General features: G+C 39.6%; 2 protein-coding genes across 7 annotated transcripts; both read left to right on the plus strand.

The window, feature by feature from the left end:
• Window positions 1-57,497: 57,497 nt before the first annotated feature.
• Window positions 57,498-89,384, plus strand: SPART (spartin). 6 transcript variants are annotated; one of them, XM_027557415.1, is made up of 11 exons: window positions 57,537-57,675; window positions 66,783-67,594; window positions 69,309-69,383; window positions 70,939-71,136; window positions 73,464-73,619; window positions 74,067-74,105; window positions 76,361-76,484; window positions 77,012-77,206; window positions 78,122-78,280; window positions 78,358-78,448; window positions 87,712-89,384. In XM_027557415.1, the coding sequence occupies exons 2-11, from the start codon at window positions 66,785-66,787 to the stop codon at window positions 87,983-87,985; spliced, it is 2,121 nt and encodes a 706-aa protein (XP_027413216.1). In that variant the 5' UTR covers window positions 57,537-57,675; window positions 66,783-66,784; the 3' UTR covers window positions 87,986-89,384. The 6 variants fall into 6 exon arrangements, with proteins under 6 accessions (XP_027413220.1, XP_027413216.1, XP_027413219.1 ...); XM_027557413.1 differs by lacking the exon at window positions 57,537-57,675 and adding an exon at window positions 57,842-58,005; XM_027557416.1 differs by lacking the exons at window positions 57,537-57,675; window positions 74,067-74,105 and adding an exon at window positions 57,842-58,005.
• Window positions 89,385-90,014: 630 nt separating this feature from the next.
• Window positions 90,015-121,594, plus strand: CCDC169 (coiled-coil domain containing 169). The gene is given in 8 exon segments (XM_027557420.1): window positions 90,015-90,750; window positions 92,540-92,619; window positions 105,560-105,681; window positions 105,772-105,810; window positions 118,313-118,340; window positions 118,343-118,411; window positions 118,622-118,674; window positions 121,514-121,594. Coding segments are annotated over 8 exon segments (555 nt in total). The 5' UTR covers window positions 90,015-90,667.
• Window positions 121,595-121,896: the final 302 nt, after the last annotated feature.

Consider the following 121,896-nt stretch of genomic DNA (forward strand, 5'->3'; position numbering starts at 1 on the left):
AGACAGCGCGGCTCACTTCCCTTTTCCCCAGCTCACACACCTAAGCGTACTCCCAAAGAGAGGCCAAGTGGCAGCCAGCGGACCTCTGGTTGGAGTCGCGCCTCTTAGTCCGTGGTGGCGGCGTGTCCTCCTCGGTCATTTTGGGTCCTTGCGCACCGGAGGCCACGCCTGGCCGGCCTGGGTTCAGGTGCATGTAACCCGACAGGGCGGGAGAGGAGACTGGGGTTTTAGGGTCGCACGTGGTGCTCTCAGTCCCAAGAAGAGAGACCTTCCTCGACGGTTCCGGCAGCCCCAGCGTGAAGCTGGCCCAGGAAGAGGAAGGAACGCGAGTGGCAGCGACGGGGTCTGGGACGTTGAGGGGGGATAGCGGGGAGGCTGGGAACTAGGGACTGGGCAGGTGGCCTGGCCACGTGGGAAGGAAATCCTTGGATCGGGGGTCCGCAGCAAGGTAGGGTGGAAGCAGGGGGCCTAATCTGGGGGTAAGAGGTGAGGGTAGGGAGAAGGGGCCTTGGCCAAGCAGGAAGGGAAGAGGGGTCCTTGGAAACTAGGGAGCCCTGGAACTTCCAGAGGTAACTAGAGAGCCAGGTATAAGAATCTTTACCTTTATTATTTTTTGAAAATGTTCTTGTGCACACACACACGCACGTTATATATATGTTACTGCTTTTGTCTTTTTAATTTTTAACTTCCCATCTCTAAGTTCCCATCCATAAAACAGATTTTGGAAACCATTCAAATGGTCGTTTTAAGAACTGGTTATTTCCTTCTTCCTTGTTTTGAATGAAAATAATTGCTAATCTTACACCTCTCCCAATTTTTTCTTAAATATTCTTTATTAATGGGTTCACCCAGCGATCTGTGTATGCATTGCTTTAATGGGAAAATTGAAGTATTCTACAGGAAGTGAGGATGAAAGCGATTGAGTCAGGTGTTAAGAGGCAGTTAGGAGGCATCTTGCAAATCACTCCTGGATGCCCAAGGAAAGTAGAAATGGATTTTAATGTGAAACTAACTTCTATACTTTTATTACCCACTTTCATTCATTGGGAAGCAGCGATCCTTTTGCACCCTGGAATTCCTATGCCTTAGGATATGAAGGCAACACAGGAGCTCTGGTAACAACTCAAATTGTGGCAACATATGTAGGCAGGCACCAAATGGTTGGTTTTGCAAGGTGCTGCTATCTGGTGAGGAAAAGAGCCTTCTGCCCCCTTCTCATCTGGTGCTGCTTTTGGAAGTCTTCTGGGGAGGCTTCCACCATCTGACCACACTCTTGTGACTTCTGGGGACTCTGAAGGTGTCAGGGGTAGATTCTGTTAGGGACTCAGGAGTGGGTCTTTCCAAGAGCCAGGGTTACTTTGGCAGGAGCTAGAGGCTCAAACGATAGAGAATCTTCCTGTAACGCTGGAGACCCGGTTTGAGCCCTGGGTTGGGAAGATCCCCTGGAGAAGTGAATGGCTACCCACTCCAGTATTCTTGCCTGGAGAATTCCATGGACAGAGGAGCCTGGTGGACTCTAGTCCCTGGGGTCGCAAAGAGGTGGACGAGACTGAGTGCCTTTCACTTTCACTTCCGTGCCCTTCTGTGACCTGATGCTCTGTACATTCCTTTTGATATGATTTACTCGATCGAGGAAAGTGACCAGAAACCTCATACTCATCCTTTCTTCCAAAACAAAAGGAGCCAGTGCAATGTTTTTTCCTGGAGCCTGTCATTTTGATCCTCTTTTCTGAGACTGAAGCTCAAGTGGGAAAAGGGTAGCATTGGCCCCTGGCAGAGGCAGGTCTTTGAAATTGGCTGTCCTGACTCACACATCTGGTCAGGACCAGAAGAGGAGGCTACTAAGGGGTCTGTACCTCTCAGCTGTCTCTAGTCCAAAAAATGCCTTTTAAAGAGAAAAGAACTCTTAACCAGATGAGACCCTCTGATTATTTCATACCTGTCTTCCCCTACCCCTTCTCGTGTGAATTTTGTTGTTGCTATTCAGTGCCTTAGTCGTGTCCAACCCTTTTCGACCCCATGGACTGCAGCACGCCAGGCTTCCCTTTCCTTTACCAACTCCTGGAGTTTGCTCAAGTGAATAGCTGCAGCCTAATCCAACCTTAATGCATATGAAATATTATTAAATGTTACCATCTTTCTTCTTTCTCCATCCACTTTGTTAAACTTGACCAAGAGCACCAATATGTGGCTTATGAGTTTATTGTTGTACTGCCTTCGAATTCAGTATTAAATCACCACAGTTCTCTGGTGAGATCTTAAATTGGAGAGTAATTGAGGTGAACTTTATGCATTTTAAAAATATATGTATACATATAAATTCAGATGTTTATATAACTTGCGTAATATTTACACTTTTCCTGGGTTTTAAAAAAAATCATCATTAAATATTTGAACTAGTAATGATTCATGGCATAAAAACAAACTCAACTAATAAAATCACAATTTTTATAAAAAAATGTAAATGGGAAGCTTGGCCTTATAATTAGGAAAAATTGGAGCAGAGAGAATACAAAGGACTTCCTCACAAATTATGCATTTTTAGTGAGACTCATTATTTTGCTATTAGTGTAGCAAAATCAGGATTAGAAATCAAAGTTGAGTAGATTTTCAAGGTCTGCATATTTTATATAACCTATCTGTTAATATATTGAGAAGTGAACAATACTTATTATAAATACATCTTTAATGTCTAAAATATTTGGTATAGCTTATATGCTAATATAATACTTTCTTAGGTTAACAAATGACTTGGTCAGCACTTCCTGCCTGATATTCAGTGCTCAGCTGTTTTGGATGCTAGGGTTAATTTCCATAATAAGGATGACAGTTGAATTCTTTACTAGGGATTTTTAAAACCTCAAAGTTCTATTAAAACTGATTCCTCCCCGCTCCAAACTTCAATTCAAAGACAGTCTTTTCTGTTTGCCAGCAATTACCTGGCAGTTCAGAAGCTGTTATTACTTCTCTTCCATTTGCTCATTGTAGCTAGTAATTAACCTCCTGTTCAAACATTTCAGTTTTCATTAATTTGTATGAAATGAAGTTGATTTTCAGCATAGGGATGGAAAAGAGATGAAAAAGTCGAGCCAATTTTATTTTAAGGACCGAGGTCCTTTAAAGGACATGTTTTACCTGTTCACAGACAAGCTTTTGCCATTCTCAGTATATATTTAAATTTAGAACATGACTGTGTTGTAAGATGAGGGACAGATGTTGGGGATCACAGGAGATTTGTGACATTTTAGCCCACTTGACCAAAGGATCAAGTGAGTCCAATTTGAGAAGCAGCCAAAAATTTACCGCCTTAGGAAACATATATTCTCGGGTGGTATCAAGTGGATCTCTTAATACATGACAGATAATGTACGTATGTTTGTAAAGTCACTTTCTCTGAATGAAGCAGTTTGAATACATATGTGAAAGTAGCCAAAGTCTACTGTTCATTCATTCATTTGGGTGGGGGGTTCCCTGGTGGTTCAGCTAGTGAATCTGCCCACAATGCGGGAGACCTGGGATTGATCGCTGGGTTGGGAAGATCCCGTGGAGGAGGGCATGGCGACCCACTCCTGTATTCTTGCCTGGAGAATGAATCCCCATGGACAGAAGTGCCTGGTGGGTTACAGTCCATGGGGTCCCAAAGAGTCGGACGAGACTGAGTGATTAAGCATAGCACAGCATAGTTGATTTACAATATTGAGATCTGGGTTCTATCCTTGGATTGGGAAGATCCCCTAGAGAAGGGAATGGCTACCCACTCCAGTATCCTGGCCTGGAGAATTCCATGGACTGTATAGTCCATGGGGTTGCAAAGAGTTGGAGATGACTGAGCGACTTTCACTTTCACTTTCTTTCCCGCACCATTGTCTCCTGAAGGTTGGAGGAACTTCCCAACTGCCCCTGCACTGCATGTGAAGTTGCTTGTCATGTCTGACTGTCTACGACCCCATGGACTGTAGCCTGCCAGGTTCCTCTGTCCATGGGATTCTCCAGGCAAGAATACTGGAGTGGGTTGCCATGCCCTCCTCCAGGAGATCTTCCCAACCCAGGGCTGAACCTGCAGCTCCTGCATTGCAGGTGGATTCTTTACCACTGAGCCACTCCCGCACCCAAACCCCTCAAAGCAGCACCCCAATAAAGCTCACTATATGTTACTGCCACCATGTGGTTATATTTTTCCCCTACTCTCCCCAGTCCTTGAACTCATGTGTCCAAGAGAGAAAATCTTAAAATTACTTTCCCAAGCCTTTGTGTTTGTTTCTTCTCTTTTAGTAACTTCAGAGTTTGGCACTAACTGAAAAATTTCTTAGACTTGGAAAGCTGGAAGAGGACTTGGAAGTTATTTCATTAAACCCTGTGTTACACAGATGAGGACACAGGTTCAGACTTCTCTCTCTTTCCAAATTCAGCTCCTGAAAGTGAAGTTTCAGAAATAAATCAACACACATGATGTCCAATTCCAGGATTTACCTAAGAAAGTGACCATAAATAGCTTCATAGCAGTAGTCTGAATCACTATTATGCAGCTATGTAAAATAATGTAGATTTTTAAAATATCATACAAAAATGTTCATAAATTTAGGATATAAAGAAGAAAAGCAGTGTGTAGTATGTTGCTTTTTAAAATTTTTATATGCTTAGAAAAAGCACCAATAAACAATATTAAGTAGTTATGCATTATAGAATTAACTGATTATATTTAAATTCACTTGGCATATTTATAGTTTTTAAATTTCCTATAATATTAATTGCTTAATAAGAAAAAAATCATTATTGAAGAAGTAAATTGTCAGGGAGAGTTTCAGGATCAGACCAATAGCACTGTTCAATAGAACTTTCTGTAATGATAGAAATAGTCTATATTCTCACTGTCCAATATCACAACGAGTGGCCAAGTGTAGTGATTGAGCATTGACATATAGCCAGTTCAACTGAAGAACTGAATTTTTAACTTAGTTTACATAGTCATGGGGCTTCCCAGGTGGCACTAGTGTTAAAGAACCCACTTGGCCAGTGCAGGAGACATGAGAGATGAGGTTCAATCCCTGGGGCTGGAAGATTCCCTGGGGGAGGAAATGGAACCCACTCCAGTATTCCTGCCTGGAGAGCCCATGGACAGAGGAGCCTGGAGGGCTACAGTCCATGGGGTCGCAGAGTCGGGCACAACTGAAGCCACCTGGCACACAGCACACACAGTTACGTCTAGCCAGCAGTTACCATATTGGTCAATGTAGGATTAGACTGTATTTTGGTAGTTGAGAACAGTTACAGAGCGTTGAGGCATCGTGGACAATCTAATTCTACTGTGTATGCAAATGTGAATATCTGGCCTCACTTCCTCCTATGTTATCCTTATATCATACTTTGGGATAAAGTACACTGATAAATATTGACACAAAGCCATCTGTTTAGTGCCGGTTCTATGAGAAGCATTGATTTCACCATGCAGTTCATAAAGTGCAGTGCAATCGCTCAGTCGTGTCCGACTCTTTGAGACCCCGTGGACTGTAGCCCACTAGGCTCCTCTGTCCGTGGGATTCTCCAGGCAAGAATACGGGAGTGGGTTGCCATTTCCTTCTCCAGGGGATCTTCCCAACCCAGGGATCGAACCCGGGTCTCCCGCATTGCAGGCAGACGCTTTATCCTCTGAGCCATAAAGAGGACCCATTAATACATGAACAAGGAAAAAAATGCATTTTCCCTCATTAAAATGAGAAGTTCACCCTTTCCCCCAATCAGGCAATAATCTAGAGGCAGAGCCAAAACAACTGAAAGATCAAGTTGAATTCTGTTCACCTGGTGCATTAATCAAACTTTGGCCATTTCATCTTATGCTATGCTATGCTATGCTAAGTCGCTTCAGTCGTGTCCAACTCTGTGCGACCCCACAGACGGCAGCCCACCAGGCTCTCCCGTCCCTGGGATTCTCCAGGCAAGAACACTGGAGTGGGTTGCCATTTCCTTCTCCAATTCATGAAAGTGAAAAGTGAAAGTGAAGTCGTTCAGTCGTGTCCGACTCTTAGGGACCCCACGGATTGCAGCCTAACAGGCTCCTCCATCCATGGGATTTTCCAAGCAAGAGTACTGGAATGGGGTGCCATTGCCTTCTCCAATTTCATCTTATAGCTATAACTATTTACTTGGGTATGCTGAATGCTGGACTTATGTAATAGTTGATATAAATTTCAGTTTAAGCTTTATGTTTGTCACTAAAGTTGTATTTTGAATTTTATGACCAAATTCATACTGTCTTTCCCTGATTTGAGAACTCTCTTCTCGGATCAATACCAGTGTTTATGAAATCTTCCTCTCTCTACCAATATTTGATCAGTACCCAAGATCCGTCCTTATTTGGGATTTGTTGTTTTGTTTCTTGCTTCCCAACTGATGAGACAGTTGATCTGTAGGAACAAACTTCTGCTTTCCAGAAGATAAGAGTTAATTTATGCAACAGTGTGCTCACAATTCTGATTCTTGATATTACAGGGAATTAATCATTTCTCTCTCTAATTCCTTTCATTGAGTAGGATTATTTTTTAATAGATTCCATAGCACTTTCCTTCATATTAACTTACTTGATAAAGCAAGAGCACTATAGTGATTTAAAATTCCAGAATTGTGCTGGGAATAACATTAGGAACATTATTAAGATGATAGGTTTTTCAAGTAGAAATTTTCTGAGAGAAAGCTTTATGATTTCAATGAATATAGAAGGTATACAACTAGAGTTATGAGTTATTTTTGGCTTTCAAATCCAAGAGATTTCATTTAGAACAAATTATAAATTTTCACTGAGGATGAAAAAGAAGAGAAATGGAGAGTTTGTAATTCAGGTCCATGGGAGAAACAGGAAGTTAAAGGGAGTTAGATCAGTCTAAACAAGTGTTGCTATGCCAACCCTTAAGGAAAATAACCAGGAAACTTATTTACCCAGTTAATGAAAACAAGTTCAAATAAACAGTGATAATGTAATGCATAATTTATAAATGGGACTTGGAAATAAGGGAATACCCTGAGCAATATCCATGGTAATGAAAATAATAGATATTTTCTTTGTTTCTTTTTGTTTACTTTGAATACACAATATTTTATTCCACTAGAACTGAATCATTTTTAAGTTGTCTTCATTGTGTAAGAAGCTGACTTTGGACCCTTTTACTGAAGAAATATGGGGGGAAAATTATTTTGTTGTCAACAGAATATGAAGTATGGAAACTTCTGGCATTCAGATTAAAATTTCTGTTGATTTCATGCAAAGACCAAAACAGTAGTGAGGAAGAAACACTGCAAAAATAAAAAAGAGAGAGAGAGAGCATCCCACTGGAAGAAATAAAAGGAGAAAAGCTTCTGAAGCTGGAGGAACAGGGCCAGGCATGTCCCCCAGATATGAGGCGTATAATGTTCCTCTTTCCTTCTAATAAACTGCAATCTGTTGAGGACTGACCATCTGTCAGCTCAACAATAACAGTGATCTTTATGTGATAAATAAAATGCAAATTCTAACTGATTTGAGTAAATTAATCATCTGTTACAGTGTATTCTAAGGTGTTTCAGGGTGGAACTCATTTAAACATATCCATTTAAATTCTGATTTAAATCATTGATCAAAAAGACTTTGTTTAATCTTTTTTTTTTTTTTCCCTATGAGCTGTAAATCACCTCTCTCTTCATTTTCCACTTTAAAAGTGCACTTTTGGGGAAAAATAAGGATCTGAATTATGTAAAACCAAAATTGCACACCAAAATTTTTTTTTCTGAACATTCCTATGTTCCTTTGGGAGAAGAAAAGCATACATTACATATTATCTTTGGAAAAAGCATAATTTAATACTTGAAGTTTATTATGTTCTGTGTATAATAATTATTTTACTATTATGAAATATTGTTTTTCAGAACAGAAATAGGCATAGTTCCAAATTCTGATTTCCTTAGTAGCTTTCTAGATATGCCTCTAAAATACCTCAAATCTAGCCCCCAATACTATCTTTAATTTAACTTATTTGTAGAAAATTTTGAAAGTTTGAATGAGGGCTTCCCTGGTGGCTCAGTGGTAAAGAATCCGCCTGCCAGTGCAGGAGACATGGGTTCAATCCCTGGCGCAGGCAGATCCCACATGCTGCGGGACTAAGCCCATGCACTGCAACCACTGGGCTGTGCTCCAGAGCCCGGAAGCCACAGCTGCTGAGCCCACGTGCCACAACTACTGAAGCCCCACCAAAGCCCAGCTGCTCTAGAGCCCATGCTCTGGAGCAAGAGAAGCCACCACAGTGAGAAACCAGTGCAGTGCAACTAGAGAAGAGCCCACGCAGCAATGAAAACCCAGCACAGCCGAATACGTAAGTAAATAAAATTTGTTTTAAAGGTTTGAATGAATATATTCTTGCATGCAATGCCTTACCATGATGTTTGAATTGTAATTTACAAATTAATTATATTTTTGCAGTTGGTAGGATGTGTTTTGCAAAATACATATATATATGTATATATTACCAAACATTTTAGTTTATGTTTTTGTAGTTGAGTCTTAAAAATTAACCTGATATTTATCCACGTTGAGTCTCTATGTAAGTATTTTTTAGAACGTATTTAGAATGAAGGTGAAATAATGATTGCTATTTCCTTTCTGACAATCTCTCAGACTTCTGTTAAGCTATAAGTAAGCTGAGTCTGGACTCATGGAAAGGCTCTTGGCTGAGAATCAGAACTGTACCTAAAACCATAAAGTTTTATTGCCCCTTCCTGTTTGTGTATTAGTCTCATCATTTTTCATCAAATATTTATTAGGCACCTACTGTGTGCCAGGAACTTGTTAGGTATTGGGTTTGCAACAGGTCAAAGAGCAATGTGAGTTCCTGTCCTCAGAATTTCTTAATCTACTCTCTTCTAATAGTGGCTGTGAATCAATCCTACCCATTATCTTAAATTCTCTACTGAACTCTAGATTTGAAGCAGTGATCTTTTCAAATACCTTTGCTTTTGCACAAGGGCCCAAGCTCCTCTGTCCAGAGCACAGGTCACCCGTTATGACTCAGTCATAGATTTGGTGCTGACAACTCTATTCAATTCTGTGTTATTGCTCAACCAGTGTCTAAGGATTACAGGATCTTTATGAAAATTATATGTTTATCTCTCGAGCTCTAGATGGCTGAATATTACCTTATGGGAACATGTACTCCTCAACAATGGAAATATTGAAAAGGCAATTAAAATTTAATAAAACTGCCAAGCCAATGAGATTGATATCTTTAGAGATAATTTCCCTTGCTAGTTTTTAGAACTGATATAAAAGTCATTTCAAACATCCTCAAAGCTTTTCAAATTAACTTACACTACAGAGACACCATACAGGCTCTAAGAAAAGTAAGAGTATTTAGAGGCTTCAGAGATCTTGTTGTTGTTGTTATTTATTTACTAAGACAAAGAAAAACACTCCAGAAAAAGGACCAGGTTAAAAACAAAATGCATTATCTAAATTTGCTTTTGAAAGAAAATTAAAAGGGCATGTAGGACTGTTTGATATTATTTCTCTTATTTGTGGCGCTTCCCTGATGACTCAGACAGTGAAGAATCTGCTGCAGTGCAAGAGACACAAGTTCAATCCTGGGTTGGGAAGATTCACTGGAGAAGGAAATGGTAACCCACTCTAGTATTCTTGCCTGGAGAATCCCATGGACAGAGGAGCCTGGTGGGCTATAGTCCATGGGGTCACAAAGAATCGGATGCGACTGAGCAGCAGACATTCTTACTTGTATTGTTTTCTTGAAATCCCAAAGTCATACAATGAACAAAAGGGTCAGCTGAGCGAACACATATATTTGAGATAAGCTACTGCTCAGCAATGGAGCGGATAGCATCTCTCTCATTTTTGTTTTAACAATGATTTAATGAATGTGCTTATTATTGCATTTCACAAAAACATCATAGTTACCTACTAAGAATCAAAAATAAGGGATCCAAGATGGTTAGGATAGTCTGCTTCTGGCAAGAAGGCAGACAGGTATTTTTAAATCCTCCTGCAACAGAACACCTAGATACCAGATAAATTTCACAAAACTGTGTAAAACGTGTATCTGAGATTATATGAACGTGAGAGAGGACTAATATGTGAAAGCTTGTCTGGCTACAGGCTTCAGCTGACCTCAAGACATCTGAACAGCATAGAACTAGAGCCTTGTTTGTTTAATCATCATCATCGTTATTCCATGCTGCTGCTGCTGCTAAGTCACTTCAGCCATATCCAACTCTTTGTGACCCCATGGACTGTAGCCCACCAGACTCCTCTGTCCATGGGATTCTCTGGGCAAGAATACTGGAGTGGGCTTGCCATTTCCTTCTCCAGGGGATCTTCCCAACCTAGGGATCGAACCCAGGTCTCCCACATCGCAGGCAGATTCTTTACCATCTGTCACCAGGGAAGCCCTATTATTTCATAGCATTCACTTATTAATAAGCACCCTGACAATCTACATGTGTTTCAGCTTTCATGTTTACAGAGGAGGAGCTTTTTGCCCAGATTATGTTAGGAATTCCCATTGACTCCCTGGTGAGTTCTATGAATATTGAAGTGGAGAAGCCATCTCCTGGGACTGACTGTCTGCTCCCAACTTTCCTTTGGCTCAATATGAATGAGTTAGTGGTTCCCCAAAGTAAATCTAGACTAGATATCCTTAGGAGATGTTCTGATTAATCTACTGCTGGACTAGAAACTAGACGGAGAATTCCCAGAATACTTACATGAAAAGTGACTGGCTTTCTTTCATTTAATAGCAATGTGCAAAAAATAAGTCTCAACATTTAAAAAGCATACTTTCACTAATCTATTGGCAAGAATGGAATTTGTATGAAACACAAATTTTTGGCCACCTGATGCAAAGAAATAACTCACTGGAAAAGACCCTGATACTGGGAAAAATTGAAGGCAGGAGGAAAAGGGGAAAACAGGATGAGATGGTTGGATGGCATCAACTGACTGACTCAATGGACATGAGTTTGAGCAATGTCCAGGAGTTGGTGATGGACAGGGAAGCCTGGCGTGCTGCAATCCATGGGGTCGCAAAGAGTCAGACACGACTGAGCGACTGAACTCAACTGACGTGAACTGACCACACAATTCATGTTAGCTGGAACTTGTACTAAATGACCTTTAAGCTCCAATCAGTTCCTTTTTAGTGGAATTCTTTTCAAGGAAAAATATGTGTTGGCTTCTCATGATCTAAACTGACATTTCTACTGTGAACTACTCTTGATGCATACATACATATTCATAGATCAAAGCCAATTTCCTTTAACAACATATAAAAAGATAGATTTTTAGGGTGCTAACTGAATGCTTCAATCTGAGTAATGATTTTCATTAGTAAGTTCCAAATTGCACTATTAGTCTTTTGGCTATCATGTTAGAATAAACACTGTATCTGTATTATCCTATAATAAAACTCTTGTTAGAATTTCATTATATATCTCAACTTGTATCATATGTCAACTAGCTTGTATTTTTGTTCTTTATCAAAAATTGCTAAGAAAATTATTACCAGACTTTATATGGTTAACTCATAATTCCTGATTTCTTTATATGTTTAATATGAAATGGTCCAGGAGGTGTTTCCTGGTCAAAGATGATAATTCCTTTCAGTGATATAGCACATACTAGAAAATTAACTATTCCTCCACAAAAACACTTCAAATATAGTAAAAAGAACCATAGGTTTTTTGTTTGTTTTTCTTTATTTTAAAGACAGTTCTGCAGATTTATAGTTTAATATTGGAAGATTAATAAGCCTTTTACAATGTATACTCTGTGTGTGTGTGTGCACACGCTTAGTCGTGTCCAACTGTTTGTGACCCCATGGACTATAGCCCACCAGGCTCCTCTGTCCATGACATTCTCCAGGCAAGAATACTGGAGTGGGTTGCCATTTCCAACTCCATGGGATCTTCCTGGTCCAGGGATCGAATCCACATCTCCTGAGTCTCCTGCATTGCGGGCAGATTCTTTACCACTGAGCCATGTATACTGTGCTGATACTTTATTTTTGTTTATTTTATTTATTTGGGTGCTGGGTCCTAGTTGCAGCATGTGGGATTTCTAGTTGAGTCATGTGAACTCTTAGTTGCTGCATGTGGGATCTAGTTCCCTGACCAGATATCAAACCTGAGCCTCCTGCCTTGGGAGCATGGAGTCTTGGCCACTGGACTGCCAGGGAAGTCCCCAGAACTTTAGGTTTTTAATGACCGTTCTGGAATAAGAAGAAAGCCCTCAACTTGAACAAAGCAGAATTAGAATCCAGGCACCAGCAGACATTGGCCCTGTCTCCTGGGAAAAGGGAGAAAACTGGGAAACTTTGTATTCTGATTCTTGCTCTGGGTCAAAGAGTAATATAAAAATTGGAAATTCTTACCTGAGAAATTTTAACTGTGGCCCTTTCACTTGGAATTTTGTTTCAAATCATACTACCTCCATTATCCAGGCCTTCTATAGGAAAATATACCCTCATGTCAGAATTTAGGATTCCCCAGATCAGCCAAATGTGAGCTCCCAGTATTATTACCAAGCCTCCCAAATCAGTCCCTGACCAGGGTCTGCCTTCCCGGTGTTGTTGGAGCCAATGGAACAAGACTGAATTAGATTCAGAAGCAAAGGAAAGCTTTCTTCTTTGACCAAAGGAAGAAGAGGCAGAAGCTTGGGCTGTAGAGGACACACTCTCCCTGACAGGCCGTGGGCGGGACTGCTTTATAGGGATCTCAGGGAGAGGTTCAGGGGGGTGATGCAGCTGTTCTGTGCAGGCCGCCATCACAGTGCAGGGGTGCATCCTCTCTGCACCTGCCCCTCCCCGCGCCACCCCCGCCATCTTGGCTAGAGTGTCCCAAAGTGCGTGTCTGCCCACAGAGCTGAGGTGCCTGCACAGCCATTCACCCAGGGAACTTGGGTCTGATGTGCCAAGCTCAAGGCTAATGCATGTAGCACCTAAGAGCAAGTGACACTAGACTGAGCACAATAGGAAAAAAAAAAAAAGGGTTAGACTTTATCACCCAGGTTCTGATTTTATTCCCCAGGAATTATTTAATGGACTTTGCCAGTGACACCAACATAAAACGGCAAAAATTTTAAAAAATGGTGAAATGAGTTACCATGAGCAAAAAGTCATGGCTGAATAAGATGCCAAAGAATTTCCGTATTGAAATTATCTCATGGATAATGTAAAATATGAGTAAACAATAGCAGAGTATCATAAATGACCAGGATATTTGGAAAAGAACCAAAAATAACTTCTAAAATTAAAAATTTTGTCATTGAAGGCAGCAACCTAAGTGTCCATGGATAGATGAATGAATGGATAAAGAAAGTGTGGTACACATTTGTGTGTGTGTGTGTGTGCGTGCGTAATGGCGTGTTATCCAGCCATAAAAAAGAAGGAAATCTTGCTATTTGTGGCAGCATAGAACTTGAAGGCATTATGCTGAGTGAAATAAGTCAGGCAGAGAAAGACAAATACTGTATGATCTTATTTATATGTAGAATATTTTTTTTAATGAACTTGAATACAGGGAATAGATTGGTGGATGCCAGAAATGGGGGTAGGGAGTAGGTGAAAGAATAAAGGGGGTCAAAATGTATAAATGTATAAAGTAAGTAATATGGATGTAATAAACAGAATGGTGACTATACTTAATAACACTGCATTGTATATTTTAAAGTTGCTCAGAGAGTAAATCTTAAAAGTTTTCATCACAAGAAAGATATATTCACAGATGATTTATTGAGGTCAAAGACAGAACTGAAGAAATTACACATGATATAGCACAAAGAGAAAAATAAGAGAGATCAGAATCATAGAGGATAAGACAAAAAATTGAATATAAAAAATTGAATATTACATGAAGTTCCTGAAAGAGAATAGGCATAATAGGGCAGAAACGATATTCTAAAATATAAGAGTTAGGGAACTGAATTGTTCACTTCAAATGGTTAATTTTTCTGTATGAATTTCATCTCAATAAATTATTTTAATATTATTTATTAACACATATTATTTCTTATACATATTACACATATAAGGAATTTAATATATGTGATACATATCTTAGGGCTTCTCTGGTGGCTCAGCAGAAAAGAATCTGCCTGCCAATGCAGGAGACACATGTTCAATCCCTGGATTGGGAAGATCCCCTGGAGAAGGAAATGGCAACCCACTCCAGTGTTGTTACCTGGGAAATCCCATGGACAGAGGAGCCTGGCGGGAAACAGTCAGATATGACTTAATGACTAAGCACACACACACACATATGTTTATCAGATTAATAAAGCACGATATATCCCACGTAGGATAAGTAGAAAGAAATGTACAATGAGAGAAAACAGAAGCATTGACAATCAACTGAAGTCTTAATAGAAGCCAGAATTGTGTGAAAAATATCATATCCTCAAGATGCTGGGAGACAATCACATCAAAGTAGAGTACTTTACCTAGCTAAAATGTGACTCAGGAGTGTGAACAAAAGAAAGACATTTTCCTTTACTTAAGAAATAAGTAAAATTATTCCACAAGGAAAAACTGAGATAAAAGAATGAATAGCAAAGAAATTTGCAAATATGGATAAATCTATACAAATATTATAATTTAGGGAATGACATTTGGCAGGGTTATCAAAGCATTTAATCTACTTCATAAATTTCTCCTCCATCACATTCCTTTCTCCTGTTATGTGATCAGTCCTTGGCTTCATCATTCAAAGATTTTTAACACGTGGCCTTTCTTCGCACCCCCCCTTTTTTTTGTCTCTTTCAGTACTGTAGGCTGCAAATTTATAAATGTAAGACTTTTATTCATGTTTTCAGCAACCATTCATTGAGTACTTGCTTTTCACCAGGGATTGTGCCAGGCACTGGAAATAACCAAACAGCTTACTGTCTGGACAGGTAGACGAATAAGGACAGGAAATACCATGTTAGAGATGCTGTCACCAACATATCCTAGACCCTTAGGAGAACAAAGGAGGGAGTAATTGATTATGAAACCTGAGGAGATTGGTGACAACTTAATAGAAAATGTATTTCCAAGCCAGCAAGGGAATCAAGGGCATTCCAGGCAGAAGGATACATGTGTGTTCAGAGAGGATTGGAGTGAAATCATATAACATATTAGAGGAACTGCAAAAAAATTTCACATGGCCTTAGCATGAAAAAAAGAGGGGCTGGGGCCACCACTAAAGACAGGGCTGGTGAGAAAGGCAAGGGTCAGCTCAGGAGGCAATTGGTCTGCCATAACTAAGAAGCTTGTGTGCACGTTCAGTCACTTGGTCATGTTCAACTCTTTGTGACCCCATGGACTATAGCTCTCCAGTCTCCTCTGTCTTTAGGATTTTCCAGACAAGGAAATGGAGCGGGTAGCCATTTCCTTCTCCAGGGGGTCTTCCTACCCAGGGATCAAACTTGGGTGTCCTACATTGGCAGGTGGATTTTTTTTTTTTTTAACCACTGCACCACCTGGGAAGCCCATGAACAGCAGGGAATTACTGAGCATTTTTAAGCTGGGCAGTTACATGGTTAGATTTGCCTTTAGATACATTTCATGCCATCTATGTGGTAGGTAAATCATAAGATGGGATTTCCAGTCGAACACTTAAGATACAATTGAATGTCAGTCTGTAGAGCTGTCCAGAAAATGTCTGAAAAGTTAGAGATAAGATGAGAAAATATGGTCATCCAACATGTAAAATGTAGAGAGTTAATAAAATGATAAAGAGATCAGTCAGCCTCAAAATATTTTAAATATATATCATCAGCCAAATGAGCTGACTAGAGATGTGATGTGTCAAGGACCAGACAGCCCTTCAGCTACCTGAGATGACAGTGGGTTGATGAAGAGGATCTGATGCCTAGACAGATTTGTCTCCTGTCACTTAGAGCATTCATTGTTAGTCAACCCCTCATTCCCTTTGTTCCACCTCTGCTCTCAGCCTCATATTCATTCCTCGGAGTGGATTCCAGGACAGAGTGCCCTTAACAAGTGGCAGGTACCAAAGTATCCTGAGTTATTGCTCCCAATATAAATTAATACCTTAATTTTCAGGTTTATGAGTCTCACTTTTGGTTTGAATAAATCAACCCCCGAGAATTCCCTCAACTTCAAACCCACTGGTAATATTTATTTTCCTCAGCCTAAGAAAGCTGGTGACTATGGATTCATCCAAGATAATTCTCACCCACCAGCAAGTTTTTCCTTGGCAATTTTTCTATTGCAATAACAGCTATGATTATCTAATGTCCTAAGAAGCATCCATCCTCCTCTGAGATCCTCCAAGCTACATCCAACTCAGCATGAAGAAAAGCTTAAAGAGATGAATCTCTGAATTTCTGTTCCTAAAGTGCTTAGTCATTCAGTTGAGTCCAACTTTTTGAGACCCCATGGACTGTAGCCCTCCAGGCTCCACTGTCCTTGGGATTTTCCAGGCAAGAATACTGGAGTGGATTGCCATTTCCTTCTCCAGGGGATCTTTCTGACCCAGGGATCGAACCCTCGTCCCTGCATCTCCTGCATTGGCAGATGGATTCTTTATCCGCTGAGCCCTTGGGGAAGTATCGTGCTCAAGTTTTAACTGATTGAACAGCTAGTTTCCTTTTACCCAAGGAACCAATGGTGACATTTTATAACACACTGGGAGATTTTTATAAATTTGTATTTTGGATCTATGGGCTTTGGATCTGAGGGCTCTAAAATAATACAATGCTAAAATACATTAGCATTCCACATATTTTAATAACATGTTAATGAGGCAGTTTTAGATTTCCGTTGACTTATACCTTAAAAACTTTAATATTACTTTTAAATTTTCTCAAATTCATCATATTATAGCCAAAAACAGATTTTAAAATAATTGGAAGCATTTCAAACACCATTGGTCAACCTCCCAGAAGAAGTTGTGATCTTTATGTGTAATTACATTTCTATAGTTAAATTCACATTTCTTTTTAGTTATGTTACAAGATATTTATAGTATCAATTATCAGCTTTGGACTGTACTTGAATCTTGTCACTTTTTAAAGTTGTTAATGAGCATGATATTCTGTAAAAACCAACACTTACATAATCACTGTACTATTGTCTTTCATCCTGAAATCATCACCTACTTGCCATCACGTTCTTTTATTTCTTTTCTTATTTCACAGCTATAGTATTAATTAGCAAATAGCAGCTTCAACTCTGGTCAATACTTCATTGTCCTTTAATTCCTTCTCCAATCCATACCGTTTTCAATACTGACTCCCTTACCTACGTGTCCCTTTGTTCCATTCAGTTAACGTCCACCCTCATATTTCCAAACTGGGGCAACTGCCATTGACTTTAAGAACTGTTGGCATACTGCAATAGTGAGAACAATTTTTTTTTTTTTCTGGCGATATCTGAACATGTTGTGGTTTTAGTAGAAGAAAAAGGATATTTTTCCTGCTCCAACCACATCTTATGGTGATTTCTTACTCACTTTTGAACCCTTGGCTCCCCCATAGGACAGGGCTTGATTATAGAGAAGCAGAGATGATATAAGAGCAAGCAGTGTGAAGTTCCATTCAATAGCAAGCATTTATTGAGCCCCTTCTGTGCAGCTTTGTCCTAGCATTCTGGGCGGTGGAGATGTTAGCTTCTCTTTTTTTAAGATCAAGGACAGACCCACCCCCACCCCCACCCCCACCCAACTCACATCCTTGATTATAACTGATAAGAGTTTCAGGAGAATCTTCAGCTGAGAAGAAATTGCAGCACAAGCAGTACCTGCCATTTGCAGCAACATGAATGAATCTAGCAGATGTTATGTTAAGTGAAACTAGCCAGATAAAGACAAATACTGTACCATCTCACTTATAAATGTAGAACCTTTAAAAAAAAAAAAGTTGAACTCACAGAAACAGACAGTAGGATGGTGGTTACCAAGAACTGATGAATTGGGGAGATAGGGAAATGCTGGTCAAAGGTACAAACCTTCAGTTACAAAATAAATAAGCTCTGGGGACTGAATGTACAGCATGGTGATTGAGTTAATAATACAGCATTATGTAACTGAACTTTCCTAAGAGAATAGATTTTAAGCATTCTTACCAAAAAAAAATGCAGTTATATGAGGCAATAGATGTGTAAATTAACCTGCTTGTGAATTATGTTGTTCATTCAGGCTTCCCTGAACATCACCATCTCCTGGAGCTTGCTCAAACTCATGTCCATTGAGTCAGTGATGCCATCCAACCATCTCATCCTCTGTCGTCCCCTTCTCCTCCTGCCTTCAGTCTTTACCAGCATCAGGGTCTTTTCTAATGAACTGGCTCCTCACATCAGTTGACCAAAGCATTGGAGCTTCAGCTTCAGCATCAGCCCTTCCAATGAATGTTCAGGACTGATTTCCTTTAGGACGGACTGGTTTGATCTCCTTGCAGTCCAAGGGACTCTCAAGAGTCTTCTCCAACACTACAGTTCAAAAGCATCAATTCTTCAGTGCTCAGCTTTCTTCACAGTCCAACTCTCATATCCATACATGACCACTGGAAAAATCATAGCTTTGACTATGCAGACTTTGTTGGCAAAGTAGTGTCTCTGCTTTTTAATATGCTGTCTAGGTTTGTCATAGCTTTTCTTCCAAGGAGCAAGTGTCTTTTAATTTCATAGCTGCAGTCACTATCTGCAGTGATTCTGGAGCCCAAGAAAATAGTCTTGTCACTGTTTCCATTGTTTCCCCATCTATTTGCCATGAAGTGATGGGACCAGAGACCATGATCTTCGTTTTTTCAATGTTGAGTTTTAAGCCAGCTTTTTCACTCTCCTCTTTCACCTTCATCAAGAGGCTCTTTAGTTCCTCTTTGCTTTCTGCCATAGGTTTGTAAAGTATACCTATGTCAAATAATTATGTTGTTCATTTTGAATATGTATAATTTATTGTCAGTCATACCTCAGTAAAGCTGAAAAGTAAAGAGTAATGAAGCTCTTCTGATTGGGGTGAGATTTTGATAGACCCACAGAACTAGATATATGGCATTAACTATTAATATGGGTATCATCTTTCTAGATTTTACAAAACATCTTCATTTTTTCTCCATTTGAGATGTTCTCGGACTTAAATAGACTGGGACTTAATATGAGACCTGAGAATATGGTAGGCTGAATAATGATGCTCCAAAGATGCCCACAGCATAATCCCTGGAACCTGTGAATAATAAAAGAGACCTTACATGGTATAAGGACCTCGTGAATATGATTAAGGTAAAGATTTTGAGATGGAGAGATTATCCTGGATTATCTGGGTGAGCCCAGTGAAATCACAGAGTTCCTTATAAGAGAAACCAGAAGATGATGAGGATAGTAGAAGATTGGAGTGATTGGGAGGAAACAACTATGAGCCAAGGCATGTGGGAAGCCTCTAAAAACTAGAAGAGGCAAGGAGTGGACTGTCCCCTGGAGGTACCAGAAGAAACCAGCCCTGTGGAGACCTTGATTTTAGCCCTATAAGCCTCATTTTGGACTTTTGAGTTCCAAAACTGTGAGATAATAAATGTTTGCTGTTTCAAGCCACTGTATTTGTGATAATTTGTTGTAGCAGCAACATGTTAACTTATAAACCTATGAAATGTTCCTGTTAAGTGTTTTCAGTGCTAGGGTAGGAATGAAATTCCTGGTACTCAGTGCCTATGGTGCTTATATTATTACTGTTTTGCAGAAAAATCTCAAAGTTTTTATATCATCAAGTGAAGTGTGAGTGAAAGTCACACAGTTGTGTCCGACTCTTTGCAACCCCATGGACTATACAGTTCATGGAATTCTCCAGGCCAGAATACTGGAGTGGAGAATCCCGAAGCCTTTCCCTTCTCCAGGGGATCTTCCCAACCCAGGGATCAAACCCAGGTCTCCTGCATTGCAGGCAGATTCTTTACCAGAGGAGTCACTAGGGAAGCCCAAGAATACTGGAGTAGGTAGCCTATCCCTTCTCCAAGGGATCTTCCTGATCCAGGAATCAAACTGGGGTCTCCTGCCTTGCAGGCCAATTCTTTACCAGCTGAGCTACTAGGGTACTAGTACCCTACTAGTACTTAGTATAGTAGTACTAGTAGTATTACTTAAAGTATTACTATAGTAGTACTATATACTACTCATATCATCAAAGTTGATCTATCAAGTCCCAGTATTTTCCTGACAAGAATGCAAGATGTCTTTGCAAACTAAAGAAAAGTGAAGTCGCTTAGTCGTGTCTGATTCTTTGCGACCCCATGGACTGTAGCCCACCAGGTTCCTCCATCCATGGAATTTTCCAGGCAAGAGTACTGGAGTGGGTGCCATTTCCTTCTCCAGGGGATCTTCCCAACCCAGGGATCAAACCTGGGTCTCCCTCGTTGCAGGCTGACGCTTTACTGTCTGAGCCACCAGGGAAACAAATGAATAGCTACAAAGGAAAATTTCTTCTTTTTCAGTTGCCAAATAGGCAATCTCTTTGGGCTTGGGCAAATTTTTAATTACTCCTAGACTAATTAGCATTTCCATATAATAATGATTAGAATTTCATAAAAAATTAAAGAAAAAAAAACTCTTAAGTAGGATGGAATGAACAGATCCTGCAATTATCCTGCTACTCTAAAATCTTATTTCCAGTAGGGACTTTCTTGTTTTACGTAGTTTCACTGAAAGTATAAACAGCTAAAATATACTCTCTGCTGGAGTTTCTAACTAATGGTCCCATTTTTGCCTCTAATAAATCCTAATGAGATAATGATAGATTTGCCTTTTGCTAAAATCCCTTCAGCAAATTTCCAGTTTATGCAACTGAGACCAAAAGAAAATTGAATTTTTTCTGCAAGGAAGACTGTCAAGCTAATTTCTCTAATGCTGTATGAGTCACATAAGCCACAGTTAAAAGATTATATGTATTCAAATTTCAGAATTCTAGTGATTACTTAGGTTTCCTGAGAGTGCTTCAGAAAGAGAAGTAGCAGCCAATTCTATTTTAGGGGACAGACACATTGTATTAGTTTAAAGAAAGTGATTTTTTTCCCCACAAAACACCAGATGGTCACTACCGAAATCAGAATGATTATATTCTTTGCAGCCAAAGATGGAGAAGCTCTTCTATACAGCCAGCAAAAACAAGACTAGGATCTGACTGTGGCTCAGATCATGAACTCCTTATTGCAAAATTCAGACTTAAATTGAAGAAAGTAGGGAAAACCACTAGGCCATTCAGGTATGACCTAAATCAAATCCCTTATGATTATACAGTGGAAGTGACAAATAGATTCCAGAGATTAGATTTGATAGACAGAATGCCTGAAGAATTATGCACAGAGGTTTGTGACACTGTATAGGAGGCAGGATCAAGACCATCCCCAAGGAAAAGAAATACAAAAAGGCAAAATGGTTGTCTGACAAGGCCTTACAAATAGCTGAGAAAAGATGAGAAGTGAAAGGCAAAGAAGAAAAGGAAAGATATACCCATTTGAATGCAGAGTTCCAAAGAATAGCAAGGAGAGATAAGAAAACCTTCCTCAGCAATCAATGCAAAGAAATAAAGGAAAACAATAGAATGGGAAAGACTAGAGATCTCTTCAAGAAAATTAGAGATACCAAGGGAACACTTCATGCAAAGATGAACACAATAAAGAACAGAAATGGTATGGCCCTAACAGCAGAAAATATTAAGAAGAGATGGCAAGAATATACAGAAGAACTATACAAAAAGATCTTCATGACTCAGATAGCCATGATGGTGTGATCACTCACCTAGAGCCAGACATCCTGGAATGTAAAGTCAAGCGGGCCTTAGGAAGCATCAATACGAACAAAGCTAGTGGAGGTGATGGAATTCCAGTTGAGCTACTTCAAATCCTAAAAGATGATGCTGTGAAAGTGCTGCACTCAATATGTCAGCAAATCTGAAAAACTCAGCAGTGGCCACAGGACTGGAAAAGGTCAGTTTTCATTCCAATCCCAAAGAAAGGTAATGCCAAAGAATGTTCAAACTACCACATAATTTCACTCATCTCACACGCTAACAAAGTAATGCTCAAAATTCTCTAAGCCAGGCTTCAACAGTAGGTGAACCATGAACTTCCAGATATTCAAGCTGGATTTGCAAAAGCAGAGGAACCAGAGATCAAATTGCCAACATCCGCTGTATCATCGAAAAAGCAAGAGTTCCAGAAAAACATTTACTTTTGCTTTATTGACTACACAATGAAAAGCCTTTGACTGTGTGGATAACAACAAACTGGAAAATTCTGAAAGAGATGGGAATACCAGACCACCTTACCTGCCTCCTGAGAAACCTGTTTGCATGTCAGGAAGCAACAGTTAGAACTGGACATGGAACAACAAATTGGTTCCAGATTGGCAGAGGAGTACATCAAGACTGTGTATTGCCACCCTGCTTATTTAACTTATATGCAAAGTACATCATGAGAAATGCCAGGTTGGATGAAACACAAGCCGGCATTAAGATCACTGGGAGAAATATCAATAACCTCAGATACGCAGATGACACCACCCTTATGTGGTGAAAGAAAGCAAAGAAGAACTAAAGAGCATCTTTATGAAAGTGAAAGAGGAGAGTGAAAAAGTTGTCTTAAAACTCAACATTCAGAAAACTAAGATCATGGCATCCAGTCTCATCACTTCTTGGCAAATATATGGGGAAACAATGGAAACAGTGACAGACTTTATTTTGGGGGACTCCAAAGTCACTGCAGATGGTGACTGCAGCCATGAAATTAAAGGACGCTTGCTCCTTGGAAGAAAAGTTATGACCAACTTAGACAGCATATTAAAAAGCAGAGATATTACTTTGCCGACAAAGGTCCATCTAGTCAAAGCTATGGTTTTTCCAGTAGTCACGTATGGATGTGAGATTTGGACAATAAAGAAAGCTGAGCACTGAAGCATGGATGCTTTTGAACTCTGGTGTTGGAAAAGACTCTTGAGAGTCCCTTGGACTGCAAGGAGATCCAACCAGTCCATCCTAAAGGAAATCAGTCCTAAATATTCATTGGAAGGACTAATGCTAAAGCTGAAACTCCAATACTTTGACCACCTGATGCAAAGAACCAACTCATTGGAAAAGACCCTGATGCTAGGAAAGATTGAAGGCAGGAGAAAGAAATGACAGAGAATGAGATGGTTGGATGGCATCACTGACTCGATGGACATGAGTTTGAGTAGGCTCTGGGAGATGGTGATGGACAGGGAAGCCTGGAGTGCTGCAGTCCATGAGGTCGGAAAGAGTCAGACACAACTGAGCGACTGAGCTGAACTGATGGTCATTATTCAGGATAGATGTGGGACATTGTCTCAGGAGTCAGAGAAACCTCTTAAAAAAGAGAATAGGGGTCCTCTGTGTTGTTTCAGTGGATAAGACTCTACATTCCAAATGCAGGGGGCCTGGGTTCAATCCCTGACCAGGGAACTAGGTCTCACATGCTACAACTGAGACCCAGCACAGCCAGATAATTTTGTTTGTTTGTTTTTAGGAGAGAAATAGGACTGTTTGTTTGGACTGAGGGTGGAGGAAGGAGGTTCCCACTGTGTCTGGCCTTGTTGACCATCCTCAAACAACTTCTGGAGATTAATGTTTGGGGATGAAAACTAACTCAAAAAGAAATCAAATATAAACTCCAAGGATAAAGAAATAAAGAGACTCTCCGACTCACCTCCATAGGTTTGCCACTGTAACCATAGCTTCTAGAACAGTCCTGGACCCGTGGTAGACGCTCAGTAGTGTTCTGGAATGAATGCATGAGTGCATGAATAGAAAAGGAGTTGCTTCCTTGAATAGCTTTCTAGTAACTACTTACTGGATCCATGCCAGAGGGCTCTGTACATAGTCTGATACATGAATGAAATAAAAGGTACAAGCAATGAGATGAGAGAATGGGATTGTTGACTCCTTGATATTAGGCAACTTCTTGAATATGATGGGCATAAAAATGCAATAAATAGAAGGAGAGTAGCAGAGGATGAAATGTTTCTGCTTATACCTTCTTGAATCCACACCATCAACCAGAAGTCCATGCCCAGAACACAGAATACCTTGGCTGCCAGAAGTTCAGAGTCCTAACAAAGCCTGACATTTGGAGCTCAGTGAGGCATCTCCCTGATGAATTATGATGAATTATGAAAGACAAAAACTGAATTTAAAATAGATCTGCCCAAGAGGATGGTAGAGTTATTGAATCTTGAACTTTCATATCAGTTGTTTAGTAAGAGACTCCACATGCATCTTCAGAAAAAAAGAGGTACTTCCTTAGAAAAATGCATGAATTGATGTATGAGCACAGAAAGCTATTTTATATACTTTGGTAAGTCTCTCTTTCGAACATCATCTTTTGTGAAAGTTATAAACAGCAGAATTGCTATTAGAAAGAAAAAAGAAGAACAGTTTCCACTGAGGATACAGCCTTCAGGAAGACTGTCTTAACACCAGCAAAGAAGTTGATCTGGGCCAGCAGAATGTGCCTGGCCTTAAGTGTATTTTTCCAGCATTCCTAACAAGGCCTGTGTTCCGTTTAGCTAAGGGTCTCCATTTCCCTTGGAGAGTGAGGCTTTGAAATTAACACAAATCTCCCAGGGAGAAGTCACACTTGAAATGATACCAAGCTTTTCTACTAGGATAACTATCAGAGTGGTCAGGGGGACAGGGAACTAGAGTCTGACATCAGAGGAATGGGCCTAAAGGCAGGCTGAGGTCAGACTCACTAATTTACCACTTTGCTTGGAACTGGCGCCAGGCGTCTTCAATGTTATCAAGCCCACAGTGCCCCCTGCAGGGCAGAAGGACAGGAATTTTGGTCGTATTTTTGTTTTGCTTTTGATTATGCTACTGTCATGGAGAAGGCAATGACATCCCACTCCAGGACTCTTGCCTGGAAAATCCCATGGACGGAGGAGCCTGGTGGGCTGCAGTCCATGGGGTCGCTAAGAGTTGGACACGACTGAGAGACTTCACTTTCACTTCTCACTTTCACGCATTGGAGAAGGAAATGGCAAACCACTCCAGTGTCCTTGCCTGAGAATCCCAGGGATCGGGGAGCCTGGTGGGCTGCCGTCTATGGGGTCGCACAGAGTCGGACACGACTGAAGTGACGCAGCAGCAGCAGCAGCAGCATGCTACTGTCAAGTACTATTTTGTTAGAAATAAGGAGATAAAGACTGTGAATTCTCTTAATCTTCCAAAACAGTGGGAATTTAGCCAGCTTGAATTTGAGTTGGCAAAGCTTATAATCAGCGAAATCGTACAGTCTGAGGAATGACAATCTTTTCTTTCAAAAGACAAACAAAAGTCCTATAAATTTAAATAATCTTATAGAAAATATATAACCCACTTCCCTTCCCTTTAAGAGACATATTTTTCATCTTTATAACTTTTATGAATTTTAATTCTGTGTATGCTTAGTTTTAAATGGTTATAATTATACGTATTCTAAATGTCATTTAATTTTTTTTTTAATCAAAGTCTCAATGGCTACATAGGTCTGTTAAGTTCCTGGATAATACTTTACTTAATCAGAGTTTTGTGCCTTGACACTTTGACCGGTATTTAATCTAAATGACGTATATGAATGATTTGTTTCCCTTTGAATTAATTCTTTAAGATAACAGGCATAGTGACTAGTGACAGACGCACAAACTTTGGAGGAAGAAAGGTTGAATTCAGATCTTGATTTGACTGCATTTAGGCAACATTCTGTGGGGATATTAATTATTCTTTAGGAAGCTCAGACATCTCTTCTTTGTAATGAGGCTGGTAAGACTTAAATGATAAAACACAAGTACAGCCTCTGATACATGGTAGCAATGTGGTAATAGCATGATAAAGGGCAGCTATTGTGCTACAGCAATAATTACTAACTCTCAAAATTATTAAGTAGAATACCTTTCCTAGTTCTCCACTTCTGTACCCAGTCCAGCCAGGAATCCAGTAAAAACAATACCTGCCCAGGTGTCTCCTCCTCTCGTCTGCTGAAAGAAGACTTTTTTTTTCCAGATTGCTGGGATAGAAGTCAAGGTGCCTACTACAATAGGAGCAGGAAAGAAGAGAAAAGGGTTCAATGAAAGGCAGAGCTAGAGGGATGGTTTTAGAGCGCTGACACAGGAGAGATACTGGGCCCAGGAAAATTGGAGGATTATGTTGTGTGTTAGTTGCTCAATCCTGTCTGACTCTTTATGACCCCACGGTCTGTAACCCATCAGGCTTCTCTGTCCATGGGATTCTCCAGGCAAGAATACTGGAGTGGGTTGCCCTGCCCTCCTCCAGGGGATCTTCCTGACCCAGGGGTCAAATCCCAGTCTCCTGCATTGGCAGGCAGATTCTTTACCATCTGAGCCACCAGGGAAGCCCTGGAGGAAGGGGCTATTAAAAGATACTGCCCTGGATTCTGAATTATATCCCTCTAACCCTCTTCAGTGAATAAAAGCAAAGAATATAATCACTCTTTAAAATTTCCTTACTACTAAATTCTGCCTCTGGAATGTGTCTTTGTTCTGAAAATAAGCAATGTGGATCTCTTGATGTGTAGGAATTAAGTCATCATCATGAACTTCATCATCCTTATTATCATCATTATTAGTATTTACTCACAGACTTGAGATTATAGGATGAACTGGGTAAAATAAGTTTCATGGATATTAATAATAATATATTTCTGTTTGGAAAGGCTACTCTGGTTAACACTGGTTTGGCTCCCTTTCAAAAGAATTTGTCTTCTTATGTGCCCGGGGCTACAGCTGTTTGAGGTACATTGGTCACCAAGCGTCTGGTTAGAAACCTGAGTACATGTCTGGGTTTGTCGGTGAAGGGATTCACAGGATATTTCAGGAGAAGGGAGGTAACCGGAGAGGCTTTTTCTTTTTTTTCCATGAGCAGCAAAAGCAAAGCAAGCCCTTGACAGCTGTTCTCTCCCCAGCCCTTTCCTGGCTCCTCTGGCAGTCATAGCTTAGAGGCCAATCCTTTACGTTCTCTGTCTCAGCAACTCTGTAGTACATGTACACAACTACATCATGGTTCAGTTCAGTCGCTCAGTCATGTCCAACTCTTTGTGACACCATGGATTGCAGCACGCCAGGCCTCCCTGTCCATCACCAACCAACTCCCGGAGCTTGCTCAAACTCACGTCCATCAAGTCGGTGATGACATCCAACCATCTCATCCTCTGTCATCCCCCTCTCCTCCTGCCTTCAATCTTTCTCAACATCAGGGTCTTTTCCAATGAGTCAGTTCTTCACATCAGGTGGCCAAAGTATTGGAGTTTCAGCTTCAGCATCAGTCCTTCCAATGAATATTCAGGACTGACTTCTTTTAAGATTGACTGGTTGGATCTCCTTGCAGTCCAAGGGATTCTCAAGAATCTCAGCAACTTTGTAGTACATGTACACAGTTTAGTTCAGTTCAGTCGCTCAGTCGTGTCCAACTCTTTGTGACCCCATGAATCACAGCACTCCAGGCCTCCCTGTCCATCACCAACTCCTGGAGTTCACTCAGACTCACGTCCATCGAGTCAGTGATGCCATCCAGCCATCTCATCCTCTGTCATCCCCTTCTCCTCCTGCCCCCAATCCCTCCCAGCATCAGAGTCTTTTCCAATGAGTCAACTCTTCGCATGAGGTGGCCAAAGTACTGGAGTTTCAGCTTTAGCATCATTCCTTCCAAAGAAATCCCAGGGCTGATCTCCTTCAGAATGGACTGGTTGGATCTCCTTGCAGTCCAAGGGACTCTCAAGAGTCTTCTCCAATACCACAGTTTAAAAGCATCAATTCTTCGGCGCTCAGCCTTCTTCACAGTCCAACTCTCACATCCATACATGACCACAGGAAAAACCATAGCCTTGACTAGACGGACATTTGTTGGCAAAGTAATGTCTCTGCTTTTCAATATGCTATCTAGGTTGGACATAACTTTCCTTCCAAGGAGTAAGCATCTTTTAATTTCGTGTCTGCAGTCACCATCTGCAGTGATTTTGGAGCTCCAAAAAATAAAGTCTGACACTGTTTCCACTGTTTCCCCATCTATTTCCCATGAAGTGATGGGACCAAATGCCATGATCTTCATTTTCTGAGTGTTGAGCTTTAAGCCAACTTTTTCACTCTCCTCTTTCACTTTCATCAAGAGGCTTTTTAGTTCCTCTTCACTTTCTGCCATAAGAGTGGTGTCATCTGCATATCTGAGGTTATTGATATTTCTCCTGGCAATCTTGATTCCAGCTTGTGTTTCTTCCAGCGTTTCTCATGATGTACTCTGCATATAAGTTAAATAAGCAGGGTGACAATATAGAGCCTTGACATACTCCTTTTCCTATTTGGAACCAGTCTGTTGTTCCATGTCCAGTTCTAACTGTTGCTTCCTGACCTGCATTCAGATTTCTCAAGAGGCAGGTCAGGTGGTCTGGTATTCCCATCTCTTTCAGAATTTTCCACAGTTTATTGTGATCCACACAGTCAAAGGCTTTGGCATAGTCAATAAAGCAGAAATAGATGTTTTTCTGGAACTCTCTTGCTTTTTCCATGATCCAGCGAATGTTGGCAATTTTATCTGTGGTTCCTCTGTCTTTTTTAAAACCAGCTCGAACATCAGGAAGTTCACGGTTCACATATTGCTGAAGCCTGGCTTGGAGAATTTTGAGCATTACTTTACTAGCATGTGAGATGAGTGCAATTGTGCAGTAGTTTGAGCATTCTTTGGCATTGCCTTTCTTTGGGAAAGAGCAATATTGCATAGGAACCTGGAATGTCAGGTCCATGAATCAAGGCAAATTGGAAGTGGTCAAACAAGAGATGGCAAGAGTGAATGTCGACATTCTAGGAATCAGCGAACTCAGATGAACTGGAATGGGTGAATTTAACTCAGATGACCATTATATCTACTACTGCGGACAGGAATCCCTCAGAAGAAATGGAGTAGCCATCATGGTCAACAAGAGAGTCCGTAATGCAGTACTTAGATGCAATCTCAGAAACAACAGAATGATCTCTGTTCATTTCCAAAGCAAACATATACACAACTACATCACAAATCACCAAAGGGAAAAAAAAAAAAAAAAGGTTGAATCTAGATTTACCAAAGTGGTAAGAACAGCAGTTTCAGTCTTGAAGGGATTCAACTCTTAGAAGCTCCTCAGAGAAGTTCTGCTATCACACAGGGTTCGAATAGGAGATCTTTTATCTTCTTGACCTGAATATCTAATGAAAAGCTAAAAACAAACATCTGTACTAGCTCAAGATTGCAGTTAAATGGAAAGCAAAATTTAGAACAATAAGACCCTGATACAGATTAGTTTACAAGGGTCATATAACATTATCAGTTCTATAAATAAATAATGCCCCTGGCCAGAGTGAATAAATAGGAAGCATCGATTTCTGTATTATAAATGGCAATAGAAATGAGGATATTCACACTTACAAAAGGAATGGGCACTCTAGTACCTCAATTTAATTAAAGCATAAAATAAAATATAAGAAATCTAGAAAAATAAATATTTAGGTCAGTCTTTACTAACAGAAGTCATGGAGTAATACTATCCCTTCTGAGCACAGGAATAATTCACAACATAGCCCCTAAAGTCAAAGCGATGTGTTGAATAAGTTTTGTGTGACATTGGAATCTCTTCAGTGAGATGTGATAAATGTTTCTGGAAATGTGGTGTCAAGGATGTCATGAAGTGAGAAGCTTTGAAAAAGAAATTATTTGACAGATTTAAACCATTCTAAAGGGAAGTTTGAAGTTCTACTGAGTAGATTAAATTTGACAGAAAGTTTTAATTCAGAAACATTTAGAGGGAAATAATTTTGAAACCCTGAGATAGAGGGCAACATCTAAGATGGTCAAGTCCTGAAGCATAGTGACCCTTACCCACCCAAACACATGAGCGCGCAGGCACACACACACACACACACACCACACCACCACCACCACCACCACCACCACCACCACCAGGTACTGCAAACTCACATGCAAGTCTTTAAGTATGTCATAAACCACCATGAATGGGAAAGAAATGTTTCAGTGCCTGGGAGGCCCACTGGGTGACCTGAACTTGGAAAACCCTCTGCTCTCTCTGCTCCCACTGGCCTCCTCCTCTTCATGGACTGGTTGGGGCGGGGTGCGGGGGGATGGCGGGAATGGGAAAAAGGAGCACATAACAAAGCAGTGGGCCTTGCTTCATCATCTTGAAAAGGGCCACTAAATAAGTCTCTAGAGTTATTCTCTTTAAATGCTGGCACTCTAACAAGACATCGGGCTTGACACCTTATATTGGCAGATGGTAAATGAATAGAGTATGTACCGTTATCTCTAGCATATGGTATCAGCCTTTTAAGAAATTAAGTCATCTAAGTACTTTTTTGGTAAAGTTATGGGTTTTATTTTATGCAAATCAACATCCCTTCTTCCTTCTCCTCTGCTATACCACAAACTTGCCAGGGTAATTTATTCTCTACATCCCTCTTAGAAGACAGAGATCTGAGATCACATTGATTCTAAAGAAATGTGAAGAAATGTGACTCTGAACTTCCACTTCAGGAGGCACGGTTTTGATCCCTGCTTGGGGAACTAAGAGCCCACATCCCTCATGGGACAGCCAAAAAATAAAAAAAGAAGAAGAAGAAGCATTAACTGAAGGATATTTCCTGTAGTTAGTCCTGTAGACATAAAATGCTTCTTTTTAAATAAAAACTGTCTACCCAAATACCACAAAATAAATTTTTTTAGAGTGACTGCTTCCTTCTACAATCTTGGGCTCCTATCCTGCTTAAAGCAAAGATGGAGACTTGCTATAGACCCTGTACCTGTAGGAGCACACACTGAATCACTGCACACATGATGCCTTACTGCCCTCACTTGAGTGTCCTCTTGTCCTTCCATTCATTTCCTATTCTGGGCAGCACAAAAGTTCTTGCAAAGAATTTCAGACCACAGTGGCTGTGGGATTAAAAAGGGATATGCACTAGTGGTAGTTCTTGATCTGCTGCAAAAAATAAAGCAAAACAAAGGAAAAGTTTCATCAGTTCAGTTCAGTTCAGTCGCTCCGTGGTGTCCAACTCTTTGCAACCCCGTGGACTGCAGCACGCCAGGCCTCCCTGTCCATCACCAACTCCTGGAGTTTACTCAAACTCATGTCCACTGAGTTGGTGATACCATCCAACCATATTATCCTCTGTCGTCCCCGTCTCCTCCCATCTTCAATATTTCCCAGAATCAGGGTCTTTTCAAATGAGTCAGTTCTTTGCATTAGGTGGCCCCAAGTATTGGAGTTTCAGCTTCAGCATCAGTCCTTCCAATGAATATTCAGGACTGATTTCCTTTAGGATGGACTGGTTGGATCTCCTTGCAGTCCAAGGGACTCTCAAGAGTCTTCTCTAACACCACAGTTCAAAAGCATCAATTCTTCAACGCTCATCTTTCTTTATAGTCCAACTCTCACACCCATACATGACTACTGGAAAAACCATAGCTTTGACTAGATGGACCTTTGTTGGCAAAGTAATGTCTCTGCTTTTTAATATGCTGTCTAAGTTGATTATAACTTTTCTTCTAAGGAGCAAGTGTCTTTTAATTTCATGGCTGCAGTCACCATCTGCAGTGATTTTGGAGCCCCCCAAAATAAAGTCTATCACTGTTTCCACTGTTTCCCCATCTATTTGCCATAAAGTGATGGACCAGATGCCATGATCTTAGCTTGCTGAATGTTGAGTTTTAAGCCAACTTTTTCACTCTCCTCTTTCACTTTCATCAAGAGGCTCTTTAGTTCTTCTTTGCTTTCTGCCATAAGTGTGGTGTCATCTGCGTATCTGAGGTTATTAATATTTCATGCTTTTATGATAGTTCATAAAAGATTCATGCTAGATGTTAAAATGCATGCTTTACAGTGGCTTGAAATTCTTTCAAGGAAACAATCAAGGAAACAGAGAAATTAGTAGGCGATGGATTAGAAATAGGTGGAAAGTGCTTTGACATGAAGGAAAACACTACCATCCTCAGGACTTTCTGACAACTGAGAAATAGAAGGGAGATAAGATTGCGTGAGACACATCATGACTTTAAGGGATTTGAAGAGAACAGATGCAGGGACTGTGTCTCTAAGGGGATTGTGCTCAGTAACAGTGGTTCTAAATGTGTGGTCCTGGATCAGCTGGACTAGTACCTCGATCAGTATCACCTGGGACTTTTTAGAGACATTCATTCTAGGACTCTTCTTTACCTCCCTAGGTAGATGATTCGAATACTCGCTAAAGTTTGAGAACCACTAGAGTTAAATCTCCGGAGAAGGCAATGGCACCCCACTCCAGTACTCTTGCCTGGAAAATCCCATGGATGGAGGAGCCTGGTAGGCTGCAGTCCATGGGGTCTCACAGAGTCGGACATGACTGAAGTGACTTAGCAGCAGCAGCAGAGTTAAATCTTGGTGGGGCTTTCATTTCCATGTTGTACCACCCATAGTGTGTTTGTGTGCATGTGTGTTTAAAATCTTAGAAGATAATAACCTTTAATTGTTTGCTTGTTTTTGATCCATGAATGGAGGGAATAATAAAAACGAAAGTGGTGTCAGTAAATAACAACCAGTGATCTTAAAATGATACTTTGGCCATCTGATGCAAAGAGCTGACTCACTGGAAAAGACCCTGATGCTGGGAAAGACTGAAGGTAAAAGAAGAAGAGGGTGGCAGAGGATGAAATGGTTAGATAGCATCACCAACTCAGAGGAAATGAATTTGAGCAAACTCCTGAAGATAGTGAAGGACAGGGAAGCCTGGCGTGCTGCAGTCCATGGGGATGCAGACAGTCAGACACAACTTAGCGAGGGAACAACAACAATCTTAAAATGATAGAAAAAGGTCAATAAGAAAATATGCAAATTGTTTTATATATTCTTTAACTTATCAAGTGGGAGGCCCTGGAAAATCTGTTGATGTAAAAATCATATTTATTTTCATTTGGAAAGAACCTTGGGAACATCTGGTACCTTCTCATTTTACAGATGAGCAACCTGATGGGTAAGGAGTTACTGACACACCTGTGAAACAGAAATTTATAATCTAGGTTCTGAGGAAGAGGGACCACAGGTAAGTGTTCAAATTGAGTAGATATGCTTGATTTGAAAGAAAAATAAAATATTTAACCACATTCTGTGAAATTAAATGGCTTAATTAACTGTCTTCCCTATCTCCTGGCTGCTTCCAGAGGCTGGTGGCTAAGACTCAGATCCTTAGAGGAACACATGCTCTCTGTGGAGGCCATGGATCAGTAGAGCAGACCGTGGCCCCAGCTGCAAGGCTCACTCTGCCAAGGAAATGAAAGAGCCTTTTCACTCTCTACTTCTTCCCTCCCCCATGCCAGGCATGGCACCAGCTATAGCCCCCACCATCCTTCTGTGAATGCATGCCTCAATTCTGGAAAGAAATCCTAAGCAACTTGCCCAGGGAGAATTGCTCTTGAGTGAGTGAAAGAATAAACTTTATTATAATTATTAACCACTATTATTTTATTTATGCACAATATCCCTCCTTCCTTCAGAAGGTATGTAAGGGGAGACTGTTTTTAAGGGATGGGTATCTGTCCCACCCTCTCCAGATCACAACATCTTTACAAAGCAACCGGTTGGAGAGTCAGACCTGGACCTGTGTCTCAGTCATTCCTACAGTGCTGAGTTCACTGCCTTGAACACATTAGGAGGTCCATGAATATTCGGTGAATTACTGAATGGATGTGAAAGAGGAATGAGGGAAACTGGCAGTGGAAAGCCTAGGGAAATGTTCCCACTTGTCAGATGAGGATAAATTCCTAAGAGTTGAATCCTTTGTTTTGTACCTTTAGGAGTAAAGATTCCAAGAGTACATAGGGTCATGTTAGGATTACCCTGGAATAAAGCACAGCAAACCAGATCCATATGTGTCTCTGAGTCTGGGCAAAGAGATCTTCTGTATTCTCATGAAGGAAGGTAACTTGGGTTTGGAAATGTTCCAAGTCAGAGTCCAGACAATCTTCAAAACTGGGATGACTTTGGTTCTAGTTGAAAATGAAAACTCAGTGCTAACAAAAAAGGAACAGTGAGATAACAATAGGATTTTGAGACAAATTATGTTATATTCCATCATATAACATAGAAGGTATATGCTAATATCAAAACTATGAGAGCCCAATACCTATTACTCTGAGGAGTATAAGACTCAAGTGTCAGATAAACTTTCCCTTGCAATACTCCTAACAATTCTATTATTTTTCCTACTACCACTTCTATGATAGCTTTTAAGTGACTAAATGAATTAATAAAAAAATTTTTTTTTCATTTTGCCTGGGCCTCTTGCTATTTAAAGTCTTAATAAACAGTGAAGTGAAAAATATGTGGACTTTTGGAAGAAAAAAAAAAGGTGGGAGGCAAATGACTTTGGAAGCAAATCAATAGCTGATTTAACTTAGAAAAAAAATAAAGTATTTCAAGAACAAATTCTGAGATTTCTTTTTTCTTAATCATCTTATTTGTGCTCAAAAAACTTACATGCAACATATTAAGATTTTATATTTTAGCTTCAGTAATATGCATCCCAGACTCGATGGACATGAGTTTGAGCAAGATTTGGGAGTTGGTGAAGGATAGGGAAGCCTGGGGTGTTGCAATCCATGGGGTTGCAAAGAGTCAGACACGACTGAGCAACTGAACTGAACTAAATAACTGATTGGAAAATTAAAACAAATATCCTTAATATATTAACAACTTGGACTTGTCTAAATATTAAATATCTCTAAGTATTAAATTTGACACATAGTAACCAACTGATTATCTTGACAAGATGTTTTAGGTTGTAACACTTTGATTTGCAAATCTTTTAGGCAAGGCATTTAAATGACATGTTAGAAATAACTTTCTATGGGCAAATTCTTAAAAATAAAGACAAGTAAAATATCTTGGATGAGAATCATAGAGATTGTGGGGAGGTAATGTTTTTGAAACTGAGTCCTCCTAAAACCAAGTTCCCTTACAGAGTTTATGGGTTCCCTTACAGAGTTTATGGGTTCCCTTACAGAGTTTAGCCTCTTTATCCATTCTTTTTTTTGTCCCACTCCTGGTCCCCTCAGGATTGAAGTATTCCAAAAAAAAAAAAAAAAGGTGGTGGTGGAGGGGAGACTGAATAAAGCAGGACCAAGGTCCATGTAAGTTTTCAGCCTTTTATAGCTAATTTATTTTTGGAACTCAGCTGCATTCCAAATTTTAGCTGGAAATTAAGTTGAGTATCATAAATGGGATCAGTACTTTACACATAATAGATACTCAGATATTTGACTGATGCCCTAAAATTGCTGATCCAGAATTCCTATGCAGGCAGGAAGTTAGAATAAAGAGAGAGATATAAAACAATGAGGAAGTATAGAGGTATGCAAGACAAGGGTGTTTGTGGCGGTGGTGGTGTGATTGTGGTGTGATAATTCTGGTGGAGGGATAGGATGAGCTTCCACAGTATTTCTGACATTTGAAATAGATCTGAAAAGCAAAGAATTGTGGAATGCAAAGTCTATCCTAGAACAGCTGAAAGTGTGATGTGGCTGGAACACAGATGTGAAGAGAGGAAGGGAAGAGGGCTGAGGCTGAGATGGAAAGTCTGACCAGATTTTATGGAAGGTCTTGGATGCCTTTGTAAAGAGTTTAGATTTATTCTCCAGGCAATATTAAAGCTTTTAAGTGAAAGAATGACATGAACAAATTACGTTTTAGAAAACTCTGGTCATAGTTGGAGAAAGAATTGGGTTGGAGAGACTAGACAGAGGAGGCTATTGCAAAAATCCTGGTAAGAAATGACAGTAGTCTGAACTAGGTCGGCGGTTGTGGGAGGTTTAAAGACATTTCAAAAGTAAAATTCACAAGGTTTGGCTGTTGATCCTGTGCAGGGAGTAAAGAAATCAGAGGGTGAGACTTCACCTCCAAAACACTGGGCACTGTAAAGTGAGGTGATGTGTCTTTAGTCCACTCATTCCACAAATATTCATCAACCACCTATTCTATTGAAGGCTTGTGCTAGATTCTGGTGCCGAAGAGGTAAAAAGTGGGTAGATATTGATAGGCAGTTCTTGGGAGAGGAAACACATGAAGAGATGCTTGGCTTTCTTAGTGATCAGTGTTGTCCATTAAGACAACAACAAAAAACATTTGTGGGGAAGACTGGCAGACTGATAAAGACTAAAAATAATAATAATATCACAGTAACATATCCCAGTTTTATAGAATAGTGTACACACACATACACACACACACACAAACGCTAATGTGCAGGAAAAATGGAAAATGTATACACTAAATTATTTATAATGGTTCTTCTCAGATAATGAGGTGGTGGTCTGGTGGCTCCTATTTAATTTCTTGTGCTTTTTTTTTTTTTTGCATTTATCTGTATATATTTTTAATTTAACTACGTATTACCCTATAAGCTAAAAATAACTAATAATGCTATTTCTGCTTTTGAAAAATGATCAAGAGCATTGAGAGGTAGTTAAGAGGATAGTAAGACAATAGTCCTGGGAGCAGGAAAGGTGAGTGGAAAGGGGTTGAAAGCTTGCAGAGTGGAGAGAGAGTTCAGCATCACCTGCAAGAGACAGCCGGGACATCGTGCCTGCAAGATGTAATAGGGAGGGACTTCCCTGGCAGTCCAGTCATCGACTTCACCTTCTAATGCAGGGGGTGTGGGTTCGATACCTGGTCGGGGAGCTAAGATCCCACATGCCTTGGGGCCAAAAAAAAACAAAACATAAAGCCGGAGCCACAGTGTAACAAATTCAATAAAGACTTTAAAAAATCGTAATGAATAAATAAAAAGTCAGAAGAAATAGGTTAAAAAAAAAGGTAATAGGGAACTAGGTACAGCTCCTAATCAGGAGAAAGACCAGGTCCTATGCACAGATCCATTTAGAGTCAGCACGAAGAATGAACTGAAGCGGGGCTGGTTAGTGTTTGGGAGATCACAGGACCTCCCATGGCAAGAGGACTCTGGTCAAATTAGATGTTTAACCTTCCTGTGCCTCCTGTACAATGGAAATAAGAATAGCAGCTGCCTTAAAGGGAGGTGCATCTTGAAACTAAGAAAGGTAAGTTTTCAGGACTTTTCACTGTTATAAGTACTAATTTTGGTAATTGTGATTTCCTTTTTTTTTTTTTTTTTATTTTCTTGTGGTAAGAGCACTTGACATAAGATCTATCCTCTTAGCAAAATTTTAAGTGTACAACACAGTACTGTTAATCATGGGCACAATGTCTTAAGTAGATCTTTAGAATTTGCTCATCTTGCATAATTTAAGCTACTTGTTGATTAACAGCTCCCCATTTCCCCTTCTGCCAGCCCCTTGTAACCATCATTCTACTGTCTGACTCTATGAATTTGACTATTTTGGAATCTCATAGAAGTGGAATTACGTAGTATTTGTCCTTCTGAGACTGGCTTATTTCACTTCTATAATAATGTCTGTCTTCAGGTTTCATCCACGTTGCTCTATTTTGCAGGATTTTTTTTGGTACTCATACTTCTCTGTTCTTTTTCTTTACAACCCCTGAAACCATACAAGTTTCAGGCCTTGGGAAACTTGGAGCCATTTCTGATAAGGCTTAGCATTGCGTTCAGGGTGAAATGAGCTAATCTGTGTTGAGTGTGTGACACATGGTACTTTCCACTGGAGTGTCAGCTGCTTCTATTATGTGGAGGTGGAATACAGATGGTGGGTGTGTCTAGGATGATCCCTGAGTATTCTGGCTTGGGCTGCAGCATGCTAATTTCCCATAGAGAGACTATTTAGTTTTAAAATGAAGGAATACCGGTTTAGTTTTTGATATGTTGAAATTTAAAGTGAAGATAAAATATTCAGTGAGTGTACAGAAGGAAGTAAGTCGTGAAATGGTTAGTTAGAGAGCTCAAGAGTTGTTGTCCAGGCTCTGAGTTGTGTCTGACTCTGTGACCACTGTAGCATGCCTGGCTCTTCTGTCCATGGGGATTTTTCAGGCAAGAATACAGAAGTGAGTTGCCATTTCCTTCTTCAAGGGATCTTCCTGACCCAAACCTATGGAAATCAAACCTGTGTCTCCTGCATCAGCAGGCAGATTCTTTACCACTGAGCCACAGGGGAAACCCAGAGTGCTCAAGAGAGAGGATATCAATTTGAAAATTATCCAAATACAAAAAATAGTTAACCTCACAATTATGGATGAGGAGGTCCAAGGAGCATGTGTAAAATGAAAATTGAAGAGGGCTCAGAACAGAATCCTGGGAGACACCAATCTTTAAGAATGAGTCAGATTGTGATGGTGGTTACACGAATCTATATAATTTCAAAATACTGTGCACTGCCCTCCCCCACAAAAAGAGTGCATATAAAAACTGGTGAAATCCAATTAAGGTCTGCAGTTGAGTTAATAGTACTGTACTGGTGTAAATTTCATTTTTGATCATGTATTACGGTTGTGGATCAGGCGGTAAAGCGCCTGACTACAATGAGGGAGACCCGGGTTCCATCCCTGGGTCGGGAAGATCCCCTGGAGAAGGAAATGGCAATCCACTCCAGTACCATTGCCTGGAAAATCCCATGGACAGAGGAGCCTGGTAGGCTACAGTGCATGGGTCGCAAAGACTCGGACATGACTGAGCGACTTCACTTTCACTTTCAAAATGTTATTTGGGGGGAAAGTTAGGTTAAAAGTCCATGAAATCACTATTTTTGCATCTTCTTCTTTGTTTTTATTTCAAAATTAGAAAAAGTTGAAAAAAAAAAAAGCCTTGACTGCAACATATTCACTGCAGATAGTGACCGACATACTCATTTATTAATAGATAAGGCTGATCCAAAGTTGTTGGATAATTTGGAGTAAGATATTGTGTGCTGATACTATTTTATGGTTTTATTGAGCAGCAATCTCATTTCAGGCTAAGTTCTAAAGAATGCAACCAACTGCACAAGCTAAAACAACTGTGACATTCCTGCTACAATCTGTCTCAGGTCAACAATAACCCTAAGTCTTTATAGGAACAAAATGAAAAGACTCTGGTAGAGGCAGAGAAGATCAGAGGGGAAAATTCTAGAAGGGATTGGATCTAAGAGAGAGAGAGAAACACCTGTTCAACCCAACACTTGGTTTATTCCCAGACATTAAGAAACACTTCCATAGAAAAATTAACAAAGAAAAAGTAAACTCAATTAGTTTTTCTTTGGGGTTGTTGTTGCCTTCAGAAAAACAGAATCATTAATAATCTTTGTGTATGTGCTCAGTCACTCAGTTGTGTCCAACTCTTTGCAAACCCATGGACTCTAGTCTGTTGGGCTCCTCTGTTCACAGAATTTTTCAGGCAAGAATACTGAATGGGTTCCCATCTTCCAGGGGATCTTCCTGATGCAGGGATTGAACCTGCATCTCTTGTGTCTCCTGCACTGGCAGGCGGATTATTTATTACTGCACCATCTGGGAAGCCCTTAATCATCTTTGGATGTGTCCTACTCTCACAGATCCTTGGGGATGTAAGGATTGTTTGAAGTGATTTAGTGCTGTGCTCTCAAAATGTGGTCTGTGGACCAGCAACATTGGCATTCCCTGGGGACCTGCCAGAAATGCAGAATCTCAGGGCCCCTCCTCAGACGTATGGAATCTGAATCTGGTATTTTTAAAGCCTTCAGAGGAAGGCTTTGCAGTTCAGAGTTCAAGCTGTGCAAGCTGAAGAATTCAAAGCCCTGGCCCAGCCAATCCTGCCCTTCCACCACATTCATAATCATCAATAGAAAATTAATAAAGAGGGCACTTCCTGCCACCATGGGAGAATAACCTCACATATGCAAAAAAGCAGTGGAATAAGATCAATTTTTAAATTGTCTAGGAACAAAATCATATGAACTATGCTCTTTATGAACTATTAGGTGGAGCCATATTAAAGTGCTTGTATCAGTGCTTTTGTATAGTTCTACACAGCAAACTCGGTGATGGTGAAGGAAAGGGAAGCCTGGCGTGCTACAGTCCATGTGGTCACAAAGAGTCAGACATGACTTAGTGACTGAACAACAACAACAACCCAATATTTGCACTATTGTAAAATTTAAAAATGAATTAAAATTTCCTCTGGTGGGGCTTTTTTTGAAAACATCAAGGATTATATGATTCAGGACTTGTATTTTTTGGTTGTTGTCAGAAAATTAAGGAATATCTCCCTTAAAAAGACAAATTCTTTTGACCATTTGAGGTTATGCTTAGTTTAATGCATTTTTCCCAGAAGTTTGAGATAATGCAGATGGTATGCATTATTCAAAAGACTGGAGTATAAACATAATTTTATTTGCTTTCAGTTGAAACCAGTTATATTATATTAGTATTGAAGCTGATAATAGACAACATTACTAAGTGAATATGCAATACTGCTTCCCAAGTAGCTCAAATGGCAAAGAATCTGCCTGCAATGCCAGAGACTCGGTTGGATCCCTGGGTTGGGAAGATCCCCTGGAGAAGGGCATGTCAACCCACTCCAGTATTCTTGCTTGGAGAATCCCATGGACTGGGGAACCTGGTGGGCTACAGTCCATGGGGTCACAAAGAGTTGGACACGACTGAGCAACTAACACACACACATACACATGCATTTTAGCTCCATGTTCGTATGTCTGTGCCTAAAGTAAGTATTAGAGAAATACAGCAACTCTCATGATAATTCTCAGAGAGGGCAATGGCAACCCACTCCAGTACTCTTGCCTGAAAAATCCCGTGGACAGAGGGGCCTGGTAGGCTACAGTCCATGGGGTTTCGAAGAGTCGGACACGACTGAGCGACTTCACTTTCACTTTTCACTTTCATGCACTGGGGAAGGCAATGGCAACCCACTCCAGTGTTCTTGCCTGGAGAATCCCAGGGACGGCGGAGCCTGGGGGGCTGCTGTCATGGGGTCATACAGAGTCAGACACGACTGACGTGATTTAGCAGCAGCAGCAAGTTATTTCTGGGCAGAGTAATCTAATTATAGATTTCCAAGTTGTTAGTGAACTTTTACAGACTGCATGGCATCTCAAAATGTTCTTTGTCTATGAAAGTATTAAATAAAGGACTTCAGGGAATAATAGGAAAAGGGTCACTTTGGGTTGAAAGTAGTGACTGTTCCAACACAACAATAGAAATATAGATGTGAAATTTCAGAATTTAAGGGCAAGGGGAGGAGGTGGGCTGTACTCTTGCCACTTTATGTTAAAAAAAAAAACTTTTTCATTTGACAAGTTGATTCACTTGTCTACATGGCACAGCATATTTCTTCAAAGATTTTCACCGATCTGTAAAATGGAGAGAGTGGTATCCACAGGATGGCCCTGAGAGGGAAATGGCGTAATATATATACAAAGTGCCCAGCACCGTGTGAGGTTCCTGAGAAACACTAAACAGTTGGTAGTTCTCTTATGTGCAGTCCTTCTCCAGTGTCTCCTATCTCAGTAACAGCACCTGGAGGCACAGCCAGTTGGTTAATCTCCAATCTGAAAACTATGCTTAATCCCTTCCCCTCCATATCTCCTCTCCACTCCCAAACTCCAGGGAACTTATTCAGTTCAGTTCAGTCGCTCAGTCGTGTCCGACTCTGTGACCCCATGGACTGCAGCATACCAGGCTTCCCTTTCCATCACCAACTCCCAGAGCTTGCCCAAACTCATGTCCATCGAGTCGGTGATGCCATCCAACCATCTCATCCTCCCTTGACCCCTTCTTCTCCTGCCTTCAATCTTTCCCAGCATCAGGGTCTTTTCCAATGAGTCAGTTCTTCGCATCAGGTGGCCATAGTATTGGAGCTTCAGCTTCAGCATCAGTCCTTCCAATGAGTATTCAGGACTGGTCTCCTTTAGGATGGACTCATTGGATCTCCTTGCAGTCCAAGGGACTCTCAAGAGTCTTCTCTAGCACCACAGTTCAAAAGCATCAATTCTTCGGTACTCAGCTCTCTTCACAGTCCAACTCTCACATCCATACGTGTGTGTGTGTATATATATATATATATATATAATATTAAAATCACCCAAGTAACTGCCAAGTAGCTACCATTTATTCAGCATCTATTATGTTCAAAGTATTTTTAAAATTTAACAACATCTTAAATAGTGCTTACAATATACCAGGCACATTTAATTTAATGGAACAAATTTTTTCCTAAGCACTTTACACACGGTAACTCATCAAGTAGTTATTATCATTACCTCATTTTACTTGCAAGAAAATGGTGATACAGATGGGTAAAGTAAATTTGCCTAAGATCATAGAGCTGACGTGGGGACTCAGAGGTTGAATTCGGGTAGCTGGTTTTAGGCTGTGAGCTCTTAACCACTCCAATCTGCTGCCTCTTTGTAGGGTACAGAGTGTGGCATACATTATCTTTCTTATTGGTCAGGACAGTCTTCCAAAGTAGTTATTGTTATCCCAGTTATGTAAAGGTGAGAACTGAAGCTTTGACAGTAAATTGCCTATGTTTATGTCAAGGGAACATTTCATCCAAAGATGGGCTCGATAAAGGACAGAAATGGTATGGACCTAACAGAAGCAGAAGATATTAAGAAGAGATGGCAAGAATACACAGAAGAACTGTACAAAAAAGATCTTCATGACCAAGATAATCACGATGGTGTGATCACTCACCTAGAGCCAGACATCCTGGAATGTGAAGTCAAGTGGACCTTAGAAAGCATCACTATGAACAAAGCTAGTGGAGGTGATGGAATTCCAGTTGAGCTATTTCAAATCCTGAAAGATGATGCTGTGAAAGTGCTGCACTCAATATGCCAGCAAATTTGGAAAACTCAGCAGTGGCCACAAGACTGGCAAAGGTCCGTTTTCATTCCAATCCCAAAGAAAGGCAATGCCAAAGAATGCTCAAACTACCGCACAATTGCACTCATCTCACACGCTAGTAAAGTAATGCTCAGAAATCTCCAAGCCAGCCTTCAGCAATACGGGAACCATGAACTTCCAGATATTCAAGCTGGTTTTAGAAAAGGCAGAGGAACCAGAGATTAAATTGTCAACATCTGCTGGATCATGGAAAAAGCAAGAGAGTTCCAGAAAAACATCTATTTCTGCTTTATTGACTATGCCAAAGCCTTTGACTGTGTGGATCACAATAAACTGTGGAAAATTCTGAAAGAGATGGGAATACCAGACCACCTGATCTGCCTCTTGAGAAATCAGTATGCAGATCATGAAGCAACAGTTAGAACTGGACATGGAACAACAGACTGGTTCCAAAGAGGAAAAGGAGTATGTCAAGGCTGTATATTGTCACCCTGCTTATTTAACTTATATGCAGAGTACATCATGAGAAACGCTGGGCTGGAAGAAGCACAAGCTGGAATCAAGATTGCCAGGAGAAATACCAATAACCTCAGATATGGAGATGACACCACCCTTATGGCAGAAAGTGAAGAGGAACTAAAAAGCCTTTTGATGAAAGTGAAAGAGGAGAGTGAAAAAGTTGGCTTAAAGCTCAGCATTCAGAAAATGAAGATCATAGCATTGGGTCCCATTACTTCATGGGAAATAGGGAAACAGTGGAAACAGTGTCAGACTTTATTTTTTTGGGCTCCAAAATCACTGCAGATGGTGACTGCAGCCATGAAATAGCCATAAAAGACGCTTACTCCTTGGAAGGAAAGTTATGACCAACCTAGATAGCGTATTGAAAAGCAGAGACATTACTTTGCCAACGAAGGTACATCTAGTCAAGGCTATGGTTTTTCCAGTAGTCAGGTATGGATGTGAGAGTTGGACTGTGAAGAAAGCTGAGCGCTGAAGAATTGATGCTTTTGAACTGTTGTGTTGGAGAAGACTCTTGAGAGTCCCTTGGACTGCAAGGAGATCCAACCAGTCCATTCTAAAGGACACCAGCCCTGGGATTTCTTTGGAAGGACTGATGCTAAAGCTGAAACTCCAATACTTTGGCCACCTCATGTGAAGAGTTGACTCATTGGAAAAGACTCTGATGCTGGGAGGGATTGGGGGCAGGAGGAGAAGGGGATAACAGAGGATGAGATGGCTGGATAGCATCACTGACTCTATCGACGTGAGTTTGAGTGAACTCCGGGAGATGGTGATGGATAGGGAGGCCTGGCGAGCTGCGATTCATGGGGTCGCAAAGAGTCGGACATGATTGAGCGACTGAAGTGAACTGAACTGATGTAGGTAGTAGGTAAAACTGGCAAGGATTCAAACATAAGCACATTTTGATAGTTCATGATTCTCTGTTTATTTTTGGAACTAAATTGAAGAAACCCCTGAATTTCTAGTCTTGGTAAAATTTTCTTTACTCGGATGTTTCAGATTCTTCCAAAATATGTTACCCCTTGGGATTTAGATAACCAACGAGACACTATCTTATAGTAGGAAATGCTAACTTTTAAAAAATATATACTTATTTTCGTTTACTCATTTGGCTGCTCCAGGTCATAGTTGCAGCTTGCAGGATCTTTTAGTTGTGGCACGAGAACTCTTAGCTGTTGCATGCAGGCTCTAGTTCCTTGACCAGGGATCAATCCTGGACCCCCTGCATTTGGAGCTCAGAGTCTTGGCCACTGGACCACCAGGAAGGTCCCAGAAATGCTAACATTTTAAAGTCAAAAATTCCAGTTTAAATTGTAGTTCTACCACTTTACTAGCCTTGAGATTTTGATCATATTACTGAATGTTAATAAACCTCATTCCATACTGTTTGGGGAAATTCAAAGATATAATAAGGAAACTACTCATACTGAAATACAGTAGTAGAAAATGTCAGTTTCAACAAAATAATTCTGAAAACAATCTTTGGGAATCTTGGCTTTGTCAGGTACTTGCTGTGTGGTTTAGAATGTATAAACCTTCTGAGCTTCCATTTCTTCATCTGACAATTGCCTTCTTATTCCTGGTTCATAGAAGGTGAAATAAAATGAAGTAGGTAAAATGGCCAGTAGAGGACCTTCCACAGGGTTGGTCTACACAAAAAAGATATTTATTACTATAGCCCCAAATTTGTTTTTTCAAAAAATTTAATAGAAACTGTTTTTATCTGAGTTAATCAAATTCCAAAAACTCTTAAATTACTCTGATGGAGTAATTTATAGACTCTGAGAGCAGGCTTAATATATATACACAGTTTCCTATGGACTGGTTTAAACATGATTTTGTTAGTATTTTAATTTCTGTTACTTTAGAATTGCCTAAGAAGCACCCTGCTGTTACAATTAAGTCTTGTGACTAAATAAAGATCAGTGATGCTTAGTTATGCTGTGAGCTGATAACCCAAGGACTTGTCTATATGCAAATTAAACTAAAGAAATGTTTTGGATGGCAGAACTGGCTCTTTTAAAAGAAATAAGAATCCTCAAGATCACCCTCTATCCAGAATATGATTTTTTAAAAGCCAATAACTTTGTTGTTGGTAATAATAAGTGTTCCAGACAAACTGGGACTGTAGGAAAAGAAAATAATCCAAATTTATTGGATTTCTTATCTTCACATATTAATTATGACACCAAGTCATTGCAGATGTATTATAGGAAGATGAATATTGTTTAAAGTTTGCATTACTTTAGGAAAAGAAACTTTATTTTTAAAGCAACATCACCAGTTAGAAATCCAAACATGCAAAAAAGACTAAGAAACACAGTCTGTTCAGGAAATAAATATGATTGAACAATAAAGAAAGAATTTCTGGATAGAATTGTTTGAAGTTTTAAATTGTAAAGTGTAATCCTTAGTGTATTTTTACAAAATTTCATAAAATAGCAGACTTTATTTTCCCCCATGAATAGCATCTTTTCTTCTGAACTCTCTGTGAACTGATGCATTCAAATCTGTGTCCAGTATTGTGTCATCTGCTGTAACATCAGTTCTGGGGACAATCAGGCTAGGATGGATCTGCCCCAAGTAATGAAAGTGCTGAGGATGGAATTTCTGGACCTAGATCTTTCCATTCAAATCGCCTGAATATTGCCAGAAAAGACTTAGCTGTTCTATAAGGGGAATCCCCCCAAGACAATCAAGGATGTCCAATAATGAATTCCTGGTGTTCAGTGGATTTTAGTAGCAACTCATTGCACAGTTTTCTTTCAAAAAAAAAAACAAAACATAATTAAGATTTATACAATTTTCACAGAAGAGTAGGATACAAATTCTATTCAAGTGCCAAAGACTATAAACTAGGAGGCACTGGAACATAACCAGGGACATAAAACAAGGTACAAAAATTGCATGGCCTAAAGGTACTAAAGTCAGAGTCTATTCTCTTAACACTGTGGAATTATGTTAGAAATCAATATCAAAATGTATTTGAAAACAACTCACATATTCTCGAGTGCAATGTGACATTTACCAAGAGAGATCTTTGACTTAGTCATTGAAAGTCTTAATAAAGTTAGAAGACTGAAAAAACACAGAGGGGGTGATTGCAGAGAAGAAAATATTTAAATGAGAAAATTAATATGAAAGATAACTTAAAAACTCCAGGCATTTGGAAATTAAATGTCCACTTTTAAATGATGAGTGTATTTATGAAGCCATAATAAGGAAAATTAGAACAGTATAGAAATGTATAATAACAGTATAAAAATGAAAAGAGAATTTACCGGAATTTGTTGCATGCTGCTCAATGCAACTAAATACAATGCAGAATCTTGAATAAGATATGAAAACAAATAATAGACACTAGCATGACATTTTGTGAAATTTAAACAAAACTCTGTACTTTAGTTAATAACACTGTATCACATGTTAATTTCATGTTCTTTTTTTTTTTTTTAACAATTGTATTTATATTCTCAGAACTGAATTAGAAGTTTTAAGCCTCATTCAAAATTTTTTTTGAAAATCGCTAAGATGATAATCTTTCTAGACTTTTAGCAGTAATACTAGATGCCAGAATACATGGAACTATGTCGGTTTTGAGTCATCACACATTTTTCTTCCCAACTTCCCCACAGGTAATATACTCAAGAGGGAGAAGGGGCTAACATATAACTAGCCAACCAGCACTAAAGATACCCTCTTCCCTTTATGCTTGTCATCCCTAATTACACAGAACTTGGAAAACCTTTACACATGTACATGGAGTACTTAAATATAACCACCATTTTTGCTATAGAGAAAAAGAAACAACTTCACTGTTTTATCAAGGGGTTTTCTCACATTCCACTCACAAGTTTCTCCTACAGAAAGACAAGCAGTGTTTAAATAGAAGTTTAGACTTCGTATGTATCCTTGATGGTCTTAGACTGAAGGGCACTGACATTTCCTTTGAGCCTCCATCTCCACCTCTTGTAGAAAATCTGACGATCTCATCCACATGTCCAGACATTCCCAAGGCATTCACAGTCTACAGGACACTTCTGTTTCTGAGATTATGCCTTCCCTAGTTTAGTTCTGTTCAGCATCAACTGTATATTTGTCTTGTTCTGGACAATGTAAGCAAGATGGATATTGAAATTTTAGAGAAATTTCCCAAAATTTTTAGTTCAAATTAAACAAAAACAAAGCACAATGCATTTCGTTTCTTTCTTTCTTTCTTTTCTTTTTTGGCAAACTACACTAAGGATTCAGGAAATTTAGGTTTCTTAATCACAAATCAAAACAGAATCAAATGCAATATGAGGTAAATTTTTTTCTTTTGAGGTTTTTTGTCAGTCTACTGGCTTGCTTGCCTTCTTCTCTCTTCTGAGTGTGCACTGCTTCTCATTTTTCATTCCACCTGCTGCCAATCTCTGCTCATTTCTAATCTGTAACAGTATTACAAAATGCTATGCATATTCTTTCATTTATTTCTCTCTTATTTGCCTGTGTCTTTAGGCACTCATGTGTACTTGCTCAGTAGCTTCAGTCATGTCTGACTTTTTGCGACCCTATGGACCCTAGATAGGCCACCAGGCTCCTCTGTCCATGGAATTCTCCAGGCAAGAATACTGGAGGAGGTTGCCATGCCATCCCATGGACTACAGCACTCCAGGCTTCCCTGTCCTTCATCATCTCCCAGAATTTGCTCAAACTCATGTCCACTGAGTCAGTGATGCCATCCAACCGTCTCATCCTCTGTTGTCCCCTTCTCCTCCTGCCTTCGGTCTTCCCCAGAATTGGGGTCTTTTCCAATGAGTCAGCTCTTTGCATCAAGTGGCCAAAGTATTGGAGCTTCAACTTCAACATCAATCCTTCCAATGAATATTCAGGACTGATTTCCTTTAGGACTGACTGGTTGGATCTCCTTCCTGTCCAAGGGACTCTCAAGAGTCTTCTCCAGCACCATAGTTCGAAGGCATCGGTTCTTTGAGTTTTTCCAAGATATCAATTCTTCGGCGCTCAACGTTCTTTATAGTCCAACTCTCAACATCCATACATGACTACTGGAAAAACCATAGCTTTGACTATATGGACCTTTGAGGGTAAAGCAATATCTCTGCTTTTTAACAGAGACGTATTAATACATATGCTGCTGCTGTTGCTGTAAGTCGCTTCAGTTGTGTCCGACTCTGTGCAACCCCATAGACGGCAGCTCACCAGGCTCCCCCGTCCCTGGGATTCTCCAGGCAAGAACACTGGAGTGGGTTGCCATTTCCTTCTCCAATGCATGAAAGTGAAAAGTGAAAGGGAAGTCGCTCAGCCGTGTCCGACTCTTCATGACCCCATGGACTGCAGCCTACCAGGCTCCTCTGTCCAAAAATTTTCCACTTGAGAGTACCAGAGTGGCGTGCCATCGCCTTCTCCAATTTATACATATAAATATATAGAAAATAAGGTACTTTACTGAGCATGTCATTAACCTCTTTATAATATAAAGAGTATCAACTTGATCAGAACAAAGCCAAATCAGGTTAGTAAGAAATGTTAAAAGAATTGCTTTCCGTAGTTTAATTAATAGGTTCTTTTTAAAAGATATTTATGTATTTGCTAAAGAAACCAACTAAAGATCCTCTAGAGAAGGAAATGGCAACCCACTCCAGTAATCTTGCCTGGAAAATTCCATGGATAGAGGAGCCTGGTGGGCTACAGTCCGTGATGTGGCAGAGTTGGACATGACTGAGCACACACCCATGCAGGAATCCTTTCATGTCTGATGACTGGAATCATTTGAAATAGATTTGCTTCTAGCCCTATATATTTCAAACGTTGTTTCTCTTCCATCAGTCTTTTGATGCTGTGTACTGTAGGACACATTCATAGAGCAATATGACCCTTAGCTGGCATCTTTATGTTAAATGGCAACAGATAAGCCAGCAGAATAGGAATTTCCCTGGAAGTCAGTGCTACAACAGGATGGCTAGCAATAACACAATCACACACAGAAGCAACTATAAACATATCTCATAATTAAATGCACAACATTGGCGGTGCTAAAGCCTTTGATTGTGTGGATCACAACAAAGTGTGGAAAATTCTTAAAGAGATGGGAATACCAGACTACTTTAACTGCCTCCTGTGAAACCTGTATGCAGATCAAGAAGCAACAATTAGAACCAGACATGAAACAACAGACTGGTTCCAAATTGGAAAGGAATATGTCAAGGCTGTATATTTTCACCCTGCTTATTTAACTTCTATGCAGAGTACATCATGAGAAACGCTGGGCTGGATGAAGCACAAGCTGGAATCAAGATTGCCGGGAGAAATAGCAATAACCTCAGATATGCAGATAACACCACCCTTATGGCAGAAAACAAAGAGGAACTAAAGAGCCTCTTGATGAAAGTGAAAGAGGAGAGTGAAAAAGTTGGCTTAAAGCTCAACATTCAGAAAACTAAGATCATGGCATCTGGTCCCATCACTTCATGAAAGATAGATGGGGAAACAGTGGCTGACTTTATTTTTCTGGGCTCCAAAATCACTGCAGATGGTGACTGCAGCCATGAAATTAAAAGACGCTTACTCCTTGGAAGGAAAGTTATGGCCAACCTAGACAGCATATTCAAAAGCAGAGACATTACTTTGCCAACAAAGGTCTGTCTAGTCAAAGGTATGTTTTTTCCAGTGGTCATGTATGGATGTGAGAATTGGACCATAAAAAAGTAGAGCACCGAAGAATTGGTGCTTTTGAACTGTGGTGTTGGAGAAGACTCTTGAGAGTCCCTTGGACTGCAAGATCAAACCAGTCCATCCTAAAGGAAATCAGTCCTGAATATTCATTAGAAGGACTGATGCTGGAGCTGAAACTCCAATACTTTGGCCACCTGATGGGAAGAACCAATTCATTAGAAAAGACCCTGATGCTGGGAAAGATTGAAGGCAGGAGGAGAAGGGGACAGCAGAGGATAAAATGGTTGGATGGCATCAACGACTCAATGGACATGAGTTTGAGCAAGCTCTGGGAGATGATGAAGGACAGGGAAGCCTAGAGTGCTGCACTCCATGGGGTCGCAGAGTTGGACACGACTGAGGGACTGAACAACAACAACAACCAACTCCACTTCTCCTTGAAAGTGAAAGTATAAGTTGCTCAGTTGTGTCCGACTCTTTGAGACCCCTTTGACTGTAGCCCACCAGTCCATGGAATTCTCCAGGCAAGAGTACTGGAGTAGATAGCTATTCCCTTCTCCAGGGACCCATGGATAAAACCCAGGTCTCCTGAATTGTGGGTAGATTCTGAGCTACCAGGGAAGCCTAGATCTCAAACGCGCTGCAGTCATGTAAACACCAAGGACAGGAAGGGAAGTCAAGTGTAAAGAGTCAGTGGTCTTAACTGATTGTGACTAAACTCTTTTTTCTTTCTGCAAATTTTAGTAAAACATACAGGTAAGCACATTTTAAGGGCTACCTTGGAAGAAGCCTGTGCAAATAGCCTGTGCAAATAAAGGACCTTAACAGTTAACCAAATAGCCCACATTATGGTGATAACTTAAAATAGAGTGGTAATGTTTAAAGGGCTACAAAATTAATCAAGTTATACAGGATAAAACACAGAGAGGAAAACTTAAATATGAGTTTAGTTTTTGTGGATTTTCAGTAAGGCAATTAAAACCCGCCTTATTGAGAGTGTCAATTCTGCCTTAACAGCATAAGGCACTCTGCAGACCACTCCCCCAAAAGATCTGAAATCAGAAGAACACAGAGAGTTGGTGGTATTTAAATCAAGAGTCACTCCCTCCTTCCTTCTACCCTCCCACCCCCTCCTCTCACACTTCCCAGACCTAGGAGTGCTTCCCACGCCACTGCTAGGTGTGGCTCCCACTCCCCACACCTGGCAGTGGGGGGCTGTCTGTCTAGGAGGGTCGGGGCACCAGCGATCCTCCTGCCCCAGTTACCTGGTGCTGAAGCGGAGTTCTGAGTGAGTGTAGCAGTGACGTGGGGGTTCCCTCCTTGTGCCCAGCCACCACTAGAGGTATTCAGGCACTCCCTTGAATGTGGCATTACTAAGGATACTGGGACCTCAGTGTTACCAGATGGTCTGTGTTAATAAAGGCTTTTTGGTGTTCGTCCCAGAAATTGAGGAGGTAAATAACATTATAACTTCGTGACAGATATTTTGGCTGTCAAGTGATTTTCAGTTTTTTAATTTAAAAAATGGAATAAGGATCCACTGGAGTAAAATACAAATTTGCATGATGTATCATAGTGATATGCAGCATAAGATTTGATAGTTTAAAGAATTGAATGACGATGCTATTATAAAATTCCTTCTGTTAATTTTATTTTGTTTATGCAAGCAGTTTCTCAAGCTTTACATTTTTAAATGTTAAAAGTGGATAGAACCGATGCTAAATCCTGTCCCATTCTAAAAATAAATGATCAGATCAGATCAGTCGCTCAGTCGTGTCCAATTCTTTGCGACCCCATGAATCGCAGCATGCCAGGCCTCGCTGTCCATCACCAACTCCCGGAGTTCACTCAAACTCATGTCCATCGAGTCGGTGATGCCATCCAGCCATCTCATCCTCTGTCGTCCCCTTCTCCTCCTGCCCCCAATCCCTCCCAGTATCAGAGTCTTTTCCAATGAGTCAACTCTGCGCATGAGGTGGCCAAAGTATTGGAGTTTCAGCTTTAGCATCATTCCTTCCAAAGAAATCCCAGGGCTGATCTCCTTCAGAATGGACTGGTTGGATCTCCTTGCAGTCCAAGGGACTCTCAAGAGTCTTCTCCAACACCACAGTTCAAAAGCATCAATTCTTCAGCACTCAGCCTTCTTCACAGTCCAACTCTCACATCCATACATGACCACAGGAAAAACCATAGCCTTGACTAGATGAACCTTTGTTGGCAAAGTAATGTCTCTGCTTTTCAATATGCTATCTAGGTTGGTCATAACTTTCCTTCCAAGGAGTAAGTGTCTTTTAATTTCATGGCTGTAGTCACCATCTGTAGTGATTTTGGAGCCCAGAAAAATAAAGTCTGACACTGTTTCCACTGTTTCCCCATCTATTTCCCATGAAGTGGTGGGACCGGATGCCATGATCTTCGTTTTCTGAATGTTGAGCTTTAAGCCAACTTTTCCACTCTCCACTTTCACTTTCATCAAGAGGCTTTTTAGTTCCTCTTCACTTTCTGCCATAAGGGTGGTGTCATCTGCATATCTGAGGTTATTGATATTTCTCCCAGCAATCTTGATTCCAGCTTGTGTTTTTTCCAGCCCAGCATTTCTCATGATGTACTCTGCATATAAGTTAAATAAACAGGGTGACAATATACAGCCTTGAAGAACTCCTTTTCCTATTTGGAACCAGTCTGTTGTTCCATGTCCAGTTCTAACTGTTGCTTCCTGACCTGCATACAGAGTTCTCAAGAGGCAGGTCAGGTGGTCTGGTATTCCCATCTCTTTCAGAATTTTCCACAGTTTATTGTGATCCACACAGTCAAAGGATTTGGCATAGTCAATAAAGCAGAAATAGACGTTTTTCTGGAACTCTCTTGCTTTTTCGATGATCCAGCGGATGTTGGCAATTTGATCTCTGGTTCCTCTGCCTTTTCTAAAACCAGCTTGAACATCAGGAAGTTCATGGTTCACATATTGCTGAAGCCTGGCTTGGAGAATTTTGAGCATTACTTTACTAGTGTGTGAGATGAGTGCAATTGTGCGGTAGTTTGAGCATTCTCTGGCATTGCCTTTCTTTGGGATTGGAATGAAAACCGACCTTTTCCAGTCCTGTGGCCACTGCTGAGTTTTCCAAATTTGCTGGCATATTGAGTGCAGCACTTCCACAGCATCATCTTTCAGGATTTGAAATAGCTCAACTGGAATTCCATCACCTCCACTAGCTTTGTTCGTAGTGATGCTTTCTAAGGCCCACTTGACTTCACATTCCAGGATGTCTGGCTCTAGGTCAGTGATCACACCATCGTGATTATATGGGTCATGAAGATCTTTTTTGTACAGTTCTTCTGTGAATTCTTGCCATCTCTTCTTAATATCTTCTGCTTCTGTTATGTCCATACCATTTCTGTCCTTTATCGAGCTCATCTTTGCATGAAATGTTCCTTTGGTATCTCTCATTTTCTTGAAGAGATCCCTAGTCTTTCCCATTCTATTGTTTTCCTCTATTTCTTTGCATTGATCACTGAGGAAGGCTTTCTTATCTCTTCTTGCTATTCTTTGGAACTCTGCATTCAGATGTTTATATCTTTCCTTTTCTCCTTTGCTTTTCACTTCTCTTCTTTTCACAGCTATTTGTAAGGCCTCCCCAGACAGCCATTTTGCTTTTTTGCATTTCTTTTCTATGGGAATGGTCTTGATCCCTGTCTTCTGTACAATGTCACGAACCTCATTCCATAGTTCATCAGGCACTCTATCTATCAGATCTAGGCCCTTAAATCTATTTCTCACTTCCACTATATAATCATAAGGGATTTGATTTAGGTCATACCTGAATGGTCTAGTGGTTTTCCCTACTTTCTTCAATTTAAGTCTGAATTTGGCAATAAGGAGTTCATGATCTGAGCCACAGTCAACTCCTGGTCTTGTTTTTGCTGACTGTATAGAGCTTCTCCATCTTTGGCTGCAAAGAATATAATCAATCTGATTTTGGTGTTGACCATCTGGTGATGTCCATGATAGTCATCCACAAATATATGAATCAATTGAAGAAGTCTCTATCACCTTATCAGGGTATATTTCCAGTAAATATATACTCTTTGTTCAATAAATGTTTATCCAAATGTATAATACATATAATATAAATAATAGTCAATCAAGGAGTTGTTATTTTTTTTCTGGCTGCACCCTGCAGCTTGTGGAATCTTAGTTTCCCAACCAGGGACTGAACCCAAGGCCTCAGCAGTGAGAATGTGGAGTCCTAACCACTGGATCACCAGGAAATTCCCCAGTAGATATTTTTAAACTGTTTAAATATAATTTAAATATCATAAAATTCACTCATTTTAAATATGCAATTCAAGTGAATTTCATTGTACTTACAGAGCTGTACAACCATCATCACAATCTAATTTTAGAACATCTTCATCATCCTAAAGGAAAAACCTCCTGTCCATTTACAGTCAATTCCATTACCAAGCCCAGCTCTCGGTAACCAATAATCTACTTTCTGCCTCTTTATATTTGCCTTTCAAAGAAAAATCATTGAAAAAGAAATTTATGTTCATGTCTGGCTTCTTTCACTGAGTATAATGTTTTTGAGGGTCATCCATGTTGTGGAAACTTTGGGAATAGAATATTTCATTGTAGTGATATACTGCATTTTCAAAGATCAGTTCATCGGCTGATTGACATTTGGGTTGTTTTCACTTTTTGGCTGTTTTAAATAAGGTTGCTATGAACATTTCTGTCAAGTCCTCTTGTGCACTTTGTATGTGTGTACAAGTATTTATATTATTGTTTGTATTATATGTAAACTATTTCCAGAACTAGACAGAATTCAACATCCTATTTCAATATTAATATTTATAGATGTGAAAACTGAGAAACTCTAGCCACCTAAACACACTATTAATAAATATATAGGTGTAGAAAGAGTTTTATAACAGCAGCATCTCCCAATATTTTGAACCAAGTAAAATGAAAACATATGTCTATAGAATTTCACCTATAAGAGGAGTTTCTAGGTCATATAGTAATGGTAAGTCTATGTATAACCTTTTAAGAAACAAACTTTTTCAAAAAATGACTGCATCATTTTACATTGCTACTAGTAATGCATGAAGTTTGAATTTGTCCACATTTTTGTACGACACTAGTTAGTGTCTTTTTATTACAACCATTCTAGTGAGTAAGTAACGGCATCTCGTTATGTTTTTGACTTGCATTTCCTGAAAGACTAATGACATTGAGAATCTTTTCATGGACATTTGTATATCTTCGGAGAAATACCTATTCAAATCTTCTGCCCACTTAAAATTTTATTACTTAGCTTGTTGATTATTAGGTTATAACTAACCTAATAACTTTCATATGTTTGAAATACAAGTAAAATATGATGATTCAAAAATATATTCTCAGTCTGTATGTTGTACTTTTGATTTCTTGATGGTGTTTTTTGAAGAGCAAATTGTTGTCATTTTGATGACATACAATTTACCTTTTTTTTTTTTTTCTTTTTATTGCTTATATTTTGGGGATAACCAGAATAAATATCAGGGTAAATTTTCATCAAGTGATATGGAAACATGAAAGTGAAAGAAAGTGAAGTAACTCAGTCGTATCCAACTCTTTGTGACCCCGTGGACTATAGCCCGCCAGGCTCTTCTGTCCATGGGATTCTCCAGGCAAGAATACTGGAGTGGGTTGCCATTCCCTTCTCCAGGGGATCTTCCCAACCCAGGGATCGAACCCAAGTCTCCTGCATTGCAGGCAGATGCTTTATCCTCTGAGCCACCAGGGAAGCCCCGTGGAAACATGAGTTTAGGGCAAAAAGGAATGGGTATTTCCCTAGTGGTTCAGTGGCTAACTCTCTGTGCTCCCAAATCAGGGGGCACAGGTTTGATCCCTGGTCAGGGAACTAGATCCCACATGCCACAACAAAAGATCCTGTCTGAGATCTACAGGATCTACAACTAAGACTTGGTGCAGCTAAATAAATAAATAAAAAGAAGAAAAGGAATGGGGTAACATTTTCTTCTATTAAAGAAATGCTTGTCAATATAGTTTTAAAAATTGATGATGATATAAAACTATCTGGTATTTAGGCTCTACTGGCTACAATTAAAAGTTATGTATCTCTTATTTTAGAATGTCAAGTTACTAGAAAACAATTTGTATCCTTTACAACTCTTTAAGTGAGATGAAAATTTTTGATGCTCAATCAAAAATGAGGGAGAAGGTACATAGTCACAGTTTCTCATAATTCTTTTTAAGGTGTATAAGAGAAAAATCATTTAAAACCACTGTATTAATGTATACCACCCCCACCCCCCATAGGTTTTTCTCTTTGGGATGGATGGCTGTTATCTTTTTGAGATTTCAGAGAACTATTAATACCAAATGGAACTACCAAATTTTAAACTCAAAAGCCTCCCCCAATAGTCATCCAATATTTCCCATCATTAATTTTGACTGAAGGAAAGTGAAAGTCGCTCAGTGGTGTCCAATTCTTTGGGATCCCATGGACTATACAGTCCATGGAATTCTCCAGGCCAGAATACTGGAGTGGGTAGCCTTTCTCGTCTCCAGGGGATCTTCCCAACCCAGGGATCGAACCCAGGTCTCCCGCATTGCGGGCAGATTCTTTACCAGCTGAGCCACAAGGGAAGCCCAAGTTTGAACGGAGTAACAATTCATCTGGAATTAAGTCACTGCCATTCTCAAACAAGTCACTTAGCTAGTCTTAAGAGCTCAGGGCACTATATATAGACTTTAATGCAAGTCTATTCAAGACTGTAAAATCTGCCATCTGCAGACTGAAGAAAAACATACAATCTAAAAGTTTCAAGATTAAGTTTTATACCAGGCTCTTACTAAAGGCTATTGCCCTGGAGACAGCCTCTTAGATAATTTTGAAAAACTGCTCTGAAGAATCAGGGAGAAAGAAACCAGAATATGTAGTTTTGTGGAGTGTTTTCCCCTTAAGGGGAAAAAACGTGGAACTTCAAAAGATTACTGCTAATCACAAAGAACAGATTAAAGTTCATGATCTTAGTCCCTTTCTCTATATCAGAAGATGCAAGAGTCTGGGTTCATCTTTAGATAGGCATCTTCACTATCTAGGACCAGTAACCAAAGCACAGACCCGCTGTTGTGTTTTTCTCCATCCTAAACTCGCCTCGGGGCTCATGTGAGGGGGCAGGGGCGGCTGCACTGGCTTGATCCTTGCAGAACTGGAAAATCAAGCAACATTCCCTGTCCACGCACCGAAACTATCTTATTAACTTTAAAGAACATTTAAAGAAGCCTATGTTTACTTTGATATTCCTTTTGACTTTCCATAATCATAAATGGAATCAGCACATTTGCTATTTAACCTTAGCAGTCAGGAACTTAATTTTTTTTTTTTTTTTTTTTTACCGTGCTGTTTCTACAAACTTTTAGCACACACGGCTCCCCCTAACCATCAAGCCTCAACGCCCACCGCTCTGGACCACTCCCTCCCGCGGCCTGGGGTCCGCAAGAGAGTAAGAGACTGCGCAAGCGCTGGACCGTCGACGTGGCCGGGAGACCCTAGTTGGGGAGTCCGCGCTGAGTCGCTGGCTCAAGTGGTTCTTCCCTGGCCTTCGGCCCTTTATTTTTTACTCCCTCTAGAGTTTTATGGTGACTCAGACATTCCAAGTGGACTGACTTCGCCGCAGAGGCCATTTAGAAGGTCTGAGCGGACAAAACTGAGGCTGGGAGGGCGGGGGACGAGTCCGCGACGGAGCGGGCCCGCGTGGGCGTCACGTGAGGGCCGAGCTGCGGGGGCCGAGCGCTCGGGTCACGCGGGAGCCGCGCTGGCGGGCGGGGCGGCGCGGGCGCGTGACGTGGCGCATTCCGCAGCGCGCGCCTCCTCAGGCTTTGTCAGCCGCGGCGTGCGGGGCTCCGGGACCCGCGGGTCAGTCCGCGGGGAGCTCTGGGGGCCGGCGGCGGCGGCGGCACCGCGTCTGAGGGAGCGGACTCTGCGGTGCGGCCGAAGGACCGGGCGGTCTGGCAGGCACAGGTGGGGCGGCGGCCAGAGGGAGGGAAGGAGTCGCCCCGGCGCGGAGCCCCCCACCCAAGGCGGGCGGGTGGCGTCGGCTCCCCGGGCCGGCTGCGCGCTGGCCGGGCGGGAAGGGCCGAGAAGGCCTCGGGCCCCCATCCAGGTCTCAGGGGTGGAACTTTCGTGGAAGGGAGCGGTTTCGGGAGGGATTCATTTGAGAAGTTCTTAGTTAACCCTCACCTCGTGTATCTGCGGAACCTTCGAGCTCGCTACGCCCCCTCCCTGTTTACTGTTGGGTTGGAGGGCGCCGCCTGGCCCCCTCGGGTGGCGGTCTTCCCGAAGCATCTGTGGACCATTCTGGCCTCGCCACCCCCGCTGTTTACCGATTTTTCACCCTCACCCGGCGCTTACAGCTTAGAGAAAGTTCCGAAACCTTTCTTTACAGAAAGTCAGCCACATGGGGGTGGGTAGCTCACGATTTTACTCCTTCGAAAACAGTTGTTCGTGTTTTGGGGGGGCGGGGGGGGGCACTGCGCACTGCAGAAGATTCCTCCGACTTAATTTCTCTGCCTGGAGAAAGTTGCTTTTGGAATGCGCAGTTCCGTGACACGGCATTATTGCGTTACTGTAGGGTTGGCCCAGTTCGCCACTCTCTTTATTGTAAATGAATTGCTTTACTCTGTCTCTTGAGGATGCTCGAGATTTGCTTTATTGTATTGTAATTTAATGAGCTTGTCTTCACTGTTGTTGCCTCTGAAATGCGTGGCCTCAAAATGTTTAGAAATTCAACTATTTTCTTTGAAATTTCCGAACGCAAAAGTAATATGAGAAGGCCCCCCTGCCTTTATAAGTGGAAGTACTTTTTGTTTCGCTCTCTTTTACATTAGCAGACTTAAGTTGGTGACTTTATGTGAAACGTATTTGGAATAAGAAGCTCTTCTCTCCTGCGCTGTCTCTTACCTGTGAGGCTTTGTGAAATGTCACTGTATATAGTTCCTCTAGCAAACCAAAATAGGGTGAGTTGCTACAGAGGCAGTTACAGATAGATATTTGGGAAAAGTTCCTGCTCCTTTTGTTTGTTTGCTTGGTTTTATTTTGTAAAAGGCCTTCTAGGGAGATGAATGCTGCTGCTGCTGCTGCTGCTAAGTCGCTTCAGTCGTGTCCGACTCTGTGCAACCCCAGAGACGGCAGCCCACCAGGCTCCCCCGTCCCTGGGATTTTCCAGGCAAGAACGCTGGAGTGGGTTGCCATTTCCTTCTCCAATGCGTGAAAGTGAAAAGTGAAAGGGAAGTCGCTCAGTCGTGTCCGACTCTTCGCAACACCATGGACGGCAGCCCACGAGGCTCCTCCATCCATGGGATTTTCCAGGCAAGAGTACTGGAGTGGGGTGCCATTGACTTCTCCGGGGAGATGAATGGTTATATTATTAAAGACTTCTTGTGATATTGATTGTTAGCATGATTGTTACTACTTTTAGTGTTTATGCTGCTGCTGCTAAGTCGCTTCAGTCGTGTCCGACTCTGTGCGACCCGATAGACGGCAGCCCATCAGGCTCCCCAGTCCCTGGGATTCTCCAGGCAAGAACACTGGAGTGGGTTGCCATTTCCTTCTCCAGTGCATGAAAGTGAAAAGTGAAAGGGAAGTCGCTCAGTCGTGTCCGACTCTTCACAACACCATGGACGGCAGCCCACCAGGCTCCTCCATCCATGGGATTTTCCAGACAAGAGTACTGGAGTGGGGTGCCATTGCTTTCTCCCAAGTGTTTATGAGATTGAACTAATAAATAAAGACAAAGTGTTTGGTCCAGAATTGAACTTCTTTGCTCCTAGTGTGTTTTTTAAAGTGCGCTTGTGCTTGCGTGCGCGCGCACGCGCGCACACACACACACACACACACACTGTTACATGAAATAAATGCATTTTACTTTTATTAGAACATTTAAAAAATAGGTTAAATGCGCCATTGGTATCTGGAGCCAGGTTTTGATTTGTGATTGAAGATGAATGTAGTGGTGTAGGTATTGTTTTATTTGATACTTCAGATTGACGTTGCAAAGTCTTCTGTTTTCAACTTTAAAAATTAAAGTGGGAAGTCATGTAATAATAGTTTTTATCTTTTCAAGACACTTGATAAGCACTTGACTATGGTTAGGAGTAGGATAGACTTCTTTGTTTTTAAGTCACCATCGTATAGTCCTTTTTTCTGTGAAATGCATCTTCTCAGAGAGTACTGAGAAAAAGCAAATCCCGTAAAAACCACAAAATAAAAATGTAATATTTTAGTAGAAAGTTTCTTCTTTCTGTGATATATATATATATATATATACACACACATATTTCCCTCTTCAAAGTGAAGACGACAACAAGGAAGGCTCTTCAGCAGCAGCTGACCCATGGAACCACCCCCCCCCCCACACACACACACACAAATGGACGTGTGCGCACACACCTGTCTTCCCTGTGAATAGCCCCCACCCCCTTCCTCCAGTGACCCATTTAGGAAATCTTTCAGCTCATTATGTGAAATAAGTTTTTAAATAAAGACGTTTGCAAGGTAATACTGCTTCTACCTAGGGTTTCTTTATCGTGCATGCTTTCTGTCTTCAAATGCTATCTACCCTTTAAGACTTAAGCCTGAAGTCTAAGTAACTGAAACACTTCAGTTACCCTTCACACCTCCTTCTCTCTGCTCACTACTTGTTCATGTAGCGGGAGGTTTAACTTTGGAGTTAGGTCATTTTCTTGACAAATACTATTGAGCCTGACTCTTTGAATCTATCTTTTCCATTTACCACCTCATTGACTAGTTCTTGAGCAAGCTGCTGAGTATTTGTTAAACATTTTCTAAGTTAGAACAACCCTCCAAGGATATGAGGAGTAAATGGAGCATATAACAGTGCCGAGCATATCCAGAGAGCTTAATAAAAGGTAGTAAATTACGGTGCTTCTAAGTGTCACAGACCATGTGTGTCTCATGTTTGCAATATAATATCATAGTGAGTAGATTTAGAACTGTGTTTTTAATTTACTTGTGAACCCCCAAAATAATTTGTGTAAAACAATTCCACTTGCATAGGTTTAAGTTGGTTTATAATGTTTTGCATTATACTCTCAGGTGGTTGGAAAGGATGCAGTATCCCACGTAGCATAGATACATTTTAATATAAAATTGGTTCATCACTCTTAACTGTATCTCATGGGGTATAATATTGCACTTTTATATACATCATCAGTTTTTAAAATATATGCTATTTTACATGGTTCCTTTTTCTTGAAATTGTACTTTGATTTTATCCATTTCTACTTTTACTCACTCCTGAGTATTCTTTTAATGTAATTTATTTATATTCAAAAGCTTTTTCTTTAATAAAAATACTTGTGTAAGTTGAAACTAAGTTTTAAAATTTTTCTTTGACTATAGCTCTAGGAGTTTCTTTTCTTCTGGATTGAATTATTACAAGTAGTAATAGAACAGCATAATACCCGATGGATTTTGATAAAGGATAATTCAATATAAAAATGGAATTTTAGTGGAAATTTATATCTTAAGGAGATGAATAGTTGGAGTCATGCCTAAAATTGAAATCAACACCTGTGACTTTTGGGCTGTTTGATTCTACCATGAATTCTGCCTTTCCATGCTGGGAAATACACCATAGTAAAAATAGAAATGGGAGTGTGGTATATTTGGTAAAGTTTTGCAAACTGGGAAGATTGTGAAAGGAGCTTGAAATAGGAAAAGCAATAGCATGATAGCTAAACTGCAGGTCTGTTGCCCATAGGTCAGTTTTAGTGAGGAGGGATCTGAAAGCCTTTTTCTTAAAATTGTATATGTTGTTGTTACATGTTCCTTGACAAATCTTCATGTTCCCCTGGGTACACAGTCCCTCATTTAAAGACCATTTGAACTGTGGTTGTCAACAGGGGATGATTTTGCAGCCAGGGTACGTTTGGCAATGCCTGGAGATTTAAAAACAATTTTACTTATTTATTTTTTAAATGTTTGGCTGTGCAGGGTCCTTGTTGCTTTGCGGGCTCTTCTCTAGTTCCTGTTGTGACTTCTCTTGTTGCAGAACATGGGCTCTAGGGCACTTGGGCTTCAGTAGTTGCGGTTCCCAGGCTCTAGAGCATAGGCTCAGTTGCTTCGCCTCAAGTGGGATCTTCCCAGATCAGGGATCAAACCTGTGTCTCTTGCGTTGGCAGGCAGATTCTTTACCATGGAGCCACCATGGAGACATTTTTGATCATCATGTGGTGGGTAGAGGTGGTCGCTGCTTCTGGCACCTAGTAGATAGAGATCAGAGTGGGGATAAACATCCTCCAGTGATCAGGACCGGAGAAGGCAATGGCACCCCACTCCAGTACTCTTGCCTGGAAAATCCCATGGATGGAGGAGCCTGGTGGGCTCCTTAGCGTCCATGGGGTCGCTTAGGGTTGGACACGACTGAGCGACTTCCCTTTCACTTTTCACTTTCATGCATTGGAGAAGGAAATGGCAACCCACTTCAGTGTTCTTGCCTGGAGAATCCCAGGGACGGGGGAGCCTGGTGGGCTGCCGTCTCTGGGGTCGCACAGAGTCAGACACGACTGAAGTGACTTAGCAGTGATCAGGACAATCTCCCATAACAAAGAATTTTCCAGCCCAAAATGTGAATCAAACTGAGATTGAGAAACCCTGATTTAGAGGATTCAGGAATCATACTATCTAATTCTGTAATCTAAGGCAATGGGTCAGTAAACTCTTTTTAGTAGATGGTAAGATGTTTTAGGCTTGTGGGCCACATAAATCTCTGTTGCATATCCTTGTTTTTATAACCTTTTAAAAATACGAAAGTAATTCTTAGCTCCAAGGTCTTTCAGAAACATGTGATCTAAAGCAGTTATGGCCTTCAAACCTCATTTTTCTTCCTTCTGCAAAGTACTGGTAACAGTAACAATGTCTCAAGAGTTGTTTGTAAGGACTGAATGAAATGAATATCTAGCTTGGTCTCCAGCACACATTAAAAGCTCTGTAAATGGTGTCCTTGGTAGTCGTGGTGTCCTGTGTGAGTGAAAGTCGCTCAGTCCTGTCTGACTCTTGGCAACCCCATGGACTACAGTCCATGGAATTCTCCAGGCAGGAATACTGGAGTGGGTAACCTTCCCTTCTCCAGGGGATCTTCCCAACCCAGGGATTGAACCCAGGTCTCCTGCATTGCAGGCAGATTCTTTACCAGCTGAGCCCAAGGGAAGCCCAAGAATACTGGAGTGGGTAGCCTGTCCCTTCTCCAAGGGATCTTCCCGACCCAGGAATCAAACTGGGGTCTCCTGCATTGCAGGTGGATTTTTTTTTTTTTTAACCAGTTGAGCTATCAAGGAAGAACACGTGGTATCCTATAGCACAGAGCAAAAAATTCCAAGTCACAGTGTTGTTCAAGACCCTGTTCAAGTAAGTCATTTGAACAAACTTAGAAAGAGTGCTGGTTAAATTCCTGGGTCAGCTCGCCATAGCCTGTGTAACCTCTGCTGTCTTGCTTTCTGAACTCTGAGCCTGCTTGTATCTTAAGGAGGGTGGAATGCAGAATTTCTGTCCCATGATGTCTGAGGAAAGAAAGCATTCTACTGGCATTCTGTTCTAAAGACAGATTCCAGTGTGGGGTTGTCAGTTTTCATAGGGGATTCAAGGTGGGACAAGTAAGATCTCTGATGATAGTCGATTTTATGTGATGTTTTCTAAATTGGGGACAGATATATATAAATGTACACACACACACACACTCTCTCTCAACTACCGTGAAGTCCCTGTATGTGACTGACCAGTGGTTTATTTTTCAGGTTAGAAAGTATGGTTAGGCTAGTTTGGTGATGCCTTTATAGTGCAGATGGTTGCTAAAAGAGCCTTAAGTCCTTTAAATTATCCTATCATTATAATTTTTACTGAGATCATAGGAAAATAAAACCACAGTGTCTGTAGTAGGCACATCTGGGTATTGAGGGCTTGAAATGAAGGTAGTTGAAATTGAGATATGCCTCAAGCGTAAAATACACACTAGGTTTTGAAGACTTAATGCCAAAAATAAGGAAAACTATCTCAATAATTTTTATATTGGGTACATGGTGAAATAATATTTCGGATGTTTTTGGGTAAATAAAACGCTATCACTGAAGTTTTTTACTTTTTAAATGTGGCTATTAGAAAATTTTAAATTACATATGTAGTTAACATTTATAATTCTGTTAGACAGTGCTGCTTTAAAGCTTTAGTTTAATTTTTAAAAATTAATAATTGTTTTTATCCTGCACATATAAAGAATTAAATATTTTTATAAGGCTTGCAGTGAAAATCAGAGATCCCACCACCCTGGTCTCATCCCTTACTCCCAAAGCTTGTATCCGTTTTCTTACCACTTCTGGTCTTTCTGTCTGAATCTATAATAAATAGGATGCTTATATTGTTACTTTATTTTTCAGTGTTAGGCATTGTCCATTAACTTTCTAGTAGGAAAGATGAAATTTTAGGTCTCCCATGCTGTACCACAGGCACATAAACTTTCTATCCATTCATCTTCCCATCTTCTCAAGATGGTTGTATTATAATTCGGCTTGTATCAGGATTCATTATTTATATTATTATGATATTAATCAAAATTGAAACATGCAGTACATTGATTACTTTTCTTTCTAGCTCAGCATCTTGTTTTCCTTGGAGTTAATAATTGTCTTGATTTTTATTTCCTTAGTTTACCATGTACTTATTGCTGATTAAACCCTGAGTCCTCCCACAGTTAATATAGATCTCTTCTGAAAACTTAAGAACACATTAGGTATTTTCTTTTATGCTCTTTTGAATTAAAGCACCCAGTCTTCTTTCCAGGCTGGAGAGAAATAGTGTTCTTGGGCTGGTTAGGAGAGATCTGAGGGTCTACTTTGTAAATTAGCTTTGACTCCATCCCTTATTCAGTCCTTACTCTCTCTCCCAAAGGAGGACTGAATCTCATCAGTTCCTGTGCCTTTGGAGGTTCTACCATGAAATATATGTGGGACTGCTTCTCTGGTTTCCTGATTGACAGTGTAGGCCTCCATTTTCTCACATCTGTTTTCTGAGTTGCGGTATCTGCCGCCTCTTTCAGAAACGAAGCACTGTTGACTCCCTCCGCCCTCCCTTTTTGTGAGTTTCGGCTCCATTATTTGTTTTATTAATGGATATAATAAGGTGAGATATAGTGCATTAATCTTAAGTTTACAGATTTTTAATATATGCCTACACCCATGTAATCACCACTCAGATCCAGATAGGGAGCATTTCCGTATGCTGTAAGGTCGTCCTCTTGTGTCCCTTTCAAGTCTATACCAGCACCTGTAATCATTGTTTTTGTTTCTGTCATCAAAGACTAGTTTTGCCTGTTCCTCAAAATCATACAGGATAGTAGTCTCAGTATGAAATCTTTTGTGTGTAGCTTCTTTTGTCCAAAGACTTGGTGAGTCATCAGCATTGCGGGCATCAATTTAAAAAAAAAATCCTGTGTATTACTGCATAATATAAACATGCCACTGTTTATCCCTTCTCCTGTGGGTGGGCATTTGGATTGTTTCGAGATTTTGGCTTTTATGAGTAAAGCTGCTCTGAATATTATTGTACATATTTTTGGTGTGTATATTCATTCATTTCTCTTGGTTATATACCTCTAAGTGGAATTGCTGGATCATAAAGTGGGTGAATGGACCTTAGATAGAAATGCCAGACTTCCATAGTGGCTGTACCATTTTTCACTCACACCAGCCAAGTATACGACAGTTCCAGTTTCCATCTTCTCTAACATTTGCCAGTATTCAATTTTAGCCACCTGATAAGTATATATAGTTGACCTTGAACAATGGGATTAGAGGTGCCAATCACCACATAGTTAAAAATCTCTGTATTACTGTCTCTGCCTCAGACATAAAGGAATTGATAAATAACAAGGACAGAAAACTGAAACACTTTGGATTGAATCAGGATACAGACCCTCTTTCTTTTGATTCCACATGTTGTGATGACTCTAATCAAACATAAACTTTTCCCCACACTTAATTAAAGAGCCATAAAATGAAAATACAGTACTGTATTTATTGAAAATAATCTATGTATAGGTGGATCCATACTGTTCAAGGGTCAGCTGTAGTCAGCTGGGTTTTAGTTTCATTTCCATGAAGGAATCATGTGTTGAATGCCTTTTCACATGGCCATTTGTGAAGTATCCATTCATGCCTCTTTCTCATTGAAAGGAATGGTTATGCCTTTTAAATAATCTTGTGAGTCACTTTAATGGAGTTTGGGGAGAGAAGAGGGCTAACTGCATGTGAGAAACCTGCCACCTTTAAATGAAAGTAAGGTAACTTTAAAGCTTCATTCAGATACATTCCTCCCCCTCATTTCTGTCCTCTCCAGTATGTGATTCAACTTCATTTTTAATTAGCTGCTGTAATCCAGAAGTATAATGAGTTGTAGAATGAGACTCTTTTGTTCCAACCTAAAAGATATAGGAAACTTTTCTTTCTTATAAGAAACTGGAACAAGAAAATTATTCAGTAGCTATATTCTGTCTTATTCTCTTACATCTTTAATTAAAAAGATAGGAGCAAGAGCAATATTTATCCATTCAACAAATACATATTGAGTATTTCCTGTATGTCACATCTAAATAGGCTTAGGAAATACATCAGTGAACAAAGACAAGCAAGGCTCCAGTCCTGAAGTATATTCAGGTGGGAGGAATTGATACTAAATAAGTAAACAAATATCTAAATAAGGTAATTAAAAATATATTTCCTGTTTTGCAGAAATGGAACAAGGACCCCAAGATGGAGAACCTATTGAAATTAAGATCATCAAGGAAGCATACAAGAAAGCCTTTGTATTTGTTAATAAAGGACTGAATACAGATGAATTAGGTCAAAAGGAAGAAGCAAAGAACTACTATAAGCAAGGAATAGGACACCTGCTTAGAGGAATCAGCATTTCATCAACAGATCCTGAGTACACAGGTCCTGAGTGGGAGTCTGCCAGGCAGATGCAACAGAAAATGAAAGAAACGCTACAGAATGTACGTACCAGGTTGGAAATTCTAGAGAAGGGTCTTGCCACTTCTCTACGGAATGATCTTCAGGAGGTGCCCAAGTTGTATCCAGAATTTCCACCTAAAGACATGTCTGAAAAGTCACCAGAGCCTCAGAGCCTTAGTTCACTTCCTCAGCACAGTGAAGTAAATGGCAGCACTTCAACTGCAAGTGCAGAATCAAGTAGTACACCTACTACTTTGTCCTTGCCGTGTCAGAGTCATCCGTCCGAAGCACCTCCTGCTTACACTCCCCAGGCTGCTGAGGGTCACTACACTGTATCCTATGGAACAGAATCTGGGGAGTTCTCGTCAGTTGGGGAGAACTTCTATAGGAATCACTCTCAGCCACCTCCTCTTGAGACCTTAGGGCTGGATGCAGATGAGTTGATTTTGATACCAAACGGAGTACAAATTTTCTTTGTAAATCCCGCAGGGGAGGTTAGTGCACCTTCATATCCTGGGTACCTTCGAATCGTGAGGTTCTTGGATAATTCTCTTGATACCTTTCTAAATCGTCCTCCTGGATTTCTCCAGGTAAGCCAAAGAAAGAGGTAAACAAATTTGAAATATGTGTAGAACATACTACTTTTATTTGATAATATTTATGATGTGTCCAAGACAGTGAATGCAAAAAGGTTACTATAATTTCTAGTTCCTTTTTAAATTCATGAAATTTATGTGCCTTCAGCATCTACATTTGTATTTGACAACATTTCTTTTTCTTTAGATATAAAGTCTTGTTTTAGTATTAAATGTGTGATGACAGGACCTGAAGGAGATTGGAATATTCATCCTTTTAGTTTTTTATCTGAAGAAGAAACCTAATAACTTTAATTTCAAAAGGGATTTGTGTAACTCTTGTGTGAATGTGTAACTTTAAATTTCCACAAATGTTGTCAGGCCCCCACTGAGGGGCCAGACTGGGTTAGATGCAGCCCAGTGTCTGGAACAGTGGTTCTCAACTAGTAGGAACCACCCCTGCCGTCTCCACACACCCTGGGATATTTTGACAGTAGTGGGGACATTTTTGGTTGTCATAGCTGGGACTGGGGTGTGTGCTGTTTCTCCTGGAATATATAGTGGGTAGAGGCCAGGCATACTGCTAAGCATTAAACAGGATAGCTCTTATCAGTTAAAAAAAATAACTGAAAATGTCAGTCATGCCAAGATTAAGAAACCATGGTCTACAAGTAGAGACTGTGATGATGATCATCTGAGAAGCAATTCTAACTTTCCAAGTATATAGATTTACCAGGATACACTTGGTCCAAGAGCAAAGACTGTTGCTAAATAAAGGTTGAGGTTAGGACACTTACGGAATTCCTGAGGTATTCTGAAGGTGAAATTCCTGAGGTATTCTGAAGGTGATGGTCCAGTATCAATCTGTCTTAGTATGGGGAGATGGGTTTCTGGAAGTACAGATTCAGTATTCATTGGATATAACAAAAGGATCTGCATGGCAGGGAGATGACTATTTGAGAAGGCAGGTGCTTTTAAAAGTCCAGGTGATGTGGTTTAGCTACAGTACTAGTTATCTACATTTTTTTTCTTTCTTGATATATTTTCAATTCTTATGCAGCTTTTACTTTATAAAGTCCACACAAAGGTTGTTTACAGATAGTTGGAGATTTACTAGGAGTGTATGAAGGAGATATCTGGGAGCATTGTTGGAAGAAACATTTCATTAGTGGACAGGAAGAATAGTGTGAATCCTAAGTTATTTTTTGAAAAGAAGCCTTAACTTTTAAAAGAGTAGGCTTATTGATTCTGAGGGGTCTGATAAAAGATAAAATATTTTCTGCTGAACTGATAATAAAATGGCATTGTAAGAGTGGAATTTAAAAAACCTTTGGGTCCTGGGCTACTGGAGGTTCAGGGAATGAAAATTTGAAACATTCTATTCATTACATGAGCTCAACCATTAAAATGACTTGTCCTTTAGTAAAAATTTGTTCTGTGCTTTTAATTCTGTTTTTCTAGTAGCTCCTATTTTGAGTCCTAAATAAAAAAAGTAAAATTGTACCCCAAATGTGAGTCTTTTTAAGGACTCTCATTTACACGTGTTCAGTTATTTATAGCAGTGCCCTAAAAGAGAGTTGCCATGTGTTTACTGAATTCTCTGTTCTTAAAAATCACTATTGCTTTATTTAGGAAATTAGAAATTAAAGTTGGCAGACTAGAATTCTGTGGCTTCTAAAAACTATTTTTTTCTTGAATTTAGTTTTAATATACTTTTTAAACCTGTCAGATTTGTCGTCAATTCATATGGAACTTGGATATGAAGTTGCTCTGTGAAAGTGAAACTGGGAGAAATCAGCCTGTGGTGGGTGAGCTCACCAATCTATAATACTCTGCCCTGAGAAAGGTCTATAAATTTTATTTGAGAAGATTTGAGGATACTCCATTTCAGTTAAGGTGACCAGAATGTAGTTTATCTTAGAGAAATAATGACACAGTAAAAGAAACCTTTTCCTAACTTTCATCATTTAAGTGTAACAATTACAATTTTTTTTTGTTGTTAAATCCACCACCTGTTATTCATATTTTTTTAAATGTCTATTTTTTTAACTTTATCCTAAGCAATAACAACTGTGAAATTGAAGAAAAGAAGTTGTATTTTTTCCTACATATTTCAATACATGTAGCTACTCAAATTTAAATAGTTTGTATATTACTTGAAGTCATTTCACATACTACAGATGGTTATATATCATACTTTGGAACATACAGCCATCAGTTTTATTGTAACTTGTCTGAAGTTTGATTTTTATGAAAGCTGGAGAGTGGCTTTTAAAATGACTAAAACAAAGATAATCCACTAAAATAAGAATTTGAAAATGTTTGTTAAGCACTTTTCTAGGAAAGAGTCAGACTTGCATGCTTGATCTCTACATATTTGTATTCTGTTGGTCAGAGATGTGATAGTATACCAGAATTTTCCATTGTTTATATGAAACCTTTCATCTCTTTGACTCATATACATCACATAATATTTGATAATAATCAATTGTTCTTCCAAGTTTCTTAATATTAGAAAATGTCTTGGTGAGGGGAAAAATTATATTCTGGTCACTGAAAGAATAATGGAAATTAATACATTTGGATGTTCTGATTTAAACTTAATTTCTTCTGAATTTAGATCTCTAGGAGGTGAGTTTAAGTCTTAGTTGATAATCTGACCTCCCCGTATGATGTTGCCGGGCAGCTTTTGGTTTAACTTCAAAATAGATAGTAAATCCATAAATGTAACTTAGTATTCTTGCTCTATCAGATCAGGTTGGACTTAGTAAAAACAAACAAACAAACAACTGTGTTTCTAATTAAAATAATTGTTTAGCTTCTCCAGTGGCAGATAGCACGTGTTTAAACCCTAGCTTCACTTTTTAGTTGTTGACTCTGAGCAACTTAATTAACCTCTCAGTGCCTCATTTTTCTTGTGGTTAAAATGACACTAACCAACTTCATGGAATTGTTTTGAGGATTAAATCAGTAAATACATGTGGAGTACTTAGGAACAGTTTGATTTTATTTAGTTTCCGCAAAGAGATGTTTAATAATAAAGAAAAGCTTAATTTACTTTGACTATTATTTCTTTAGAGCTAGACTCATTATCGGTTAACAGTGGGCTATTTCAGGGCACTGGTTTTAAGACTGTTAAATTAGAGGAGTAGTAAGATTTTTAGCACAGTTCCTGTGTTTTGCAGGGGAATCAGGCTAGCAAATGATTTATTTTTATTGGGGGTTTGTTGATGCTGATGGTTCTACAAAGCCTTATAAAATGCATTTCAAACCTTAAAGTGTGTATTTGCTAATCAAACAATATTTAAAACCTCAGTGAAAACTTTGTTAATTGATTTGTTTTTAATTAATCCTTTCAGGTTTGTGACTGGTTGTATCCTCTAGTTCCTGATAGGTCTCCAGTTCTTAAATGTACTGTAGGTGCCTACATGTTTCCTGATACGATGTTACAAGCATCGGGATGCTTTGTGGGGGTCGTCTTGTCATCTGAATTACCAGAAGATGACAGAGAACTCTTCGAGGATCTATTAAGACAAATGTCTGACCTTCGGCTCCAGGTAACTTGTGTGCCACCTTCAGGATGAAAACCTACTTTAACGTAATCACTCCTGCTTTCAAAGAAATTGTAATAAGCTCCAGTTTGATCAGTAGGAAATAGTATATAATTTGCTTGTGTGTTCACAAATATTTAATACACGTTGGGAATTGGCTGTAAATAATGATTATTGTGGTCTCCGAAATCAAATTGTCTCGATTTGAATTTGAACTCTTGCACTTAATAGCTGTCTAATTCAAGTTGATCTATAACTGAAAGTTACCTGAATGTTGATGTTCCCTATACTTTAGTTTCTTTATCATAAAATAAAGATAATAACATCCACTTTATTGGGCTATGATGAAGATTAAAAGTTAATGCCTTAAGACACTTACATCAGTGCTAGCAAGTAGTGTGGTATTAGCTCTTGTTATGACCACTGTCTTCTCGGTTGGAAAACTGGGCTGAAAGAGCCCCAAAATGGGACTCAATGGTGAAGTGGAGGTAATTTCAGCATTGATAGTGAAGTTGCTCAGTTGTGTCTGACTCTTTACGACGCCATGGACTGTAGCCTACCAGGCTCCTCGTTCCATGGAATTTTCCAGGTAAGAGTACTAGAGTGGGTTACCATTTCCTTTTCCAGGGGATCTTCCTGACCCAGGGATTGAACTAGGGTCTCCCACGTTGCAGGCATACGCTTTACTGTCTGAGCCACCAGGGAAGTTAATTTCAGCATTAGCAGATGGATAGTGTTAGATGTTTTAGGGGTATGTCTTGAGGAACAGGTTTTGTCTCAGGAAATTGTCTTTGTTCTTATGATGAACGAAGGCAAAATGTGATTTAAAAAGTGGTTGGTCATCCTGTGAACTTGCCTCATTTAACCCATTTTCTCTGCCCAATACTGATCTGTTTTAGGAAGTTGAAATAGAGTATAATGGGGATGTTTTCTTTAGCTGTTCTTGCCCATCCTAATGTAGGACAAGGGAGGAAACCATTTTTGATTGTGCATATTGACAGTTATTAGAGGTTGAAGAAGATTGATAGCCTGGGTAATATATACATAATAGTATATATAGAAAACCTTTTATTTTCTCCTTCAATCAACAGATATTTAGAATTCATTATTTAACCTGGTTCTGTGTTAAATGATGGAATGGTAAGGAAGAACAGAGGGGGCTATAAAAATACATATATAATAGCTTCTATTCTTGAACATGTTAATAGTCTGTCAAATAACAATAGTATAGTGTAATCGATAATGGAAAAAAGTGAAAGGAGGTCAGGGAGGATTTCACAGAATAGTTTTGAGTCCAGTTATGAAAGATTTGTTCCTTTTATCTCAGAAAGTAGAATACACCTTCAGTCCATACCTATATCAAACATTTAAGGGCAAAGATGATGGGAGCAGATCACCAGGTAAGAGATAGGTCAGAGAGTCATCTCAGCATTAGATTGTAAGAACAGTATATGAGAGTGACCTGATGATCAGTATGAACTAAAATGCCACATATTTAAGCTATGCCAACAAAACTTTTGACCCCCGTACGGAAGTGTGTGTAGCCTCAATATGCTCAGGAGAGTTTACAAAGACAGCACTGTGGTCAAATGGGTGTGGGTTCAAATCTAAGCTTTGCTGTTTCCTAGCTGAAGACAGTGACATTTTTAAGTAATCCAGACTTTATGGAGCTGTTATTCTCTTCACCCCTACATTCATTTGACCTGTATTACCAAGCTCTAGGCAAGAAATTAAACTGACCTTTAGTTTAGTTGTTTATGTCCTCTGTTCAGTTTTATTTTTCGGTTGCATGTTATTTTTAGTTTTCTGTATTGTCCTAGAGCTCCAGCAGTAAAGAAAAGCTTAGTTACTCGCTGTACTTTTGACTTGTCTTTACTCTTAAGCATTCATTCAGCAAAGTGTATGTAAGCAGATTACCTTCAGTGTTGAGTGCAGAAGTGAAAAAACAAAAGCAGCCTTCCAACAATGCAGAGTAATTAAACTGGATATGAGTTCCTTTAAACTCATTTAGTCCTATATGTGTTTCCTGAAACATTTATTGTTTAATTAAATTCAAATGTATTTGCATCTGATTTTGTGATCACTTACACCAGCAACTGCTGTAAGTTTATCTTGCATACCTTTTTGTTTTTTGAAATTTACTTTAGGCCCTATCCCCGTGAACCAGAGAACTCAAAAAGGTTTGAGATTTGATAATGAGACAAAAATATAGAGAAAGACTAGCAAAAGTAGTTGTAAAACACTGTCATTTGAATAAGTATATTACTGCAGCATGATGCACCATAGCTTAGAAGAAATGTGAATTTGAACTAAACTGAGTCCTTTATTCCTAGACCAACTGGGACCGGGCAGAAGGAGAAAATGAATTCCAGATCCCTGGAATATCAGGATCTGCCTCTGACCAGTTGAAGGAAGCCAGTGGCACTGACGTGAGACAGTTGGACCCAAGCAGTAAAGATGTGCGTCAGAAGGGAAAACGAGGGAAAAAGGTAAGTAAAGTGAGTGAAAAATCAACAAGGTATGAGGGTGTGTTCTAGCCTAAAGGTACCTTTCACCAGTTTATTTATAAGATCCCCATTTACTAAAGCAGAGCAACTTCCAGACCACAGAGTGATCACTGGTTAAAGTAATTAGAACCAGTGTTAATGTTTCCCTTTCCAAGTATTTATTTAAACTGTCTTAAACAATAGTCTGTGTTTGGAGGATACATCTTTTTCAACTATTGGAAAGATTTTTATATTCACATTAATGATGCATATGCTTTTTTGTTTTGTATTATCTTCTACCTTCCTGTATACACCAAGATCTTGGGTCTAGATATACTTTTCCTTATACTGCCATTTTTATTCAGTTCCTTATTTCTTCATGTAGTCAGCAGAACAGAGAAAATGGCCTTTTAAAAATACATATTTAGCATTTTTTCTTTCATTTCTTAGATTCTGTGTTGTGTACCAAATGTTGAATTTGGATTAGAGGTCAGTAAGTATTTATTGAGTGCTAGAAAGCTGCTGGGAGGGGTGGGAGCAGAAGGAGAAGGGGACGATAGAGGATGAGATGGCTGGATGGCATCACCAACTCGATGCACATGAGTTTGGGTGAACTCCGGGAGTTGGGGATGGACAGGGAGGCCTGGTGTGCTGCGATTCACGGGTTGGCAAAAGAGTCGGACACGACTGAGCGACTGAACTAAACTGAGAAAACTGAACATAATAGAAAAAAGTTTAAATTCCTCATCTCAAATATTTACCATCTAGTGTAGAGGATAGATTAGCAAAGAGAGAATTTCTGCCCAACATGATGGTTAGATGAAAGTACACAAGTTGTACAGAAGACTCGGTTGTGCCTTCCAAGAAGATGTGTGGTGTGGGAAGCAATTGAGGAGGCTCCTTCCGGGGGGCATTATGGCTGAGATAAGTCCTGAGGTGAAGTAAGCAAACCTGTGAAGAAGGAAAGTACCGTTGTGTGAGCATTGAATAGTAAACAATTTGGCATTGTTTATTGTTATAACTCTTAAGTGCTTGGTAATTGTCTTTGGAATTAATGAATGTCACATGAATATTGTACTTTTACACACCAACTGTCACTGTGGGTTATGTTGAGCATCTTAGACAGCTTTATGAGGACATGGGCATTCAAAATGGAAGTTAGAAGTTCATTTTTTAAAATTTAATTCTTTGATTAAAAAATATCAAATTACATAAGATGGTAGATATCTTCGAAAAGCTTTACTTCCACCTTCATCCCTATCTACACCTTTCCTTCTGCCATTGTAGGTAATTTTATTAGTGTCTTCTGTTTATTTTCTGGGTTTTTTGAAGTAGATAAAAGCAAACAAAATCTGTTATTATTTCTCTCTCTTTCTTATATAAAAGGTGGCATCATATAGAGTGTCCCAGAACTTGGTCTTTTTTACGTTGTATTTCATTGTATGAATAGATCACAGTTTATTTAATCAGCCTCTTATTGAGGGGTATTTGGTGTGGTTGTTTGCTATTACAAACAATGCATCAGTGAATAACTTTGTAGAGCTATTGATTCATACATCTGTAGGTAATTCATCAATTTCTTAGAGGTGGGGTTACTGTGTCAACAGATAAATGCATTTGTGATTTTGGTAGATCTTGCTACATTACCCTTCCTAAGGATTACACAGTTCAGATGGTACTAGGGGTACATGAACACCTGTCTCCCCACAGCCTGCTAGCAGAGTGGATGGTTGCTCTTTCTGTATTTTGGCAGTGCAATGGTGAGAGAAATATACTGGAATATATTAATTTGCATTGCTCTTTTTGTGAGTAAAATTGAGCAGATGTATAAGGGTAACTCGAATTTTGTTTTCTGTGTGGTGTCTAGTCATATCCTTTCTCTGTGATGTCTAGTCATGTCCATTTTTAGTACTGGGTTGCCAGTCCTTCTCAATTTCTAAGAACTCTTTATATATTATGGACATTGGCCCATTGTCAAAGATAGAACTTGCAAGTATTTTGTTCATTTTGTCTTTAGGTTTTATTTATGAGTGGCTTTCCCCCACATGTAGGAGTTTTTGTTTTTAATGTTTTATATTTTAAATCAGGTTGTATTTCTGTTGGGTTAAATTTGAGTTTCAAGTTGTTTTATAATATTATGAGGTCTGAGTTAGCCTGCTGCTAAGTATTTAGAATGAAAAAATAAATTTAGCTTTGAAATTTTGAGTGTTGGCCCTAGCCATTGAATTAGCAAGTATTTCTATGTTTCTTGTTTCCATTCAAATGGAATGGCAGATTCTGTGTTTATGTATTTTTATTTGCTTTTACTGGAAGTCTGTCAAAACCAGTTCATTTGGATGCATTCTTTATTACTGATTGAGTTATTTAACACATCTTTTAACCTTACCGAAGACTGTATGCGTATGGGTATTTAGGGGAATGATAGCCCTCTGAAGGAACTCGGTCTAGTCAAGGAAAGAAAAAAGTCAATTTAAATATAATCTAATAAATGCTGTATTGGAAGTATGTTGGTATTTAAATCTTACTTACCAGTGGGACCTAACATAAGACCAGAACAGTTTTCAGCTTCATGGTGGTTATGGGTATTGTGTTTTATGTACTAAAATGTACTAATAATTAGGTTGGCTAGAAATATTTTCATTCATTAGTATTTATTGGCTTAATATTTTATTACAAAATGCTTATGGTTTTCCTTCATCTTAGTTTTTATTATTTTCACTTCTTGAAACATTTTTACCATTTAGACCAAAGGAACTTCAAGTGAAGAAGTTAATCTGAGTCACATTGTACCCTGTGAGCCAGTTTCAGAAGAAAAAGCAAAGGAGTTACCTGAATGGAGTGAGAAAGTGGCTCACAACATTTTGTCAGGTATGACAGTAATGATAACTTTTTTCGCTTATGATGTGAAGCTTTTGGGTGGGTCCCATTAGAGAATACTTGGAAAGATACTATTTTATATTCTGGTTTTAAATGATCAGTTTATAAATACTTAAAAATAGAACTGATCTCTTTGAATGTTACATATTGTCATATTGGTGTAAGTTCTTCTTGGTTTATTTTTCTTTTTTTACTCTTGGGAGAATTGGTAGTGAAAAGCTTCAAGAAACCCCAAGCTTTCAGAATAACTGTGAACGTAAAATAAGTTATTTTCCTTTCCCCTTGGAAATCCCCTCTTAATCTTGGTATAGGTATTAAATGTATACAATGAAAGTATGAAAGTGAAAGTTAGTTGTGTCCAATTCTTTGTGACCCCATGGACTGTACAGTCCATGGAATTCTCCAGGCCAGAAAACTGGAATGGGTAGCCTTTTCCTTCTCCAGGGGATCTTCCCAACCCAGGGATCTAACCCAGATAATCAGTCCTAATTTTATCCAGTTATTTTTCCTTTTAAAAGGTGCTTCCTGGGTGAGTTGGGGTTTGGTCAAAGGTGCTGAGTTTACTGGCAAAGCCATCCAGAAAGGAGCGTCTAAACTTCGAGAACGAATTCAACCAGAAGAAAAGCCTGTGGAAGTTAGTCCAGCTGTGACCAAGGGACTTTATATGGCAAAGCAGGCGACTGGAGGAGCAGCCAAAGTCAGTCAGTTTCTGGGTAAAGTGACTTTAGATTCCTTTACTACTTTTTACTTACATTAAAAATTTTCTTTTAGTCCATTAATCTAATCTCATTTAGATGGTTTAACTTTGAGGGTAAAGAATTCGGACAAAGAAGCTTTATGTTGCTACTTGTGGTGGGATCTGTAGACCAGCAGCACCGACCTGAAAGCCTTAGAAGTATGTCAGGCACTGACACACATACTGATTGGGTATTTCCAGTTCACAGGATGTCTCAGTGATTCTTACTTGCTTATTAAAGCTTGAGAAGCACTGGTTAAAGGTTATTTTGATGGGTTGGAGAGGGGAGCATCTGTGCCTTTGAAAGGGAATGTATTTGCCAAGTGTATCTACCATCCTGGAGTATGACACATGCTTTCAAGGACAAGTCACTGCATTTGAATCAGATTTTTGGTGTGTTACTTTCATATACACTTAAATACTTAATTACTATTTCAGTTGAGTATTTGCTGATAGGGAGAAAAAGTACAAATTCGCTTAGCTGGAAAACATGATAGTTGGATCTACCAGTCTTGCATTTAAATAGAAGAGGTGAATGATTCTCTTCTAAGCAAAATGATGAAACATTATATTTAAGACTCACAGTTGGTGATGGACAGGGAGGCCTGGAGTGCTGAGATTCATGGGGTCACAAAGAGTCAGACACGACTGAGCGACTAAACTGAACTGAACTGAACTGAAGCTTTGCAAACACATCCTTAAACCAAACAATAGCCTTTGTTTAAAAAAATAACCAGCCTTGTTTTCATCCTTTTTAAATAGGAATGGTAACATTGTACAATGAAACAACTTTAGTTACTCATGAAAAAATTTTGCTTAATGAGAATGGTAAAATCAAGGGAAAAATACATGTTTTTCTAAGTTTTTTTTTTCTTTTAAATGGTTATATTAGTTGATGGAGTTTGTACTGTGGCAAATTGTGTTGGAAAGGAATTAGCTCCACACGTCAAGAAGCACGGAAGCAAACTTGTTCCAGAATCTCTTAAAAAAGACCGAAATGGAAAGTCTACCCTGGATGGCGCTATGGTTGTAGCAGCAAGTAGTGTTCAAGGTAACATAAAACTCTGAAAACTTAGGAAGGTCTGTTTGCCAAGGGTTGGTTTTATTTACCTTTGATTGTATTTTCAGGATTCTCAACTGTCTGGCAAGGATTGGAATGTGCAGCTAAATGCATTGTTAACAATGTTTCAGCAGAAACTGTACAAACTGTCAGATACAAGTAAGTTGAATTTTATCATTTTAATAATGAGATCTCATAGCATTTGTTTAACTCTGGGGACAATTAAAATGATTGTATATCTATTTTTGATTAAATATCTGGTAAACAGTTTTTTTCACTTGCTATTTCTAAATAGGGAGAAGAGTAAAGATTCTAGAAATCAATAGTATTACTGTGACTTTGCCTTGTATTACTAATTGTTATATTTGTTCATCATTAATGGAAAGAATAGATTCATATTATTTTTAATGCCTGGAGTTTCTATATGCCTTCATGTTCTTGTGAGTGGTGTTTATTTATCTGTGATTTTGGTGGGGAAAACTTGAATTATATTTTAAGTATTACACTTTGTTAGTACTAGTCCCTTCTATATACGAAGAATATTAAATTTTCACATCTTATTTGAATGTACCACTGTGCATGTGTATTGGAACAGACAGATGGTATAAGACATGCCATTAAGAAATGAACAAACATAGAACTGAATTATTCATCCAAGCTCATCTGATAAGTGGTGTTAAAGATGAGACTTAAAAACAGGATTTTAGCTTTTTATTCTGTCTTTATAAGTACTAGAAGGCTAAACTCAAATTTAGTACGAAGGACTTGAGTTGCCTTTTTTAACTTTGAGTTTGTTTAGAGCTTAATAGTTAATGTTTATTTAGAAGAAAAAATCGTGTTCTCAGCTCTTGGTTATATGTGTTAATTATTTACTCACTGACAGCATTTGAGTTCATACTTCTGCATCAGACATTGTGTTCACTGCTTTTCATATGTAGTGTTTAATTTTTAATGCTGTTATCTCCATTTTATAGATGAAGAAACCAAGAGCATAGAACATTAAATACCTGGTTAAGAATTGGACCCTAGTAAGGGGTAGAGCTGAGATATAAGCCAGGTCTTTGTCGTGCAGTGTCAGGGAACAGTGCCGGGCCACCACTCCCCTTGACGGGATATCTGTGTGAGTTTAGTATCTGGAATTCTTTTCCAGCACTACATCAGTACGTTTAGACTCCCTCCCATCATAGTAAATTAGCTAACTAGTAAATTACTAACTTAATTTCCAGCCTAAGTTGGTTTGGTCTGCTCAGTCCGGGGCAAACATACCTTTGAGTAAAAGTAACATGGCCTGTCATCAAGGAGTGTCAGTTTTACCAGAGGATTTGGAAAAGCAGATGCAGAGTAGATCTGAAATTTTGATGGAAATGTAAAACCCAAGTCTCCCAGCTGACTTCTTGCTACTCTTGGCATTGACCTCTAATCTAATACTCTTTTTGTTACGCCTTTTAGGTTACTTTGATGGATTAGTCATCATTAGAAAAATGGTTTCTTTTTTTGTTGCAAGCACAGGAGAAAGTCAGAAGTGTCTTTTAGACCAAAAGTGGATTATTTTTAGATTATTATGTGCTAGCTTGGGTAAATAGGTGGTCACATGAGTAAGTAGGAAGTGCTTTATTAGATTTGTCCATTTCCTACTCCTTAAAAAAAAAAAAAATGTACCTGAGTACTTGAATTAAGTTGAGTCTTTTAAAAAGTTTGAAGTTTACCCAACTAGGAAGTACAAGGTTTTAGTGTAGATTTTGTATTTTTTGTCCTTAGTGAGGAGAACTTAATGTGATATTAGAGTATTTTTACTGTGATTTGGAGCTAATTTATTTCTGTTATGGTGTATATTGCTAGTTTTATCCTTTCCTCCAAAGATTCAGTTCTTTTTTTCAGAAAAGAAGCAGGTGAGGATTTAGTTAATTAGATTTGTAATTCCAATTATCAGGATACCTTAGTGTTAGCAGGAACTTAATTAGAAACTTGGAAAGACAGGAAGGACAGTGGAAATAACAGGTTTTGTCCAAGTAATACTAGTTTCTCCCTTATGAATAATCTTGCCCAGAAGTAGAAATTGCTTTTTAGGGGAAGAAACTGCAGGTATTAAACCAGTAATAATTCAGTGATATTTATCACTGAAGAATTTTAGTTCTCCATAATTGACATAAATTTATATTTGTTTATATTTATGAATTTATACCTATTTAGACTATGAAAGCTATTTGATACAGATGTAACATTTGTATTTTTCTACTCTAATCCACTGATGATGGTATAATGAAGAAAACTTATTATTTTTTGAACATGTGTATTCTTATTGCCTATGAGAAATTACTCTCCCAAGTAGTTGTTTCAAATCTGCCTTAATTATTTGCACTATGCCTAAGAGAAAAATATGTTACATAAATTTCCATATCAAGTTTCTTGTAGTATAAGCAAATACAAAGAATTATTATTTTTTTAATTTAGGTATATTTAAAGGCAGGTTGTATTAGATAAGTATATTCTCCATGCCTTTTATGGTTTTGATTCTAATTCAGGACTGTGTTCATTCATTATGAATGACTTACCAATGACCTATATAATTAAATACACTCCTAATTTTTTGAGGTAAATGTATAAGAAAGATTTGTTAATACTTTATTTTTGTCAGTTATATTACTACTTTTGTTATATAGATTTAGGAGCAAGAAGACCTACAGGAATAAGGAAAAAGCAATTGAGTAACTTTTAACCTACTATACCTGATTGCAGTATAGTGTCTGCTAAATAATTCATCACTCTTCTACATAGCTTCTAACTTTCACCTTTAAGTTCCTTTTTTCCACTTTAAATTGTTTAGAGGAAAATAATATAACTTTAGTAAGTTAGGTACATTTTTGTTTCCCCCTCAGTAATATTTTATCTTAGAACATATATTTGTTCTAAGGGTTCAGGATGGGGAGCACGTGTATACCTGAAATTTAAAAAAAAAAAAAAAAAATTAAAAAATTATAAAAAAAAAAAAAAAAAAAGAACATATATTTGTGAAGAATAAGCTTAGTAAAAATATTTTCCTGTAGCAAATTAACTCTTTTAAGGTCTAGTATTTAACTGGTTTATTTAGTAAATTTTAATTAAAGTTTCCCTTAAATTTTCACTGGGTGAAGGGACAAATTCAAATCCATTTGAGGTTATCCCCTTTAGCAGATGTCATATTATCCATAAAACTCTATATCACATCTACTCAGGAGTTGTATAGGATCAGTCTTGGTCTTTTCAATATGGTAACTGTACAAATATTTAAATATGGTCATTATGTATTTTGCTTATTTTTTCTTTTCTACTAAATACTCCCAGTTTAACAATTCCATATATAGTATGGTTTCCAGATCTTTCCTTCACGAATGTTCTCAAAATATGGAACCCAGACTTGAATCTAATATTCTAGAGGTATTGTAACCAGATTGAATACAGTGGGGTTGTCTCCCTTGTTTTGGTCATATTTAGCATGTGATAAATATGGAATAGAAGACAAAGGGTATGTCTTTATAGTAGCTGTTACTTTATTGACCCATATCAAACTTGTTTTTCTTAACTGAATTATAATTGCTTTACAATCTGAACCTTTGCCTTATTTTTAGACGGTTGATATTTGTACCTAAATAAAACTTTACATTTATTCTGGCTTAATTGTACTTCGTTGATTTTGATTTTGACCCATCATTAATTCTATCATTTTGGCTTCAGATTTTGATGTGTGCCATGTTAGCCTTACATTTTGAGTTACCTGTAGGTTGAAAGACGTGTCTTTCTTACGTCTTAAGATTTTTTTCCACAGGGTTTTTTGTGTGTGTGTGTGTGTGTGTGGATAAAGTCAAATCACATGCTTACTGTAGCCTTTCTTCCTAATTGATTTTATCCAAGATTTAATACTTATTGAGACTGGTGGGTCAGCTGTTTACACATCTCCTAACAGTATTGTCTTTTCCCACCTTTCAGTTTTGTCTTACAGATACTTCTTAGGGTGGTTGTCTTCCACACCCATTTCTTAAATATTGGTTTTGTGTATGGTTTTACTCTGTACTCCCTTTTCTGCTCTTTGTGGATATCATATATATATATATACACACACACACACATCTATGGCCACAATTATCACCTATATCTCAGCAGCTCTTAGATCTATATTTCCTCTTAACTTTTAATCTATAGGCTCATACATCCCAACTGCATACCACTGCACCCATTCAATCCACAGGTTTTTTTTTTTTTAATTGATCCCTTTAGCTCCAGCCTCATTAGCATTACCTTAGAATATATTTTCATCATTTTTCATCCAGCTCAAAACTTGTTTCCTAACTGGTCCTCAGTGTTAAACCCTTACAGTTCACAATGCAACCTGTGATAGATCCTTCTGAAATACAAATTTGGTCATACCCTTCCTACTGATTTCAAGATAAAGTTTAAACTCCTTAGCTTCACCTATAAGGTTGCTTGTAACCCATCTGTGTTTGAGAACTATTAAGAAGCTATTTCTGTTTTAAATATTTAAGGTTAATATTTCTAAGAATAACTTTGAAGGTTGCGTGTAAATTGAATTTTAGGCAGATTTATTAGAAAGTTGTGATGAAATTTTGCTATAATGAGTGAAATCTGGAATCACTGCCAGGGTGCTATTTTGCTATATGTTACTGAATGCACTGGAGAAATTCCTGAAAAGTGTCATTCAAATTGACATCTGAATCGCATTGACTTATTTAGAACATTCTTTATATTCATTTTTTATTGTTCTTAAATTGGTAGTATTCAGTATGTAAGATGTAATTCAATTAGCTAATTATAGTTAACTTTTTTAAAAGGAAGAATAAAAAACAAGCTTTTTTTTTTTTGGCCAGAGATAGGCTTTCTAGGAGTCTTTAACGGTGTAGTTTGAGTCTGAATAAAGAGAAGAACTGAAGAATTATTAAGGCAAGAGAGGAGAAAGGGATGTCTGCCAGGAATCCTGGCTCCTGGGCATGTTGGGAAGCAGAGGTGATGAGTGAGAAGATATTTAAAAAATAAACACAACTTCTGAAAAACTGTTCTGTAGGGTCTTTAAAAATATATTTAGTCCTATGGAATTTTCAAAGTGCTTTCACATACACATCTCATAAAGGAGAGGAAATTTTATGAGGTACAGAGAGGTGGGGACTTCACCTGGGTCACATGGCTAACTGTTGGCCCATTTGATATTAGAATCTTCATTTTCTGACTCCCAGTTTAGTAGTTTTCTCCAAACACTAATATGGCCACATTCTTCAGTCATCATGTCACTTGACTGCAGTTAACCCAGGCCTGGAGAGAGAAGCCCTGAGAGGGACCTGCTCAACCAGGAGTTTGGGGCACCCTTCCAGTGCTGAAACTGCCTCCGCCCCTTTCTTCTCATTGAGCCTGAGCCATTGCCACATGATGACTGTATTTGTGACCGGGGCGTAATTGACTGTGAGAAAGCCCCATGTCTTTTGCAACATCAGCAATTCTGTGGAATTCCGAGGGGTTGCAAAGCAGCAGGGACTGGCAAAAAGCAGTCAGGAGCTTTTCCATTGGGTAACTGTTGTGAAAACCCCAGTCAAGAGTGGTATAGACATAAGGTTTGACAGATTGTAGGCTCTGCTGTGCTCTAACATTGTGAATGGAATATTCAGAAGCATTATAAGATTATTGCATATTTCCAGCACTGAAGTTGAAAAAAAACAAAAAACATGAATAAACCAGTAGGATCGCAAACCACAGAAGGCCAGACTGATACTAATAGAGGACTTGTTAATTTGGAGATCTGATCCAGTGTAAGAAAAAATGTCCAGATACTGGTCACAAAGCATCTAGGAAACTTCAGAATGTTCTGGAAAAAAAGACTGTAGAATTTTGCCTCTTTGTTCTTGTTTGTTGTTTAAGCAGTCCTCTATTTGGGGAAACCTATGGACAGGAAAAGATTTTAAAGCCTAGTACTTAGAAAAAGGTAAAGAGTAAAACAAAGTAGAATAAGGTTTAGTGTCCTTGTATACGCCTCAAGTTGTATTTTCTTATGGAAATGGTATTAAACACCATCAATTGTATTGATTATGGTCAGAAGTAACTGCTTTGTGTGATGTTTTACAATTTCCCCAGTCCTTTGCTCTACTTGAGAACCCAGGAAGCTCTTAGATGGCTAGGGCAGGGCTTACTTATTTTATTCATTCAACAAATATTAGGTATTAGGCACTGTTCTAAGTACTTAAGATACATTAATGAACAAAGCAAAGAGATCCTTTTATAATGGGGTTTATATTCTAGTGAGACAAACAAGCAAAACAAAAACAGTGGGGGTTTTTGCTTTGGTGTTTAGAAAGTTGTTCTGTAGTTGTCAGTTCAGTCGCTCAGTCATGTCCGACTCTTTGTGACTGTAGCATGCCAGTTTTCCCTTTCCATCACCAGCTTCCAGAGCTTGCTCAAACTCCTGTTCATTGAGTTGGTGATGCCATCCAGCCATTTCATTCTCTGTCATCCCCTTTTCCTACCTGCAATCTTTTGCAGCATCAGGGTCTTTTCCAGTGAGTCAGTTCCATAGAAGAAACAGGCATTAAGTTAGAGAAGAAAGAGCTGTTAAGGGAGGATTGATTGGCTGTGGGATGAGGCAATTAAAATAGGTTAAATGCTAAGAGGATTATACCTGACTTGAAGAAGGTGAGGCAGTTAGCCATGTGGATACCTGTGGTGAGAGTAGTCTTAAGTGGATACCAGCCAGTACGAAGGTCATAGGGCCACTACATGTGTGCTTGGTGGGTTCAAAGAACAGCAGGAAGGCCATTGAGTCTGCAGTAGTGTGGAGTGGAGTGAGAGAGAAAGTTGTAGAATCTCTGTTTAGAGACAAACTCAGATTCCAGTAGTTTGAAAGGCTTAACTAGAGTCTAAGTTAGAACTCAAAACCATTTATAGTGACCTATAGTTGTAAGACCGGGAGCTGACTGTGGCTCACATCATGAATTCCTTATTGCCAAATTCAGACTGAAATTGAAGAAGGTAGGGAAAACCACTAGACCATTCAGGTATGACCTAAATCAAATCCCTTATATTATACAGTGGAAGTGAGAAATAGATTTAAGGGACTAGATCTAATAGAGTGCCTGAAGAACTATGGACAGAGGTTTGTGACATTGTATAAGAGACAGGGATCAAGACCATTCCCATGAAAAAGAAATGCAAAAAAGCAAAATGGCTGTCTGAAGAGGCCTTACAAATAGCTGTGAAAAGAAGAGAAGCGAAAAGCAAAGGAGAAAAGGAAAGATACACCCATCTGAATGCAGAGTTCCAAAGAATAGCAAGGAGAGATAAGAAAGCTTTCTTCAGCTATCAATGCAAGGAAATAGAGGAAAACAACAGAATGGGAAAAACTAGAGATCTCTTCAAGAAAATTAGAGATACCAAAGGAACATTTCATGCAAAGATGGGCTCGATAAAGGACAAAAATGGTATGGACCTAACAGAAGCAGAAGATACTAAGAAGAGGTGGCCAGAATACACAGAAGAACTGTACAAAAAAGATCTTCATGACCCATATAATCACGATGGTGTGATCACTGACCGAGAGCCAGACATCCTGGAATGTGAAGTCAAGTTGGCCTTAGAAAGCATCACTACGAACAAAGCTAGTGGAGGTGATGGAATTCCAGCTGAGCTCTTTCAAATCCTGAAAGATGATGCTGTGAAAGTGCTGCACTCAACATGCCAGCAAATTTGGAAAACTCAGCAGTGGCCACAGGACTGGAAAAGGTCAGTTTTTATTCCAGTCCCAAAGAAAGGCAATGCCAGAGAATGCTCAAACTACCGCACAATTGCACTCATCTCACCCGCTAGTAAAGTAATGCTCAAAATTCTCCAAGTCAGGCTTCAGCAATACGTGAACCGTGAACTTCCAGATGTTCAAGCTGGTTTTAGAAAAGGCAGAGGACCAGAGATCAAATTGCCAACATCCACTGGATCATGGAAAAAGCAAGAGAGTTCCAGAAAAGCATCTATTTCTGCTTTATTGACCATGCCAAAGCCTTTGACTGTGTGGATCACAATAAACTGTGGAAAATTCTGAAAGAGATGGGAATGCCAGACCACCTGACCTGCCTCTTGAGAAACCTATATGTAGGTCAGGAAGCAACAGTTAGAACTGGACATGGAACAACAGATTGGTTCCAAATAGGAAAAGGAGTTCGTCAAGGCTGTATATTGTCACCCTGTTTATTTAACTTATATGCAGAGTACATCATGAGAAACACTGGGCTGGAAGAAGCACAAGCTGGAATCAAGATTTCCGGGAGAAATATCAATAACCTCAGATATGGAGATGACACCACCCTTATGGCAGAAAGTGAAGAGGAACTAAAAAGCCTCCTGATGAAAGTGAAAGTGGAGAGTGAAAAAGTGGGCTTAAAGCTCAACACTCAGAAAATGAAGATCATGGCATCTGGTCCCATTACTTCATGGCAGATAGATGGGGAAACAGTGTCAGACTTTATTTTTTTGGGCTCCAAAATCACTGCAGATGGTGATTGTAGCCATGAAATTAAAAGACTCCTTGGAAGAAAAGTTATGACCAACCCAGATAGCTTATTCAAAAGCAGAGACATTACTTTGCCAACAAAGTCCGTCTAGTCAAGGCTATGGTTTTTCCTGTGGTCATGTATGGATGTGAGAGTTGGACCGTGAAGAAAACTGAACACTGAAGAATTGATGCTTTTGAACTGTAGTGTTGGAGAAGACTCTTGAGAGTCCCTTGGACTGCAAGGAGATCCAACCAGTCCATTCTAAAGGAGATCAGCCCTGGGATTTCTTTGGAAGGAATGATGCTAAAGCTGAAACTCCAATACTTTGGCCACCTCATGCAAAGAGTTGACTCATTGGGAAAGACTCTGATGCTGGGAGGGATTGGGGGCAGTAGGAGAAGGGGACGACAGAGGATGAGATGGCTGGATGGCATCACTGACTCGATGGACATGAGTTTGGGTAAACTCCGGGAGTTGGTGATGGACAGGGAGGCCTGGCGAGCTGCGATTCATGCGGTCGCAAAGAGTCGGACACGACTGAGCGACTGAACTGATAGTTGTTTCAGTTAAAATTCTCTCATATTTCCAGAAAGAGACAAAACAGGAAATAATGACTGATTAACAACCTTTATTAAAATTTACACTCAGCATAAACAGTCTTCATTGCATTAATCTCAGCCTCAGTTTATTTTCGTAGTATTTTTACTGAAGGAGAAAATAGAGTGTGTGCACAGTGTGATTTTATTCTTTACTGTGTTTTACATTATTCATTAAATTGAAACATAATCTTTGATTTTGCTTCTAAGGATAACATACTAATCATGTGAGCTATTTAACACTAAAATTCAGAAAACTTTGATTTGTATTTGTAATTTTGTTGTGCTTTCTCTAATCTTTCTTTTAAAGATATGGGCATACTGCAGGAGAAGCTACACACAACGCAGTAGATTCTGCCATCAATGTTGGTGTAACTGCCTATAATATTGACAACATTGGCATCAAAGCAATGGTGAAGAAAACTGCAAAACAAACAGGACACACACTGCTTGAGGACTATAAAATCATTGATAATTCTAAGGGGGAAAATCCAGGAGGAGGAGCAAGTGCAAACCTGAAAGGGGAGAAAGATGAGCAGAAAGAGGGGCCAGAGAAGAACGGGGCAAAGAAGAAAGATAAGTGATGGAAGTGCTATGCATTGCCTATACCAAAGCCTTATAGACGGATGCAGTTTTGTTAAATAGGCTAATGTGATAATCCTCACAGGTTAACCAGGATTTTTAAAATGTATTCATTCCTACAAAGTGACTATTTCATAAGCTTTATGTCATGTATTCTACTTCTGTGGAAAAGAATCAGTATTCTTGCATCTGATCTTTAGAAATATAGTTAACATTCTCTGTGAATTTATTTTTTTCTAAATGTGGCTAAAATATTTTTGCAGTTAAAATAAGACTAATAATAGATGTGCTATAAACCTCATTAAACCTAATGTTAAACTATTTTTGTATTTGCTGTCTTTCAGAAAGTGAAGTAGGAAATCATTATATTATATTCACATATACATAAAATTGGCACTTAGTAACCTTAGTTCTATGTGTACTGGGAAGGAATGACTTAAAATGTTGTTTCCTCTTTTTGCACTAATTGTGGACTTTTTTTTAGGGTGCTTGTCAGAATTGTCAGTATGTAAGCTAAACAAAAACTGTGATCCTAAATGAAAAGAATTCTTGCATAACATTTAAAAGACTTTTTCAAAACAAGGAATAGACTAATCATGAAAATTAAAATGAGTTTCTATAAAAATTATTTGGTAGTTTATCTCTTTGTTAGTAAATGGGACAGTCTTTTTGATTTTAAATGATTACAAACAGATTTTTAAGTCTTCTAGAATTAAGTCTTCTAGATTTATACTGTTACTGATCTATTAGGAGCCTAGGAAATTTCGGACTGTGGTTGGTATTGTAACAATACAAAGTGATTATTATCAGTTCAGTTGGACAAAAATGTAATCACTTCTACTGTAAGTTTTTCCAAAAGGCTAAAATTTAGTGAAAACTAAAATATAAACAGTTGAGTTAATGTACGGTAAATAATTTTTATTTTGGGATTCAGTCGTTAAAATTGTATATACCAAAAAGCCAATGAATTAAATTATTAGAAAGATTTTATTCATAATTCAGGTAAAGAATGTGAAGACTTTAGGCATTTATCCATCGTGAATGGCATAATGGTGTCCACTTTGGCAGAAGACAGGATATTCACAGACCTGTAAGCTACAAACATGTTATAAAAATAGCTAATGGCATTTTACTTTTGTTTCTTGATTTTAAAAAATTTGGCATTGGTTTTCATACTATAGTCCTTTCTGATATTTCTGAATCTCCAATTGCTATTTACTTTATTAGACTTTATTTGAAGCTAAAGAGTGCACTTTGTGAATAAACTGTCTTTGATTTACTTGGCCTCAGATGTATTCATGGGCTTGTATTTCAGGAACACAGAATCAGAGCCTTTTCCTAGGGCCAAGGATAATGTTCTAGTTGAAATGGAAATAAAGTCGAATTAGTAAATAGCCTTCAGTCAGTCTCTGCCTTATTTAAGAAATGGAATGACAATTAATGGAGCCTGGAGTTTAAAAAATTATCTTAGAGCACAGGTCAGCAACAGAAACCTACTTGTCCCTTTCACTTCATTCTACTCTGTTCACTTGTTTGTGGGTTGCCGTTTCAGATCAACAGCAGTTTTTAAATTAAGGCTTTTGAACTAAAACCACACTGATGACAGTATTCAGTCTGTAACTGTGGAAGTGGGGTGGAAATTAAAGTGCTGGGAGTTGCAAACTGAAGGGTGAAGAAAGATTGACAGTGGAAGGATTACCTTTTTAGTCAGTCAGTAGACAGGTTGTGACTAGTAAGTCTGGGTGAAGCAAGGGGAAAAGTGGATGGTGTTACACCCAAGATGGCGTATCAGAGGAGTGGGTTTTTACATGAAGATGGAAGCGTGTAGTGATGCTGGAAGCAGCATTAGAGGCAGAGAGCATTTCTGACTCTCCTGACCCAAAGGAGCAGGAGTTCTATAGACAAACTAGAGAATAAACCCATCAGTTCTTAGATTTTGACATTTCAAAAGCTATGATTTATGTGTGAATCAGATTTGGGAAAATATGTGACGATCTCTCTAACATCCAGCTCACTCTCACCCCACCTCCCCAATCTATGAGAGAACTAAGAACAGTGGCTAAGGACCAGAAGGGGAGCCACCAAGACAGAACAGACACTGGTGAATGTCTGAGAGGTGACCAGCACCTCGCTCCCCACAACCTGCCTCAGGTTGGGCACAGAAGTTAGGAGTACTAAATTTGCCATACCATGTGATATTGACATCCTGTGAGGAGAGTTCTTTTGCACTTTTCAGTTAAACTAGATTCTTTGAAGCCAGTGCACGTACTTGGTATCTTACACATCACTTTGTACAAAATAAGCCTTCAATTGTATTTAATTGAATTGATGCCTCACAATGCTGCCAATTATCTTTGGCCCACAACCCAGGATTGTTCTTTTGGACACTAAACACCCTATCCGTCTAACATGCCACTACATCACGTTCTGTTTAAACAATTCAATTCGAAACTTCCAGTACTGGCCCTCTAACACCTGTGAACCACTGAGAGACCCAGCCTGACGGCGCCGCCCTGTGACGTTACAAGCGCCGCCCTGTGACGTTACAAGGAGCCTGGCCGAGAGCGAGGCCGTTCCCCCGACAACGGCTGTGAGATCTTCCCCTCACCCGGCTTCTGAGTGTCCCCTCAGGTCTAGTGTCAGCTGTGTGAGGGGAGGGCGTGGGTGGCCTCTGAACTGACGCTATGTTGGAAGGAAGAGGCGACAACTTCAACGATGTGAGCACCGACCGTCTTAAATTGGAGTTACAGGAAGAAATGCACCTGAAGTGAGTTGGGGACCAGCGCGCACTCCCGCCGGGTGTGGGGGTCACGGCCACGCCGCCAACGCGAAGGCCGGTGTCTGGGGGGTGGGGGGGTCCAGGGCTCAAGGTCGAAGCCCCTGAGGCCGATGTGACAGCTGCAGGGTCACTGATATCCGGGCAGAGCTGGTGACATCTGAAAGCAGTATAGATTCATTTACCTGGTACATTTGGTGTTACAAAGAGGCAGGTTTTGAACTGCCTTCAAGATCAAGTCAAATGGAGTGTACTATGTGCATATGCTCTAATGCTAAAATGTGTGTGTGCACTTTTGATGTTCCAGTAGGTTCAGGTTTTCTGTTTCAATTGCCAGACATTTTGTTCAGTTATTATACTGCTGTTTTATCCCTTTGCTGCTGCTAAGTCGCTTCAGTCGTGTGCGACTCTGTGCGACCCCATAGATGGCAGCCCACCAGGCTCCCTCATCCCTGGAATTCTCCAGGCAAGAATACTGGAGTGGGTTGCCATTTCTTTCTCCAACGCATGAAAGTAAAAGGTGAAAGTGAAGTTGCTCAGTCGTGTCTGACTCTTAGCGACCCCACGGACTGCAGCCTACCAGGCTCCTCCGTCCATGGGATTTTCCAAGCAAGAGTACTGGAGTGGGGTGCCATTGCCAGCTCCGTTCATCCCTTTAGAAGCACTTAAGAATTGGTGACATTTTGTAAAAATGAAGCCCCTCCTATATATATACTTCTTAAAATTCTCCATATAAGCATTCTTACTAAAACTTTGGAACATTTTAAGCAGTTTTTGTTTTGTTTTGTTTTTTAAGGTTCCCCTGTCCCCACCAGTAGGCCACAGGAGGGTAGACCCGCCTGTGTGGAAGCAGTGGTCTTTATAGCTTCCTTTGCTTTCCACTGTTAACAGGTCCAAACACACTCTTTTAGTTGCTCAGTCAATTCTTGGTCTGACAGTAAGCTGTAAGCCCTCTGAGGACAGGTTCTGTAGTCCCTGAAACAGTAGAGTATAGGTACCAGTACTTTAGAGGAATCCTGTACAAATTCAAATCCCAGCACTCTTCACTCAGCAACTACATGATCTTGGGCAAGTTAATGAACCTCTAAGCTGCTGTATTCTCAAATCTAAGACTGTAGTAGAAATGTTTATCTCACACATCATGTGGTCGTTACCAGGACTAAATGAAATGTTTGTAACACTCAGCATTGGCTTGTGATAAACATTCAGTGGAAGTTGGCTGCTGCATATTGCTCTTCTTACTTGGGTATATCTTCAGCACTTATCACAATGCCTCTAACATAATAGGCATTCAAAAATATGTACTGAATAAATGATTCTATTATATTTTGAGAACTACTATGCTTATGATGTCCTAAATAGATTATCTCTATAGTGTTACGTATGTATTTTTTTTTAGTGCTTCTTTTTTTCTGTTTATATCAGGTTGCCAGTTGTTACCTGTTGTCCTAGCTATTCCTTTCTATAGTAATTTGCAGCTCATTTGTTGGGCTTTGAGAAACCAGATAACCAAAAACTGTCAGACTTTTTGGGGTCAACTTTAAGAATAAAGAGTGTTAAGTGGTTACATGGAGAGCTTTGAGCTTTAGTGCATTTGAGTGTCCTTCTGGACCCAGGTTATCAGAAGCCTGTGTTTTTTTCTTGATTCCTTGTTCTCGACCAGACCATCAGTGAGTGATATTTCATAGTATGGTGTTTCTGAAGTAGTGAGTTACCATGTGTTATTCTTTTCATATTATTTTTAATTGAATCATAATCAACTAAATGTGTTCAGTAATAGCGATATAGTGCAACTCTCAGTGCTTAAAATAAGACACAAGATTGCAGAACTGGAAACCAAACTCAATACTGATGATGAAGGTATATAAGTAAATATTTTTATGTGTGACTCCTAGATAGTTACTGTTCATTGTACTATGATATCTATAGTACATTACATATTTGGAATAATAGTGCCCAAATTTTAGTCTTGCTTTTTGGCAGCATTAATAATAATTTAATATAGAGGCTTTAAAAATTGATTTTTGGAATGTCAAACCTGTTATTTTATAATTATTTATCAACTTATGATTTCAAAATGTTCACTCTTCAATTAGAAGAACCTTTGTTATGTGAAATCAATTCATTATTGATAAATAAAAATATTTTTATTATATATAAATAAATATATAAATATTTATAAAGTAAATATTTAATAAAATAATATTGATAAAGTTATTGAATAGACAATATCTGATATTAAGATTTATTACAATATATTAATGTTTAATTATATTAATTAATATTTATTTAAATAATTATCACAAAGTTTTCTACATAATTTGAGTAATAACTTTTATACCTTAACTGCTAAAGTTGAAGTATAACCTTAAAATCCTTATCTAGGTTTTGACTATTTGTGTTGAAAGAATGGGGAAGGGGCAGGTGAGTGTTGCACTCACACGGCACACCTAACACACAGGCATCCATATGTCCTTAAAATTTGTAATGTATATAAGTTGTTAATTTGTTACACGAATATTGATTGAGATCCTGCCATATGTCAACACTTTGAATGGAGGACCTTTCTTTTCCCTTTTCTAAAGAGGTTCACTGACTATTGGAAGTGTCAAATTAAAATATGAACATGACAAGTAATGTAAATTCTGCATAAGGAGAAATGGCACCTCAGGTAAGGGCAACCTAACACAACCTGCATGAGGGAAGGGGCAGTCTTGAACTGAATGCTAGAGAACAGTAGGAGCTTATTAGGGTTATGGGGCTGGGCTTTGGTTCTTAAACCAGCTCTTGCTGTTCCATTCTATTGGGGAAGCTGTAAACAGAATGGATTAGCCGCCATATGACAAATACAATGCTACTTTTCATAATGCCTAATGCTCTCTTAGAGCTTGATTGGAGAACACTACTTTATCTCAAGGCTGAAGTAGCTTCCTCTGCTTCCCTATCTATATCCTTAATGAAACCGGCTCCATGAGTGCAGACTGTTGAGTACACTTACTGAGTATTTGCACTGTTAAGGCTGGCTGGACTTTCCTTGTCCAGCTAATTATAGACAAAACAGGTCATGCTCACAGGTACACACACAATGCAATAACTTTGGTCACTGGTAAAATGTACACCCAACAAGTTGTATTACCAACAGCTCTTCTCACGGGGAAGAGCTGGTTTGTGGGTATAAAGAGAAAAGGTAAAATGATAGGTGAGAAAGTTCTTTCCTCAGTGGGCTAAGCTAAAGCCTAAGATGGAAGGTGGAAACCTTTATGCCTTCTTCAGCATCAGCTAAGGCCAGCAGAGGTGACTATTATTATCCCCATTTATGGAAAAATGAAGTTCAGGAATTTAAGTCGCCTGCTAAGATCACAGCCAGGGAGCAGCAGAACCATGACTTTATCCTAAATCACCTATCTACCACTACCACCATTACCATGATGACTGCTGTCTCCCTGGTCAGTGCTCAACAGTTCTGGTTATCTCCTGTTGCACAGCCAATCACCCTGTGATCTAGGGGCCTAAATAACATCTTTCTCACAGCCTGTGGATTGACTTTCTTCATCTAGGATGTTCCTAATTCGGGTCTCTTATGTGATTGCAGTCAGATGTAGTCTGGCACTCAGTCATCTGTAAGTTCAGTGGGGTTAGACATTCCCAGATGATTCACTCACATGGCTGGCGTCTCATCCTGGGTGTGGTTGGGAGCCCAGCTGGGACGGCCCATCAGAAGTGCCTGCTTTTGGCTATGCAGCTTTTGCTTCTCATAACATGGTACCTGGGTTCCAAGAGGCTGTACCCAAAAGCAAGCATACTAAAAGGAGCAAGGACAGAAACTGCCAGGCTAGGTAAGGGCTACTCCCGAAACTGACAGTGTCATTTCCACTGTATTCTATTCGTCAAAACAATCATAGATTTGAGAGGATGGAGAAAATCTACTTGTCAAGGTCACATTGCACAAGGTCAGGTGAGATGAGATAGATTGTTGCAGTCATCTTTGGAAAATTCAGTCTGCCATAGGGAGCATTAAATATGTCTTTTGAGAACTCTGAAGTAACTGATGAAGACAGAACATAGATTGTGACGAGAACGTGGCAGGAGATGAGATTAAGGTTTATGAAGAAGAGGAAGAATAATCTTTAATATGATGCTGATGTATTTTTATTTATCCTGAAGAAGTGGAGTGAAGTGAAAGTTGCGTCCAACTCTTTGCGACCCCATGGAATTCTCCAGGCCGGAATACTGGAGTGGATAACCTATCCCTTCTCCAGCGGATCTTCCCGACCCAGAGATTAAACCCAGGTCTCCCACATTCCAGGTGAATTCTTTACCAACTGAGCTATGAGGAAAGCCCTTTTATCCTGAAGGCAATGGGATGATTAAAGGAGTTTTCAAAATAAATTTATTATTGCTCAACATTATAAAAGAAATACATGCACATCTGTTTAGGTAATTCTTTCACACTTCCACCTCCTCAAATCTTGTCACCTCTCTCTCCATTCTCACTTTCAGCAAATGAGCGTACCTTTCTCTTCCAAAAAGAGATAAGAAACAATCAGAAGAGAATTTCCAAGTGTTTCAACTGAGCTACCCACTTACCTGCATCTTTACACCTCATCTTCCTTCTCTCCTGTTCCTCTGTGTGTTCTGTGTTCAAGATTCAAGGATAATCCCTCCACTTGTGCAGCAGATCTGGTCTACCCTCACCTCCTCCAGGATATAACTTCAACAATTGATCATCTTCTCTCTTTCCTGCACCATCTGTTTTCGCTGCTCCATTGGCTCATCCCCAACAGCACACAGACAAGCTGACTTTATTTTATCTAAAAAACAAATAGCAACCCTCCTTTGGCTCCACATTTCACTTTCTACCATTATCCCCTTTCCCCTTTCACTGCTCCATGTATAGCAAAACTCTTCGATTTTTTTTTTTAATTTCCACTCTTACCTCTTTATTCCTAGTTAATCATTTAATCTACTTGGTTTGTGACAGGATTAATTTTTAGGCAAAATGGCCAACACAATGAACTTCAAAAGGATTCACATATTTTAGTGGCCTTTTGAAGCCCTTTAGGATTCATAGGAAACTATATGCAAAAAAGTGGTTTATGTTTGAAGTAAATCTGAATTTCACCATCTTAAAACTTGGCCACAAGACAAGGAACAGGAAAAAAAAATATCCAGGAGACTTAAAAAGTGAGAAGAGTCATATTGGTGTAGGGGGTTTGAGTGCATTTTTAAAAATTGAAACCTTGCAACTACCCTTTAAAAAATGTATCACCTCATTTTATAGATGAAAAACAGCCTTGGGGATTCTCACTGGCTTTCTCAAGGCTGCAGAGGTGGGGAGGGACAGATCTGGAATTTGGATCCAGGCATTCCAGCATCAGAGCCCAAACTCAGCTTCTACTTCTTTCCACTGAAGTTTCTTAAGTTTGCTTCTCAAGTTTTTTTCATCTGGAGAAGAGAACCTTGATTTACTGAGGCTCTGGGACATTGATAATCTAGGCATAAAAATGGGCTGAATTTGCCCAGCACAAGCACAGTTTTCTCATTCTGTCTTGGAGTTGATCATTCCAATCAAAAGTTTCACCTCGAATCTCCTGAAACTGTTCTTATCAAGGTCATCAGTGACTGTCAATTTGCAAAATACAGTGTCAACTCTCAGTCCTCATCTTGACTTATTAACAGTCTTGCCACAGCTGATCACCTTCATCCGTGAAACCCATTGCTTGTCTTCTGGGATGCCAAATTCCCTTGGTTATCTTCATATCTACTGGCTACTCCTCACTTCTCTTCATCTTCATGAGTTCTAAAAACTTGGAGTGCCTCTGTTCTGACTTTTCTCTGATGTATGCTCCCACTACTTAGGGGATCTCCTCTGGTCGTATGGTATTAAATGCCATCTGTGTACAACACACAGACATATCTCCATCCCAGACCTCTCCTTTGAACTCCTTTTTCGTCTTCATTTATAGGCTGGTTTCTAGTTTAAAACTCTATGGCTATTAAGTAAAATATTGGTAAATCAAATAGTTTTTACAACTCATCTCAATAAATGCTAAAAAGTGTTTTCATAAAATTCAGTTTGTCTTTCTTATTTAAAAAAATTCAATTTAAGTAATATACTGGTAGATCAAATAGTTTTTACAACTCATCTCAGTAAATGCTAAAATATGTTTTTAATAAAATTAATCTTCCTTATTAAAAGATGTTTCTATTTATCTTGATCAGGCATAATACTTAATGATGAAACGTTAGAGGCATCCCCATTCCTGGAAAAAAAAGCAAAGATGCCTCCTGCCACAATTAAAATTTAATGTTGTTTTGTGGTGTTGAAGAAGACTCTTTGAGAGTCCCTTGGACTGCAAAGAGATTCAACCAGTCCATCCTAAAGGAAATCAGTCCTGGGTGTTCATTGGAAGGACTGATGCTGAAGCTGAAACTCCAATACTTTGGTCACCTGATGCGAAGAGCTGACGCCTTTGAAAAGACCCTGATGCTGGGAAAGATTGAGGGCAGGAGGAAAAGGGGACGACAGAGGATGAGATGGTTGGATGGCATCACTGACTCAATGGACATGGGTTTGGGTGAACTCCAGGAGTTGGTGATGGACAGGGAGGCCTGGCATGCTGCAGTTCATGGGGTCGCAAAGAGCCGGACGTGACTGAGTGACTGAACTGAACTGACGGTTCCAGTCAAGCAATAAAATGTGAAACAGAAATAAGAGTTATAGCTATTAGATAGGAAGATATAAAATTATTATAATTTTAAACTTTTATAATTTGATATCTATAACTTTCCAGAGGGTCAGTGGAAAAACTAGTATATTAGTAAAAAATTAGAAAATGGTTGAATGCAATAGTGGAAGAAATATTTATTAAAAACATTTTGTGTAGCAGTAACAGTTGGAAAATAGTTTTTTAATATTGCACAACAGTTCTGGCCTAAATCATCAAATATCTGATAATATACTTGATAAGAAATAGTCAGGATCCATATGAAGAGAAAAAAGACTGTGACTATAATGAGATAATAGCCATTCAGCAAGAATTCTCACTTATTTAACATGAGAAATGTAATACTGGAGAGAAACCCTAAAATAAAATTTAATTGGAGAATTTATTAATAAGGTTTTATAAGGACATAGACTTTTTCTATATCGGAGAATTGGATGTTATAAATGTGCTCATTCTCATCAAGTTAATTTACTCTTATTAAAACACCAAGCTGTTTTTTCTTAACTTCAATAACTGACTCTAAAGTTAATTAGGTACATAAGTAGACATGGATAACTGATAAGAATTTGTGTAGCGGGTGTCGACTGAAAAAAAGATGTACAACTTGAGAGTTGTGAGTTAAGTTTTATTTGGGGCAAAATGAGGACTGCAGCCCGGGAGGCAGCATCTCAGATATCTCTGAGAGACTGCTCCAAAGCAGCAGTGGGGGAAAGTCAACGTGCAAGGTTTTGGTGAAGGGGAGTTCAGAGCCATGAAGCACTCATTTTACAAAAGGTTTTTATTAGTCGTGAGGATCTGATGTCACCATGAAGGGATTTAGTGTTTCTCTAGATATGAGGAGATGCAAGGGTTGAGACCATAAAATCTGTTCCTAAAAACATCCAACTATCTAAAGACCTGTCCCAGGAGATTCCCTGGAGCACAGAGTGCCTCACGCCACTCTGAACTCCCTCAGGGTGTGTTGAAGGTCAACAGCTATAGCAGCGTGGGGTTCAGTCTCCGTAGAGGCAGAGGGCAAATGCCTTTGTTCTTCTCTCGTTGGCAGTGCTTTAGGTAAGTGCCAATTTGTAGTTGACACAGGGTTGAGGGACTCCTGTAAAATAAAATAAAGCTATAATGACTAAAACTAGAAACAAATCAGTAGAACAGAATAGATAGTGTACCAGTTTGCTAAAGCTTCCATAGCAAAGTACTGCAGACTGGTTTATTTTCTCACAGTTCTAGATACTGGAAATCCAAGATCATGATACTGGCAGAGTTGGTTTCTTCTGAGATCTCCCTTCTTGGCTTGTATTCTCTGCAGTTTCAGTTAGAAAACACTTAAGTCCCAGTAGATAAATACAAGTAGGACATAGAGACAACTCATAAATATGGAAAAGGACCCAAATTGTTTTTAAGTTAAAGAAATGTGTTGCCTAAAAAAAAAAAAAGAAAGAAAGAAATGCGTTGCCTATTTAAAAAGTAGAGTTTTTTTGGTTTTGTTTTAAGTGAAATGGGAATGTTATACTCTACTGAAAGCAATGTAGTACTACCCTTTGGGGAAACAATTTTGCAGCAAATTTCTAATGATAAAAATGATAATAACAAAACCAACTAATTTCTATAGCAATTTCTGTGTGTGTTTCACTGTCTTAAGAATTTCACGTTTAATTAATCCTCTCAATACCCAAGAGGGTAGGAACTTTAATTATTCTCATTTTACAGATGAGAAATTGAGGCACGGGAAAGGTAACTTGCTCAGGATCACAGAAAGACACTAGTAAATGGTGGAGACATGACTTAAACCCACTAGTCCTTCTTTGGAGATGTTTTTCCTTATGGAGTCTCTTGAAAATTTGGTTAGGGGGACAACTTTACCCAAAGGAGATACTCTTTGCACCATACTTCCCTTTGGGACATATTGGTATTTTTATTCATGTAATTCTCACTGAATATTCTTATTCTCTGGCTTAGAATAGATGTCATTTCCCTCAAGAAGCATTTTCTGCCCCTCTTCAGTCTTGATCTCATTTCTCATTCCCTTCTGCCACCTTCCAGGTTGGATGTCCTTCTCTGTGTTCCATTACATCCAATTAACCAAAGACTCTCACAAATATTCTGGGTATGTCTCTGTACTCTTCATGCTTCCTAACTGTCCTACTGCTGATTGACAGCAGGGACTATGTCTATTTTAGTTTTGTATCCCTCGTGCCTTGTATAGTGCCACATAGTAAGCTCTTTCCTTTCCTTGTTAACATTTTCTTATTTTACAGAGTTTTTTCAAGTTAATATAACTCCATCACTGTAATAAATATAGTGAACAACACAAACATGAAAGTCTATGTAGGGTCAAGTTTCAATTTAACTATGTTCTTTTTAACAATTAAAATATTTGGCATTGTTGTTTAGTTGGGCTTTGTTTGTTTTGTTAACATGCTATCTCTCTTTGGGGGAAAAAGAAAAGTCCATATCAGAAAGGTAGGCCTCCACCTAATATTGTCTTGCTTTATGAACTTCCTCCTTTAACGTCAATTTTTACCATAAATCAAATTTCCAGTATTTTTCAATTTTTGGTGTGATTTTGCTTTTCATTGTAGTGATTCTAGCCAAGATCCCTCTTGAGATTACAAAGCAGTTTGATTTTTCCCCTCCAAAGTACACTGCTTGTTTTTTGTTTGTGTTTAGAGTTACCATAAAGACAATGGTTTCATGGAATTATTACTCAGGGTACTTTTTCTCCCAAGAGACACAGATGTTTCTGCTAAACTTTTATCCTCATAATCTGCATTTTAATAATGACTTTTTATGGGTTCATCTTAGGCCTTGATAGTTTGGCTGCTGTTGTGCTCAAGGTCATGGATCATCTTTTTTGGAGTCATGTTTGTTGTGATTGTTTAATGACAGCACCACATCTCTTATCTGGGATGTTTTCAGATGGCTCTGGACGTTCCTTAGAATCAAGATTATTTCCAAAATTTGCCATTTTTAATTGTTAATCTTATTCCCAGTCGAGAGCATAATTTAAATAGTATTGCATTTTAAAGACAGATGAAAAATTATTTTTCAAGAAATTTTGCAAAAAAATTGCAAACCTCAGTATATTCAATCAGATCAGATCAGATCAGTCAGTCACGTCCAACTCTTTGCAACCCCATGAATCGCAGCATGCCAGGCCTCCCTGTCCATCACCTACTCCTGGAGTTCACTCAGACTCACGTCCATTGAGTCAATGATGCCATCCAGCCATCTCATCCTCTGTCGTCCCCTTCTCCTCTTGCCTCCAAATCCCTCCCAGCATCAGAGTCTTTTCCAATGAGTCAACTCTTCGCATGAGGTGGCCAAAGTACTGGAGTTTCAGCTTTAGCATCATTCCTTCCAAAGAAATCCCAGGGCTGATCTCCTTCAGAATGGACTGGTTGGATCTCCTTGCAGTCCAAGGGACTCTTAAGAGTCTTCTCCAACACCACAGTTCAAAAGCATCAATTCTTCGGCGCTCAGCCTTCTTCACAGTCCAACTCTCACATCCATACATGACCACAGGAAAAACCATAGCCTTGACTAGACGAACCTTTGTTGGCAAAATAATGTCTCTGCTTTTGAATATGCTATCTAGGTTGGTCATAACTTTCCTTCCAAGGAGTAAGCGTCTTTTAATTTCATGGTTGCAGTCACCATCTGCAGTGATTTTGGAGCCCCCAAAAATAAAGTCTGACACTGCTTCCCCATCTATTTCCCATGAAGTGATGGGACCCAATGCCATGATCTTCATTTTCTGAATGTTGAGCTTTAAGCCAACTTTTTCACTCTCCACTTTCACTTTCATCAAGAGGCTTTTGAGTTCCTCTTCACTTTCTGCCATAAGGGTGGTGTCATCTACATATCTGAGGTTACTGATATTTCTCCCGGCAATCTTGATTCCAGCTTGTGTTTCTTCCAGCCCAGTGTTTCTCATGATGTACTCTGCATAGAAGTTAAATAAGCAGGGTGGCAATATACAGCCTTGACGTACTCCTTTTCCTATTTGGAACCAGTCTGTTGTTCCATGTCCAGTTCTAACTGTTGCTTCATGACCTGCATACCGATTTCTCAAGAGGCAGATCAGGTGGTCTGGTATTCCCATCTCTTTCCGAAAGTTCCACAGTTTATTGTGATCCACACAGTCAAAGGCTTTGGCGTGGTCAATAAAGCAGAAATAGATGTTTTTCTGGAACTCTCTTGCTTTTTCCATGATCCAGCAGATGTTGGCAATTTGATCTCTGGTCCCTCTGTCTTTTCTAAAACCAGCTTGAACATCAGGAAGTTCACGGTTCACATATTGCTGAAGCTTGGCTTGGAGAATTTTGAGCATTGCTTTACTAGCGTGTGAGATGAGTGCAATTGTGCGGTAGTTTGAACATTCTCTGGCATTGCCTTTCTTTGGGATTGGAATGAAAACTGACCTTTTCCAGTCGTGTGGCCACTGCTGAGTTTTCCAAATTTGTTGGCATATTGAGTGCAGCACTTCCACAGCATCATCTTTCAGGATTTGAAATAGCTCAACTGGAATTCCATCACCTCCACTAGCTTTGTTCGTAGTGATGCTTTCTAAGGCCCACTTGACTTCACATTCCAGGATGTCTGGCTCTATGTCAGTGATCACACCATCGTGATTATCTTGGTCATGAAGATCTTTTTTGTACAGTTCTTCTGTGTATTCTTGCCATCTCTTCTTAATATCTTCTGCTTCTATTAGGTACATACCATTTCTGTCCTTTATCGAGCCCATTTTTGCATGAAATATTCCTTTGGTATCTCTGATTTTCTTGAAGAGATCTCTAGTTTTTCCCATTCTGTTGTTTTCCTCTATTTCTTTGCATTGATCGCTGAAGAAGGCTCTCTTATCTCTTCTTGCTATTCTTTGGAACTCTGCATTCAGATGTTTATATCTTTCCTTTTCTCCTTTGCTTTTGGCTTCTCTTCTTTTCACAGCTATTTGTAAGGCCTCCCCAGATAGCCATTTTGCTTTTTTGCATTTCTTTTCCATGGGGATGGTCTTGATCCCTGTCTCCTGTACAGTGTCACGAACCTCATTCCATAGTTCATCAGGCACTCTATCTATCAGATCTAGGCCCTTAAGTCTATTTCTCACTTCCACTGTATAATCATAAGGGATTTGATTTAGGTCATACCTGAATGGTCTAGTGGTTTTCCCTACTTTCTTCAATTTAAGTCTGAATTTGGCAATAAGGAGTTCATGGTCTGAGCCACAGTCAGCTCCTGGTCTTGTTTTTGCTGACTGTATAGAGCTTCTCCATCTTTGGCTGCAAAGAATCTGATTTCGGTGTTGACCATGTGGTGATGTCCATGTATAGAATCTTCTCTTGTGTTGTTGGAAGAGGGTGTTTGTTATGACCAGTGCATTTTCTTGGCAAAACTCTATCAGTCTTTGCCCTGCTTCATTCTGTATTCCAAGGCCAAATTTGCCTGTTACTCCAGGTCTTTCTTGACTTCCTACTTTTGCATTCCAGTCCCCTATAATGAAAAGGACATCTTTTTTGGGTGTTAGTTCTGAAAGGTCTTGTAGGTCTTCATAGAACCGTTCAACTTCAGCTTCTTCAGCGTTACTGGTTGGGGCATAGACTTGGATTACTGTGATATTGAATGGTTTGCCTTGGAAACGAACAGAGATCATTCTGTCATTTTTGAGATTGTATCCAAGTACTGTATTTCGGACTCTTTTGTTGACCATGATGGCTACTCCATTTCATCTGAGGGATTCCTGCCTGCAGTAGTAGATATAATGGTCATCTGAGTTAAATTCACCCATTCCAGTCCATTTCAGTTCGCTGATTTCTAGAAGGTCGACATTTTCTCTTGCCATCTCTTGTTTGACCACTTCCAATTTGCCTTGATTCATGGACCTAACATTCCAGGTTCCTATGCAATATTGTTCTTTACAGCATTGGACCTTGCTTCTATCACCAGTCACATCCACAGCTGGGTATTGTTTTTGCTTTGGCTCCATCCCTTTATTCTTTCTGGAGTTATTTCTCCACTGATCTCCAGTAGCATATTGGGCACCTACTGACCTGTGGAGTTTCTCTTTCAGTATCCTATCATTTTGCCTTTTCATACTGTTCATGGGGTTCTCAAGGCAAGAATACTGAAGTGGTTTGCCATTCCCTTCTCCAGTGGACCACATTCTGTCAAATCTCTCCACCATGACCCGCCCATCTTGGGTTGCCCCACGGGCATGGCTTAGTTTCATTGAGTTAGACAAGGCTGTGGTCCTAGTGTGATTAGATTAACTAGTTTTCTGTGAGTATGGTTTCAGTGTGTTTGCCCTCTGATGCCCTCTTGCAACACCTACCATCTTACTTGGGTTTCTCTTACCTTGGTCGTGGGGTATCTCTTCACGGCCACTCCAGCAAAGCACAGCCATTGCTCCTTACCTTGGATGAGGGGTATCTCCTCACCGCTGCCCTTCCTGACCTTCAACATGGGATAGCTCCTCTAGGCCCTCCTGCACCCGTGGAGCCACGGCTCCTATATATATATATTCAATACTTTTGGCTTATTACAGAACAAAATGTGGTAGGGAAAATAAAACTCAGTGTGCTCATTTTTTTCAGAAAAATAAAACAGTTGATAGTAGGAAATTGACCAGATTGGGGGTTGGGGGCAGCAATACTGTTATGTAGCAAGAAAGCAAAAAAGTTGTTAATTTCTGGTTTTGTGGACCTCCATCCACTTGTTGAGTATTTGGATTAATGACTTTGGACTTGGGTATGGGAGGACATTCCTGCCCCCTCTCCTTGTAGACTACATTTGCTTAGAGATGAGGGTGAGGGCAGGGTTGTGCAGGGTTGAAGACATTGGTAGTAATGTGAGCTAATGTCTTTCTGCTTAGACTCCTCCATCAACTATTGTGTAGTAGAAATTGCCTCATATATGTAAAAAACATTTAAAGTTTAGAAACAAGCTATTTTTTTTCTCTCTTTTACAAAGTATGACTTTCCAGACTCAAAAACAAAAAAATTAGCTTTGAGCCTTAAAGCTGAAAAGGAGCTTTGTGTGTATGTGTGTACTTCTATTTTTTCTTTTAAGTATTTAATATTTTCTTGAAAAATTTTAAATCTCATTCATGTCTTATTTTTAAAATTTTTGGTTTATTTTTTTACATTTTTTAAAATTTGTATATTTTAAATGAAATAAGCATGAATATTTTTAATGGTAAAAGATACAATTCACAAAGAAGATACACATCACGAAAAGGAGCTTTTGATTCTAGGCTGTATCTTCCTCCTCTGCCTAGAGCAATAAGACAGATGTTTTGGCCTCAATAGCCAAAGGAATTTAAAGAAAACTGCTTACAGATAAGAAAAAATGCTTGAACAGGTAGCCAGATAATTACCATAGCACAGAGGTTAAGAGGACACACTTTCAAGTCAGAACAAACTGGGTTGAAACCCCAGTTCCCCATTTATTAGCTTTGTCACCTTAATAATGTTATTTGACATCTCTGAGCCTGTTTTCCTTATCTGTTAAATGGATAACTAAATGTTTGTAAATAAGGATTGAATCTGCTAATATATATAAGGCACTGTGTGCTTTTAACACAGCAAACACATAATTTGTAGTTGTTAAATGGACTCAGAATTCTTTTGCAAAGGAAAAAAAGGAGAATATTACATTGGATGAGAGGCTAGTACTTTTCAGGCTGTAACACTGGGTTTGGCCAAAAAGCTTGTTTGAGTTTTCCATAACATCTTATGGAAAAACCCAAACTTTTTCGGCCAGCCGAATTATAGCTATTTCAAGTTCTAAGGAAAGAAACGTGTTACTGATATTTCCTCTAATAGAATTCCTTATAAGTATACACAAAGAACTCAAAGAACAAAAGCGGGCAGAGAGTGAGCAGACTAGGAATCATAGAACAGTGACTGTGAGGTCCAGGCCGGTGGAAACCTATGAGTCTGCTGTCTACACAGATCCTGTCTAACAGAGACATTAGTTCACTCTGGTGCATCTGTGTTACTGATAAAGCCCAGTATAGTGACACAGTCAGGCTGAGCTGATTAATGTTGTTTTCATGAATAATGAGAGTTGGTGAGGTGCCCCCCTTTTCACTCAGGTGGTGAATTAGGAGACACAATTTGAACTAAATGATCAACTAGAAAAGCAAATTGTTTCTCTCAAAGAGAAAATGGAAAAAAATCGTGGAAATCCTTCAGATATGGAAGCAACTATATATATATATGTATATTTCATAAGTTGAGTAAAAACTGATAAAAGATCAATTACTTATATTTGCTTTGTTATAGACAGACTGTCTTCTATTTGAGTCTATGAACAGATGCCAGTGGTGAGTAAAAGATGGTTAAATAAAAGGAATAATTGAAGGAAATTATGTGTATTTCCTGCCCCCAGGCAGATTCTACACAAAATTTTAAAGGTCCAAATAAAATACTTTGTTCAGTGGAGCTTTTCTCAGGATGTAAGGAATCCTATACATATGGCCTTGATCTCTCCCTTATAAACTTGGACAGAGATTCTGTTGCAAGTACAAACCAAATAGAACTGGAAGGATCTCAGTGGTCAGGCTTGAGTGTATCTGTTCCTTGTAATCTAAAAGTGCCTGTGTGCTGTGTGCTAAATCACTTCACTCATATCCAGCTCTTTGTGACCCTATGAACTGTAGCCTGCCAGACTCTTCTGTCCATGGGATTCTCCAGGCAAGAATGCTGGAGTGGGTTCCATTTCCTCTTCCAGGGAATCTTCCCAACCCAGGAATTGAACCACGTCTCTTCGTGTCTTCTGAATTGTCAGATGGATTTTTTACCACTAGCGCCAACTGGAAATAGCTCTCCTCATACCCATCAATTCCATCCTAGTTCCTCTAGAATACACACACACACACACACACACACACACAATATGTATAAAATCTAACAACCCATTCAATTACCTCACTGGCCTGCTTTACCTACTTCGTTTGTTGGTTGCCTAGCGACATTGTTTTTCCTTTGAGAGCTAATTTTCAGTTCAGTTCAATAGCTCAGTCATGTCCGACTCTTCGACCCCATGGACTGCAGCACGCCAGGCTTCCCTGTCCATCACCAACTCCCGGAGTTTACTCAAAGTCATGCCAAATGAGTCAGTGATAACATCCAACCATCTCATCTCCTCTGCTGTCCCCTTTTCCTCCTGCCTTCAATCTTTCCCAGCATCAGGGTCTTTTCAAAGGAGTCAGTTCTTTGCATCAGGTGGCCAAAGTATTGGAGTTTCAGCTTCGGCATCAGTCCTTCCAATGAATATTCAGGACTGATTTCCTTTAGGATGGACTGGTTGGATCTCCTAATTTTAATCCCTGATAAATGAATTTATGTTTTATACTTTACAGAGCATATTTATTTGCATTTAATTCATTCAAATATTTTTGAATATTTGTTTAAAATGTAGAGGAGGCCCCTAACATGACTTATGTCGAACTCTTGCTGTTTTTATTGCAAGAATACTCAGAGAAACATGAAAAGCTTGTAAATAAATCAAGGGTACTGTGCATGAAGATGAAGATACAATACTCAACTAAATTAGCAGGACTTAACATTACTCTTAATAGTAATAATAATTTGTCCATAATTAAACATATGTATATAATATGCAAATTAATTCCATACACATTATTTCTGTCTTGCAACAAACCCCATGTCATAAAATTTAATATTGTTATTTTAATATATGTGATTTTAAGCTTAAAGACTCTGAATGATTTACTCAGTTTCACACATCTGGAAATGTGGATTCAAATTCTCTTACTCTTAAAACTATGCCATTTAACTCTGCTGTACCAACAACCCTGCAATACTGCTAATCAGAAGTAATGTGTGTTTTAGTACCTGTGGTAAGGCACTAAGTGCCTGCTGTATTCCTGGGCATTTATGGAGAATACTCTGAATAACTGCAAACCTTTAATGAAAGGTATAGAAAAATCGTCTACTTTTGTTAATGAATTTAGGGATAAAGTAACTTTTTTTGCAAACCTGTTATGTACAATCCAGAAATACCATTGTGACTGTGTTTTAGAAAGTCAGGAAAATAATACGGTTTTTTTGTTTGTTCTTTTTTCTTGTTGGAAAAGTGGCCAAGTTTTTTTCCTCTGCCATGGAGTCATAGCTCCATCTTGTGGTATTTAGAAATTGCTGCAAGGGCTGTTTTAAATGTAGTGTTTCTTAACTGTCGGTAGAATTTTACTACTGCCTACAGAATATGGTCGGCTGCCGTCTATGAGGAGAAGGCAATGGCACCCCACTCCAGTACTCTTGCCTGGCAAATCCCATGGACGGAGGAGCCTGGTAGGCTGAAGTCCATGGGGTCCCTAAGAGTCAGACACGACTGAGTGACTTCACTTTCACTTTCCACTTTCATGCATTGGAGAAGGAAATGGCAACCCACTCCAGTGTTCTTGCCTGGAGAATCCCATGGACAGAGAAGCCTGGTAGGCTGCAGTCCGTGGGGTCGACAGAGTCGGACACGACTGAAGCGACTTAGCAGCAGCAGCACCAACAGAATATAAAATATCAAGTACTGCCTACAGAATATAAAACGTTCTGGCTTCCTTCTTCTAGATAACCCACCCCCAGTCCTAGCTCAAGAAATGAGGGCATCTAGCATTACGGAGAAGGCAATGGCAACCCACTTCAGTACTCTTGCCTGGAAAATCCCATGGACGGAGGAGCTTGGTAGGCTGTAGTCCATGGCATCACGAAGAGTCGGACACTTACTGAGTGACTTCACTTTCACTTTCATGCATTGGAGAAGGCAATGGCAACCCACTCCAGTGTTCTTGCCCGGAGAATCCCAGGGACGGCGGAGCTGGGATCTGGTGGGCTGCCATCTGTGGGGTCGCACAGAGTCGGACACGACTGAAGCAACTTAGCAGCAGCAGCCTTATGGAAGTTAGCAACAGAGTGCTGGTGTGACATGAGAGAAGACTCCGCTGCATATCTAGGAAGGATTTCATCAGTTTTCTCATTGCTACCTCAGACTCTGTGACATACTAATGTTCATGAAAAATACATTTATTTCCCTTGATGAATTGTTATTCTTGAAGAAAATGTCATTCTCTAAGAAACAGAGAATTATATTTCTCTTCAAAAGAACAAAAAAATGTTAGAAGAACCAAGAATGTGGGGCCACATACTAAGCAGAAAGGAAAGATAATGAAAGTTCAGGTTCTTAAGGAACTGACCCTCTCTCTTCTCTGGGAGGTACCCTGAGTATTCTGGTTTTCTTACACAGCGGAATTCAGGAGGAGTTTGTCTAAAGAGCAGGGATTAGGAATCTAGCCACGGAGCTGGTGCTGGAAGTAGCCAGTGAAAGTGAAAGTCGCTCAATCATGTCCGACTCCTTGTGAATTCACCAGGTCAGAATACTAGAGTGGGTAGCCTTTCCCTTCTCCAGGGGATCTTCCCAACACAGGGATCAAACCCAGGTCTCCCGCATTGCGGGTGGATTCGTTAGCAGCTGAGCAAGGGAAGCTGAACAAAGGAAGCCCAAGAACACTGGAGTAGATAGCCTACCCTTCTCCAGCGGATATTCCCCACCCAGGAATTGAACCGGGGGTCTCCTGCATTGCAGGTGGATTCTTTACCAACTCAGCTATGAGGGAAGTTGGAAGTAGCCAACTGCTAAGCAAAAAAACTTGGGATCCTAGAATCCTGCATCCAGTCAAGAAATCTCTCTTTTCCAAGGACAGAAGAGGTATTGTCTTATTCTTTATATAAAAAGCAATATTTGTGAGGATCAGACATGTACCATTTGTGTAATGCAAACATTTTGGTTTTATGTTAATTTTAGGTTGATAATCAGAGAAAAGGGCTTAAATTAGTTGTTTTTGTTTGTAAATTTACAGACACTTTATCCTTGTTGTAGATTGCTTAGTCTTTTGGAGTAACCTATACATGCATACTTAAGAAACTGATGTTTCTTAGTTTGAATACTGATTTTGAGTAACTTCAAATTGCAAGTTTGCAAAAAAAAAAAAAAAAAAACAAATTGTAAGTTTGCTTATGAGCAACAAAAGGATGAACGCTTCTTTTGTCATGAAGGCTACTAGAGATATATAAAACCAGTACACATAGTGCCTGACAGAGTGAGCTGCATGTTAGTTCCCTTCCTTCCTTCCCTTGATAAAAGAGAAGTATAATTTCATTGAAGCAAGTCTGTTGTGAAATTAACCTTGATCCACTTGAAGGAATAAGGGCGAGGGCAAAGCCCAGAGATGTGCAATCTGACTTACTAAGCTCTGCTGTCATTCAAGTTGTGAATCTTCTGGTACCTTCTTAAAGCTCTGGTAGAATTCTGTGGTTTTTTGTACCTGTCCAGATAGCAGGGGGGAGAAGGCAATGGCACCCCACTCCAGTACTGTTGCCCAGAAAGTCCCATGGATGGAGGAGCCTGGTAGGCTGCAGTCCATGGGGTCGCTAAGAGTCAGACATGACTGAGCGACTTCACTTTCACTTTCCACTTTCATGCATTGGAGAAGGAAATGGCAACCCACTCCAGTGTTCTTGCCTGGAGAATCCCATGGACGGAGAAGCCTGGTAGCCTGCAGTCCATGGGGTCGCACAGAGTTGGACACGACTGAGGCGACTTAGCAGCAGCAGCAGATAGCAGGGACCTCTGTAGGGATTTAATGCTTCAAATAAAAAGTGTAGAACCTTTACTCCCCTTGGGCCAGCTGGGTTGTACATTTTCTAGCCCCTTTTGTTTGCATCCACTGGAAACAGAACCTAGAGCCTCCCTAATGTTCCAGGAATTTTCAGATGTGTCCCACAAAGATCTGCAGCCTTTCCCTGGAAAGCTAGAATCTGTTTTAAGTGTACCAAACAACTAAATGTCAAGGCTAATTAGGCTGTTTCACCTCTGATGAGCACTAGCGAGTTCTCAGGTTCTGACCTGGCCCTCTGGGTTTCTTCATTAATCTCATTTAGGCAGGTTACAGGCTGAGGATGCACTATGCTCTTTATCAGAACTTGATGACCTCCGCTATGCAGCCCCACGGATGGTTCCCCAGCAGTGTGCTGAGCGATCTTTCAGTGCTTTACTGTCGTGACTAACATTTGGCAGTGTGTGCCTTCTTTCCTAGGTTAGCTTCCTTAGGCCAAGTCAAGCTTCGTACCCATGACACTGTGCCACACACAGGAAAGAAGATTGGCTCCTCTGCTTCCCAACGTCCCTTTACTGACCAGCACTGCCACATCCTTAGCTGCTAGCCAGTCTATCAAGTTGTGTTCTTTAACTTTCAAACTCTTTAAGAATCACATGGATAATGTATTGAAAGTTTACGTTTTGGGGTTTACTCTAAGAGATCCTCATTTCGTAGGTCTAGGGTAAGCCCTGAACACTAGTATTTTTAGCAGGCATTTCAATAGGTTCTATTGTAGAGAACAATTTGAAGGGAAAAAAAAAGATTTGGGGAATTTATATCCTTCAGAGAAAGATGTGCAAGACAGCCTGTCTTGTGACAAGAGTTACTATAAAGTTTTTATCACCAAGTTTCGCCATTTCCCTATGGCCCGCTCTACTGCAAAGTGGAAGTCCTAGTCTTGACACACTTGGAATCATGAAAACAGTGATCCCTTATCTCAGTCTGTTTGGGCTGCTATTAAAAAACAAACAAACAAAATGAGTGGTTTTTAAGCAGCAGAAATTTATCTGTCTCAGTTCTGGAGGCTGAGAAGTCCAGGATGATGATGCCAGCGGATTCAGTGTTTGCTGAGGGCTCGCTTTCCGGTTCATAGACGCCGCCCTCTTGTTGTATCCTCACATGGTGCAAGGGGCGAAGGAGATCCGGGGCGGGGGGTTCTATTTCATAAGAGCATTAAGCCTGTGCATGAGGGCTCACCCTCATAAGCTAACCATCTTCCAAAGGCCCCCATCTCCTGACACCATCATGTCAGGCGTTACGATTTCAGTATATGAGTTTGGGAGAGGGACACTCAGACTGTAGCACCCCTGTTTCTCTCTGTTTCTAATTTTCCCCCAGTGTCCTCTCCTTTGTTTTCCACTACATCCAGACAACTCGGACCCTTCAAGGAAACCTCTCACCAACACATGTGTCTGTCAATCAGATGGTTAGAGCACAGGAGATTCTTTCCTAAAGCCAACAAGACGGGCTGGTGGTGTGAGGCACAAGGAAGGGGGTGTAGAAACAGAAAAAAACATTCTTTAGGAAAATATTTGGTCCACCTCAAGTGTTCTCTGCAGGACTCTTGGTCAATCTATAGAAAATCAATTCATGGAAAGACAATTTGCCAAAATCCAAATCCTTATAATTTGTTCTTATATCTTAAGGCATTTTCAGGAAGGTTCAATTTGTTGAAAATGGTCTGTAGAATCAATATGAGGTATTCTGTCACAGACATCACCAGATTTGTGTTCTCCCCAAAGATCAGAATGGTTAATTTGGAGACAAATGTAACCTCAAATCAGAGAAAAGTTAAAACAAATTTTATATGTAAATCTATTGTTGTCCACCAGGGGGCGCTTGACACTTAAGCATGCATTGTTAAAATTGCCTTCCTTGAGAAGTATGGCATATCTACAAGTTGTGATTAACTGTTTTCTTAGGGTTTTCTCTTGTAAACATTCAATAGAGTGATTTTTAAAGCTTGTAGTTTTTATATGTTCTTTAGCATAGCAATTACCATTATTTAGAAAAATAGGTGGCTAATACTTTGGCCACCTGATGCGAAGAACTGACTCATTTGAAAAGACCCTGATTCTGGGAAAGATTGAAGGCAAGAGGAGAAGGGGACGACAGAGGATGAGATGGTTGGATGGCATCAGCGACTCAATGGACATGAGTTTGGGTAAACTCCAGGAGTTGGTGATGGACAGGGAGGCCTGGCATGCTGCAGTCCATGGGGTTGCAAAGAGTCAGACACGACTGAGCAACTGAACTGAATTGAGGTGGCTAATAGAGCCTCTTTTCTACTTGGGATAAAGGAAAGGGACATAAAAATCTAAGTATGTTTGATTTCAGGTGTGTAAATATACCCTGAAATTTCTTATTCTTACCCTGTTGTTTCAGTCTTCCGTTAGAAGGTGACTTTTTACAGATTAAGACATGAATATAGGTGAAGTATGATACTGCTTGCAATGCTAAGAACTGACTAGTTTCAAAAATAAAACAAAAAAGCTTTTCCATAATAGGAGTTGAATTGTGTGTGTGTGTGTGAGATGGGGCAGGGGTGGGGAAGGGGCATAATTTCTAGTGGAGTCTTCAATTTAGCTGTAGCTTCAGTATATCTTTCCAAGCTGCAATTTTCTAGCATGTGACCATTGATTATATAATCAGATAAAACCAGCTCTTTGGGAAGACCAAGAACTTGTGAGTCTTCCAGTGATTTGGATGTGATGGGATAAGAGACTGTGTGCCTTTGATAAAATCATTTTTAAATACTAGTTTATTTTGAAGTCAGTAAAATAAAGAATCAAAATCTAGAATGAACCTTAACATTATTGTAGTATGACTTTATAATTTTTAAAGGATTTCCAATGTGTATAATAATTTTATAAATGGAATCACAAATGTCTTGCATTTAATGGTCCATGACTAATGTAGTTTTCACAAAATCCAGTATTTGTCCTCATTTTCTCAGCTCTCTTCCCTTTGCTCTACTCCCAGAAAACCAGCAGCCAGGATTACTCCTCACAGCATAGGAAATTGGGGGGTTCTTCAGTTGAGAAACTAAAATGCCCTTAAGAAGAGCAGTCAGTGTGTCCACCCGGAGAATGTATCTCACAGACTTCCCCGCACAGGAAGGTTCGTTGACTGAGGACCCTTGGTGTTGGGCTTCGAAGTCCATCACTGCTTTTCATCAAGACCACACCTCCCACTGTTCCTACCACATGGTCAGAAGCAAGGGGATACCAAGGCAGACGTATTCCTGGGAAACACAGTTAGCCCGTTGTGGGTAACTTTGCCAGACTTTCCTTAGGCGGCTGCCAGCCTGGGCTGCTTCCGCTTTCTCCTGACGTCCCTTTCTCCCGTTCACGGGGGGTCACACTTGCATTACAGTTGACTGCTTTCCCAGCCCTCTCCTGCTCCTTTCGTGTTTCCTTCCACACAGGCATTTCTAAGAATGGATTATTTTCGTATCTAATCCCATCTTGGTATCTGCTTCTTAGAAGACCGCATCTACAGCTAGTGGCACTGGGGGTGCTATGAGAAAACAGCGGTAACGTGAGATTTGGGCCTGGCTCACTTACTGAGTGACAGCCAGAAGGTGCTGTCCTGATCAATAGATTGGCACCAGTGGATCCTGGCTCAGTGTGGCATTCAGTTGCTAAGGACTTCGCCGATGGCAACCTTGGAAAATGTTCTTGTGGAGGAAAATTCTGTGAAAGAAGCCATGATGCAGGCATTTGGAAAATACAGGCTTATTACTAAGTTGTATTTCCATCCTTCATAAAGATAATGAGCGTCTGAGAATAGTTAGTAAGCCCTTAATGCCTAACAATGAAAAGCAGGGAGCCTTGGTGTGGTGGTGTCTGCAAGAGGCTGTCTATACAGTAGTGAAAGGGCAGCCACAATAGAACAGCGGGGATGTCCAAGCAGGCCTGCTGGGAAGGGCAGGGCCCTGATGGGAAGAACCAGGGATCCTAAACCTGTGGCAGGACATCTGGATGACTGCCCGTAATGACTCTACCCCTCCACCCGGCCCCTCTGGGTGGGCAGGGGCGGCCCACGTCTAGCTCTGGGAAGGGCTGGAGCACTCACAGTCCTGGAAGCTGCTGCACAGGCCTCTCGCCAACAGGGCGACCATCTGCCCCCTCTGGAGCTGTCCCCACCTCTTCTCCTGGCTGCCAAGACAATCAGTGAGGGTGGTGTTCAACATCTATAATTTTTAAAATTAAAAAGTTAAGAACAGAGGAGTGGAGGCTGAGGACAGTTAGCCTAGTGAAAAGCATGAGTCTTTCCTTATTTCCCAGAGCTAACCAATTTTTAGATCCAGAAATCACTGACCAAAGAAGCGGCTGGGTTACTAGAAGGAAGGACCCTGCAGTAGCAGTCCAAGTACATATCACGACAGTATCTCCAGTCTGCCCCTCAAGAGACCTCTGACCGCGTGCCCAAGTGGCTGTACACTGCGGGAAAGGAAATAACCAGGATGGGGGTCTAAGCCTGAAGTCCAAATCACAGTGGGCCATGTGCCCACAGACTCGCCTAACCCCACAGTGATGATTTTCTCAGTCCCTGAATACCTAGTGAAGTCCATATACTTGGCAGTTGACGTTAACCTTCCATCAGGCCCTCATCTCTGAAGTAAAAGCTATCATGGTGCAGAAAACCAAATAGAAATGTGGGAAATGGTGCCTTCCCCCACCCAGGCCAAAATTGCCAAACACAAATAATTTCTTATCCCAGAGAAGACAGCAGAGGGCTTAACATCGCTCTGTTTAATTTGCCAGTCTGACCTCTGCAAACCCTGGGTGTATCTTAGAGAAAGACTGTAGGTTACTGCAGGCTTAACCAGTTAGTAGCCCCACCTGTTTTGCCAGGTGTGGTATCACTGCTCGAGCAGACTAGCAGGTCTTCAGTGTAGGGTGTGCAGCCACTGCTTGGAGAGTATACTCTTTCCATTCTGACTAGAAAAGAGAGTCAAGACCAATCTGTGGCTTCTAGTTTCAGTTCCAGGTATGTATAGTGCTTGGAAGTCATCGATCTTGTCACCAGAACAACAGCAAAGATGGGTAACCTGAAAATCAGTGACTCTTCTTTACTCATTAAAAACTGAATTTGCAGAGCAAATTCCCACCCTGAAATCTGTGTAAACAGACAAATCCAGACAGGCATTGAGATCTGCTTAGCCTAGTATACAAACTGATAGGAACACTTAAATGGTAATTGTGATGCATTACTGGAGGAAGTATAGGCGCATCCATTATGAAAGTTGGAGACTTAACACGCCCTGTCAGTAATTGATAAATCAAGAGGGCAGAAAAATCAATAAAAATACTCAATAGCTTATCCGAATAGCACCATCAGTCAACTCAATCTGTTGACATTTATAGAATGTTCCATCCCACTACAGCAGAATACAGATTCTCCTCAAGCTTGGGTGTAACACTCACCAGTGTAAAGCACATTCTAGGCACCCTATTAGACTCTGAGCTTCATGAGGTTAGGGTCTGGGCTTGTCAGTCTCACTGTGGAATCCCCAGCACAATGCCTGACACACAGGAGGTGCTTGATGAATATTTTTTGCATAAAGGAATGCATTGTAAAATTGGGAGACAAGGAATCAGATCGTCATGGGAATAGCACCAAGATACAGTCTTAACACAGAGAAAGCAGATGGAAAATATTTAAGCTTCAAAGGTTAAAACTGCAAACCCACACTGACAAATAACAGAAATCATCCTTTTATTGTAGAAACTACCACTTGATTAATATTCCTAAACCCCTGCTTTCATCATATCACTTCTTTAATAACTTTCAATAGCTGTGGTGTTTCGACTCCTGAACTTAGCATCCTAAGCCTTCTCTAACCAGGACCTTCCCCAGTTATCTTGCTGCTGCTGCTGCTAAGTCGCTTCAGTCGTGTCCAACTCTGTGCGACCCCATAGATGGGAGCCCACCAGGCTCCCCCGTCCCTGGGATTCTCCAAGCAAGAACACTGGAGTGGGGTGCCATTGTCTTCTCCTCCCCAGTTATCTTACCTTGCCTCTTATTAATTGCTCAGATATTTTCCTTCAGCTCTTGAATTCATCTATTTCCTATCTACATTTCTTGTTTGAGCTTCTAGAGTTTTGGAGTGTATCTCATTCATATCTCATTAATATGAAAATAACTTGCGTTGCATTTGTTTATTTGTAAATTAATTTCTTTCAGTATTTCAAGTGCATTTGTCCATTGACTTAGTATTAAAAATGATTAGATTCTATTTACATCTCTAAAAATGTATTAACAAATGATGTAAGTGAAGCGTATTACTACAGAAAGCAAAGCTGGGAATCCTTGGAACAAGGGTCTATGTAGCAAAATTTTGGACTACATCCATCACTCCTTGATTGTCCCTTCAATAACTCTTATTTTGGAGCATTGGTTTACTTCATAAGGGTTTAATTTTCTGTAGAGAACTCAGTCCATTTATCCTCTTCTACTGATAGGGCTTTCATTGATTTTCTTCTGGAGCAAGTTTGTGTTTGGAGGCATGTATGTATGTATGCATGCTCAGTCGTGCCTGACTCTGCGACCCCATGGACTGCAGCCCGCCAGGCTCCTCTGTCCATGGGATTTTCCAGGCAGGACTACTGGAGTGGGTTGCCATTTCCTCCTCCAGGGGGTCCTCCCAATCCAGGGATTGAACCCGGGTCTCCTGCATCTCCTGCAATCCAGGCGGATACTTTACCGCTGAGCCACCAGGGAAGCCTGTATTTGGGGGTGGGGGGTTGGAAACCACTTAGGACACCAGTGCATAATTTTTGAAGACAAGTAATTGCTGCCTGAGAAGTATCACTGACCATGTTTTAACAGAGATGTTAAGCAAACATGCACAGTGGAGAATTGCCACTTCCAAAGGATTTGTTTTATCATTGCTGCTATTTTTAGACACTAGAACTTGTCCTGTTACAGCTGACCTAATTATTCCCATTAATACAATTTTTTTACACTTCTAATAATTACCAGCAAGTATCTAAGAGAAAATCAGTAAGTTTTTAGAGAATGAGCTGAATTTCAGGAGGTGGGTATGAGCTCTAAAATAACTTGTTTTGCTTTGTGGCGATTAAATCAGCTGCTTCCATTTCTATTTGAATGTTTCTTATAATAGATTCGGTGACCCAGATCATGACCAGCAAGAGCTGTGTAGAATTCGACTTGGAGATTTTTAAATTTAAAGTGTCAGAATATGAGAAATAATGGGAGTTATTGGGAAAGATCAGTTATTAGTTTCGGAATTAACATTCTAAACCCAATCTGTGTAATGCATTATTGTTCTGGTGCTTGGCTAACCCTTTTCTCCTCTATGCTGTTCACCTATTTGTGGTGATAGGTTGATGTCATGGTTTCCAGAACTATTCTACTCTGCCATATTTTCACAGTTCCCTTGATTATCAACTTTACTGCCTGTTCCTCTTTTTATTTATTTATTTATGGCTGTACTGGGTCTTCGTTGCTGTGTGGGCTTTTCCCTATCTGCACCAGTGGGAGCTTCTGTTGTTGTGGAGCACGGGCTCCTGAGGGCCCTGGCTTCAGTAGCTGCGGCACGTAGGCTCAACAGTTGCGGATCCCAGGCTCTCGAGCACAGGCTGAGTAGTTGAGGCACAAAGGCTTAGCTGCTCCGTGGCATGTGGGATCTTCCCAGAGCAGGGATCAAACCCATGTCTCCTGCATTTGCAGGCAGATTCTCTACCACTGAGCCACCAGGAAAAGCCTTACTGCCTGTTCTAACACTGTACTTACCCTGATAGCAATCGTATGAATACACACATATAGTAATCATTTAGTGTGTATTGTCGTTGGAGTCAGATTACCTGGAACCCAGCTCTACCATTTACTAGCTCTGTGCCTTTGGGCAAGTTATTTAAGCTCTATCAGATGCAATTTTCTCAACAGTAAAATGAATATATTAGCCATCTTCATGGCTGTAATAAGGATTAAATAATCTGTAGAAAGGATTTAGCACAGTACATGGCATATTGTAACAATAAATATTATTGCTGAAAAGGTACATATTATAGACTTTTGAAGTCACAGAATGATATGGAATAGAAGGAATTTGCCAATGAAGAAATTGGTGGTCCTAATATTATTTAAAATGTGAGTGCATGTAAAAACATTGTTATACTTTCAGAAATCCTTAAATGCGTTGCTTAAACAATTAGAGAGAAAAGGAATCTTGAAAATCAAGTGAAAGACTATGCACTGAGACTGGAACAAGAGTCAAAGGTTTGTTTTTATTTCTATGCTAAGAAATTCCTTTGGAACTGGCATGATTTTTGGTGTGTTATTAAAAACATACTATATAATTTTCCAGTATACTTACAAAACCATTTTGTATACTATTTGGAAAAAGCATAGAGACATAACTTAGCAGTGGTCTTGCTAGTATTGTAAATCTTCTTTGATACCAGTTTCTTGACTTTTATATCTTTCACATAAGCTTGCCACAGGACCAGCAATGAGCGCCGTACATACCCTGCTGAAATGTCTCAGGTAACTTTTGTTTCTTTGCCTTCAGTTTTTAAGAGGTACTGTAAATTATGTTTTTCACTTTTCTAGGTTTTTTGATTGGTTTGGTTTAGTAGAGAAGCAGCTGTTGGAATTAAAGGAGAAACAGTACCAAGTTTCTATATATGGAAGGTGAAAAAGAAAATATGTAACTTTTATAAAAAGGTAAAAATAAGATATATGTTTCCCAAATTAAGATTATATTTTCTGTACTTGTTTCTTTAGTTGTTCCTTTAGTTTGATTTGTAATTACTAGAATTCAAACAAGTAGTTATCACTTCTCTGTCATGAAAGTCAAGGCATTTTATCTCATAGCTATGCATGATGAAGTCTAAGATAGACCCCACACTGCTATTGCTAGAAAGTGTGCACTTACAAGCAGCAGGACAGGAAGTGATCAATGAATTATGAAAGACACTGTACATACTTTCCACAGTTTTTCATTCCCTTTTCCATTTTATTTATGATGTTGTTGGTATATAGTTTTGGTTTGGATGTTGTCAGACCTATCTTTTATTTATGGCTTCTTGTATCATATTTTAAAAGACTGTCTTTGTCTCAGTGTTTCATAACATTCATCACATCTCTTTAGTACTTATATGGCTTAATATTTGATATTTAGATATTTAATCCTTATTAACTATTTTGATATATGTTTTCAGGTTAGGATGCAAATTCAGTTTTCAATGTGCATGATTTGAATGGAAGTGTCCAAAGAGGGGTAGGATGTATGAATCTAAGAGAAAAAAATAAAAGATCAGGATTGAAGCAATGGATTTAGAACTTATTAGCATATAGATAGTAAATGACCCCATGTGAATGAATCACATGCATCAGGGAGAATACACAGGGTGAAGAGATAGTCTGAGATACAGCTCTGAAGAGTTTCAGGAGTGATAGCCAGGGAAGAAGAGCTGAAAAGAGGGTCAGTGTCCTCAAGACATAGGTACCTGAGACACTGAGGTAGAGGACCTTGAGGGCTGGTTTTGACATAAAAGTAATCAGCTGATCACTGATTTGGTGTTTCCAGAGGCTCAATGAAGGGACTGGAAGGAAGGGAGTTAGCTTTGGGAATTGGAATAGAGAATGGGGTGCACAGAACAACTTGAGAATGAAAGTCAGGGTGAGGGGTAAAGGCAAGCTTGGACTTCTAGTGCCAACGAAGGTAAGTAGGAAATTGAGACAAAATTATGGTCTCTTGCCCATGAAATGGACAGTCAGTCCACCTTGTATAGTCCTGGGTGCTTGGCTGGAAGCCCTGCTTCCTCCTGCTGCACCGGCATCCAGGGGCCTTTCCTCAGACCACACTCTCTGTGTCCTCAGAATATGCTGCTTCTCCTACATTCCAGTTCTGCCTCCTTCAAGGTGTAGCAAAACGCCCTCTCCTTTATGAGGCCATGATGATGAGAGGCCACAGACTTTGGAGTCACTGCGAATTGGACTCGAATCCCAGATTTGTACCTACTGTGGTGTGACCTTTGGAGGCCTCGATTTCTTTCCTCCTCTGTATAAGGGAAGTAGTTGGAGTATCCTGCCAGGGATTTGTGAGGCTCTGGAGATATGATGTATGTAAAGTGCTGAGTGAAATGCCTGGCACATAATTGGTTCTAAATTCCAATAAACTGAATATTATTTTCCTGTTTTTCTTTCCAACCTCCCTAGCCCCTCCCTCTGTGACAGGGGCATCAGCATTTCTACTTGCCTTAGCCATCCTCCTTTAGCTTTGTTTATCTGAAAAAAAAATCATTTGGGTGGAATAGCTCCTACTCTGATTATACAGGATCACTGAACATACAATCAAAGCCTATTTTAACAGCTTCCCAGGAAGATGTTAATCCTGTTTCCCTGTATAAATGTTAATAAGGATTTTCACTCCAGAGTGAATTGTTAATCTTTATAGTCAAAGATTGTTCTGACTATGTGGATACTATGGTGACTGGAAAGGTCAATGAATGATTTGCCATTCTTTCCATGCTGAATACATAAATAATTGATTCGTTAGTAGATAACTAGAGCTGTTTGCTGAGTCTGCTGTTTATATTTCTGCTGGCTTCACAGTTTTGGCTGAAACTGAGTTTCCACATCTTAGGATTCTTCCAATTTACACGGTATGTGGACAGTATGGACATTGCTTTTTAATACTATACAGGCAATCTAGCCGATATTTTATAATAACTATACAGTATACAGCAAAATGAAGTGAAAGTGTTAGTCATTCAGTTGTGTCTGACTCTTTGCAACCCCATGGACTGTAGGTTGCCAGGCTCCTCTGTCCATGGAATTCTCCAGGCAAGAATAGTGGAGTGGGTTGCCATTCCCTTCTCCAGGGAATCCTCCTGACCCAGGGATCAAACCCAGATCTCTTGCATTGCAGGCAGGCTCTTTACCATGTAAGCCACCAGAGAAGCCCCCAAAATGTAGTATAACCTGTAAAAATTGTCAATCACTGTATTGTACACCAGTACAATACAATACTGTATAATTTTGATGTACAATATAATATTGTACATCAACTATACTTCAATTAAAAAAGAAAGAAAGGAGAAAAAAAGATACACAGGCATACCTAGGAGATATTGCAGATTTGATTCCTGACCATCACAATAAAATAAAACAAATATTACAATAAAGTGAGTCACATGAATTTTTTGGTTTCTAGTCCATATTAAATTTTTTTACACTGTAATGTAGTACAACAGCATTATATCTAACATACAGTATCCATACTTGGTTAGGAAAGAGTTAATTGAGAATTGACTATTCCTCTTATCTCTGAAAGCAATCAAGAAATAAGAGGATAAATGCTCAACTATTTGTATTTCAGACCTCTGGCTCCTACCAAGTTTCTCAAAGGAAACAGATGGATCAACTGCCTAAAATGAAAGAGAATCTAGTGAAAACCTAAGTCTAGATCTTTCCATTCTAATTAATTACATTCAAATGTGAATGGTATTCACGAAACAGGTGTCCATTATATTTTGGAAGCTTAACTTTTATAGCAACAATGTAAAATAGCAGATGTTAAGAGAACTTAGAGAAGTTTGTATTCTCCATTTACTATTTATATATATATCTGGTAGGTTCCAGGAATATTGTTCATCCTCAAACATGATGTTATTTTCTAAGCTAAAATGATACTGTTCCCAAGTAGAGCTTAGAACTACACCATTAACAACAAATCCAATTAAATGATCTGTCTTAACCTTT

Source organism: Bos indicus x Bos taurus, chromosome 12 (genome assembly GCF_003369695.1).
Source record: "Bos indicus x Bos taurus breed Angus x Brahman F1 hybrid chromosome 12, Bos_hybrid_MaternalHap_v2.0, whole genome shotgun sequence".
Classification (NCBI taxonomy): domain Eukaryota; kingdom Metazoa; phylum Chordata; class Mammalia; order Artiodactyla; family Bovidae; genus Bos; species Bos indicus x Bos taurus.

Bases quoted from the DNA above. Each gene is read 5' to 3' on its own strand.
- SPART (XM_027557415.1), top strand. From the start codon at position 66,785: ATGGAACAAGGACCCCAAGATGGAGAACCTATTGAAATTAAGATCATC. The intron at 69,384-70,938 runs GTGGGTGAGCTC...TAATCCTTTCAG, and splicing joins CTGGGAGAAATCAGCCTGTG to GTTTGTGACTGGTTGTATCC. The intron at 78,281-78,357 runs GTAACATAAAAC...TTGTATTTTCAG, and splicing joins AGCAGCAAGTAGTGTTCAAG to GATTCTCAACTGTCTGGCAA.